This window comes from Ruditapes philippinarum, unplaced genomic scaffold (assembly GCF_026571515.1).
Source record: "Ruditapes philippinarum isolate M1 unplaced genomic scaffold, ASM2657151v2 ctg2242_1_1_1_1, whole genome shotgun sequence".
Taxonomy (NCBI): domain Eukaryota; kingdom Metazoa; phylum Mollusca; class Bivalvia; order Venerida; family Veneridae; genus Ruditapes; species Ruditapes philippinarum.
This window is the reverse complement of record NW_026863250.1, coordinates 1-103793: the sequence shown is the minus strand read 5'-3', so window position 1 is coordinate 103793 and position 103793 is coordinate 1. Positions and strand designations below refer to the sequence as shown.

The 103793-nt window shown below is 32.4% G+C and overlaps 3 protein-coding genes across 3 annotated transcripts; 1 reads left to right on the top strand and 2 right to left on the bottom strand.

The window, feature by feature from the left end:
• The first annotated feature begins 41106 nt into the window (after window positions 1-41106).
• On the top strand, window positions 41107-69573 carry LOC132721591 (uncharacterized). Its single transcript, XM_060705912.1, has 12 exons — window positions 41107-41212; window positions 41627-42037; window positions 42461-42733; window positions 44199-44344; window positions 52879-53559; window positions 56644-56796; window positions 60863-61060; window positions 62794-62814; window positions 64835-64855; window positions 66275-66295; window positions 66619-66639; window positions 69454-69573. The coding sequence occupies exons 2-12, from the start codon at window positions 41680-41682 to the stop codon at window positions 69571-69573; spliced, it is 2013 nt and encodes a 670-aa protein (XP_060561895.1). The 5' UTR covers window positions 41107-41212; window positions 41627-41679.
• Window positions 69574-81790: 12217 nt separating this feature from the next.
• On the bottom strand, window positions 81791-84806 carry LOC132721590 (uncharacterized). Its single transcript, XM_060705910.1, has 3 exons — window positions 84411-84806; window positions 82098-82284; window positions 81791-81806 (listed from the first exon to the last, which is right to left on the bottom strand). The coding sequence occupies exons 1-3, from the start codon at window positions 84766-84768 to the stop codon at window positions 81791-81793; spliced, it is 561 nt and encodes a 186-aa protein (XP_060561893.1). The 5' UTR covers window positions 84769-84806.
• A 762-nt stretch (window positions 84807-85568) lies between these two features.
• On the bottom strand, window positions 85569-86418 carry LOC132721592 (uncharacterized). Its single transcript, XM_060705913.1, has 2 exons — window positions 85828-86418; window positions 85569-85618 (listed from the first exon to the last, which is right to left on the bottom strand). Exons 1-2 carry the CDS (start codon window positions 86402-86404, stop codon window positions 85569-85571), a joined length of 627 nt encoding a protein of 208 aa, XP_060561896.1. The 5' UTR covers window positions 86405-86418.
• Window positions 86419-103793: the final 17375 nt, after the last annotated feature.

The window sequence follows — 103793 nt, the reverse complement described above, 5'->3', positions numbered from 1 at the left end:
AGCACGAGGGTGGTGTTTATGTAAAAGACTGTTCCAAGGTCATTTAGGGTAATCGATCGGCAGTTATAAATAATGTCCGGCCCATAACATATATCAAGGAATTTTAAAATTACTTGGCAAAACATTAAGCATAGTCAGACATTGTCTTATGCGTAGACCTAGACACCTAGCTCCGACGTCAAATTTGCACAAAAAGCTTAAATGCCAGCAATTAGAAATTCCTCTCCGGTCCATAATTTTGTCTTTAATGAAAATACTTTTAAACAATTTGTCACAAATATTGAGCATGATGGTCTTTCATAGGCCAATCAAAGACCACCTAGCTTACACTAAAGGTAGGTCAGAGGTCTGCAGTTAAAAAATCTTGTTTAGTCCATTCATCATGGGATTTAAAGTAAGTTGTCAAAAAATATTTAGCATTATAAGATGGTATCTCATGCGCAAGACGTTTCTGAAGGCATGCTTCTTTAAAAAAAATCCAGCGACGTCTAAAGTTATTGTCCTTATTACTCTATACTTCTATTTGAAACCATTAACATTGAGCAGCTTAGTAACTTGCAAATCACTTAATTATTATGAATATGATTATAATTGTATATATACTTGCATTTATATAATTATGTTTTATTTACATTATTGATTGTGTGTATGTGTTTTCTAATGTTCTTTCATTTTTTATGACATATCTTTTATTATAATATTTAAGTCTTTTATCGGTGTACGTTACGAAATCTATTAAGGAATGTATCACATGATGTTATTCATATTTTTTTTTAATTTATAAAATTTTACTACTTTTTATTCTAGTTTGAACAAAAAACCTTGAGCCACAGGAATGCATATATTGCTTTTATTTCAATAACCATATCGGTTAAATACGAAATAAAATTGATTGTGGCGTACAATACCTTATTCTGTTGGACGAGTACAGAACTTAAAAACCTGTAGCGCATCGTCCAAAAACTGGTTACTGGTTCGCAGTTCTTGAGATGTGTATAGACATGTACGAGTATATAGTGTGTTTATATAATTTTGTTTTATTTATTTATTCGTTTTGTGTGTGATTTTCTTTCTTGTAATTTCCTCTTTTTAATGTATGACAAACATGAACATATCATGTCCTTGATATATTGTTCTCAATGTATACACAGTTTGACATGAACTGATGAAAACTATTCAATTAAATGTATGTATCAAACAAATTTTATTGATACAATTAAAATTGCTTTTTTAAAACAGTGTATTTATACATAAATAAATGCAATCAATCTAGGAACGCGGGGATGCAAAATTACCTTTACATCAAATAGAAAATTATATTAACAGGTAATTGTACGTTGTAGAAATACAATACAGTCCCGTTGGACGAGAATTAAGCTGTTAAACCCGCAGCCATCGTCCAATATATGTTTTGCGGCTGTTCAAATGTGTTTTGACATGTTTATAGACGTATATGAAAGTAGATACGTTACCAAATTGTAAAAGTGACACATTGGTTTCATTGATTACTATATAGAACTCATTATGTCATTACTTATATCTATTTGCTTTTATTCCTTTATATTTTTTATTTTTTGTTTGCTTTTATTCTTTTATATTACTTTTATATATTTTTTTCATTCAAAATCGTAGTAATATCACGTTGATCCTTTCCTCTGTGCAGGACGGAAAGTCTTTTAGGGCTTTTATATCAATTAATGATGAGATTTTTTCTCCAATATATCTGTGTTATTTATTTAGTGAAAAATGAAAAAAATATCATGTCATTTTGTAGCATTGTAGAAAACATATATAGGGGACAGTGTAAGATTGTACTTAACATCAATTATCATTATTTCTAGGAAAAAAAAGCACTGCTTAAATTTTTGTTTCGAGTGACATATTTTATGTTTTCGTACGTTATTCTTGTTAATTGTGCTGGGATAAATGAACAGAAATTCCGAATTAGAACCTTTTTTACCTTCGAAAAAAAGCCATAAAAGTCTTTTTGAGCATACAATTTTAATGCTTTTTCATTATTACAATTTACTAATTATTTGCAAATTAACACGACATTCGAGGAGAATTTGTGACGAAAAAGTATCAACCAAATCGTCAAACCTTCAGATAACCTGCAACAAATTTGATAAATTATACGCATCTTATCGTTATGTATTGTGTAGCTGTTTAACCCATTAATGTGTTGACTACTTGGTTGGATGATTGTTAAGTGGTTGGTTGATGACTGATTGAAAAGCACAACGAAAATATATAGACAGAATCTACCTTACTATTTAGCTATATGACGTAATAAGGATATTAGATAAAACTCTTATTTCAAAAGAGTGTAAAGTTTAGGCATAATCACTCTTCAGAACGACACTTATCTAAACACGTGCAAAATATAATGTGTGCAACATACCGATAGGTTCTAATTAAATGCACGAAAATTAATTTATTTAACTAGGTATACAATCATTGTACAAATCATGCATGTATTGACAACACAACCAAATGTATTCACATGTTTACATCAAATTGGTGATATATACGCTTCAGAACAAACTAAATCTGTACAATAATACACAACAGAAACTAACCCAGTCTGTGTTTATAAGAACTGTGTTAGTTTTTTAGACTATTTTAATCATTCTAACTAACAGGTGAACAATGTCAAAATAATAAGTTAAAATATACTATGCTCATTTCTAGTAAAGAAACAACAACTTTATTGCAGAAATTAATAGTATTCTATGATTATAAATCTTATTGAATATGTTTAAATTGAATATCAAAATGCTTTTTATTGTGATCATATAGCAATATGCAATATGTTCAAATATCAAACGTGAGCATAATATATTTTTCAAGGATCATTTTTGTTTTCAATACATAGAAAAAAAGATATTTTTAGATTATTTCTTGAATAATATTGTTAGCATTTTCTGATACAATGATACTTATTATTTTATGACACTTTTGGAAATATTTCACCATTACTATACAGCTATATCAGTATGTATGAATGTAGAAAATAAAAGGCTTTATCATTTCTTCTTGTTGTTGTCTTATTTATGCTGAATCGTCTACGTGTGCAAATGCACATATGGCTCTTAACAGAGAAAATATGACATCAACATCCCATCCCGAACACTTTCGTTTTTGGTTGTTTGTTTGTTTTGATTTAATATGTTTTAGCGGGAATATATATTTATTATAACGTTCGGGAGAGTAATGTATGAAGACAGATGTCAATGCGCCTTAAAGTTATCTTTCCTTTTTAAAAATCACAAAAGGTAGATTCGTGTACAACGCATAAATGTACAGATCTCACATTGTGCAATTATAACTGCATAAAAAAGCGTTACGCTTTATTGTTTATTGCCATTTTTGAATAATGAAGTAGGCTCCGTCCGATTGTCAATCCCTCCGTTCGTTCGTCCGTCTGTCTGTCCGTCATATTTTCGTGTCCTGACCATACTTGAGCCATTTATCAAAGAAATTTGAAATAAGTTTGCAACTTGTTTGTTGTAATAAGGCAGTGTACTCGTATTATGCGCAAAACCCGGACCCCTACCTCCAATGTCAAGATCACACTGATTCAAGGTCAATATTGTCTATTTGTTTGAGGGTATAAGCCTTGTCCGATCCACAACATCTTGAACATGAAGAGATTTTAAAAATAATTGGTAAAAATGTTTACAATAATCAGACGATGTGTCATAAGGAAAACTCAGACGTCTTTCACCAAGATCAAAGTCTCACATGGAGTTCAAATATTTAAACAATATATTGTTTCCCGTTTATAACTTTCTCGTGAGACGATGTGTCGTGCGCAAAAGCCAGATGACATCCTTCAAGGTCAAGGTCGCACTTAGTCATAATAGGTCAACATTGTCAGTTTTAGGGCATCTGTGTTGTCCGGTCCATAACTTTCTCTTCTATCAAGTGATATTGAAAATATTTGGCACAAATGTTAACTGTAATGAGACACGACGTTTCATGCGCAACACCCAGTCGCCTACCTCGAAGGTCAATGTCACACCTTAAGGCCAAAGCTTTACATGGTCTGTTATATTGTATATTGTGTGTCCAGTCGTCCATTACCTTTTCAACAATAAAGAGATTTTGAAAATAATTGGCACAAATGTTGAAAATAATAAGTGTATATGTCATGCACAACATCCGGACCACTACTTCTAAGATCATTTACACACTTGATAGTCAAAGCCTAAAATGGTCTGTTACAGGGAATGATGCCAAGTCAGGCCCATGCAAATAAAATGCCGTTGGTTTATTGTACACATACCTTAACCGATGAAAAAGTTATGGACTTGACACGAAATATACCATATAGCAGACGATAACCTGTATTGATTGTGTACTAATTTGTTTGTTATATTTTGTGGCTTTGAAATAGTGATAACGCTATACAAATGTATACCACATACACAAGAGTTATTTCAGTATAGTCCTTTAATGATTTTTTTGTTATTTGCATGTGTAAATCTAACATCTAGCATCTGAAAGTCCAGATCCTTCCCTCAATGTTTTGAAATCGCACATTTCTGTGCTTCATGTAAAACTTCCACTAGGCGGGAACTCTGTAAAAAAAATTGTAGGCATTTAGACCTTGTGATTTTTGTTTTAAATTAAGGGCGACCTCCCGGTTTTTCTGCTCCCATCAATTTTTGCTCAAACGGTCATATTTATTTGTTAATGGTTTACCCTCCTAATCACGACAGTAAGTCACATTGAATTTACCAGAACAGGTAATATGTATTCCACAAAAGAAGAGTTTTGAATAGACACTGATGTTTTCTGCACGTAAGAGTTGTCTTTCCTTAATAATTATTACAAAAATAAAGATGGCGAAGTTATTGTAACTACATGTGGACAAAAGCGACGCGTAATGAAGGCAAATTTATCTAGACGTTAACAACAGGGTTCTGGTGGTTGAACGTTTATTTGGTTGTTGGGACTGCCCATCCGCAAAATGGGAGATAAACCCGAAAGCATATCTGATAAGTCTGGATTACCTGCCAATAATTGCTATACAGAGGACCGACCAGGTACACAACGAAAATGGCGACTTCCATTCGACTGTTTAAGGAAAGGGAGAAACATGATTATTACATAAATCATCTACATAACAAGTCATTTTAATTAGAAAACTCTTTATTATATGAAATGAGTTGGCACTTCATAAGTGCTAGTGTGCCAATTTTCAAGTCAGCTAACCATTTTGACCCGTCATTCAGTGTTTTCTTTACAATTTTGACGTGTGAATGTAATGAATGTCAATCTATTATATGTTAACACAATACTGAATTTGATACGGATCAGATGTTAAGTTGACTTTGGACTGGCTTCATACGTCAGTACCTCAAGCATTATGGATCATCTGAGAATATCGCGTTTTCTTTTCAAAATTTTATCTATAACTCTGGATCTCAAGTTGAGCCGAATGTCGAGTCAGCTTCCCTATTCTGCATATGTTTATCTAGAGACGAATGTTGCGAATACTATCGAGCTTGCTTCGCAATATTGAATGATAAACCAGCTGACAATTTAATTCGTAATTGTCTTTATAACGACTAGTGTTTTGATGTCCTCTTTGTCATTCTAAAGAGATCAAATGTTGTTCAGTTGGCTTTTATATTGAGCTAATTATTCTCTAATGACGAATGTATGTTTGTTGAGTATCTTCACATCAAAGGTCGTTATTCAATTAAGATTAATCCCGAGGTAAATATGTCGAGTCAAGTTTATAATTCACTTCATTTATAAACAAATGATGTATTGATACTTATATCTTATAATAGTGAGCTGAATGTCGCGCTAATCTCTCATGGTCTCTTGTAGTTAAAAAATCAGTATTGAAAAAATGTTGAGCTGAATATCGTGTTAGCTGGTTATTCAATAAAGACAACACGTTTAAGTGAATGTAGAGCCATCAATTGTGATCGCCAATCTATTTTTAACAATATCTTCGTATTTGAGATTAGATAGTCAATAAATATACCTGTAGATCAAATGCTGAATTAATGTTGCGCTAGCTTAACAAATTAACTTATCATTTAATATACAGCGAATGCTGAATTGTCATACAGTCATACACAAGGCATATTCTAGATAGCGGCTCTGCAAAACGGTCATATTTTACAATAACAATTTCAAATCTCTTAAAAGAACATAACAGTTCATTTAATTTTCATATCGCTCCACTTAATTTCGTAAACCTTTGTCTGAGTATTGCTAAAAGCAAAGCTACTAGGTAAAAGTCTTTAACAGTTGACTATAGACACATATATTTTTTAAAAACAAATAGGAACATTTAGTAAAAAATGTGAATTTAATTACCCCGCTTTAAAAACAAAGCAGCATAGGCCTGTGCAACAAAATGGTACATGTTTTTAAATTAGTCGGACAGGGTTACTTATTAAGGATCAAAGATTTGGACTTGAAACAATCATTGAGCATGTTTTACAATAACCAGTAGGAACTATTGTTATAGGATAATACTACACATTACAGCAGAAAGTGTTATAGTGTTTTCTTTCTTTTTTTGTGAAAAAAGAGCCATTCTAACGTTGTCATTTTTCACTTAATTGTCGTACCTATGAGCGGAACCATAATTCCAGTTAGTTAATTTACGCTTAATATCTGTATTATAACACTAATTGAGACGAACTTTAAGATAACAAAGATGATTATAATGTTAAACGTAAGTCTATAGTTAATCTCCTCATTTTGCGCCATTATACACAACCGTATAATTATTATAATTATATTCATTTTGCAAAAGAATTCAAGTCTTACAAAAGCAAGTGATAAGCTATTTTTGTTTGTTTTGTTTTGTTTTTGTTAATGGGGAAGATGTATATGATACAAAATAAAAACATCCGATTTTCTTATGTTGTGTAGCTTAATTGTACAGCTTATTGTAACATATATGTGCACTTTATGCTATAACCTATAAAAAGGATCAATTTTCAGATGAAAATCAGTTAAAATGTAACCTTATTTATCAAGCATTATTGTTGAACGTTTTGCGAAGAATGCCTGTAAAGTACAAAAAAAATATCATAGAATAAACATCGTTGAATTCAAGAGACTATGGATGTATTTTAGGAAAGTAATCAACTACATGTATTTTAATTATTATGAAACATAAAACAAACGTTCAGCCAATTTCTTATACCGGTACAATAATAAAACATTGTAGGCAATTCTAATTAAACCACAAATTCAATATAATACACGAACGAAATTTCAACTTACCATTCCAATAATTTTGTGAAAAAACAATCAATAATTTGTTATCGATCATTTTAAGGCACATCATGCCTCAGAAATCCATATTGAAATGTCAAGAGAGAATACAACTGAAGCAAGAAGCGCTGAACGTTCAGTAATGTGTCGTTAAGGTAACAAACGTAAACAAAGTAGTACTTTGACTTCCATGATCTATATGGCAAATAATTTTTCTTTGAAACTGTGACAAGACTTTTTAGTACTAAACAATAAAAGGTTTTGAAAAATAACATTGAGGCATAATGGGCCTTTAAGTTACATCTTAATAATACACTGAACAGATTTCAGCTCCACTCATGAGAAATAACGCATTTTGAACATCATTACATGGAATATACTTCTTCATCTATATATAGTTTCTGTCGGCGTGTGACTATAAAAAAAGAGGAAAAGAAAAAAGAAAAGAAAAACAAATTTAAACAGATCAGTTATTGTTTGTAGTTTTAATAGATGTTATTTTGAACACCGTTGGTTTAAGATAAAAATCGGCATTGTCTGTGCAGGAGGTATACAAATTTGTAGATCATAAATGACATTCATATTTATTTTGGGTATGTAAATGCGTCTACTTTTAATTTATTTACTTTAGAACTATTGTTCCCGTTTGCTGCCAATTTTTTTTTTGAGTTTGGCCCCATTTTAAAACTTGCCAATTTGAAAAAACTAGCAGTTACCCGTAATGTTTCTGTCGGCTACGGGGTTAATTTTCTTTCTTTAAAGATTTTCGATTTGCGAATGAAATCACATTTTAAAAAAAAAACTGGTTGTTACTTTTTTTCCATTTTTATAGATAATTAAATATTTTAAAGGGGTTAAAAAATTCGTTCCCAAATGTGTACATTTTTTATATTTTTGATAAGTAGGAATTTTTTAATATTTTATAAATTTTTTTTTTATTTGCAAAAATATTTACAGTTTTTATTCAATTTGAATATAAAAATGTTCAGTCCTTTTTTAAAACTTTGGGGAGAAAAAAAAAAATTATGTGTTCGAACAGAAGTAGCTTTACATGAGCAAACATGTCAATCGTTTAAACGGCGTCTTCAAATCCGTGTTAAACGTTTAACCGACCACACAAAATTAATTGTTCGGATTTAACATTAATTCGTTTGTATTGATATAAGATAGCACATTTTATGTCCATGAAATTTTGCACAGAGGACATTAAACATTCAGCTCGACATATGATTTATCACTGATGAGCTGGGATGTGAAGCTTGCTAGACATTCAGCACAACATTCAGCTTGACATTCGTTTCTTATATTCTTTTTGAATGTCGAGCTAGGATGTGAAGCTGGCTAAACATTCAGCACAACATTCAGCTTGACATTCGTTTCTTATATTCTTTTTGAATGTCGAGCTGGGATGTGAAGCTGGCTAGACATTCAGCACAACATTCAGCTTGACATTCGTTTCTTATATTCTTTTTGAATGTCGAGCTAGGATGTGAAGCTGGCTAGACATTCACCGCAATATTCAGCTCGACATTCGTTTCTTATATTCTTTTTGAATGTCGAGCTGGAATGTGAAGCTGGCTAGACATTCAGAAAGAAAGAATCAAATGTCGAGCTTAATGTTGTGCTGAATATAACATGACCTGTATGTAGGAATAATTTGGTAAGGTATCTGTAATGAGCCAGCCAGCGATGGTTTGTCAATTGTAGTTGTTTGTTTTTCTTTTGCCAAAAGTATGTTTCAAGATTATACAGATGGGTAACTTACTTTCTTCCGGATTTGAAGTGTCTTCATTTTTTGTTGATGAAAATACCTTTCCTATTGAAATTCTATTTGAATAACATTCAATTGCATATTAAGTAATTGTATCATAGTTCGGAGACCTTTCTGTTGAAAATGTGTCGGGGTTAAATCGTATACATATACATGCACAGTGCGTTAACTGGAGTGCGGGTATTAGTTACCCGCACTCCAGAGCATGCCCATTGATTGGCTCATTTTTGCTGGGGTTTACATATTGTGACGGCAGAGAAAGGGAAAGCGACAGAAATGTCATATTCAGATGTTCGTTCATTGGTTCAGTTTTGCCGGGGTTTGATATTGTGACAACAGGGAACGTGCTTTTATGTTTGACTATGATACAAAAGAGAAAGAACACCAAAACACTCGGCAATCTGATTTATACTCGGGGGCTACGCCCCCTCGTACAAATCAGATAGCCTCGTGTTTCGGTGCTCTTTCTATTACTTATCTTTGCATCTAAAATTTAATTACATTCAGAATTATACATATTGTTAAATATAGTATGTTTCAATCTTGACCAACATTTATAATTTACAAACGATATGTACAAGGTAAAAACGAATTGAAGAGTATGAATAAACTTATTTAACTCGATTTTTGCTAATGAATTTAATAATTGAATTATATAGGATTATTGGTAAATCTTATTTTGGATTCGTCAATAATGGTTAAAAACTCAATTGCTTAGTATTTAAAATAAATTAAAACTTCTCGTTATATACCCAAAATTTATAAGAAAAACATTAGTTATTTTTAAAAAAAAATTTCATTTAAAAAAAAAACAAAACCATTATGATCCATGCTCCCTACAACACTGATTTTTACTTTTAAAAAAACCTTGGTAAAGATAATTGCTCTTGTGATTCAAAAAATTTTTTCTTTTTCAAATCCAAAGTTGGTTTGGAACATTTTTTTCGGTTTAAAAACGAGAGAACGATATTCCATACATACTGTACAACAGGGACATTTTTTTAACTCGTAACAGTTCGTTAATAGCCGTTTTTAATCCATGCCCCAGCTTTGAAATTTTCACAAAATAACTGTTTTTGTTAATCTACATATATTTATACATAAACGTCTGGTTTGATTTCCTTATATAACTAGAGAAGGATGCCCCTTTTCCACTGTAAAGTTAGTCTAGCTTGATTATTATATCTTAATTTAAAATTTGTGTTTGTAAGTGTCGGCAGCAGCCTGCATGAGATTACTGAGGGTTGTTCACGGCTGTTTACACCTTCGCTTATTAACCCCCCGTTATTGAAAAATAATGCCAAGTAGCAAGGTGGTCTAAATTGCATAGTGACCTAGAACTTGCAATAATGGCCATTGAATATCCTTGTTACTACATATAGTAACATAGGTATTTATCTAATTTAATGTTGAAACATTTTGTGGGAAAGGCTTAAAACGCAAAACATATAAAACACTGCTGACCACGTTCACTTCATTAGCATACAATTTTAATTTAACTAATTAAACAAGCAACCCAATACTTTTCTTATTTTACTAATTGACTTATTTGATTTGCGTGTAATAAACAATTTACAATAAACTAATTCCTACATTGAAAAGGTCTGATTTGGTCCTAGCCATAAAATGATAGAACATTTTGAAAAAAAAAAAGCAAAAAGTTTTCACATTACCAAAAAAAGAATTTAAAAAAAGAATCATTTTAAAAAAAATTTAAATAATGCAAAACCCCTTTTTTAGATTTTTATATATTTTAAAAAAAAAAAATGATTATCCAATAATTTATATAAGGTTTTTTTAAAAAAAAAACTTTTTTTGTATTATATAAATTTATTGTATAAAATTTGAAAAATTTCTCGGAAGAAAAATACATTGTTTTTATCCTGTGGGCATGAAATTAAATAAGTAAAAATTTCCTATGTCCAAAATTTTATGCCACCGAAAAACCATTTCTCTTGTAGACAAACAGGGAAAATAATTTTGGTCATTTGAAAAATTTTCTTGATACAATTAATTAGTCACGAAACATTTTTTTATTTAAATAAAAATAGCTAGATACATACAACCCAATCCCGATGAATATTATTAAAATACTAGTCCAAGGATCTTCTTAAGCTATAATTCAATACTTAACAAAACCTCGAGTTCATTTATTGACGCACTCTCGTTTTGAAACATTGGGTAGTTACCTAAGTGCTTTTCTTTGTCAGCTACATATTTCACTTTGGATTTGAATTTTGTTCACTAAGGTTGGTATATTTTGTATCTTAGAATATTTTTTGATATATATGAAAATAATTATAAAGTAGAATATAATGAAACGAGTTTAAAGAGCCCTGTTATTAAAATAAATATAGAACGGTTCACTACATAAGACGTAGAGCATTATAATTACATAAGAGTTAGATTTTTGACTTGCTATATGTCCCTTTTATAATCAGTTTGTAAAGTTTGACATCAAAATACAGAAGAAATCTAAGTATTTAAATTGTAGGTCATAAGAAATCCTGTTTAGTTGACAGCTATTGGCCAAAGTACATGCGCTCAATATAAGGTGTGAACAATATCTTATAAATGCTGTCAATCGGTATCGTTACATCATTTTTTTCAGAGTTGGTAAAATGCATGACTTATAGATTTAGCTTGATCAATCCTCCATAGCTTTTTTCGACACCTCATCAATACATATTGAATACATATTGAAACAAAATTAAGAGAATGGAAAATTTTTTACCTATTATTGGTTTGAAAATATTAAACTGATAAAGTTTGTAACGAATATAAATTTTAATATTAAAGTCGATTTCTTATTTTTATGACCGTAAGCATGTTTCTGCATGAACAACTCGAGAGGTTCTACACAGGTTTTATTTAAAGAAAGAAACGCATATCAAAATAATTAAAAAGCACCATAAAAAGAGTCTGATGTTTAATAAAATATCAGGCTCGGCACTACAAAATGAAGGACTCAACAAGGGTCTACTAAGCCTTCCCGGATTATTTTATAATATGAGACACTAGCATGGTATTATTTATATCCATGACGAGGACAGAAAAATGGATTTATGGATGATATATTTTAAAAAGTAGCACATGTTTTTAAAATATTTAAAATCTGACATAATGTATTTATAAAAATAATTAAAAAAAAAAACCTTTTGGCAGGGATATGTATATATCAGCGCACCATATATGAACATAGAGATATGATAACCAGTTATAAATGAAAGAAATATTTTTAATTAATGCTGAATGTAGCTGTTTTAATCTTGTCGCATACATACGAGTTAATGATTGTTAATAAAATAAAATTATACCTTTATCTAACGAATAAAGTAAACATTAAATATGTTGGACGCAAAATTAATAAACCTTTGCCGCTTAGCTTGCACACTTGCGCAGTTTGACCAATCTCTATACTATATGAACAGACTGTTTCAAATTCTATACACGAATACACACCTTAAAGGCCAATTATGCTTCAGACACGAATAATCTTTTACTTCCTTAATATTGACAAAAATGAGAATAATATCGTTTAAATAATGGTTTAAATCATGCCAGATGCTTGCAAATAAATGTAGAAAAAAATGTTAACAGATTAGTATTTGACCTTCTTACAAAATGTTTGATATTTCTATTTGATATTCTAGAATATTATAAATATCTTATTATAGTAAGTGTTAACTTAACAAGAAGTCTTTAAAGAAATTATATGGAGTACCAACATGATGATGCGATTCTGTGTTAATGCATGTACAAGCATGCAAAAAGGGAGGTAGTTCATTTATATTTAAGGAAGTACAGTTTACAGATTTGTCCCCCTTACACAACTGAAATCTGAATACAATGTACATGTTATATAATGTATGCATAATACGATTAAAATAAAAGTTTATAAATAAAGCGACCCTTGAGGCGGGACAAAATTTTACCCACAGGGTATGTTAATCTTTGTAGAGGACTAATAGGTGCTGCAACACCACTTATAGTTTAGCTCTGTGCATTGTTCCTTCCGATAATATTTTTTCTTAATATACAAGTTGATGTCGATGACCCTCGGGTCGGTGCCATTTTCACTCACGGAGTATAATTTATGTTTAGCTTTTTAGAGGCCGATTAGGCAATACTAAGTGGTCAAAAATGTGAACCCTGGTTATGCACAAAATGAATCTTAAACGAGTCTCCCTGTGGTCTAAAAGATATGACAGAAGGGTCGGGCAAATGTTTATCTCACTGCCATCACAAAAGCTTAACTGTATGCGTCTAAATTAAAAAGGAAGACTTTCTTCTTAGATTTTGCTTTTGTATGTTTGGTTGTACGGCGCACCTATACAGTTTAGGTCAAACAGGAAAGATGATTTTGACTAACATTCTTGTGTGTTACAATCTTCAAAGCAAAACCAGCGATCAAATCAACCCAACCTGATGCAGCTAAGAGAGATATTCAAATCCATTTAGTTGCCTCTCACGATCAAGTAAGGTTCTGATACATAAATAATTTAAGGCAACCTGTCAGCCACAAGGGGAAGAAAATGACATATCATTTAGTTATTTTCGTGCTTTAAATGACTGTATCATCACATTAAAGCCTTATTGATTGTATGCAAAACAAAATTTTAATGTATATTTGACTTGAAATAGCCTTTTGCAGCAGATGTATTTAAGTTAACATCAATTGCATCATGCTTCCCCTTGCCCTGGCTTAACCCGTTTCCAATCCAGTAAAAGAATCTGGATCAACAACCCTAAAGGTATCGCTTGAAATTTGAATACATGTACAAATACGTAAAAAAAAAACCCAAATAGACACGTTCACACGCGTATGATTGTGTCGATAAATTTTTGTTAATTATTTAAAAATTAAGTATCTAAATTAAACTAAAAACCACGAACAAAGTTACAATAATGACCTATTTTAACATATAAATTTATAACCAGACGCAAAAATCGGGACAAAAATCATTGCCCGCTTTAATATTCGTGATGCTTTTAAAAAAACTAACCCAGACACTTCAAAACCAATTAATTGTAAACGAATACTTTAAATATATGAATAACTAAAGATATTTAATTGCGTAATTGTTGAAGCATAACAACTTTTGAAATGAAAATCAGTTTTCAAATGTTATTATTGTTTATTATTCCATACTTGAAAATAGACCATTTACAATTTAAAACACAAACAATGAACTAAATAAATAGTATCGAGCGCGACACAAGTACTTCAATATTCAAAAAATTCAATATCCCTTTCAATTTTATTGATTACGCACAGGTAAAATAATCATATAATTGCATGCATTTCTTTTATCACTTGCATACGCGATAAATTTCCTTTTTTGTAACTTAAAGTATGAAATAATTGTCTGTTTTACGTTCTGTTATACATAATTTTAATGTGGCATTGATAGGTATGATGACAACTGTGATAATTGTGTGTATATACTTATATCATGCCATTTAGTATTGTCGTTTCTCCAAGAGTATACCTCTATGATAAATGTTTAATGAAAAGGACGGCCGAAATATTGCGTATATCAAGTGAAAAAAAAAATGTTTTCTCTTATTTGCCACATAACCATCCACATGCATGTGGAGAATTATTGTGAAAATAGCATCTCCCGTGGTTGTCTTAACAGTAATACAACGTTTCCTTTTTGCTGTTTTGATGAATTTAATGTTGACGAATGGGCGGTTTTATGTATCTTTTGTACTTGTTTGCCCATAATCAAAAAAAAACAAAATTACGTTTTTTTATTTTCATTTAACAAAATGAAATTTTTTTTTTTTACATTTAAAAATAAACCCGATTATTTGAAAGGGAAATTAAATCTAGAACCCGGAAAAAAAAGGTTGGGGAAACCATTGATTGGGGCAAGACTTAAAAAAAAAAAACTCAATCTTATGGAAATGAAAATTCTATGCACCCCAGTGAAAATGTTTTTTCTTTAACTATCTTTTTATTCTTGAAATTAAAAGGGTTGGGAACATTTGGGCCCCTGTTAAAAAATTACGATGATTTTCAAAAAAATTAACCCCAAAAAAATTTTCTAGCAATTTCTTATTATGGTTTAAAACGTTAATTGCTCAAATCAAAAACAGTCAAAATGCTTCAAAAAATTAACTGCTGTTAAAATTTTCTTCAGTCCGTCTATAGTAAATCACTCGGTTTTAGGATGACGATATAAACACTGTATGGTTTGTGGTAGGGGAAAAAAATTAAAAAAAAATGCCCTTTTTTTGCTTTATGGCCAGAGAACAAAAATTTTTGTCAAATTTGTCAAACGCAGAACATTTTAAATATTATGCGCTTTATTAATAGTTAAAATGTAAAATGCTTCTTTAGACATTAAGTTTAAAATTTAGTTTTAACGTAGCTTTCATAAAAACCTAATAAATGGAAAATCTCGGGGCCCTAATTAAAATTTGAAGGAATTATGGGATGAGTCAACCCGCGCTAAATCAAAAAAATTGTGACCCCATTTCTAAAAGTTTTTTACAATGGAAGTAAAAAGAGAAAATTTTACAATCTTTTATTTTTTTTTTGCTTTTTACAAAAATTTCAATTTATTTTTTTCATGCATAAAACTCTTTTTGGGTGTCGTTCTGTATTGCATTTATTTACGTACCTGTTGAAATATGGTAATACATTTTTTTTTAAATCCTAAACGGAAACAATTAATGTGAAAAGACTCTCGGGTAAGCTTTTTATAAAACGATCAAACCTTATTTTACTGAGATCTGTATCGCTGATAACGATTTTAATAGTTTAATTTGAAATAGAATGATAAACAAGATCATTGATAGATCCCTACCATGACCTTTTATTTGCATAGAAACAGCCCAACCACAAATATTGACATTTGCTCTTTTATTAACAATTACGTTGTGGCGAAAATCTTATGAAAATGCTCTGATCTGACATATAAATTAGACAGGTTGCTCATCCATATCGGTACACTCTTTGCGAAATTTACTAAAATTGTACCCTCTTTGTGCATGCATAGGTCATTCTTCGCTGAAAAACAAATAAGCGATATACACAAAATCTAGTGTATGTTCACACTACTGATAAAAGCTGGTATGTCGAGTGTAAAAGAATACCACGGAAAACAAGAATGTTGAACTACGTCTTTCTAAGGAATTTATCAATTGTTCAATACCTGCAACTTCACAATAAGCTACACAAAGTCGAGAGGTTTTGCCAACCACACCGCCTCAGCATGAATTGTTGGCGAAAATGAACCAATGATTTTACGATGTATACATGTATTCATTTTAATATTATCTACGTACAAATATAAATAAATAAGTCAAAAATAAATGCATTGTAAAATCATAACAACACTTAACTCCCGGTTTCTTAGCGGCAAGGGTTACCTCTTTGCTATAGATTTTTCCTATCACAGGTACCCTGCCTTTCATTTTTCTTAAGCATTATATCAATAATATAAGTAATATCAAATATTAACTTTTTATACCCCCACAAAGTGTGGAGCATATAATGTTGCACTTGTCCGTCCGTACGTCTGTCCGTAAGTCTGTCCGTCCGTACGTCTGTCCTTCCGTACGTCTATCCGAACGTCCCGAAATCTTGTGCATGCAACTCCTCTTAAACTGGATCGCAGATTTTGCTTAAACTTTCAGGGATGAACAACCTTTATGTTTCTACCATTATTACTAATGGTAGTAAAGGAACGAATTTTCGCTGCGACTAAATTTGACAGAATTATGGCCCTTTGCTGATTTTTTCACTATATACCATATATATGTTGTCAGTGGGGGCATCCGTGTGCTTTGGACACAGTTCTAGTTTATCATATTTCGCGTTGTAGAAACCGGACTAAAATTGAGAATGCGACAGAGAACCCATACAATAATGAATACAATACTTACAACGAAAAAGGAAGGCGATTAAATTGTTCTACACAGTGCGAAGTCGGTAACTTAAATTTATAAAAATGGCCATTTTATAACGGATGTCCCAATTCTCGAAAAGTAGAAGGTTTAATCGCGATTAGTTTTACTTTCAAATCTAACAATAGTCACAATATTTCGAATGCAAGACTACGGAATTCCATAGACGACAGCCTACTGTTTACTGTCAACTGCTTACTGTCAACTGCCTACTGTCAACTGCTTACTTTAAACTGCTTAATGCTTACAGCGACTGTTTAATGCTTACTGTTAATTGATAAATGCCTACTGCTGCACCTGTCTAATACCCGATTAATTGCCTGAAAGTAAATGTTGACTTTTTATGTCCTTCTTCCAATGTGTTTATTTGTTACAATGAGGCCGTTTGAAACAGTATTGGTCAAGGAATTACTCAGTATCATTTATGAAGACTTTGACTGAAACCTTGGAACTTGTTACATTTATACATGTAGGTACATGTATAATTCTCGTTTTACTAAGCAGAAAAATAAGTATATATCTTTGCATGCATCTGGAACTTTTCCAAGTCATAGACCTGTGAACTTTAAAGAAATGTTAAACTAACCAAATATTACCTTTTTTTATGTCATTAAATCTTGTTCGGTAATTTTAAGCTACCAAATATAACTGCTTGCTTAATTGTTTATACATGTTTATTCCTGTTCAAGCTTAGATACATATACCATATAACATGTATATTATAATAATTGTTCATTAAATGATATTAACACTACCCTATAACTATAGAGCTTAATGGTATTTTTAAACGGAGGCCTTGTAATGTCATGAACGTCTTTGATTTTTACATTTAAATCACAATGGTCAGTTTTAAGTTCGCATTTTGAAAATAATGCTATAATGTTTTGTTAAAAAATAATCTAGGTAATGGTTCTCAAAACATAGATATATAGATTTTCATAAATAAAATATATATACCAGTCACGTCTCGGATTACCAGTAGTTTATTCTGATAAACGATAAACGTACTGGGAGAGTATACAAACTTTATGGTCCAAATCATACATGGAACCGTTTAGTTCTATCTAAAAAAGTTACTACTTGTTCTGGTGATTGTAGACCGTACATTTATACCTTAATTCTACAAAGCCTTAGATTTGACTCAAGAAAATGATAATTTTGTAGATGTGAGTAACATGTCAATTATTGTGTTATAATTGGAAAGTCGATGCATAATAAAATCATTGAAAGATCTTTGAGTTACTTGGGCATTATTAATACAAAGTGTTGTTAGTATTTTTTTTGTTTATCGATATGATGAACTGCGGTATCCTAAATTTGAGTCACTGTAATGCCTTCCGCATGTAATTTCTTAGTTTTTGCAGTATTGCCTGTGTTACATTCTGATTTTTATAATTTATGATAAAGGCATTAAAACCACATGATAGAAACAGATAAATCAATATATTGCTAGACGGCCCTCTTTTTATGTCTTTGCTTTAAGAAAATAGTGTTTAGGTTAACTTGTAAAGCTGTTTTGAAGAAATGTATTCAGTTAACTTGCCAGATATTGGAGCTTCAGATGTATTTCTTATGGAGCTAATGATATAATGTAATCTTCATCTTCCTAATACATACCTTTCGCGATCCCATCATGGACTAAGACACTGTTTAACCCATTACCCGATATACACGCCTTTTAACGCCTTTTTCACCCCCTTTTTGTTGTCTCAAGTGGTGAAAATGCCTTATTTAGGCCCCTTCAACACTTGTTTTTGTTTGAGAAATGCTGTTTAAAAAAGTGACCACATTTTCGGCGCGGCCACCAACCAAAAGATACATCAGGGGGTTGCCAGAAGGAGGCACAAACTGTTTTGGACTTTTGAGAGGCTAAAATGACCCCAGATCGATCATAAGGTAACTTGTAACCAACGCTGAAAAGCATTTGACTCTATCTCAATCCATTTAGAAGTTGCAGCATTTTGAAATCAATTTTGATGTAAAAAATCAACGCAAAATAGTGTTTCTTTTGGCAATTTTGAGATGTCCCCTCGTTTCCATGGTAACAGGAAATTTAAGCCTGGGCATGTTGTTACAATGCAATGGTCCAGACAACACTTGTGCCAAGTTTGATTAGTATTGAAGCAGTTTTTATAGTTTTATAGCAATTAGAACTTGTAAAGGGAGACTTTTAAATGAAAACAGCCATTTTTCACAAAATGCTCATGAAGTAATGGGTAAAATGTGGACAACGTTGAATATTGTTGTTTTTTTCAAATTGGTCATGTTACAACATTCAACAAACAAACTTTGCTTTATGGTTAACATATATATATATATATATATATATATATATATATATATATATATATATATATATATATATATATTATATATATATATATATATATATATAACCATTTTTAATTCATTTTGTCATAATTTGTTTTTACGGGGAGCTAAACATAAACAAATTACAAGAAAATTATGATATTTTATTTTTAAAGAGCTTTTTTTATTTACAATTAAAACGAAAACAAAATGCACTTATTGATTATAACACGACATAAAAAGTATGTTTATTCCCAATAATGAGACTAGTAATCTAATATTTTCTTGTATACACCGTTATTTAAAATAAAAATTATGACACGCCTGTAAAAAAATCAAAATCTATATAAAATATTTGTAAAGTTTCGGGGAAAGCAATTAATATAAAAGCAGAACTATAATTAAAAGTTCTGTTATGATTTATATACATGTACTTGTTATGAAATTATATTAATGTAAATATACTCTGCAGTGTAAAGTGGTATACACGTTGTAAGAAAGGTAACTTAAAAATGCTTCATATCATAATATAGAAGCTCTACACTATCACGATGTCTTAGAACTGTTTACCATTGTCTTGTCAATTGAACTTGTCAAACCTCTAGAACCCTGATATAAATAGTAATGACTTTCATTGGATGATTCTGGCAAATACGAAAGCAGATTTTGCTCATTGGTTTTACCTGCGGTAATTGCAAAAAGAAATAGAAAAAATAACCAACCTAAAAGTTCACTTTTAAGTGTGTTTGTTAACAAGATAATTATAAAAAAATATATAAAAGATGGATTTTAAACAAACACGTCAAAAAAAATATTGTAACATTAACATGATCATTTTGTCTATCAGAAACTTTTAAGTAAATTTAAAAAGTTAAGAATCTATTATTTCCCATAGTTTTTTTTCAATAGCACAATTGAATTTAAACAAGAGAATCATAAAAGTAAAATAAGCTGGACCAAACTGTTATTTATCACTTCATGTTTGCACTCTTAATGTCATTGAAATATTGAACGTTTTTGAAACAATTTGAATACAGCCAAGTTTGTCTTTGTTTATGCTTTCAGAAGCAAGCCGAGTTAAACTCGCCTTTAAAATCCAATACATTTATGTAGTCTTTTCCTCTTCCACTGTAATTTCAATATTTTCATAAAGGTGTATTGGTTCCGTTACTTGTCTGTGAGGTCAATGAAAGTATAGGCTGTTCCTCCATTGAAATGTTTCTGTCAGATTTATCATCCTATGTAATAGAATAAAATTGATTCTACAATTGTATTATTAACCTTCAAAGCACATATCTTTGCAACATAAACTATCAAGAGTGCAATCAACTTAACAAAAATGCATTACATAACATCTAATAAGGAATTACACATTTATAAGCTATAACTAACAGCCAATGAAAACTGAACCTAAATGATCTCGTAAATGAACTCACACATTTTTGATTATGAGAGAAAGTTTAGCCTAAATTTCATCAGTGATTTTACCAGTATATTACAAATATTCTTCTAGAAATGTATTACATTGTCAAATGAAAGTTTAATAAACTATGAAATTCTAAATAAAATAAGGGATTGTTGATATAATGGTCCAGATCTACGCCTCTCAACCGAGGAATAGTGGTGGGCTCAAGCCCATCCATGTTGATTGTTGAACACAGATTCTTTGTGAATATTAAGTTGATTTATCCTAAAATGAGTCCAATATTTGACAATTTATCAATCACCTGTGCAAGAGGCACGTGGAACCATTTCATAACATAAGCAATGCAGTGTGCAATGGTGGGACATACACAAGTCATTGCAATGAATTCAAAATTACAAATTATTAGGCTTAATTATAAAATAATCCTTTTTAATTTACTTACCATTGTTTTCCCAGCAGATTTTTTTCAACAAAATGACTGGTGCACATGTGTTGTGTATACATTCGGAATACTTCTATTTGATCCATACATAGACTTAGACTGTCAATAAGCAGTTAGCAGTAGGCAATGAGCAGCAGGCTGTCTAGTTAGCAATAGGCAGTGAGCAGTAGGCTGTCGTTTATGGAATTCCGTACAAGACCGACCGATGATACAGTCTAATTTTACATAGATGTCTGTATATATAATAAAAATTCCTGGTAAACAATTTGTTGGCTACAACACGCTGATGTCAGTAGGTTCCTTTGCATTTATTAGCATGTGGTTCGAGAATTGGTTATAGAAATATAATTTTAATAAATCTACTGACATCTTATATTATGGAAAAAAACGAGGAAAGATTGTGACTGTGTCATACAATTTTATTGAGTTCTCTTTATAATCAGTTCAATAAAAACAAACGCTTTTCTTAAGATTTCGACGTTAAGTCTTCTTCAGAAAAAAATTGACGTTTTTTTTTTCGTTTTTTTTTTATTTAGTTCTCTGTCGCATTCTCTCTTCCAGTTTCTACAACGCAAAATTTGATGAAAAAGTTAAGATGTATGTAACTTAATTATTCAGTGCCTGCGAAAGGAAAAGTCAAACCAAGAGGTAACCCATGCCGCTGAGAAACCGAAAGTATCACAGTTCTTTTTTAATACTGAAATGATCTGAAAGGAAGTTAAGCGACTCTAATGATAATGCCGAATTTCGGATCGGTGGCAATTGCATTACTGCCAGTTTGCATTTAACATCAGACTGATAAAGTTTTAATATAGCTGACATGGTTTTCTTAATAACGTACGCTTCAAAACATTTTGTTTGTTAATGACATGAACGATATAGATAGGCAGTAAGTCATCACTCATTACTCGATGGGCGGCATTTAGTTTCCAAATAATATAAATTATGCAAACTTGACCACATATGTATTATCACGGACAAAGGCATCTTGGGAGTGAATTCAAGCCTCTATAGTTTGCGGTACGACCAGGTATGTTCTTAATGCGGCATTTCAAGGACATTCTTCTAGAAGCTTGGATTGACCCCCTAGATGCCATCAGCGTCATAACTTCAATATTGCCATTTAATTACTTTTGCCGTTTCTTTAAGTATGGTAAAACAGAACACATATTTAATGTATAACTTTGAGTTAGTAAGACAACACTTGCCTAAATAGCCTCGAATCTTAGTGAAACACCGGGGAATAATCAAATGACTTATACAATAATTCTGCATATAATTTAAAGGTAGAGAAAAAATCAGTTTATTGAGGATTCGAATCAGCAACTTCGCAATTGTAATGACATTCTACCTACCAATAGGTCATGGGTTCGTAGTTATGTAACAGTAATTTTGAGGACCTAACGATCATTATCATTAATGGGTAAATTGTAATGAGTTATGTGAACTAACGAAAATTTTCTCCGCCGAAAATTAATATTCCCAAATTAAAGTATTAGGATTTTACCAAGAGGTTTGTTACCATAAAGTATTATGCTGCTTATGACCATTTGAAAAATATATGGCCTTCCTTAAAATTACATCATTTCAAGATGTACATCCGAATGTACCAGTACAGACCTCCGAAGAGTACTGGTATCTAAATGACTGACACTCAAGCAGTCATATAAATATGCTTAGCGGTCGCTTGAATGTCGTATATGTCACTACAATAAAGATGGACACAATTTGACATTTAAGCCTCTTACAAAATGTTTTGGTTACCATTCAAGTGTGCTATTATGTCTATCTTGGAAACGGACAAAAGAATGTTAAAGCGGACAATTCTAGGCCTGACACGAAAAAGTCGTATCAAAAATACAGGTATTAAACGCCCTCCAATCATATTTACATTTGTTGTTAACCGGAAATATACCTTTTAAAGTTGTCAATATGTCTTTTGATTGTGTGCATCTGACAAATGCGATGTCGACTCAGTACAAAAATGACTATTATACTGCCATGAATTATAGTAAGTAGAATAGAGAAATAAAGAATCCCTAAAGAAAGTTCAACACGACAAAATTGAAAATGTTGCTCGCTCGGTTTGATTGAGCCTGTTCATGGACGGTAATGGAAAGTGCAAGTTACCGTCCACGCCCCCTAGCACCGGCTTAAGCAGAATTCAACATTTAACACGAAAATAGTGAAATTTTGAATTTAGAAACATCCGTAGAACTGATGTGTTTATACAGCGGTTATCATGTACCTTCAATGTGACGCAGTAGTACCATTCCATGAAAAGCGGCGTATAGTCTAGGCCACTAAAGTTATGAGTATATGTAGCTTGACATCAAACAAATTGCAACACATGCTTTCTTTAGTATTTTGCAATCAATATATATGCATGGACCTTGTAGTAAAACCCTAAAAAAATATACCATCGGAAACTTGACTTTTGGCAAGTAGTTTACGAGTACCTGTCCAGGCATAAAAATCGTAATATATAATATCGTAATATGTTTAATATGTGGCGACTGTCTTGTCTTTCTCTGTTATAGGTTGGTAGTTTTTTAGCCAGCATGTATTGGTGTTCATAAAAATAGAATTTGCAATGAATAATAACAGGTTTGGCCTCTTTTTGATTATTTATTCACTTGTGACACACAAGATTATTACCCCACCCGCTCATAATAATAATGCAAAAACGTTCAAATTGCATTATCTTAAAAATACCTAATATTTACAATTGAAAAGAGGTTCAAGTAATATTTATATCACATAAGCTTATATAAATAATAGAGAAACATAATCACTTAAGCAAAATGTAACATACGTTACATCAATTACATTGACATTATTCTAGCATTTTTGAACTATTTTTGAATAATTTATAAAAATAAAGAAAACAAACTTAGTTACAACAAACAATGCATCTGGTAATATACTCAATTTCTGAAAGTAACTCATTATTTAGTCTTTTTCTGTGTCATTTAACATATTTGTACGTTACCAAAGTCTCATCCATCCAAATATTACCCATAAATGTTATGCAAACTATCACTTTTAACATGATTTAGTACCGTGTGGCGGCTGTAAAAAGTATCCCCGTACATTTAATCAATGATGTTATATTTTCGATCATTGAAGATCGTTCAGCACGACATTATTGTTGTGCTTGTGGTATTTTTAGTTTCAACTTTTCGGCATTTTCTATATGGGTGGTTCCAATATTCCTACTTGAATAATGTTGAATCACCCTAAGGATATGTTGCCTGCTTTTTAAATTTGTCTTTTGACGTCTTATCTGTGATACGCAGGCTTCATAACCTCTGATCCCCTTTCAAAATTCCATTTTATTTAGTTCCGCCCATTGTTTTCTCGTTTAGGGCACACGCTTTTTATTACTTGGGGACCATACGCCGCTTTTCATGGAATGGCACAGAAGTGTCACATTGAAGGTTCCATGATTACCGCCGTATGAACACATCTGCGGATGTTTCTAAATTCAAAATTTTACTATTTCACGTTTAAATGTTGAATTCTGCTTAAGCCGGTGCTAGGGGGCGTGGACGGTAATTTGCACTTTACAGTACCGTCCATGAACAGGCTCAATCAAACCGAGCCTGCAACATTTTCAATTTTGCCGTGTTGGGCTTTCTTTAGGGATTCTATATTTATCTATTAGTAGAAATAACTTCATCTATCATTGCCAGGATGGTCCAACTATCTATATTGCACAACAATTAAGTTAGTGAAGAATAAATGCTGAAAATGAGCTGTAGTTATGTCTTTAGTAATGTTTCAAAATTAGAATTTTATATGTTAAAAATGCCAATTTTATGTCATGTATCATTTAGGTTGCTTTAAAAAATATTTCACCTTTGAAATTGAATGCCATCACATCTTGTTGAACCTATTTATGTTTTCTTCCTTATTATATAAAGAGATATTTAAGTGATCTCCACATCTCTATATCTCTCATAATGCTCATTAGTTCGACTGCACCTAGTCACATTAAAAAAAAGTTATCCTTTCAATAACTTTCAAAGTATTGCATAGTGGTTAAAAAGCTTTCTCCTGCTGTTTTCGATGGTCTTTTCACTAGATTTACAAGTCGTGTGTTTGCACTTTTCATAAAAAGAACGTCTTGAAATGATTGTTACTGTTACAACAATGGTGGTATCGTATTTTAGCTGTCAGGAGGCCATTTACGCCTTTGATTCTTCCTAGGACCTTACTTCACGCTTAAAGTGTCTTGTTTTACTTAAACATGAAAGTCGAAGGTTTCAACTTTACTGACAACATCGCCACGAAATTTATGTTCTTTCTGCAACTTACACAGTTATTGTCTTAAATAAATATACGTTCAACATTTTTTTCTTGTTTCTGAACTTCTAATCATATTATGGTCTCTTGCAGTTTTCTCTTCTCGTCGTAATGATAACAATACTCATTTCTATCATTTCGGCTTTACATCCAATCATCTAAAATGGAATTAAAAAGAGATTACAATAAAAAAACATTGTCTGGTCTTAAAAAAATAATACTATTCATCAAATAAATTTTACCCAAAAAGTGGAGTCCTCTTCAGAGAAATGCATAAATTTGGGTGCACTATAGAGCAAAACGTATGTTCAACGTCAAATACAGCTTTCATGATCACAGACTCAATCAAACCATGCCTGTAATTTTCAGTAAATTTGCTGTTTTTAAGGCTTCCGAGGGATCACCTATTTTACCAGAAATTTATAGATGTGAAGTGCTGTGTGGCAACCGTAAAAAGTTGTCCCGTACTTCACTTCAGTATTGTTATATTTTTCTGGTCTTTCGGGATCATTGAATCCAGCACTTTAAAGTGTTGAGAATTTAGTACCGCTCAATCCGGTGCTAGGGGGCATGAGGGATGTTGCACCTTTTCATTATCCGTCATATACAGACTCAATCAAACCGGCTCTGCAATTTTCATGTAAAGTTGCTTTTAAATGCATCTGAGGGATCACTTTTTTACCAGATATTTAAATTACATCTGTAACTGTTATTGACGAGAGAAACAGAATTAAATAAAAGGAGGCATTTCCCCTGTGGTCACATGGTTGTAGGTATGACAGGGCTTTCATTTTTGGCTTATCAAAAAAAGCACCCGAACTATTTATCAATCACTGTCTTCATATAATTGAGTTATCTGTTCGTTTAGGCCAATACTTTCAATATGATTCACAGACCATATGCTGTAGTTTTCATAAATATAGGACGAAAAGCATAAGGAAAGGAAAACAAACAGATAGACAAACCCTATTAAAGATAGGCAGATGTTAACAGTATCTCAGAATCAAGTTTTACAACTATCAAATTTCATTTTTTGGTAAAGACAAAAAACAGAGAGCCAGACGGACAGAAAGGCAGATAGACATGTTTTTAAACAGAAAGACAGACGGTGTAGATGGACATACAGATATCTATATTAGCACAAACATCTCTGATTCATTACGTTTGTATTGAAACTATCTTATCTCATGTGTTTGTAAAATTGTACAACGAATTTAACACTCAAAATGGGGATCTATTACCACTGGCAAAGCAACAGTTAACTCCGAATATAGCTCCTCATCAATATTTGTAGCACAATTTAGTTAAACCAGAGACACAGATAGCATGTTATCTATGTCTCTGGTTAAACCATGGAGCTCAACAACAATTTGAACTGCTTACTGTGACTGTAAAATAGGTTTTCTCCCTTTTTTGGAATCACAATTTTGAAATTACATAATCATTGTAAATTCTGTATCTGTTTTTGACTCCCCTGACATCTCATATATCACTAGTATGTAAAAAAGATAATATACTCGTATCACACTCAGTATTACCTTTCAATTCTTATCTTCCAAATGTTATTAAAATGAAAACATAGTAGCTATCATACACAATGACATTTTTATACCAAAAACTAATGATCTGTTAATAAATATCATGCATTTATGATTCTAAAATTAATAACAATTTATTCTAGATTTCGTGCATTGTTTACCCAAACACGCTTCCGTAGTTACATTTTGAAGCTACCCAGGATAAACTTAAATTTGTTTATTTTTATTTTTCCTACTTCATAAACATCTTATTATTAAAAGGAATGTTAATATATAGGCTAATGATCATTTATATCTCATGACAATTGCAAAATCTTTACTGTTTTAAACGATAATCGCTGATTTATATACACGCGAAAACCCATTACAATTCATTCATTGTATTTGATATTTGGGCATGTACGAGGCTAAAAGTTGTAAAAACAAGTAAATATAATATAAAAATTTATACATACTTTGCACAACAGCTTCTAAATCCAACTCCAAGCACAGACGCTTGGGGGTCAGATCCTGCCCCCCAACGTGATACGCCCTTGTAAACACTCTACCAAAACTATTTTAATATTTAAACACGAATGGGACATATATTACAACGATAAAAATGGTTTTCAAACAATTTTTACATATATGAAAAAATACCGTATACCATCAAGTCTCAATAAAGTAAAGATTGCAGACTCCAAAATGTAAACACGATAACCCTTGTATAATAAAACCTTTATAAATCATTATTAAATGAACCTTGCCGTGACTTTTCCGGTGTAAATCAATAGAAAATAGAATTATCTCCTAGATGCAATCAGAATAAACATTTATACATCTCATTGTAATATGAAAATCAACATTTAATTAAAACCGAAAGTAAATTTTGCGTTCTGTCCAACTAATACGAGACCTGAGCCCGGCTCTGCGTGGAGCGCTTGTCAAGCCGGTATCCAAACGGTGTACATGCATTCGACTAGATATCTACTCGAGCATTATATCCTCATGTTCCGCGTATTAGCTGTCTGCAAACGCTCGTTTAAAAGACATTTATTTGTAATAAAACTATTACCAAGATGCACAGTGTGTTGTTTCCCAAGTTTTTTTTTTATTCTATATAATGTACAATTTAAATATTTGAATTTGGACATGAGGATAGCTTGCTCGAGTAGATATCTAGTCGAAAGCATGTACACCGTTTGGATACCGGCTTGACAAGCGCTCCACGCAGAGCCGGGCTCAGGTCTCGTATTGGTTGGACAGAACGCAAAATTTGCTTTCGGTTTTAATTAAATGTTGATTTTCATATTACAATGAGATGTATAAATGTTTATTCTGATTGCATCTAGGAGATAATTCTATTTTCTATTGATTTACACCGGAAAAGTCACGGTAAGGTTAATTTAATAATGATTTATAAAGGTTTTATTATACAAGGGTTATCGTGTTTACATTTTGGAGTCTGCAATCTTTACTTTATTGAGACTTGATGGTATACGGTATTTTTTCATATATGTAAAAATTGTTTGTAAACCATTTTTATCGTTGTAATATATGTCCCATTCGTGTTTAAATATTAAAATAGTTTTGGTAGAGTGTTTACAAGGGCGTATCACGTTGGGGTGGGGGGGGGGCAGGATCTGACCCCCAAGCGTCTGTGACTCCAAGTAGTAAATGTGTAAATTTTGATATATTTAAATCGCGCGGCCTCATAACTTTTGTTTACCTCGACACCGGTTACAGTATAAAACTCTGTGTATGGTGTACATGCAGAGCCATATAAAAACTCGAAACAAATGCAAAATTTGAATTGCTTTTTTTACTGGTTTGCCATGGTTAGATTTTTTTGGGTTTTTACCTGTTTTATATGATGTGTATAACAAACAAAAAATGTACAAAAAGCTTGTGTTGCAATTTGTTTGACGTTAAATTTTACTTTAATCGGACTAGTCCCCAAGTAAAAGAATGCTAGTTCCCTAAACGAGAAAACAATGGGCGGAACTAAATCATATGGAATTTTGAAAGGGGATCTGAGGTTATGAAGCCTGCATATCACAGATATGACGTCAAAATACAAATTTAAAAAGCAGGCATTATATCCTAAGGGTGATTAAACAGTTTTCAAGTAGGAATACTGGAACCACCCAAAATTCTGGAAACAAAGTGATCCCTCGGAAGCATTAATCACAACAAAATAACATAAGAATTGCAGACTCGGTTTGATTGAGTCTGTACATTAGGGATAATGAATAAGTGCAACATCCCTCACGCCCCCTAGCACCGGCTTAGAGCGGTACTCAATTCTCAACACTTTATAGTGTTGGCATCAATGATCCCGAAGGACCAGAAAATATAACAACACTGAAGTGAAGTACGGGGCACCTTTTTACGGCTGCCACACGGCACTTGACACCTGCTGTTGTGAAGTACAAAATTCTGGAAACAAAGTGATCTCTCGGAAGCATTAATCACAACAAAATAACATAAGAATTGCAGACTCGGTTTGATTGAGTCTGTACATGAGGGATAATGAATAAGTACAACATCCCTCACGCCCCCTAGCACCAAGTTGAAAAAGGCCAAACAGAAGCCTATGCAGCCTACAAAAAAGGTAGAAAAATGCATTGTGTAATATGAAGTATGCAAATTGATAAACCCAATACAAATACTTCATTAACTGAGATATCTATTTCATATGCACAATACTTATACACAAAATAGTACATTTGTCTGTTAATTGAATTGTATTTTCAAAGGTACCCCGCCATTCTTCTAATGTTGAGTGTTTTTACGCATATAATATAATATAATAGATTGTTAAACAAGCACTGACGTAATTTATCTGGTATATCTGCTAGTTATGGGGCCGTCACACCATGACGTTCAGGTCAGCGTACTATGACGTTTCAGAAACCGTTTTGAGTCGCCAATGGTTGCTCGGAAAACGCCAGAAAAACGCTGCGTGAACGCCAATGAACGTCAGTAGTCGCCGAGAATCGGCGTAGAACGCTGGTCCGGAAAAACAGTTTTGAACATGCACAAATTTCTCACTAAGACCAGCGTTCTTCCACGATTAAATTCCAAACACTGAAGAACGTTCAAGGAACGTTTTACTGACTTTCGCAGAGCTTTGCACACGTTCGGCTATTGTTAGTCAGTCTTTACTCAATTGCAGTAAGCGACTTACTGGCGACCTGTCAACAACCGTTACTAAAGGTAAAGGAACGTCCTTTTGGCGTCCATTAAGCGTCATTTGCGCGCCATTCGACCGTTTCACGAACGTCTATGCATATGTTAAAAGCAAGGTTGGGCTATCCTTGAGTATGCCTACTATGGAAGATCCTGAAAGATTAAGCAGGCTATATATGTTTGCTAAGCATCAAGTAGATGTACTAAACTTAAACTTATCTTAACATATCGAGGAAATTCATTCTCAAAGAAGACCCCGACATTCATCCACGGAGAAGAAGACCCCGACGAAAAGACGACAGTGTTGGACTGTATCATGAATATAAATACGTCAAGGATTTGGAAATACACAATGTAGCTAGTAGGAAAAACCCTCACCCAAGCTATTTTTTGGCGTCATTATGCTGACTATACAAACTCACAAGAACAACCGAATTCACTAAGAAATTTCCAGCGTTCTGTATCCGTAAAAATTACACACGCCATAAGACGCTATCAGGCGTTGACAATTAGTTCGTCTCTCGCCAGTGGCACGTTAGCACACGTTTATGGGTTTCAGGCTTTTCTTACTTGGTCGCTGTTACACGCTTCTCGTGCGTTAGACACACGCTAGTATTGCGTTATACGCACGTTCATTACACGCTAGATGTGTCAACGTCATTCAAAAACGTTCAAATATTGAACGATTGAAACGTTCAGAGAGCGTTGGCCAGAACGTCATGGTGTGACGGACCTTTAAATGAATAACTACGAATGTACACAATGCAATACAGATTAGGGCATATTTTGGCCTTTCAAAGTGTCTATCGAATAGTATAGTCGAAATATTCTCTCAAGGATAAACCATTTCGTGTATTTTGTTTTTTGTATAGTGGAAGAGATAAAGTTACCGAATATTAATAAGGTCTTTCCGACGGTGTCCATTATGTTAAGACATGATGATACTTTACCAAGAAGCAAAGATATAACTATGCTAGTCGAGATGAAATTAATAGCTTTTTTTCGATTCTCATCAACACTACGTATAATGGATTAAGTATATGTCGGCATACCTTGAAACAGACATTGTCCAAATATCTTTATTATTCCATCAGGCACTGATAGTAAACGTCATGTCGCGTTAATATATGTCGACCTGCCAACATACGGGTTATCACGAACACGGCATCTGTAGGGGGAGTGGGATTCAATAATAGATTTTTGAGCGTCACGCCAAATAACAAGACGTAGCATGCATGTCATGTGCTAATTATCCCCCGCCGATGGAATCGGGAGGGGGATATAGTTTTGGCGTTGTCCGTCCGTCCGTCCATGCGTCTGTCCGAATTTCGTTTCTAGAGTAGTTCTCTGCAACTACTGGCTGGAATTCAACGAAACTTTATGGGAATCATCAATATCAAGAGGAGATGCGCATATCGTCGGCTTGTTCCGATCCGACCCTTTAACTCAGAGTTATGGCCCTTGATTATTTATGTAGTATGTATATAGAGTAAAAATCGTTTCTGGAGTAGTTCTCTGCAACTACTGGCTGGAATTCAACGAAACTTTATGGGAATCATCAATACCAAGAGGAGATGCGCATATCGTCGGCTTGTTCCGGTCCGACCCTTTAACTCAGAGTTATGGACGTTGATTAGTTATGTAGTATGTATATAGAGTAAAAATCGTTTCCAGAGTAGTTCTCTGCAACTACTGGCTGGAATTCAACGAAACTTTATGGGAATCATCAATACCAAGAGGAGATGCGCATATCGTGGGCTTGTTCCGGTCCTACTCTTTAACTCAGATTTATGGCCCTTGATTAGTTATGTAGTATGTATATAGAGTAAAAATGGTTTCCGGAGTAGTTCTCTGCAACTACTGGCTGGAATTCAACGAAACTTTATGGGAATCATCAATACCAAGAGGAAATGCGCATATCGTCGGCTTGTTTCGGTCAGACACTTTAACTCAGAGTTATGGCCCTTGATTAGTTATGCAGTATGCATATGGAGTAAAAATCGTTTCCGCGCTACTTTTCTGTAACAACTGGCTTGAATTCAACGAAACTTTACGGGAACCTTCAATACCAAGAGGAGTTGTGCATATCGCCGGCTTGTTCCGGTCAGACATTTTAACTCAGAGTTATGGCCCTTGATTAGTTATGAAATATGCATATGGAGTAAAAATCGTTTCCGGAGTAGTTCTCTGCAACTACTGGCTGGAATTCAACGAAAGTTTATGGGAATCATCAATATCAAGAGATGCGCATATCGTCGGCTTGTTCCGGTCAGACACTTTAACTCAGAGTTATGGCCCTTGATTAATTATGTAGTATGCATAAAAAGTAAAAATCGTTTCCGCGCTACTTCTCTGCAACTACTGGCTGGAATTCAACGAAACTTTATGGGAACCTTCAATACCAAGAAGATGCGCATATCGTCGGCTTGTTCTGGTCGGACACTTTAACTCAGAGTTATGGCCCTTGATTAGTTATGCAATATGCATATGGAGTAAAAATCGTTTCCGCGCTACTTCTCTGCAACTACTGGCTGGAATTCATCGAAACTTTATGGGAACCTTTAATACCAAGAGGACATGCGCATATCGTCGGCTTGTTCCGGTCAGACACTTTTACTCAGAGTTATGGCCCTTGATTAGTTATGCAGTATCCATATAGAAAAATATTTGTTTCCTCGCTACTTCTCTGCTTCTACTGGCTGGAATTCAATGAAACTTTATGAGATACTAAGAGGAGATGTGCATATAGTCGCCTTGTTCCCGGTCAGATACTTATAACTCAGATTTATGGCCCTTGATTAGTTATGAAGTATGCATACATCTCATTGCCATTTCCAGATTTTACTATTTAACACAAAATTATGGCTCTGTTATGAATATTTATCAAGTTCAAAGAATGTTACTGTTTATGCCATGATTAACATATAAGTAAAGCCTTATGTCTTCAGTTGTTGTGTTAATAATAACCAGTACTCGGCGGTGGATACAAATTCAACGAATTTGCTTGTTGGTATATATCCGGAATCGTAGTAATACAAATAGAGGGCCAATAAGTAAGTAAATGATATACACCGAGAATGCTGCACACACAATTACCATTTCCAGCTACTATTTTGCATTGTTTGAAAACCGCAATTCGAATTTTGAAGATGAGGTTGAATCTAAAGTACATGGGAAAGAATTATCATTGTTCGCTTTGCACAGCCCTCCATTCATTTTCAAATTGGTTTTGAAACAAGAGAACTGGCTTTGAAAATATGAATAAGAAATGGTTTTGTTTATGTGTTCCGCAATTCCACTTTATTTCATTTATGATGTCATAGGTCGCGTGTGATTGTCACCCTGAAGATGTGATTGAACGAAATTAATTTGAATCTAGCGAAATTTAGGACATACGAAATTTAGTACAAAATTTCGCCCCTTAGATGCGAAAATTATCGCGTGTAACTAGCGAAAATTTGTGGACGAAATAGGACACCGTACATATAGTTTTAATTTCATTTAAACATTCAGGCAGTAACAAGCGGTTTTACAAAAAGCCGTTAAGTGTATTAAATTAATTTTCTTTTTACATATACGTATACGGTGACATACAAGGGACATTGGAAATGTTTTATGTATCAGGTGCGCATGGTGTAGCTAATACTTTTGCACATGTTAACGGCATGTACACGCAGTTAAAAGAAAAATCTGCATACATGTTAACTATTACGTGCACAGGTATCAACTCCTACATGCACTCGTAACTATCATTTGGGTACGTATTAGTTATTAGATGCGACAGTAAAGGCTAAAATGAGTGTATGTTTTGTCAGTCAAAGTATTTTTTCAACACGCCGCATGTGATAGTTGACACATGTACACGTGTAAACATTGTGTGCACACGTGCTAAATTATTGCATGCGCACAACATGGCTTATACAGCACGCAAGGACTACTACACGAGCATAAATCAATAAAACGTGTATGTATTTATTTACACATGCGCACGTTAAACCTATAATTGACGTGCACTTGTCCTCACGTGCGCCTGTATAAGCTAAGTCGGGCACGCGCAACACTTAAACGAGCGCACGCAAAAGTAGCACGTGCGCTTGGAATAAGTGAAATATTTACTATGTCCCTTTATGCTACCGAACTACGCTTTTCTTTTTGTGAGACAGCAGTAAAATAATTTGGGTAATTATGAAATTTTATCTTGATGATTTATTCAAGCCAGTCACGAAACACCTTTTGTTAAACAGCTCGAATTAGCTATTCCTTTCATTATCTATATTGACAAATAGGGGTGTCGATAATACTTATATAGTAACATACTGTATATCGTCTAAACTTTAACCACCTTAACAATTCCTCCTGCTTTATCCGTTCAGTGTAATACGTAGCGTAAATGTAGAGTGTTTGCTTCGTGTTTGTAGAGACCATGGTTCGAATCCTTGAAAAGGGATTTTTTCTCTTCCAATATATATATATATTTTTTACACATATTCGCTTTCAACAGCTGAAGTTAGAGACAAGAAAGTCGTGGTTAGGGTGATCATTGATCAATGGAAATATTTAAATTTATAAATACACATGGAAACAAATGAGTTAAAATTGCTAGCTAGTTTCAAATAGAATAAAACTGATAATACTCTTTAATCTGTTCAATGACTATTAAAAATAAATACATACACTTTTCCTTAACCGTTATAAGTTTTACTTTAAAATGTGCAAACTATTTAATAAATTACAGGTTTATGAAAAATAATCTGAAATGTGTTCTGAAAGTAAAAACCACACACACAAAATTTATCAAAAATACACAATCGCAGTTTTGAACTGGAACACACATTTTCATAACATGCACTCTTCGTAGCGTGAATGCTCTAACCACCACGCTTCTCGGATTTACGTGTCCATACCCACTTTTATTATTCCACGTATATTGCAATAAAACGCAAAATGTAATAACTTGCACAACCCAGTTTATCATAATGGTACGACGGATTAATGTAAACGTTATCGTGTTCGGCTTATACAACCCAATCCCATTGAATAACGTTAAAATATGTCACTTGATACTAGTCCAATGATCTTATAAAGGTATGATTCAATACAAAAAAGAAGCTATAATTCAATACAAAGAAAAAAAAAACCTTGAGTTTATCTATTGCCTCAGCCTTGTTTTTAACAACTGCGTAGTTACCTTATTACATGTCTTTGTCAGATACGTATCTCACTACGGTTTTGAATTTCGCTCACGAAGGTTGATATATTTTGTTTTGTTTCTTATAATAGTTTTGATCTATACGGACTAGTAGAATATAATAACATGATTTTAAAGAGCCTTGATATTAAAATATATATTGAACGCACATAAGACGTAGATAATTATAATAATAATATCAGTTAGATGTTTGTCCCTTTTATCAATAGTTTGGTGCATATATGACCCGATTCGCTAGGCGAGCGCTATTTGTATAAACCGTCATATAACCTGCAACGATTTTTTACAACGAATTTATAATACGGCAATCATCTTTTATAAATTAACATTAGCTCCATATATTGATTATATAAACGTTATGAATGTCCAATGAAGTGCAACGTCAAAACGGGCGCGTATATAAATTAAAATTATGAACATTTAATATCTAGATAAGATAAAATATTTTGAGTTGTTTATTTGTTCTGTCATTGGCAAAAAACAAATTGTCTTAACAAATAAGGTAATACTATGTAATTTGTGTTGAATTGTACAAATGACTGGACTTAATGTTATTTATTGTGTACTTGGTAGTAACATACGTGTCCCATGTATCATGTCCGCTATACAGTAAAGTTTGGAATAACTCTAGCTTACAGACTAGTTTCTTTGTTACACAATGAATATGTTATTTGAGTGACTCTCTGAAAGTTTCAAACAGATTACCATTGAAATAATAATGAGAAATGATTTTAATCTTATGAATTGAATAGTTTTGATATTTTCGCACGCACCCATGACCTTTGTAGCGGACAACTTCTCAATAATACTCAGATACTGCAACCTTTATTTTATTGGTGCTGATAAAAAAATTAACCTTAAAATTCATCTCAAGTAAAACTTAATATTATATATTAATGTTATAATTATACAGATGCTGAATACAGTTTGTAATGATTGAACATTTTTGTGATAGATTTATATTGTGAAATTGAAATGTAGGAATTTTCAGACTGCTTCCAGTTTATTGACAGCTTCATTTCGTTATACATGTATATTCATGATTTGATATCGAATGAAATTAACTTGACATATGCAATAACTCTGTTCATAAATAATATGTCATAGACATAAGCTTCGCCAGAACTTCATCGCGTTACTTCATTAATATACTTGACTTCATGTAGACCATTTTTGCAACAAGTGATTTAAATAGCAACCATTGACTTTCATAGTCACCTCTGGCTTTCCGTTGCAACCATAGTCATAGTCTTCCATAGCAACCAGTGACTTTTGAAGCAACAAGTGGCTCACACAGAAACCAATGACTACCATATCAACCATAGACATCTTAAGCGCCCAATGCTTGTCATATGAACCATTGATTTTCCATAGCAATCATTTACTTTTCAACAAAGCAACAAATGACTTTCCATAGCAACCAGTGCCTTCCAAGGCTACCATTGACTTTACATAGCAACCTGTGGTTCTCTACAGCAACTATTGACTTCATACCAACCATTGACTACAATAACAACCAGTGTCTTTCCAAAGCAACCATAAACTTCCATAGCAACCAGTGACTTCTCAAAACAACAAGTGACTAATATATAAACTATTGATTTTTCAATTGATTGCAACCATATACTTCTTTAGCACCCAATGACTTCCCTTACAATCCAGTGATTTGTCATTATAACTAATAACTTTCTATATCATTTATTGATTTGCAATAGGAACCGGTGACTTTAACAGTAACAAACAACTTTATAGCAACTAGTGACTTCAAATAACAATTAGTAACTGTCATTGCAACCATTGACATTCCAATACAACCATGGACTTCTTTAGCACCCTATGGCGTTTTTAACATGCAGTGATTTGTCATAGTAACCATTGACTTAAAATGGCAACCGTTGATTTTCCATATCAACAACAGACTGACTTTCGTGGTACGAAAACATATCAAATCAGTGGATATATCGGTATCAGAGATGCTTTAAATGTAACGGACGCTTCTTTGAGAAGTTATGAGCGATGCAGTCACGTCAGAAATATAAAAATCAGTGACGTCGCTGACGTCACCATCGTAACCTGGGGCGCTGACAGTCGGGTGATATTGCCATATGCGCCGTCAAATGACAGTTGGTTATACGCGGTTGGAATTTCATGTAAAAGTGTACATTAAATTGCCGTTTCCGGTCAAGTAATTTTATGAATTATGTTTGCCTAACAAAAAATTATAAGCACAGTCTACGAATATATATGGACGCCCCTTAAATGTTTTCAGAATTGACAAAGGCTAGGAGTTATTTGTTTTGCATGAACTATTGTAAAGTTAGCCTCTTCCATGATTGTTTAAATTATAGCCCTGGGGCCTAAATTGGCGCCCCGCCCTGGATTCATTTATTTTCATTATGTACTCGTACATACATGCATACTAAAATCCTAAAAAAATCTTGTCTGGAGGTACAAGGCTTAAAGCTTTGATAATTAAAATATACTATCAATTTAAGGTCAGCCATCGAAGTTGTTCAGACTTTGCCCCTATTTTCAAAATTGGCCTCACTCGGGCGTTTATAAGGTTTTCCTTATAATTTTGTATGCAATAAAAACTTTACAAAATCTTCTTTAAACTGACAAATGCTAGATATTAGACAGTGGGCATACACATTGTGTAGTGGACCTCTACAAAGATTTTCATATTATAGTCCTTGGGTCAAAATTGATCCTACCTCGGGGGTCATTGATTTGTTTATGTACATATAGTAAAAATAGAAACAAAAATAAATATTATTTTCTGAAGAGGAGAACCTTAGATACTCGACATGAAGCAACGTGATGTAGAATTGTAATGATAACCTTCGGGTCAAAAGTTTGACCTGCCCAAGGGGACACAGTAACCTTCTTTTTTGTCTTATGATGTACAGCAATGAAATTTGTACAATTTAAGATGAAAAATTGAACTTTGATATTAGCTGACCTAGATTTTGATGATATGGCCTGCGACCTAGACCTTTAATGTATATCTATAAAATTTAGACTATATGCACGGTTTCAGTCTTGTTTTAAGCTGACCTAGATTTCGATGATGTCACCTTCTTTCTTGACCTTTTATAAAGCTATACAATTTTGACTATGGGAATAGATAAAGATATTATTTGGACTTTAATATCAGCTGACTTAGATTAAGACAAAGTGACCTTCTTTATTGTCATTGATGTGCAACCATGTGATTCAAGCCATGTGCGCACTTTTAGATGTAAAATGAACTTTTGTATCAGCCTACCAAGATTTAGCTGCTGAAGTGACCTTCTTTGGCTTTTTTATGTACTGCTATCACATTTTGACCATGTGCACAAATTCAGACGTAGAACAGTAGTTTGATGTCATATGACCTAGATACTGATCGAGTGACCTACTTTTGTACTTTTCATGTACAGCTATGAAATAAGTACCATGTTGATAGTATAATTAAATAAAAAAAAAAAACAATTCTGATGAAGTATGATCTAGTGACCAACATCGTCTTACAATGCCTTGTTATAAACGCCAGCTTTCACTGTTTTCCCACAAATAACAAGGCTGTCCCTATTTAAGCGCGTTGAAGCCAATAGTCCATTGTTAAATATACTGAGTTAAAAGCGGTTGAAAACATTGTCTCGTAATTGTATGAAACTTTCAAACTGCACACGATGACAAATACATGTATCAAAATTGCGATCACAAATCAGCAATTCAACTGAACATTAGTACTGTGTGGAATTCGGCGATAATTATACAATGTAATTTTGAAATGAATTAAAAACGCGTGAATGTTCGTTTATTTATTTATATTTTAATAAATGGTTTGTAATATTTTCACTATGCCATAGATTTTATTGTAACGGAAAACAAATATCATGATTATGACAATGTTATGCCACTTAAACCCGAAATTTAGATAAAATTAATTAACGAATAAATAGAATCATGCAGACAGCTTAGAAGTCACTTGTTTCAGGGTAATCATGTTCTAGGTATGTTATCTATAAAAGGTGTTTCCTTATTTGTGATACACCTCTAGTGTTGGAGTTGTTTTACAAAAGCGGGTTAAGGCACATTTTAAATGCATTAACATGTACCAGACGCATTTTAAACGATTTTCTTGCATAACTGTTAACTGCGTTATCAATCTTTATGCATGAATACAATTTAGTATAGTTTACAAGTAAACGTTTAAAACAGATTTTATAGAAATAAAAAAGAAAACATGTGTTAGGAAGTATTTAAAATGAGTCAAACATATTATCATAAGTTAACTGGAACACTTGTTTGTTCTTTCATCTGTTTTACATTTTTTAAAACGTTAAGTTATTTTGTTTTGTTTTAAATGATAATTCAACATACAGTTTTTGTTCAAAAATGGCTTACTTAACATAACTGAACCCTTATTTTCGTTTTGTTTAGAATTCAGACTTTGTCAATATGTCAACGACCGGCACTGAAAAACATTGCAGACTGTGCCTCATGCTTAGTAAAGGTGGGACAAAAGCATGTCAATATCTTCTATTAAAGCATGTGAAAGATCTTAAACCAAGGGACTCTCAACCAAACGAATGGACACTTGCATCATTTTTGAACAGTAAAAAGCAAATTATAATTAAGTCAAACATTTCGAAGAAGAAGTATAAAGTCCTCTTTCCAAACACCGGTGATACAGTGCTTTCTAACTGGGATTTATTACTTTACTGCCAAGTCCTTTTTTCATATTGTGATTTGGATGAATTAGATCAGTTGGATATAAAAAATTTGCGAAAAATACGGAATGATCTCTGTCACATGAACGACGCGGAAATCACAAATCTGGAGTTTGAAAGCAAATTTAAAATGGTCCAAACGATCATTGGTAGAATTTTGGAGAAACTCGATGACAACGATTTGAAGCTAGAGATAGATATAATCATCAAGGAATTAGAAAGTGGATCTCTTTCGCTTAACGACACGCTTGACGAAATGCGTAAGTTTTATTTGATGGAAATGGACATCCATGAAAAGTTAGACCATGGTACGTAACGTTTATACATCAAATATTACATATTGTACAATTGTTTCCAAACCTTATTTACCAGTTCAACAGTGTTGTTTTTGTTTTAAAATACAGATGTTTTGCTTTAAAAATATGAGCATACAGTGATGGAAAAATGAAGTACAAATACAATAAGTATCCGATAAAACATCCTTACATTTGTGTCAAAATATCTTGAATTTTTTTTTTACAGTTGACGAAAACGTTTTAGAAACGCGCAAGAAACTTGACCATGGTACGTAACGTTTTTACATTAAATATACATATTGTACAATTGATTCCAAACCTTTTTCACCAGTTTAATAGTGTTATTTTTGTTTATAAGTAAAGATTATTTGTTTTAAAAATATGAGCATACAGTGATAGAAAAATGAAATACAAATACAATAAGTATCCTATAAAACATTCCTACATTTGTGTCAACATATCTTGAACCTTTTTTTACAGTTGACGAAAACGTTTTAGAAACGCGCGAGAAACTTGACCATGGTACGTAACATTTATACATTAAATATAACATATTGTGCAATTGTTTCCAAACATTATTTACCAATTTTATAGTGTTGTTTTTGTTTATAAATAAAGATTATTTGTTTTAAAAATATGAGCATACAGTGATAGAAAAATGATATACAAATACTATAAGTATCCGATAAAACATTCTTACATTTGTGTCAACCTATCTTAAACTTTTTTTACAGTTGACGAAAGAGTTTTAGAAGAGTTTGAGAAACTTAAACGACAAATTGGAAATCATAATCGACCAAAGGGCGAGTTCAGGAATCGATTCAGATACGAACAATGTTCTTGTTCCTGGTAAATGCCCATTGTATTTCATTAGTCTTATTTTCTGTGATTACATATAAAAAAAACAAGTTTCACATTTATGCGCATCCGCCGTAGAAAAAAAATAATGCCTCTATTTTTTCTGTTGAGAAAAATGTTTATAAATTAACCTTTTTTCCATTAGAACTTCGTTACTTACATTTTTTGTCGTTTTCTTAATGCATTTACACCGACTTTCGGAAATGAAAAATGTATTTAACAGTCAATCTATCAAAGTAAAACACTTTCTTTTGACAAACACTATACTGGAACGATATTGCTTGAATGGGCAACACAAATAACACATTTTGTGTTACATGTGTTTCTTCAATATCTTTACATTTATACTCAAACTTATTGGGTATTTGTTCCATTAACGATTTAATACTATATTTCTTACTACAGGAGTTGACATTTTTCTTTATTTAAAAAATGTCAGTGATGAAGAAGAAAAAAAGATGTCTGATGTTTTACAAAAGTTGTTTGAAGAGGTCATAAATCATAACAATGATCTCAAATCCAGCATACCACCCAATTTATATGCTAGACTAAGAACGGCAGTCAATGAAACATTTCACTTATTTGTTTCTAAAGGATGGAGAATCAAAAGCGCTAAACGTAAATGCATAAAACTGCATATAAAATGTAGTAATTTTAAATCGCTTGCCAACTTGTTTAGGGAACATACTAATGGAAAAATCCACAACCATCTAACAGATTTAAATGAAGCATTAGCCGAATGTGTCAATGGAGAAAAGTCATACATTGAAACTATTATTTATAAAGGCGAGTTTTGGAATGTTTTGGACAAATCAAGTAAGAAACTTTGTTATCATTTGACAATATAAAATATTACGTTCCGTATTTTTTTTATTTTGACAGTACATTTGTATATTGCAACGTTTCAAATGTACTAACTTGAAAATATCTGATTCGTTAATTTCGGTAAAACCACCATGATTCTACCATTTAACCATGCCATTTTGGTTGTTAGAAGAAATGAAATGCGTTGATACAGAAAACCATATCAATCTTCGATTTTTGTATTTGACCATCATTTGCATTTAACCGCAATTTTGTGAGATTGTGCAATCATAGTAAAACCTAATGTAATTCAAGGGCTATTATTCTATTTAATACAATATGTGATACAGTTATATTGCATATACAAATTAACACAAATTATTTTTGTTTTGATAAATTGATTTAAAGGATCCAGATTTCTTGTTATATTTTTAGTCTCATTCGTCGAAATATATTTATCGGTTCTCAACATCGACGTTGCAAAGCAAAATGATAACGTGCAACCACTCCATAAAGACAGGAGGGCTACATTATCGTTAACAGCTCAAAATGTAAAGTCTGAAAACAACGCATCCTTTGAGCGAGACTGCAACAATGAGCTTAATACTTGTCTACAATTACTGAAATCAGAACTCCAATCAGAATTTCATGCCCCGCATTTATCAATTCAAGTAAATTGCTCGTCAAATGTGAATCGCGAAACAGATGGTAAGTTTGAGTTTATTAAACTCTACATTTTAAAAGTAAAATTCGCGGGTTTACTATATTCATTGTGTGGTTCTCGTCGTTGCCGTTAACATTTGCGTTATGTTTTACTTCTTTATCGATTGTCTACTTATTTTGACAGAGCATTCTTTTGAACAAGAACTTAAAGTAAATCAGAATGATTTTGACGTTGATTCATAAATAATATTGACCTTGAAGGTTTAATTTTAAATTTTATTTTACCCTGCTAACACCTGGCTTGGTGTTTATGACTGAGTTGTCTTCATCCTTGGACAAGTCCTCCAAGAAGATCAATTTGATCGTGACTTAACTCATACATGACCATAAACTTGATAGTAAAATTTTGAATCGTGCTTGTTTACTTTTATTTTTATCGGTTCCAACAAATGATTGGACATTTTAGAACACAACTAATTTTAGGACAACGCTTTTAATAATTAAACTTTATTAGACCTTGAGTCATATATGATCTTAATTGTTAAATCATTGTTATCTTACAGTGCTTGCCATTATTTGTTAAAACTTTGTAAGTAATAAATTGATTGTCTTAATTCTTGGACAGAATGCAACAGTCTAAAGGACAAAACTGACTTTGATCATTATTTGACATTAACATTAAAGGACAAATTTGCTAATTTTCTTAAACGTTGTTTCGTATGTATGGATTTAACTAATTATTTTACTTCTTCAAAAAAAAAATGACAGAACCAATATGTGGATTAATTCAATTATGACATTGATATTTCAAATGACCATGACATTGAATATAAAAAAAATTTAACATGATTTGCTTACATTGTCATAATATTATTATATATTCACAAAATTAATATGATTCGTTCTTACACGCAAACTAATTTTAAAAACTATTTAAATTTGCTTAAATTTTATTATCTATTTACAGTTTTTATTTAATTTTTTTGCCGTCAAAACCATATTAATTGTTTTATTTATACTTGAAGTTCGATAAACAACATTAATAAGAGAATGTATTTTTCTAGTTTGACTATGATCTCAAAGTGACCTGACCGTCATAGTCAAGTTTTAATTTTGCTTTAAAAGTCTTTGTTTTTATTCAATAAAATGGACTGTTTTTATTTATACTGAAACAGAAACATACTTATGACAAAAGCGATATGTTTATAATAGTACCGATTGTAAGTGATCAATGAATAAATGGCATTGCTTCCAAGATTTTTTTTTTTGGGGGGGGGGGGGGGGGGGGATTCTTGAAAACAATATTCTTCTTCTTTGACTTTAAACTATTAGGACTTTAAAATATAAGACAAAGGTGAGCTTGGCTGTGACGATAAGTACAGTGTTCTTTTGAAGTGGGATTATTTTATTCTTTTAAAAATTTGAACAGAGGTAAATCTAGATGGACATGACAATATGATGCAAACGATTAAGAGTGGTGATTTTGAGATTTCAAAATTATGTTTTGAAGATAAGGAAAACAGTGATAGGTTTCAAGATGAAGAATATGACAAGACAGCGATCACGCAACGGTCTTTGAAAGAGATTGATCCAACAAAAGGGGGACATGAAAGAGGAAAAGATCACAGTGAAGAAAAGACGGAACTTACGGAACAAGTAAGTTGTTACAATCAAACAATTATATCTCCGGCGTGTATATCAACATATTCAAAGGAAGATAATAAAACCTCTGTAAGTACACCAGCGAATAAACTATATTTCAACTTTTCAACATTTTTGTCATTTCAAATGAAAAAGAAGCAGCTATACTTTAATCTGTCGATATGTCCTATTGATTAATCCATTGTGCCTTGATTTTGTCTTTATCTTGGCTTAATATTCTAAAATATATTACATACAACGCACATTGTTAATATGTCTATGTATTAGGTGCGCTTGTAAGCCTAATGTTGCCAGCGCAGACAACGCAATTATAACAGTGGCATGTTAAGACTATTGCGCGTGCATTTATAAGTATAACGTGCATGCATTTATTTACACATGCACCCGTTTTACTTACAGATGTAATAGTAATAGTCCTCTAACTGTGCCCGTATTAGCTACGACATGCACACGTATCATTTCAGTTACACGATCGCACACACAACTAACACCAGCGCTTGAGATATGTTAAATATTTCCTTTGTCGCATTCATACCACGGTACTTCATTTCTCAATCTGACTTAATTTCTGATCTACTTCTTTCTTTCATATAGATGACGACGGTATATGTTTCGCCTTCTTTATAATCCTGATATCCCAAGAAAGCTATTTTTAGCCATTCAATCAAAAATATTTTTATATAGGCATTAGGATAAGTATCAAAATACTGTTATACGTGGAAGTTAAACAAATTATTGATTTTTGTTAGAAAAAATAATGTTGGAAGAAATTTTTAACAAATAACTTGAAACAAATAGAGTCAATTTTAATGGGAAATATTGCGTTGCCTGTTTACTTGTCGGCTATATGGTCAACGACATGTTTGCTCTCGAAATGGTGAATATTACGTCCCAGCATTTGAAACCACATCGGCCGATGATTGGCTGTGTGAATAGTCACCAGAAATAATTTCGTATATGGTCAGGCTCAGATCTAAAGGCGGAGCGTGATTTAGAGCTGATTTTTATCAGATTGCTTCCTTTCTCTTCTTGTTAGACAACTGGAGCAGAATTCGGATCATTATGCAATTTCATCTAAATGATTCATTTCAAGACAGTCACAAAAACACCTTTTATTATAAAACGTAATAGCTAGATACGTACTGCCTTATTCCATTGAATATCATTAAAATGTGTGAATTGATACTATTCAAACGATTAAGAAATGATTAAGAAATGTTTGGTAAATAGGTATTCTTAGTTGGTCTGAATATGTCTGTGTATAGACGGGAACGGATTAGTAAATATTAACATGTGCCCAGAAGTATCAGATATATGACACCAAGGACGTTTGAATACGTAAAAAAACAATCTGGAAACATACGTTTCAGGAGAAAACTTGTCTGGAAGAAGACACATGTTTGTTACGAGTAAGACAGAATGATTGTTGGTTGTTGTCCTTATTATTGTAAGCTTTACTTTTGTCTAGGTTAAAGAAATCTCAGATATATTTTCCTGAGAAATGCTAGTTTAAGTAAAACCTCTTATGTGGTGTAGTTTTTACTTGAAGATTATAAGGATTGTATCTTTGAAACTGTAAATATGATGAGATAATTTAAATACCAGTAAATGTAATGGAAATATAAATGTAGTGTTGAATAAGAATATAAGTTTAAGATGGATATGAGTCGGGGGAAGTAAATAGAAAATAAGTTATTTCTTGATATATATATGTCTGACTTATTTGTTGATATCTAAACAAAAGAAAAAGAAACACAAAGAAAAGAAAATGTGTATGGTTATTTAGAATCAATGCTAGTAAGTGTCCCAGGAAAAATGTGTTATTTGCATATACTAATTATAAGATATATTTTCTAGCGGAAAAACAAAATCACAAAGTGTGAAAATTATATGCGCTCATTAAATTAATTTCGTCTGTAAGCATATTGATTGAGTGTAAGTTCAATACAAATTATCAAACGAGTTAAATAAAACTATATTATGCGAGACCTCTGTTCGATTAAACTAGTCATTGAACCTACCAGAATGTAATTTTCTTTCTATCGCATAGTTTAGGAAGAACAGTTTACAGGGGAAAAAAGTCCATATTTTCATCGTCGCGCCTGTATATTTAACACGTCTAACATTAGCGAACTATTTAAATCCAGCGCCTTAGCTTATTTGATAAATAAAGTACCCTTTTTGCTTTTGCGAATTCGTAAAATTTGTATGGCACATCCATGCATTATTTTGACTTGACGTCACTTACATTATGGAAACAAAGCAGAACAACTTACTACAGTCGGCAATGTTAGAATGATTGTTTTACCTGAAAATACTTCATTTTTAGGCATTGATAAATAGAAAATTATACTCGTTTAGGTTCATTAGTAAACTTTTAAACTCGTTCAATAACATGATATTATCCAAATAAAGAATTAAGAAAGATAGACTTCCGGTTTTAACACCTATTACAATTAATTAATAAAACGAGTTTGCGTGAACATGTGAGTGGCCAGGAGAAAAGTATTTTTTTATTATCTAACCTAATGAATGTATATCAGTTTGTGTTTAAAATAGTTAAAACTACAGAACTAATATTACTTTTAATAGTTTTGCCCGGCACCGGTTGGACTAACGTCGTAGCATATGCTCAGATATTCATGCTGAATTAAATTAATTAATAACATGTTTAAAATTGGTCAGTTCCGATAACGATCTCAAAGTCCGAGAGATGTCAGCCATCGGTCTATACAACCTAGGATTCTCTGCAATATCAAAGTAACGGATATGAAAACATCAAGTTTACAAATGCACTGATACAAATATTTATACGTTTGCAGGTTTTGTTGGCAGGTTTTAAGCATTGGACATATCTCGATGACATTCTTGATTATATCCTGGCCGTCTCAGACATTATTTTATAATAAGTAAAGTTCTTGTAATAAAGTGTTTTATGTCCCATATGATTTCAACCGAAGCCCGTTTCCGAAACCGTTCCCGCCTCCGTGTAACAGCAAACTTGTTTTCGCATTATTAAACTCAATCAAGTATTCAGACAAAGGTTTTTAAAAGCGGTATCAGTACATTTTGTGTTATCGGGTGCCTTGTGTCGTGCCTTTCGGTAATCTATAGAATACTTCTAGCATACTTTAAAAAATAAAATGTTTAGCATTGTCAACAAAATTATTTATTTCAATAAAATGACTTATTACTAAAACGTGAACAGCTACTGTTGAAAATTAATATTGTTATAAAGACATATTCATAATATAGTAAATAAAAAATAAGTCTACTTTAATCATACAGGAGCCAAGATAGAAAGACCGTTTCAAAACAATTGTCTGTTCTGTATATGACTTTTTCCCCGTGAAACTGTCTACCCTGATAACCCTTTATGAGACCCTATTAGGGGTTAATTTGTAAGATTTGATAAAAAATATTTAATTATCTTAACAGAAAAATCAAATATTACACTCTCTTCTTGGATAATCGTTCAAAAATTCAGTAATGAACATACACTCATACGATATGAATAAAAACATTAGAAAATAAATAAAATATCATTTTGAGTGCATTATTGTAGGATAATACACGGTTCAGGTTAAAATGCGCAGAACGACTGTTCCGAACGTTTACGTCATTCTTCTTTGTGTTTTTTATAATATCAACTGAAGTAACACAATTAAACGATTTATGTCTTGACAATCTATGTTGGTTTATGAATCTTTTTTTCAATAAGGTCGCAGGTTAAGTTTAAGCAAATTAAAAAGTTTAATCTGTGGCACATGAATGTTGTAAATTTCTTTATAAGCTTGTTAGTCTCCTACCGGTTTACCGGAGATGACTTTAGGTTTACCATCCGTCCGTCCGTCCGTCCGCACTCACAGGAGAGTAATTATGTGGCTAGAGGGACAATAGGTAACTGTTCTTTCTCTTTGATGTCATTCATTCCGTAATGCTTTTATGTGGCTATTTTCTTTTGTGTGGCTAAAAAGAACAATAGAGAGAACAATAGAGTAGCCACATAATTACTCTCCTGTTAGAACGTCCGTCTGTCCGTCCGTCAGTCCGTCCGTCCACAAAACTGGATCCCGCGATAACGCAAAAAGTACTGAAAATATTTTTATGAAACTTGATATATGGATAGATAGCAGTATGGAGATTATGCACGTCTTTTTCTTTTCTTCCTATGTTGAAAATTCTGGTTGCTATGGCAACAAATAGACTGAAAATATGGCAAATTTTACACATAACCTGGATCCCGCGATAACACAAAAAGTACTGAAAATATTTTTATGAAACTTAATATATGGATAGATGGCCGTATAGAGATTATGCACGTCTTTTTCTTTTTTTCCTATGCTGAAAATTCTGGTTGCTATGGCAACAAATCGACTGAAAATATGGCATATTTTACACATGACCTGGATCCAGTGGTAACGCAAAAAGTACTGAAAATATTTTTATGAAACATGACATATGGGTAGATGGCAGTATGGAAATTATGAACATCCTTTTCTTATCTTCCTATGTTGAAAATTATGGTTGCTATGGCAACAAATAGACTGAATTTCAAGATTTCTGATTCTAGTTTTCAAGTTTTTTCACTATAAGTTCTTTATTTCTTAAGGTATTTTTTCTTCAAACTTTAAATATAAGTTGCTAGTCATCAACCACATCATATGTGACAAGGTTTACAACTCTAGGACAAAATTTATCAGAATTACCTCCCTTGAACTTAAAATTTTTATGAAAAAAATATTGTTTTTTTAATAACTTCTTTTTTTCTGAATGTATCTACTTCAAACTTCATATAAATGTTTCTTATTATCACTCAACATTTTTGAGAAAAATCAATACTCTAGCAAGACTATTTCCAGAATTATGCCCCTTTTGAACTTAGACTTTTTTTTGAGAAATTGGTAATTTTTACTCCAACTTTTTCAATCATGATAGGATGTTCTTCAAACTCCCACATCATTATAATAATTATGACAAGGTGTCGTAAAGACGACGTTACGTTAGCGGGAACGGCAGGCAGACAACGTAACGTTGGCGGGAAGAAGAGTTCATACGACGTCATTTCCGTTGCATTGTTATTTTACCGTTAATAAACATTATCATTTTAGACACAACGCAAAGTAGTTGCTTCTCATTTCACTGACAACTTTTACATTTTGGTGCCGTGACAAAAACAGAAATTATGGATATTTTGAGAATTAAGAAGAGAAGAAGTGCACATAAGGCTGTGATAACACGTCAACTTGGCAAATTAGAAGAATATGCGGGCGATAATACGCACTTTACTACCGTTCTTGAAACTGTACGTAATAAACTTATGGCGCTGGAAGAGATCAACGAGGAGATAATGTCGCAGGTAGATGAGGTAGACATGGAGACCGAGAAGCTCGAGACTGAGGACTATATGCTGTAAGTTCGGCTACGCATTGGAGATTTGGAGGCTCAACACTGCGCTGCCGTGGAGATCACCCGTTCCCCACAGATTACCCTTGAGAATACCACACTTGAGGAGCCCCTAAATTGTAACAACCATGAGACCGCACAACCCGTGCACAGTAACGCCAATGGAACTTCCGGAAACCGAAATAATAGCACATCGGCTAATAACGTAAGTGACATTTCAATTCAGTCTGCATCACATTTTCATAAACTTCCGAAGCTTACACTACCAAATTTTACTGGAGACATTTTGGAGTGGCAAACATTTTGGGATTGTTACGAATCAAGTATACATAACAACATGTCACTATCTGAGGTGCAGAAATTTTGCTATCTGAAAACTCTATTGTCCGACGATGCTGCCAGTGTGATTGATGGTTTGAATGTTACACATGGAAACTATTCAGAAGCTATACATTTACTCAAGGAACGTTTTGGTCAGTACATGCAAGGTTTGCTGGATATACCTAGACCAACTTCTCAACTGTCCAGTCTAAGACCGTTTCAAGAAAAGATGGAGGCAAATTATCGTGGTCTACAGTCCCTAGGTCAAGGTCATGAGTCCTTTGGAAATTTACTTATACCGGTCATACTTGAAAAACTTCCGGCGGAGATCAAGCGGAACATGACACGCGACCATGGCGGGAGTGAATGGCGACTTCCGGAACTTAGGAGAGCGTTAAAGATGGAGATCAATATAATAGACTCAGGCCAGCCAACACAGACTACATATGAACATTTGGCAACTGCATCTTTCCTTACAAGCACAAGACCAACACAAAAGAAGAAAAGTTTTCAGCACATACAAGAAGTACAAATACCCCAACGCCCCCAATGTCCATTCTGCAGTGAAAAACATTTTGCTAATGATTGTAAAAACATCATAAATCCTAAGGAGAGAAAAGCCATAATTCATCGCAAGAAACTGTGTTTCAACTGTTTAGGCAAACATATTGTTGCTTCCTGTCGCTCAAAACACCGTTGTAGAAAATGCAACCGGAAACACCATACCAGCATTTGCGATCAGAGTATCGGAAGCTCACTGAACACATCGGCTCCAAGTTTCGTCCCTACTTCCGGTAGTGAAGCAACAACGCATCTTACTTCCGGTTCCAGTGCACAATCGGCTATTCTACATTCTGCAACACAAAGTAGAAACAACGTATTACTGAAGACTGCTGTTGCTGAGGTTACTTCCGGTCACGCCTGTGCTAAAGCAAACATTTTATTTGACGAAGGAGCGCAGCGTTCATTTATTACTCATGAACTCGCCGAAACACTACAATTACAGAGACGCGGGTCTGAAGTTGTACATCTGGCTGCATTCGGGGCGGAGTCCAAGAAAGTAGGTCATTTTGAAACCGCCAGAGTTTACCTGATAACTGACAACTCGGAGAAAATTGCCATCGATGTATTAATTGTGCCGTCCATTGCTGTACCTTTACGTAACCAAATACGAGCTGCTACACATTTGTCATATTTACGAGGTTTGAAACTAGCCCATCCAGTACCGGAAGTTGACACATTCAACATATCATTACTAATTGGAGCGGATAGATATTGGGAGATCATTGGAGACCGTATTATACGGGGCGACGGACCGACAGCTGTCCAGTCAAAGATTGGTTTTCTTCTGTCCGGACCACTTCCGGTGACGTCATCAAGTACAGCTACGAACTACATTATGAACATTATTACATCTGCACCAGATTATGATGATCTTGAGCGATTCTGGAAATTAGAATCCATCGGCATTTTACCCGCAGCAGAAGAAAAGGCTTCTGACTACTTGCATAATTATCAGAAGAACTGCATTACCTTTGAAAATGGCAAGTATACTGCTTCGTTGCCATGGAAACCTGATCACCCTAATTTACCCGACAACTATAACATCACATTAAGAAGAACTCAGAACACCATACGACGACTACGTGAAGACCCCCCTTTACTACAAAAGTACGACGGCATAATTAAAGACCAGGAAAAGAGAGGATTTATAGAGAAAGTGAATGTTTTATCAAGTGAGCGTCCCGTGCACTATATCCCACATCACGGAGTAAAGAAACATTCGGCCACCACCCCTATCCGTATTGTGTTTGACTGTAGTTGTCGTCAAAACAAAAATTCACCCAGTCTTAATGATTGCCTTGAATCAACCCCTCCTGAGATCAACGAATTGACAAGTATTTTAGTGAACTTTAGAAAGCACAGATATGCCGTCTGCACAGATATTGAGAAGGCTTTTCTTCAAATACAACTCAACGAGAATGATCGTGACGTCACACGATTTCTATGGTTGAACGACATTTATGATCCAAATAGTGACCTTACAACATACAGATTCAAGTCCGTGCTTTTTGGTGCCACATGTTCACCATTTATACTTCATGCCACTTTAACCAAGCATCTGAGTGCCAATGATCATAATTGGGTGAGTGCAATACTTAAGAAAGACCTATATGTTGATAACGTGATGTCTAGCTTTTCTGACGAGAGTACTCTACTTGACTACTTCCAGAACACACGCAAATTGATGACATCTGCTGGTTTTATAAATCTAGCATCCATTTTCAGAATAATCTCCTCCTTAAACTTTTAATTTTTCCTATTCGTTCTTTTAACTTTCATTTACTTCAAATTCAAAATAAACATTCATTATTCATACCTTCATTACTAATTGTTCTTTGTTACACTCACATCATGAATGACATCTTGCATCTTTATTTCAAGAGTTATCTCCTTTTTAAAAATTTTGCTTTTAAAAATGTTATATTTTGATAACAGGGATGTTTAAAAAAAAACTTTAGAGTGTCCTTCAGTCCGTCTGTCTGTCTGTACATAAAAACTGTTTCTTGTGATCACTTTTAAAGAACTTTTTCAACAAATTTACTTAAAATAGAAACATAATTGAATGGCCAATGGCCCTTCAGAATGTTGCTAGGGCTCTAACCGGTAGGGGACTTATGGATTGCTTGCAATACTATGATAATTGCTTGTTTGCATTGATGTACATATAGCTTATAACTATTGCAAAAAGTTATATGTAAATCATAATCCAATGATGTATAATTGCAATTTTATTGTAGAATCGGCGTGATCGAAAGTTGGCAATGTCGAGAAAAGAAGAGGAAGAGGCAGCCAATTGGACGAAAGCAATTTCCGGTTTGACTATCACAAAAAAATGTCTCATTGTTTCCACCAGTAGAAGGTTGAAAAAATTTCTGAGTTCTTTTTCACAGGAACAGCTTGACCATTTGTCCGAATTTCTCAACAATACACAAAACTTAACATTTAAAACAGTAAAGGGGACAAAAATGTGGAAAATATCTCCAGGTTGTTGTGAATCAAATCTGTGCCAAACCATCCTAGACATGTTATGGGAGAAACATGTAAACAAATCAAATAGGGTTGTTTGGAGCCCTAGGATCGAGAAAAGTGTAGGGTATAACCAAAATAAGAAGAAAGTGACCTTGTCAAATACAACTGTAGTCTATGAAAAATGCTTTGTTTGCGGGGAATCGAATTGCCCATTCGCGAGTAAACAAAAATACAATCCTTTGTTCGTTGACACGGAACAAAATGAAGACGTTGATAAGTTCTACTGGGAGATTGCAAGCATGTTCATGTTCCGTGGAAATGAGAGAAATCATTTTCCAAATTCTGGGCCTGAAGACACTGACGCTGCATTGATTTTCAAGTTGATGAAGAATTGCAGATTGTTCTCACTAGATATGGAGACTGGTATAGATAATGGGATTTACGACGATGTATGTATTACTATTTCACTTGCTTTTTAATTTATCAATTACTTTATTGTAAAAACGTTTTATGAAATAAATAGAGGATATTTGTTTGTTGTAAGTGAGTATGATGTGTTATATATCACACTGAGAAGAAAGACATATTTTATTTTACTAAAAAGTGGATATTTCTTTACTTCAATGGTGATATTAAGCATATTCCGGAATACCTAATAAGTATAAATACGGCAATTTTTGACTATTCCCATTGTAACGCAACGGAAAACACATGCGCAGAATATAACGTAAGACGGTTAACGTCTCCACGAACGCTGCGAAAACGAAAGTAAATCAAGTCTGTTGTCATTATTGAGGAGTAATCTTAACAATATAGTCTGTATCGATAAATATGTCTTTACAACAGTTGACTTTAATGTAAAATCACACATTTACGAAATCAAAACAATAAAAACGTATGCTTATATAGTTTGGCAGAGCTATACCACCCATACGGTTTGGAAATCAACTGTGAATGATATTGATTTTATCACTATGATGAAACCTAATATCTCACTGGTTAGCATTAAAATAATCAATGAAATGTAGTATTTCGGTCAAATGAGCACTATAAACATGAAACTTTACGGATTCAAAGTATACACTTATTTTTAACCTACTACTCTCTCAGGTGTTTTTCTCTGGCAGTCACAACTTATATTCTCTTTTCATTTCATTATCGCAAATTAAAATAATAAAACTTCATATTTCACTCTAAAGAAAAATATCTTCTTAATGCTTAATGCATTGATCATCGGCGCGGAAAGTGCAATCATATTAGAATATACCTTTAGATAAATCAGCTTATTGATACGTGGGTAAAATGAACAAGACCAAAACTCGTAGCAATACTGCACTATGCTTAATATTTCCAAAGTAAATGTTGGGAGAATATTGTGGGCAGGGCATCCGAATTAACCACTCAATTGTTTTTCATACGGATAAATGTTAAAATAATGTTGTGGTTTGGTACAAAGGAAAATGCCGGCTTTGCAAATTTTGTTACGAAGCAATATGAGTTTAGGTCATTAAAATCATTTTGTATAATCTATTAAACTATAAAATGTTGCGGTATATGGTGTTATAACTGGTGAGTCAATTAAGCAACGCCTTCAAACAACTAGGGACTTTTTGGTGTTCACACATTAATTTAATAGATATCAATCCGTTACGAAACCTGGGTGTTCATGTTTGTAGACGTATATTCTTGAAATATTGAGTCAATTTAAACGATTACGTTATGAAATAAAATATGATAAGAGAATAAACGTCAAGTGGATGGCTAGGAGCCCATAGTTTACACGAAGATTCCTCACAAGTTTTTCCTGATTCTTAAAATTCGGTGATTGTTAAACTTATTCAATGACATGAGTTCCTGTACCTTCTTTTATGATTACAATGGAAATTGATGTGACCGCCATATTGGTCCGTCCGTCCATTTGACTCATTTTTTTTAAAGTTTTGTGTTTTTATCTAAATAGCCACTGACTGAAATCAATTTTATCTTATTATTGAATTAATAATTAGAAGTTATATAATTATGTCGATTTCATTAAGCAGCATGTTCATTGCTTATAACAAAGTTATGTCCCTAAAATACCATTTGAGTAGTAGCCATGTTTAACAACTACATATTGGAACTAATTGACCTTCACCATCAGGTTAAGCCAAATGGATTATTTGGAGCAGCTGTTTCTGGTTCATTGATGCTTTAATTAACCATAACTAAAACTCTTGTTTCTGATAAAGGGTTATTTATATTTAATAAGTCAAAATTCCTGTGGAAAATATGTAAGGATACCAATGCCATGTGCATTGCAATGAAGGCAATAAAAAGATGTTGGCTTGTCCGAGTGCCCGTAGGTCGGTCGGTTCCACAATTACTAGAGAAGCAGAAGGAGTCAAAGGTCAAGATCACATTGACTTTCTACGTCACATTGACCTACGCCATATCTGTTTCCGACTAATAACTCGACATTACATTCACATTTAGCTCTCAAACTTCATAGGTGCATTGATCTTTGTCAGTAGGTCAAATTTATTATCTTCTGGTCGTAGACTTAAAGGTTAGTGTCACATTTCTCTAGTATTTCAAAACGGTTTCTAACCAATTACTTGACAACCAATAGGCCTTTGGCCCTCAAACTGCATAGACACATTGGTCTCGGCCAGTACACGACCCCCTATGATTTCTTGGTTGCAGATTCAAAGATCAAGACCACATTAACAATATACATGTATACCTAAACTGTTGCCAACCAATAACTCGACAGACCATAGGCCCCTAGCTCTGAAACGGCATAAGTGCATTTTTTATTTGTAGATTATCCCTATTTCTTTTAGTTTTGAAGGGTCAGATGTCAAGGTAATTTGTGACCATATATGCCAAAACAGCTGTATTATCATTGTTCACCTTTATTTATCTTTTGCGTATAATTCATCAACTCTGAGATAAGCATGATAACATAAATTGAAGTAAGTGTCTTAAAGCAACTATTTTGCATTTTTTCTTTATTTGTAAATAAATAAACACATTAACGTAAAGTAATCTCTCCTGTTAACACAATCAAGAATTATAAATATATCTGGTTTAACTTTTACGGCCGTATGAGTTAAGACTTGTATAAAAAAAGTCTTCAAATATATATTAAATGTCTGATACTTGTTACAACTAAGATATAGTAGTTGGAATGTAAAACATATTCAATTTGACTATTTAAATATTATATATTTTCATCTTTTCTATTTCTTTTATTTTCACAACAAGACATAGTATTTGTCCATTTTTGCTAAATAATTGAGAGTAACAGGTTCATATAATTTATAAAAAAGACAAGAAGAATCAACTTCTTGTTCTGTCGTATTTCAAACAAGCATCTTGCTACTTGAATTCAGGCTACCAATGTACATGTAGTTGTAAAGAAAAAAAAACATAATCAGCGATAAAATGGCGTATAAGTCGTTCAGCCTTGTATGTCCAATTGCCATTTAAACGCAGAACTGTAAGTGTTTTTGTTCTTCTACTTACTATATGTCAAACATATTTTTTGTTAGTTGCTTGAAGTGAGAAACCTGTTGATGCACAGTGCTGATAACCGCTTGTCGGATGAAGCTTTGGAGGAATGTTTCAAGCGTATGGAATGTATACTGAAAGCAAGCATGTTTGCCAACGAATATAGCAAAAAGGCAATATCTGAACTAAAAAAGGTATGCGTATAAATATTTTTTACAATTAAATTATCATTTTTATCATTTTTGTTTTAAGAAACCATGATCAAAAACATTAATTGGAAGATGAAAACCATTTCTGTTAAAAACACGCATTGTTTGATTCATGATCTTACGGAAACATAACACAAATATTCTATATTAACTGTCGCTAAAAATGTTCATAGTTTGCTTAATACAACGCATATGTCTTCACATATATTTTTTTATTTCTGTAAATGCACGTTATTAATGATTTATAAAAAAATGAAAACCTTTAAACATTTGGCATCCACGTATGATTCTAATGGAATGGTGTTAAAGATGGATACGTTTATAAATCTGAAAACAAACTATTGTTGTAAAAATGACTCCCAAAGTCGCTAATTTCTTGTGGAACGAGATAAAACAAGAAATGTCCCCTCTATATCATCATAGTAAATGAAAGTAATTAAATGACTATCTTAATATACACTTTTTGTTTCTCTCGTGGATTCGTAATGTTATTGCCAAGGAATTTTTGTTTCACGACTTGTTTCAATGCTCATGCCGGTGCTAAGGGGTGTGGAGGATGTTGCACTTATCCTTCTTGTACAGACTCAATCAAACCGAGTATGCATTTTTCATGTAATTCTGCTTTTTCCATTGCTTCATAGGGATCACTTTGTTTCCAGATATTTAAACATCAAAACAGCAGGTGTCAAGTGCCGTGCGGTAGCAGTTAAAAGTTGACCCGGACTTCACTTTAGTTTTTATTTTTCTGGTTCTTAGTGATAATTGAGTCCAGCACTTTTAAGTGTTGAGAATTAAGTACCGCTCAGAGCAGAAGCTGGGAGGCGTGAGGGATGTTTATTAACAAACGCTTTTCAATCAAAAGCTTATTATCTATTTTTGTATTATACATGTACATTTTTTGTGTTTGTTATCTAGAATAATAAAATATCAATAAAACAGATATCTTTATAACAAGATATCCTTTTTCCAGAAAATGAGGGATACTCGTAGTATTTTGCATATTTAGTTATGGTGATCATATGCTAACAGTTACTTACATCAATTGGATATAGGCAAAGTATCAAACAGTAACTTATCTAGTTTCTGGAAACATTGCAAGTTATACATACGTTTGTCTGTTACTTGCCTTTCTACATTATAACCAATACAGGCGTGTTTTAGATGTAAAGAAACTGGTACGTGCGTCAGATTCGAAATCTCAAGAAAGAAAATGATACATATTCGTCAATAATTGTGGGCAACATCTGCATCTTTTATGGACCAATTGTAGATAAATACAATGATCTGGCCACAATAATGTTCTTGTTTTCTCGCACTTTTATTAATATATTTTGTTTTTATTTTAAAATAATCCGTGATGAAATGCCATCCGATTGTTGCAAACAAAACAAATATATGGCGGCTGAGTTGTGCCATTCGTGTTTTCGTCCCGCTGTCCCGCCAAGTGAAAAGTCGAGAATTAAAAAGTTAAAACGGCGGGGTCGCGGGACGAGAACAAGCATATAAGCGAGGGCGCAGGGCGAAGTTTAATAAATAAAACTTCGCCCCGCGCGGGCGCGGGACGAGATTTAAGAAATGAAACGGCGGGGTTTATTTATTAAACTCTGCCCCGCGCCGGCGCTAATAAGCGTGTTTTGGTCCCGCGACCCCGACGATTAATTTTTTAAATTTCGCTCCGCGCTCCCGCGGAAAGAAGTTTTATTTATTAAACTTCGCCCCGCGCCCTCGCTAATTAGCTTGTTTTCGCTAAGCCCCCCGCAATTTTAACTTGTAAATTCACGACATATCGCTTGGCGGGGTCGCGGAACGAAAACACGCTAATTAGCAGGGCGCGCGGCAAAGTTTTATTTATAAAAAAGTTTATTCATAAAACTTCGCCCCGCGCCCGCGCTAATTAGCGTGTTTTCGTCCAGCGACCCCGCCATTTTATTTCTAAAATCTCGCTCCGCGCCCCAGCGGGACGAAGTTTTATTTATTAAACATCGTCCCGCGCCCAGCTTAATTAGCGTGTTTTCGCCCCGCGCTCCCGCCATTTTAACTTGTTAATTTTTGACTTTTCACTTGGCGGGGTCGCGGGGCAAAAACACTTATGGCACAAATCAGCCATCATACAAACATGCAATTTACGTTCTTTTCCCGACATCCATATGTCGTATAATTCATTATTAATATATGGATTACCTGACATTTTAATAATGGGATCCGAACCAGTGACCGATACTCTTGTTGTCGTATAAGTGCTTAAATGAGAAAAGTGAAACATGAACAATTGTACTATTTGCAGTTCTTATTTCTGGTATATGATGAATATAATATTAATTCAAGTCACTTGATAGCTTTTTATTGAACTAATCGACTAAAATAATATGTTTGCCATATCCTCTTTATTTCATTTGTTTTTATTTTTATTTTATCCAAGTCGTTCAATAAATTCAGTAATATATCCACACTCATTTAGTAGCCTATACAAAAAGAAAAAAAAACATTATAAAAGGGAATGACCGGACGTCACTTAAAGACGTTCTCTTTGACGCTCCTTGTCGACTGCCTCGTCTTTCTTAATTCTCTTTACATCAATTTGTTTTTTAATAAATTTTTCGGCAGATTTTCGAATATTTTCTGTATTTATTTAATAATAGCCTACGTTACGTTTCAGATCGGAATATCGGATTGTGTCAGATACTTTTTCTTGCATATTCTGTCATATTTTTTTTATATTTGAAAAGGTTAACCTTTATATGATATTTGTTCATATAAATTCATCTCATTTCATCATAGCGTATAAATTTACAACTTTAAGAAGAACGGAGAAATGACATCATTCTAAGCACATATTTCCCTACTATAATGCGCCGTAATGACGTCATTTTAACTCAGTTCATTCATTTAATGCGCTAAAATGAAGTTGTTGTATGGCATGCGATTCATCTGTCACCCCCATGCCAGATGAAAGTTCCAGGATGGGTAAAACGCACAGAAACGCCAGTTTGCTATGCAAGAATGGTCTGTCAAGTATGTTATACAGACTTAGTAAAGAAAAGGCACTAATTGTGCTCAGTGCTTATGCGTATTTCAGTAGATGTCTTCTGCTTATATCATGTATATCACTCAAATATAACCACAGTGACAATTAAGTAATCTGCATATAGAAATAAACATCGATTTACGCGTGATTTCCCATGTGAATTATAATTAGTGCAAAGCTAACATTCAGTAGTTGTTTACAAATTCTATATGGCCGGTATTAAATTATGTCTGCATTTAAATATAGTTGCTTGTTCAATGTTAATTGTAGCGATTTAAAAAATATATATTAACCTTTTTTCATTGTCATGCTTGAAAAAAAGCCCCTGTCAACTCAGGGTGAGTGCAGTGCATTTCAAGCAGCATTGCAGTTCGGCGAAATAGAATACATACTTCTAGAATACATAGAATACATACATACATACATACATACATACATACTGTTTGCTTTAGCGTGGATCTGCTTCAAAACACATGAGCTCATTGTAAGTTATTGAAGCGACGTAGCAACGCTTGATCGCCTTATTAAATCAGTAGAATCACTACTAGTATCTTCAAGATTTTTTAAGAAGTATTTGGCACTCTCAAAAATTAAATAACGCCATGCAACGCAAAGGAATAACGACAGTGTAATAGGGAATTTGTTCAAATGGAAAACAAATTTTCCTTTTCTCTTAAGGAGTTAATGTACGTTATATTAATATCATTAATACATGTAATTTGAAGTTACCAGTAAAGCAATCATGTACGACGTCCTATTCAATCTTTAACAGTTATCATTGATGAAGCATTCAAAGTTTTATCCCTTTTGGGTTGATTCACACCTGTGTTTTATCTTATTTTTTGCAATTAAACCATCCTTGCAACATTTCATTTTACCGTATTTTGGGCGTTTTATTGATTTTCAGTGTTTCTCTATTTCTTAGTTTCTTCATCTTTTAGAGTGTCAATGCTGATGTGTTGTGAAATCAATATATCTATTTTCTTCCGTCACACAGTTAATTTCACTCTCTTTTCAATATTATAGTTAAAAGATATGCGTATCATAATGACTTCGCTGACATCACAACAGGCAGCTATGGTTGAAGCAGCTTTCAACTTACAACAGTCTTCAGTAGAATTTGACATACATTTTAGGGGCTCATTGAAAAACGACTACGTTTTAGAAGGTATCCTAAAAGCAAATCAAAAGAATAGTAGGAAGTACTCAGGAGATGCTGATCAGGTAATTGTACATATGATCTTTAACACTTGTCTTGATGTATTTCAGTGTCTTTAGGGGTAATATAACTCCGTGGTTTGCCTAACTTGTGTCCGTCTGATAGAACTAGAACGCCTGGATTTTGTTTTGGCCGGAACCCGTTTAAATAAAGTTAGACTTTATGTAACATTTACCTGGAGGAACTGAATATAAATCAGAAGAATATGTATTGGTCATTTTAACATAACAAACTGGGAATGACATTGGCTATTCTAAAATAAAATGTAAATTATTTAATGATAGTTCATTACATGAACCATCCTTTCTTTTAAAAACATTTACAATATGTTTAGATCGCATTACATTTTCTTACATTACAATAACGTACACGATCATATAAGTTTATATTTAAATTTTCGAAAAGCACACCAAAAATCCGAACTTACCAGGTTCATTGTATCTGATGTCCAATAAGTGCTCATATCATTTGATCACTTATGTGTTCAATTTATATATTGATATAATGTTTTATAAAAGTCATATATTTTTGCATATTAATTAAGTATTTATAAAAAGTAATTGACTCCCGACTGCGTAGACGTTGGTGTAAGAAATTTAGTTAGAAAAGCATACATGTGTTTACATAAGAAAGGTTTCTTACGATCTTTCGGATTTTCATTGTTTTTCAGTGTTTCCCTCTGTATGTGTTGCACATTCCTATATTTATTATACCAATATAAAGTTCTGCCCCTCTTCTTTTCAAAAACCGTTTTAAATGAAATTTACTTGTTTAAGTAATTGTTTTTAAACATAAAATTGCATTCAGTATCTAAGAGTAAGAATGAACTGTACTGACATCGATAAGTACAAAATAAACTGTTCGTGAAAAGAAAAGCAGTATCTTGATTTACATGTAATGAAATCTTTACAATTTACCATTGATCGCAGCTCACTTTAAACTATATATCTTTCTTTCATCCGACCTTTTCTTGTGTAATCAGACGTAGTTTTGGGGTATTAATATGACTAAAAATGATATTTGATATTTTATGTATAAAAACTATAAATAATAAAGTAGGTTTCCTCGCCAGAGTATCATTTGTAAAGATATCGGTATCTCTTGATTGTCCTCTCAAATAAGTTGATTCCGGCTATGTGGTGAGGAATGTGTCGTTGTCATATATTTTCCATACACGTGTATAGAATAAGATGTTTATGTAATATTTGATTGTTTTGTTTAGGTAATAACATCATGAAAAGCTAGTATACATAGATACATGTAAGCTAACTTGAGCATAAAGTGTTCAGACCTTAGCTACTGTAATGGATGTGTGTCCTTCGGTTTGTCTTTATTCTCAAGTATGTTTAAAAACAACCGTTCCAAAACGACATGGAAAGTTTAGGCCGCAGTTTAAAGAAAGCGCATACCTCTGCGGCTTATGCCACCAGTTTGTCAATCTAAGTGCAAATGTGAAAAATAAATAAAAAATTGCAAACCATATATTTAAGCTTTATGCACAATACAAAGAAAAAGAAATTGTATAATAACCGGTGAATTTCAAATAATTCTATTTCAGACAATAAAGTTTCTACACGTGTACTAGTATGTTCAACCTATTTATAAGCCTTGCCATGTTTACCGAATGTAACCAACATATTATAAACCCAGTTAATAAATATATGTGATTTTTTTCAGAGCCGAAAGTCTCTAGACTCAGGAAATAAATTTATGACGGATTTGCTTTATTTTTTTTCAGAATCCAGCGCCTCCAAGTCACGTAAGTAATATTGAGATGTTTGTCACATCCGTTTAAGTAGTTCAATAATTACACGAAATACACACTTAGCATGTCGCAATTCAAACAGACCAAATGGACAGGTCGACTATGTTAAGTCTGTCAGGAGCCAGTTAAATGAAAAACAGGCGCTACTTAAAAAAGTTACGTTAGTAAACGTTTATGGCCCACGCCAGGAATTCGGGAAAACAATAAGAACAAATAAGAACAAAGAAACTAAAAGAAAATTGAAAATTCTGTATATAGTAAAAATGTCATCACCTGTATGCCTGCATTTTTCCTTGAGTTTTAGGACCATACAAACACACACTGAAATAACCAGAGCCGGTTGAACCGGGTGATGATTCCGAATAGGTATTGGCCATGACATGGATATTTTTTACCCCAGTTCAAAGCAATTATCCTTAAGTGAGCCTTTAAAGAATTAAAAAAAAAAGAAATATCAATAAGTCTTCTGTTAATACTACAATGCCAACAGCTAAGATAATCTTGCATATCGTATCACCTAAGACCACTTTCAAGTTGTTATTCATGCCCTCGGGTACTTTGTTTGTTATGTTTGATTGGTGGTTACATCACACTGACACAGCATATCTCATTTGGACATCTCAGCTGCAATTAATTATTTGGATATGTTTGCATTTTATTTATTGCAAAATTCTCCAGTTCGTTATTTATTACCATAGGGCGACAGGAATGACCGTTTCGTTAAACTAAAACTAGTTATATAAATAGATTTTAGACTTTCACAATGTTAAGGGCATCATTCTATTTATAGGTACTGCAATACATAATAACTCACTGTGTACTACAACATTATTAATAAAAAACCGGGAGAGTGCGATTAATTGACGGATAAGATAATTCCATTTGAATATGTTTGCATTGCGAAATTCCCCAGTTCGCTATTCATTGTACATATCGCGACATTTCATTTTTGATAATCAAACTCCCTCATACCAATCGGAACGATCGGCTTTTTGACCGAGAAAAAGGCCAGAGAAAATGCAATTGCTCTTTCACAAAATCTAATAGCATTCCATAAATTTCATAGGTCATTCTGAATCCAATGAAAATAATATAATGAATTTTCTGAAACGTATAAGTTCTAAAGACTTAAATAAGTTTCAGCAATGAACTTTCTTGTCCTAACTTCCTCGGATATTTGAGATCTGTGAATCTTCCCATTAAACATTAACAATATTTAACACTGCTCTTAATATAACATCAATTATCTTGTAAAGAGTTTATTAACTTATTAATTTACTATACGATAAACATGAGAGTAAAAAGAAAGAAAATAAGTACGAATCAAATCGATATCTTTTATTCGTGGTCGTGTCTTCAATTTTCTTTAGGTTAGTAACTGTATGGGGTTGTGCAAAAACATTAATTAGTAAATTTGGGTTTCAATTCAAATAATTATTTCTTTGGAAAATTAAAATTATTTTTTAACAATAATATATCCAATTTACTAAGAGAAATCGCTTCAAAGTTTGAAAATTTACGCTATATAAAAATATGCAACAATAATACATCATAGACCCACGTGACTCTTGATGTTCAGATTCGTCAGATAGTTGACCTATACTGGTGTCCAAAGATTATGTCACAATGTTTTCTGGGTGAGAACTGTGCTTCAGTGTCATGGAGTGACCACTGCGAAAAAGAATGCGCATACCTCTTTTCAGATTGTCAATTCAAGTGCAAATGTGAAAAATAAATAAACAAAAGCAAATCATATATTTGAGCTTTTAGTACAATACCAAGAAACATGGAACTTCTTTTGATAAATGACGAATTTCAAATAAATTTATTACAGACAGTAAACTTTACTCGTGTATGTTCACTCTTTTTATAAGGCGTGCCATGTTTACCAAATGTAACCAAACAATTTACTCAATTAATAATATATGTGAATTTCCTGTTTTATTTTCAGATTCGAAAGACTGTAGGCTCAGGCATTTAATTTTATGACGTTTTTTTTATTTTTATTTTTCAGACTCCAGCACCTCCAAGTAAGGTAATAATTTGTTGTTAGTAAAAATGAAATGCATGTTACCTGCAGCTTGATGGTTTAATTATTAAATGAAATACAAACTATGTTAAGTGTGTTAATTGCCAGTAAAACAAAAAGCATGCCTTACTTAAAATAGTTACGTCTGTATACGTTTGAGGCTTGCGCCAGGAATTTGCGAAAGCAATTGAAAGCAATCAAAAGAAACTAACAAAATTGAAAATTCTGTATGAATAAATGTCATCACCTAAATGTCTAACATTTTCTTTTCTCTCCTTGATTTTAGGACCATACAAACATACCCTGAAATAAAAAGAGCCGGTTTAATCCCGGACAAAGTTCAAAGTGCAATTATTCCAAAATTGTTCAAGGCAGAGTAACGGTCCTTTGCACTGCACATTCATTTAATGAGATATGTCTACCGACCCGGAAAAAGTTAACAGGGTAAAATTGAAAAAGGGCATTAACCCCAAAATAAGACAATGCAGAGTTATGGTTCTTTTGCACTGCACATTTACTCAATGAGACATATCTACCTACAAAGTGTCGTGTTTATATACATGTATATATATTACTTACAGAGTTATTCCCTGGACAATGTGTGAAGTGTAAAAATGAACAAAGTACAATAGCTCTAAAATAATACCAGGCAGAGTTACGGTTCATTCACACTGCACTTCTATTTATTAAGATCTATTTATCTACAAAGTTTCCTATTGATACATCTTATGGTTTCAAAGCTATGTTCGGACAAAATCAGAGAGAAAAAATGAACAAAGGGCAATATCTCCAAACTTAGGCAAGGCATAGTTATGGATTTATTTGCACTGCAATTTTACCCAATAAGGTATATCTATATATAAAGTTTCATGTTAAAATCTCTTATAGTTCTAGAGTAATGTCCGGACAAAAATCAAAGTGTTATAATGAAGAAAGGGCAATAACTCCAGAATAAGGGAAGACAGAAGAATTATGATTAATTAACACTGCACTTCAGCCTAAAGAGATCTATTAACCTAGAAACATGTCAACCTACCACATGTTTTAATCTATTATAGTTTCAGAGATATGTTCTGGACAAAGTTCAAAGTGTAAAAATGAACAAAGAGCAATATCTCAAAATTAGGCAGGGCAGTGCTACGGTTCTTGCACAGTGCACACATACCCTATGAGATCTAGCTACCTACAAAGTTTCATGTTGATTCCTCTTGTTGTAACAGCTATGTCCCGGACATGAAAATGGGACGGACGGACAAAACGGCGACTTTATGCTCACACTTCGGGGAGGGGAATGATTTATATGATGGATTGCAGAAATAGATTTAATTTGAGAAAGGGTCTCATGTTTTGTTTATCGTTCTCAATTGTATCAAATGTAACCAACAGATTACAGATTTATGCGATGTTTTTCTGTTTTATTTTCAGAGTCCAGATCCTCCAAGACAGGTAATAATTTTTTGTTAGTAAATAGTTTGTAAAAAAGAAACGTATGCACTTCTTGAAATTGTAATACTTTTGTGTCTTGCCCCTTGAATTTGTAAATACAATTTAAGAAATATTAAAGAAAACAAGATCACAGGCATAATTTCAGAATTTCACATTCTGTATAAATGACGAATTTCAGAACAAAATCCATTTTAGAAACATAACAATCACTCGTTTTTCTTTTTTCATCCTTTTAAAAAGCCATTTCTGCTTGTCAAAGATAACCAACAGATAATAGACTCAGTTAATAAATGTGATGTGATGTTTTCCTGTTTTTTTTTCAGAGTCGAAAGTTTTCAAAACGGGTAAGAATTCATTGTTAGTAAATATGTTGTATCATAGGAAAGTATGCGGTACTTAAAATATTCATACTTGTGTCGCTTGCGCTAGGAAGGAACATGCAAATTCAGTTGAAGTTATACCCCCCATAAACAAATACATATATATAATATGTCATCAACGGAATGTCTCTTCTGATTTTTTTGCTTGTGCTCTCCTTGAGATTTAGAAAAGAACACAGGTACACAGAAATCATAATGTTATAGGATGGATTTTAGGAATAACTTTTACATTAGACAGGTAACTGCTTCATTTTTGTTAGTCCTAATCAAAAGCAGTGTTTTGTTAAACAAATGTAACCAACAGATTATAGACATTGTATAAGGATTCATTTTAAGTATACTTATTTTTGTTAAGTTACCTTATACTTATTTGTGTAAAATACCGAATACCACAGAATATATAGATCTTGATTTGTACAGCTGTTAAAGAACACAGTTTTACGAAGCAAAGATGCTGTAGGTCAATGTCGCAGTTAACATAAAATCACATTTATTACTGTCATTAAATTTTCCTTTACATTTTGCGTAATCCTTACCATTAAATGTCGAAACACCATCGTATTATGGCAGAAAGGTTAACCCCTTTGAAATCCTTTGTGTATATTATATCAAGGATAGCGGACAAAACTCAATTTTTAACAGAAATGTATGAAAATTACATGTTGAGTAGACTACTTGAGCTTATCAATGTTAATCCGTACACTTTTTTATTTGATTTGGATTGATATTTGTTTGGGGTGTATAAATAAAATGTAATCATTTAAGATCACATCATGTTAACTTAAGACATCAATGATCGTTCACAGTTTATTTGTCTCAAGAAGAGATTCTGAAAGTCATTATAAGCGACAAAGCTGTAACACATACAAAATGCCAAAAAATTATGTTTAACTCTGTCTGGGCATTAGCTTTGTTTTTCTTTCTTTCCTTCTTTCCATTTAAATTGAATCAGATAAACAATGATCTAACTAGTAAAACTGTTTCCTTATTAAACTAACACTTTAATGCATCGTTGTAGACAATAGATTTTGTGTTTGTGAAATTATATTAGACAATCGGTTTCTCGGATTACACCCTACAACATCACTTTAAATATTTTAACTAATTAACTATAATAAATATATCTGACATAATTAAAAACAAACACATTGTAATAATTATATTTATCTGCCCATTTTACATACAGGTTCTGGTGATTAGTTATGATAGTTTAAGATATATTATCAATGTGTGAAAACAGCCATTACCACTAGCAAAAACCCATTGCTAATAGCATTGTTTCGACATAGTGTGCATTTTACTCTTACCTCTCGAATCAGTGATGAGACAGAATAGCTCCGAAGTATAATGCAGAGTTAAACACGCCAAAAATAATGTAATGCACATATATAAAAGTAGAACTAATAGTTTAAAGGAAACAGACGTTAATAAGTCAGAAATAAGAAAGAAAGAAAAAGAACAATACGAAAGACATAGTACATAGATAATACGTGCATTTAAAATATTCATCAAATATATTAAACAAGGATAAAGTATGGCTCAATGAGCAAACAAGATGTAATTGGGTATTTTCGACGGTCTAACAGGCACTTTCAGTCTTTTCTGGAATACACACTTACAATACAACAAAACAGTTAAGAGTTGAAAAATTTGGCCTTTCTTGTCTTAAAAATTATATTGAATCACTGGATAATATATGCAAAACGGACAGTTTAATATATTCGAACAATACATAACACAACTCCAATTAGCTCCAATTATGATCAGACCGATGCCAATCTTGCAGTTTAGTTATAAACATGTTGAACTTCAAACAATTTGTGAGTTAGCTTCATGTATTCTCTTAACGTCATATTGTTACATGAACTTTCTGTTATTATTTATAACCTTTTTTTTATCAAGAGTACGCTTGGCACAACCACGCCAAATTTAAACGAATCTTTCTTAATAAATACTTGTTTAAAATCAGTTTCCTTAATTTGTTTAAAATGTATTTCAATTTCATTTGACAACTCATGAAAGAATTCCATCTAAACAAATTAAATATTACCTAGTATTATATATTTCTATTAAAACATGATAAAAGAAAGAGAATGAATCGATGTACGTTCAGACTGTCTGATTTGTACGGGGGGGGGGGGGGGCATAGCTCTCGAGTATAAATCATTGCCGAGTGTTTTGATGTGCTCATAGTCAAACATAAAAACACGTTCCCTGTTGTCGCAATATGAAACCCCAGAAAAAAGTAACCACTAAACGAGCATCTGAATATGAATTTTTTGTTGTTTCCCCTTCCTCTGCCGTCACAAAAAAAAAAAAAACCAGCAAAAATAAGCCAATTAATGGGCATGCTCTGGATTGCGGGAAAATAATACATGCACTCCAGTCAACTTCTGTGCATGTATATGTATACGATTTAACTCTGAAACATTTTCAACAGAAAGGTCCCCTATGATACAAAACAATTAACGTTTTGGTAAGGTATACTTTTGAAATTTTGCAAAGAGTAAGAATGCTGACTTATCATAATTTCTTGTCATATATAAGGTAAAATAAATACATTATACAGTTTTTACTGCTTTCAAGCTTAAATATATTTGATGAAATACATTGAAAAATGATTTAATTTAAAAGAAAGCAGGTAACATACATGAGATAAGACACCTGACTTCTTCAAGTGTAAGTCAACATCAGATTGCCATTTGTTTGATCAACAAATACTTTGAAAATCAATTATATACGATATGATCCCTATAAACTCACTTTTGTATTAAACAGGATAATACTGGAACGGCGGCTGGTGCAACGACGGGGGCGGTAATTGGGTCATTCGGAGGTCCTGCAGGGTCGGTTCTCGGAGCAGCAGTAGGAGGGCTTTTTGGAAAGCTGTTTGACTAAATTCTTAACTATTTAAGCCTTAATTACGTTTGCTTTAGGTCTTGGATAAGAAAGACAGGACAAAGACTTCAAGATCAAGCTCGATGGGCGGATGCCATTGACAAAGATAATTATATCTTTATATCTTATATATACATATATTCAAATGCACTCTGCACCAAATACTTTGTGTGAATTCGTCAACGTCTTGTAGTGTCCAGAATGAACTTTAAATACAAATTAAGTATTATCCGTTGGCGTCACAGCATGCCTCCAGAACATAACAGAAAATCTTTCACCACACTTCTATTTCAATCTATCCAAAGGTCAAATTAATACATTAGTTGAAAACAAATCAAACTATTGCTTTAAGACGTTAATATTCCGACATTAACAGACTAGTTGAATTTTCCGTATCTGTTCTTCTGCCATCGGATAATACCTTCCTCAATTGTTCCACGGACATCTGTCTCCGGATTTATTTTAGTGCAACACGATGGTACTGAACAATATTGGGATACGTGATCCGGAACGCACGGGACCTGTGTTTACCTTATACTGTCATTTCTTTGTTTCATATTTTTTCCATCAAGAAGCGTGTCTCAATAAAACACCCCTATGAAGGGACATCTCAAGTGATTTCCCTTATTTAAAAAAAAAATTAACATTGAGAAGCTTCAATGCTAAACACGAGTGTTTATTTTTATTCTCTTAATGATCATGATCATAAATGCCTATGTAGTTTATTTAAATATGGTTTAGTTACATTTGTTGTATGTGTGTGTGTGTGCGTGCGTGCATGTGTGTGGGCGTGCGAGTTTTTTATTTTCTAATTTCCTCTTTTTAATATATGACAAACATGTACATACATTTTTAATAAATTCGTCTTTTTTGTCATAAAATTTCTCATTGTATACACATTTTGACACTTACTGATGAAATTTTATAATGAATTAATCACACAACGGTATTCATACTGTTTATACGTTGAATTGACTTTACTAGCATTATATTGCCAGCAACTTTTTATGCTATTAATCAGCAATCAATCTAGTACCACCGGGATGCAATATTTTTTTTTAATTCAATAACCAAATAAATCAAATGCGAACAAATATTAGCAGGTTCTTGTGCATTATCGGGTACAATACTTACTTTCGTTGGACGAGTACAAAGCTGTTTAACCCGTAGCGCACATCCAATATATGTTTTGCAGCTGTTAAGATATGTGTATACATGTAACTATAAAGATGTAAAGATAACTGGACTTTTTACCTAATTTTAACACAGTAGTTTTATTGATGTCTGATTATATATATTATGATATGCCTTACTTTGTACAATGTACTTATATTATTGGTACGATAGTATTCAGCCGATTTGTTTTGTTATTTTACCATTAAAAAGTAGTTCTTTCAGTGTACGTGCGCCTGTGTGTATAAAGGAATTCAATATTTCTTTGTACACAGTAAATTTGATCTGCTTTTAAAATCAGATGGCAAAATAACAATCTTTGGGAATGTCATACTTCTAATATATATTTGCTTTTATTTCTTTAAAATATATATATGTTTTCATATAATTTCATTCATAATAAAAATGATAGTCACTTTGATTTTTTTCCACTTTGCAGGACAGAAGATGTTTTAGGCCTTTTAATAAAAATATTTTTAAGATATGTGTATCCATTGTTTCTGTGTTATTTGATGCAATGCGTAAAAAATCTCGCTATATTGTAGCATGTGGTTAATATCTGACTAGAGAAAATATATAAAAGAGTAAGTAAGATTGTACCAAACTGCATTCTCATTACTCTGAGAGAAAAAATGTAATGTTTGAATTCTTTTTTTCTTGAGAGACACTTTTCAAAATCTATTTTTCAAAATTTGAAAATGTTATATTTGTTAAATGTTGTAAGATCTATTCCAAATGACATTAGATCCTTATGAATAAGAAACTTTGTTACACTGTAACACAAGCACAAAACCTTTTGAGCTTACAACTTCAAAGATTTTTTCACCATTAAAAAAGTCTAATTACATGTACTCGCAAATTAACACTGTCTAGCAAGATGATGTATAAAGGATATTAATTAAAACTCTTATGTAACAATAACAGTTTGAGGTTAAAACATATATCTTTAATAGACATAAACACGAAATATTATTTTTTTACCAAAGGTTAAGATAAACTCAAAAATAAAAGCCTTTATAGTTTAAATTACAATGAAAATAAAACCTATTTTTAGTTAAAATTACAATAAATATCACACTACATATTGGATATGTTAACATGAAACACATAAAACATTAATACAAATTTTTTTTAATAGAAACATATTTTAATAGCAAAAGTTGTCAGAACATTGCTTTGATGTTTTTAATCTAAAAAAATGCATTTGATGTTTAGGAATATATCCCTTTCAGAACGACACACATATACATAACATAATATGCATCATAGGTCCTAATTAAATGAATTCACAAAAAAAAAAAAAAAATAAAAAAAAATAAAAACCAAAACAAACAAACTAATTTTCAATCATCACATCACTCACTGATTCTTTTTGAGAAATTGTTGTTTTTTTTTTAAATTGATTTGACGAAGTATATGATAATGTACGAATCATGATAAACTAATCCCGTCTTGGTTTATACGACCTTTGTTTATCATTTTTTGGTTACTTTGTGTATTTTGTTCTTATTAGTTTTTTTATTTTATTTTCTAACTGTCAGAGGTGAACAAGGTCATTTGTAATTTAAAAATAAAATTCCATTAAGTGTGTAGCACATCTTTTATTTTTGCACTCTTTACATTTATATTCTTAAAGAACCTGTATAGCAGTTTTTCAAATAAAAAAATGATCATAATATATCTTCGATGATCATTTGACATTGAAAAAAAAACTTTTAATTTTTTTAAAAATAATATTGTTAAGCATTTCTGTTGAAAAACGATTTGCTATTCGGAAATATTTCACCATGATTGTACAGCTAAATCTATATATATGTACGTATGAAAGTAGAAAATATATTGCATTATCATTTCTTCTAGTTGTTGTCTTATTCATGATGAATCATGCGCGAGTGTAAATGCACATATGTCTATTTATCCTCTTTATTTTACTATGATAAATCGTAAGTACAATTATAAATGGGTCAATTGAGACGACTGATACAGAGTGTAGTAAATGACCTTTTAAAAAGGTTACAATTTAAAGAAGGTAGCTAAGGACATAAAATTTACTTTAATGATTCAAGACATTTTGTAATTTTTACAAGCAGAGAAAACGTGACATCCCCATCCCTGATTTTCTACCTTTTATGGCTCTAGCGGAAATATTTATTTTACAACGGGAGAGAAATATATGAAGGCAAACATTAAATGCGACTTAAAGTTATCTTTCCTTATCAATAATTACAAAAGGTAAATTGATGTATAATGCGCATAAAGTAAGGACTGCATTTTATGCATTTACGATGCATGTTTTTATTTACATAAAATAAACCGTTAAGCTTTATTGTCCGCCGCCTTTTGAAAAATAAAGGGGGTATAGAATTAGACTTAATCGGTCCGTTCGTCCGTACGTCCGTCTATCCGTTCGTCACATTTTCGTGTCCGGTCTAAAAATCATTTATTAAAGGACTTTGTATAATTTGGCCTTAATAATTGTAATAATTAGACAATGTGTCATGTGCAATACCTGGCCTCTACCTTAAGGTCACACTTGGTGCTTAAAGGTCAATATTGTCTATTTCAGGGCATTAGTCGTGTCCGGTCCATAACTTTTTTTTATCCGTGAAGGGATTTAAAAAATAATATCTCACATTAATGTTCACAATAATAAAACAACGTATCATGCGCAACACACAGACATCTACCAACAAGGTCAAGGCACACTTTTAGGTCAAATCTAAGTATGATCTGTTCTAGGGTATATTTTGTTTTCATTTCATAACTTTTTTATCCATCAAGGAATTTTGAAAATACTTGGCACAAGTGTTAACAATAACAAGACAACATGTCGTGCACAACACCAATATGCCATGCTTCAATGTCAAGGGTTCACTATGGTTCCAAACCTTAAAATGGTTTGTTCTAAGGTTTGTGCCGGTATATAACTCTTCTATCAATCACAATTTTAAGATTACTTGCACCAAAGTTAACAATAATTAGACGTTATGTCATGCACAATACCTTGACCAATACCTCAAAAGTCAATGTCTCACTTGCAGGTCAAAGCCTAAAATTGTCTGTTACAGTGTATAATGCCAAGTCAGACCCATGCAAATAATGTCATTGGTGAATCGCACATACGAGGGATGTCCCAGAATTATGTGGACTTTTGCTGTAACTCAAAAACTACTGAAAATAAAAACAAACAAAATTAACATGAACAAAATGCAACTTTATTGCATTAGTAAAAAAAATTCAAAGTTGTCCGGCAACTGGATCAGTGTCTGTGGACAGGGTAATGAGACAAGGGGTAGCGGGTGTGAGGCAGTCCATTCCGAAATTACGACGTCATTCCGGTGGCGTCGCTAGTTGTTAATAAATGCGTGGCGTCGAATGTCAGTTTTCTCAACATAGTCGCCGCCTAACTCAATACACCTATGGTGTCGATATATCCACTGGTCGTACACCGCCCTGTACCACTCCTGGTCGAAATCAGCCACCACTTTCTGCGTTGCGAACGAGCGTTCCTGGAAGGAATCGAACTTCCGTCCCTTATTATTATTATTATTTATCATTATTATTTTTTTATTATTATTATCATTACTATTATTATTTTTATTATTATTATTATTATTATTATTATTATTATTATTATTATTATTATTATTATTTTTATTATTATTATCATTGTGGAGTTTATTTTGTACGCAAAGACAATGTGCGTTAACAAGGGAAATAACCTATCATGCACACTGCTTACTATAGCAGTTTGAGTTCACTTTCTTAAAAGCAGAAGCGGATAAATTGCGTTTAAAATAATAAATTATTAGCTTAATTTTTAAAAATCATTTTTTTAACACAAAATTATTGCTTACCCTTGAATAGTACTCAGCATTGACCTTGGTGTAACGCCTGTCCCGATCTATGACGTCCTTGACTTCCTTAATTGACGCCGCAGTCAACGTTGACTTTCTCCCACGACCCTTGTCGTCTTCAATGTCCTCCCGGCCGTCTCGAAAACGCTTATGTCACTTGAAAACGAGTGATCGACAAACAGGAGGTCTCACTTTTGCAGTCTCCAACATTTCCTGCGTCTGTGTTGGCGTCTTTCCAAGATTAACACAAAACTTGATGATAGTCCGATGTTCCGCGTAATCCGTGGACGTCATTTTTTGTTAAATATCCAAGAGCAACGGTTGTCAATTGTCCGCTGGTAAACATAACGGAAACAGCTATGACGTCAAAATTTCAAACGAACGTTCATATGACGTCACTGCATATGCTTACGACGTCGCGCCATTTTTTTTACGTATAAATACGCAAGATATATACCAAAGTAAAGACAACTTATTAATACAAAATATTGGACTGCCCCGCCCTGCGCATACTGCGTTACTATAGCGACGTAAAATATAGAGAAGCAATGTTAGAAATTTAAAAATAATGGACATATTCATTAAGGATATGTTAAAGGTATTGTGTACAAATTTGCTAAAAAATGCATTAAAAAATAAAAAAGTTATAGCAAAAGTCCACGTAATTCTGGGACACCCCTCGTACACCTTGACTGATGAAAAATACCATGTAACAGACCATACCTTGTATTGATTTTGTATTTGTTATATTCTGTAGCTTTAAAAATGTGAGAACAGCTTTACAAATGTTTTTCTGGTGACACATAAATATAAGTTATTTCATTATATTTCCTTAATGAATTTATTGTAACTTGCATGTGCAGATCTAGCATTGATCTACATTTTGCACTGAAAATCCACCTAGTACATATCTTAATCTTTTGAAATAACACAGTTTTATGCTTCATGTAAATCTTCCTTTAGGCTGGAACTCTGTAACACATTCCTGTACGCATTTAGACTTTGCCACTTTTGAAAAAAAGTTGAGGATGTTGAACAGAATGCCGAGTCAATTTCATATGTCAGCCTAATTTATCTTAAGACGATTCTTGTGCGTCCTGTCGAGCTTGCTTTGCATAATTGAATGATGAAGCAGTTATAATTTAACTCGTAATTAGTTTTATAACGACTAGTGTTTGAATGTTATGCTGGCTTTGCATGTCATCTTTGTCGCTCTAAAGAGATGAAATTTTGTCCAGTTACCTTTTACATTAAATCATTCTCATATAACAAATGTCTTGATGCATGTTGAGCGTCACATCAAAGGTCGTCATTCAATTAAGATAAAAAAAACTCAAAAACTACTGAAAATAAAAACAAACAAAATAAACATGAACAAAATGCAACTTTATTGCATTAGTAAAAAAAATTTCAAAGTTGTCCGGCAACTGGATCAGTGTCTGTGGACAGGGTAATGAGACAAGGGGTAGCGGGTGTGAGGCAGTCCATTCCGAAATTACGACGTCATTCCGGTGGCGTCGCTAGTTGTTAATAAATGCGTGGCGTCGAATGTCAGTTTTTCTCAACATAGTCGCCGCCTAACTCAATACACCTATGGTGTCGATATATCCACTGGTCGTACACCGCCCTGTACCACTCCTGGTCGAAATCAGCCACCACTTTCTGCGTTGCGAACGAGAGTTCCTGGAAGGAATCGAACTTCCGTCCCTTATTATTATTATTATTATTTATCATTATTATTTTTATTATTATTATAAATATTATTATAGTTCTTTTATATTTATTATTATTATTATTATTATTATTATTATTATCATTGTGGAGTTTATTTTGTACGCAAAGACAATGTGCGTTAACAAGGGAAATAACCTATCATGCGCACTGCTTACTATAGCAGTTTGAGTTCACTTTCTTAAAAGCTGAAGCGGATAAATTGCGTTTAAAATAATAAATTATTAGTTTAATTTTTAAAAATCATTTTTTTTTAAACACAAAATTATTGCTTACCCTTGAATAGTACTCAGCCTTGACCTTGGTGTAACGCCTGTCCCGATCTATGACGTCCTTGACTTCCTTAATTGACGCCGCAGTCAACGTTGACTTTCTCCCACGACCCTTGTCGTCTTCAATGTCCTCCCGGCCGTCTCGAAAACGCTTATGTCACTTAAAAACGAGTGATCGACAAAAAGGTGGTCTCACTTTTGCAGTCTCCAACATTTCCTGCGTCTGTGTTGGCGTCTTTCCAAGATTAACACAAAACTTGATGATAGTCCGATGTTCCGCGTAATCCGTGGACGTCATTTTTTGTTAAATATCCAAGAGCAACGGTTGTCAGTTGTCCGCTGGTAAACAATAACGGAAACAGATATGACGTCAAAATTTCAAACGAACGTTCATATGACGTCACTGCATATGCTTACGACGTCGCGCCATTTTTTACGTATAAATACGCAAGATATATACCAAAGTAAAGACAACTTATTAATACAAAATATTGGACTGCCCCGCCCTGCGCATACTGCGTTACTATAGCGACGTAAAATATAGAGAAGCAATGTTAGAAATTTAAAAATAATGGACATATTCATTAAGGATATGTTAAAGGTATTGTGTACAAATTTGCTAAAAAATGCATTAAAAAAAAAAAAGTTATAGCAAAAGTCCACGTAATTCTGGGACACCACTCGTACACCTTGACTGATGAAAAATACCATGTAACAGACCATACCTTGTATTGATTTTGTATTTGTTATATTCTGTTGCTTTAAAAATGTGAGAACAGCTTTACAAATGTATTTCTGGTGACACATAAATATAAGTTATTTCATTATATTTCCTTAATGAATTTATTGTAACTTGCATGTGCAGATCTAGCATTGATCTACATTTTGCACTGAAAATCCACCTACATATCTTAATCTTTTGAAATAACACAGTTTTATGCTTCATGCAAATCTTCCTTTAGGCTGGAACTCTGTAACACATTCCTGTACGCATTTACTTTGCCACTTTTGAAAAAAAAATTGAGGATGTTGAACAGAATGCCGAGTCAATTTCATATGTCAGCCTAATTTATCTTAAGACGATTGTTGTGCGTCCTGTCGAGCTTGCTTTGCATAATTGAATGATGAAGCAGTTATAATTTAACTCGTAATTAGTTTTATAACGACTAGTGTTTGAATGTTATGCTGGCTTTGCATGTCATCTTTGTCGCTCTAAAGAGATGAAATTTTGTCCAGTTACCTTTTACATTAAATCATTCTCATATAACAAATGTCTTGATGCATGTTGAGCGTCACATCAAAGGTCGTCATTCAATTAAGATTAAATCCTGAGGTCAATGTCGAGACAAGTTTATAATTCACTTCATTTATAAACGAATGATGCAATGATACTTATGAGCTGAATATCGCGCTAATCTCTCACGGTATCTTGTAGATCAAAAATCAGTATTGAAAGAATGTGAATCTGAATATCGTGTCAGCTGGTTATTCAATAATGACCACCCGTTTAACTGAATGTAGAGCTAGCAGTGAGGCTCGCCAATCTATGATTAACAATATCTTTGTATATTAGATCGTCATTAAAATAACCTGTAGATGAAATGTTGAAGTAATGTCGCGCTAGCTTAATAAATTAACTTATCATTTAATATAGACCGAATGCTGAATTGTCATCTAGTCATACACAAGGTATATTCTGCAGAGCAGGTTTCTGTAGAACAGTCATGTTTTACAATAACACTTTTAAATCTCATAAAGGAACATAACTGTTATATTTAGCTTTCATATTGCACCAAGCTAACTTCCTTAACCTTTGTCTGAGTACTGCTAAAAGCAAAGCTACTACGTAAAAGTATTTTACATTTGACTGTTTGACAAGACCGACAAATATACGTTAAAAAACAAATAGGATTTTTCTCAATAAATCTCTGTAAAAAAATGTGAATTTAATGACCCCACTTTAAAGAAAAAGCAGCATAGGCATGTGCAAGAAAATGATTCATGTTCATGAAACAATCATCGAGCATGTATAACAACAATCAATAGGAACTATTTTTAATATAAAAAATAACAACAAATATTGTTTTGTTTTCTGAAAAAAAAGAGCCCTTCTAATGTATAAATTTCAAGACATAAACCTTAACTACGTTGTCATTTTTCACTTAATTGTCGTTCCTATTAGGGTTGTCATACCTTTATACAATAATAATTTCGAAACCATTATTCCAGTTATTTAATTTACGCTACTACCTGTACAATAACACTACTTGAGATGAACTTTAAGAGAACAAAGACGATTATACTGTTAAACGTAATTCGGTAGTTAATCTCTTTCTTTTGCGTCATTATATACAACCGTATAATTATTATTAATAAAGTCATTTTGCTAAAGAGTTTAAATCTTACAAAAGCAAGTGATAAGCTGTACAATGTATTTTATTTTCTTATTTTTGTTTTAGGTTAATGATATGTATTTTATCCAAGCTGCATGTTATCAGCTTCCATTTTCTCAAATAAAGATAATACCACTGCATTGTGTAACTCTCGGATCGACAATTATAGTTTTACTTATCTGCTTAGTAGAACCGAATTATGAATTGTCAAGTTTCTATGGCTGGTTTTTCGTCAAAGAATAGCATAAAACCGTCTGTGCAGGAGGTATACAATTGTGTACATCGTAAATGACATTCATCTTCAACTGGGGTACAAAAAAATGCCTATTTTGTAACATTTCATTTCCTGTAACTATTGTCCACTCGCCAACAATTATTTGTTTATGAGTGTAGCCCTATTTTAACAATTACGCAATTACTGTGCATTTAGAAGTATTTTTTTAGTAACGCGGTGATTAAGTGCACAATAAAACAAATATCATATTGTGTTTACTATATTAATATGTGTCAAACGTGTCAGCTATGTAAATCAAAATATCGACAATTTTATCCATTGTCAGCGTGACGCAGGAGGTAAAGTTGCCTGGTGAATTTCTAGTTGAATAATAAAGTGACATTATGCTCATTTTTATTTCATTCTCAAGTAGAGCTGAATTAATTCTATATTTCATACGATTGTCTGTTGTTATGGTGATTTACCAACAATTGATTGGAAAATGTTAAGAATGAAATATAAATTTCCCTAAAATATAAAAAAACTGCCCCACTCTCTTAATAAATTGAACGTTACAGGTAACTTTCGGTGGCCATATGGTTTATCAATGGTTTATGCAAAGTGAATTATTATATTGAAAGAAACCATGTCAAAATGTAAACTTATTTTGACTTACACCCTTTTACATACTATATACCCTTAGATGGACAAAATGTCACTTTAATGCAAGACAGTTATGTTAGTATCGTACCTTTTCCCAAGAAAAATATTTCTTTATAATTATCATTCATGTAAGAATATTTTGTATTTATTCTTGTTAAGATTACAAATACTGTGTAATTTTCTTTCAACCACTCATTTCACTTTTTACTTTTGTTCTAAATGCAGCTATATTAAGCAAGTTTGTGCAACCTGGTACAGAATGCATACACACAAATTGTTTTAATTATAGTTAAGTTGGCACAAAATACTCGTGCACTGCAAACGCACTATGACTGCTACATACTACACGGGATAAAAATCATTATTACTAGTATACATAAATTATTAGATATTATATTATAACAAAACTGCCCTTATATTCCAATTCATTTGCATCTCATGTAAAAATTAAAAGAATAGGGAAAGAATAAGCGAACAATTCAAGACAACTTGTGAGGCTCGAACTCATTATAAATTAATTATTTCTTTGGCATCCCATTGAATTTACTAACTTTGCAATCAAGACGTTTCAAACTCTGTTTTTATCTTACATAATACAATGTATTTGCTTTCAGAAAACCCGGTTTTTACCTATTCAGTCAAAGGTTGTAAACTTTAGTGTACACAAAACAAACTCCCACATTATTATAGATGCACAGTACTTTCATTGTTTTATGTTATATACATGCATATATTTGACTACGGAATAAGGATTCGTTCCTTAAGGTTCGTTCCCTATTTATCTGACTTTGCTGAAGTGCAGTCATATTTAAACATTTATGTTGTAACCTTAGAACCTGCTTTTGAAAGATAATTATATATGTCTCAAAGGATTTAAAAGATTCGTTCTAAAATGTTTGTACTCTATGCTATTCATTTTCATGAGAGTAATACTATCATAATAATTTATGTTTGCATAAATATTAAAATTTATTCAAATTCAAAATATAAAACACATGTTCAGGCGGTTAAATCCTTGGTAGTAATAAATATGCGCTGTGCTTTATAACAAAAAATGTTAACTTGAATGGTATTTCACTTGATTTCCATGTACATGTACACGATTGTACACGGTATTTTCGTTGAAAATACACTTCCTATTAAATTTTCGAATTGATTAAACTTTAGTTAAGTTATTTTCTTAAATGACATTCGGAATTATACATGTTGCTAAATAAAGTATGTGTTAATCTTAACCGCCATTCGTCATTTAAATACGATATACTCGAAAGTAAAAACAGATTGACGCGAATATTATGAGTACGAATAAACTAATATCTAATGAATTTAATAGTGGAATTGTATGGGATTATTGATAAAATTTATTTTGTAGACGTCATTATTTGTTAAAATACTTATTTCTTATATTTCAATAATAATCAGTTTTAACAATTATATACCACATCAAAAGTAAAACATTACGTTATCTGAAAACATATAGAAAAAACGATTACCATTGTGATCGAATATCATAACAATACTAGTCCAAGGCTCTTTTAAAGCTATAATTCAGTACCAAACAAAGCAAAAAACATGGAGTTTATTTATTGATTCAACCTTGTTTTGAATAACTGCGTAGTTACCTTATAACTTGTCTCTGTCAGATTCGTATTTCACTACGGATTAAAATTTCGCTCACTAAGGTTGGTATATTTTGTTTCTTATACTATTTTTTATATATATGAAGTTATATAATAGAATATAATAAAACGAGTTTAAATAGCCCTGATAATAAAGTTTAACACATAAGACGTAGAGAATAATGATTATAATATTAGTTAAGTTTTTGACTGGTTATATGTCCCTTTATCAAAAGTTGTGTGCATGTATGACTCGAGTCGCTAGGCAAGCGCTATGTTGCAATTTAGCCTTGTATTAACCGTCATATAACCTGCAACGATTTAAACATAAATGTATCTTGTTACAAAGATATCTGTTTTATTGATATTTTATTATTCTAGATAACAAACGCAAAACATGTATAATACAAAAATAGATAATTAGCTTTTAATTGAAAAGTGAAATCTTATGGAACAACTGCCAAAACGAATGACTTTCGCTGCGAAAAAAAGTGGAAACGAAATGTGCACACTTGTTTCCCTTCAGTATGATAGATTGATCTCTACGTGAGAGCCAATGTTAGTATTTTTACGATTGATTATTTTCTCTATTAGTTTTATACAATAGGGAATAGATTTTATTTGACATAAATTGAGTGTCTCGCTCAAAGGATGCGTTGTTTTCAGACTTTATATTTTGAGCTGTTAACGATAATGTAGCCCTCCTGTCTTTATGGAGTGGTTGCACGTTATCATTTTGCTTTGCAACGTCGATGTTGAGAACCGATAAATATATATCGACGAATGAGACTAAAAATATAACAAGAAATCTTGATCCTTTAAATCAGTTAATCAAAACAATATAATTTGTGTTAATTTGTATATGCAATATAACTGTATCACATATTGTATTAAATCGAATAATAGCCCTTGAATGTTGAAGGTCGATTACATTAGGTTTTACTATAATTGCACAATCTCACAAAATTGCGGTTAAATGCAAAAAATGGTCAAATACAAAAATCGAAAATTGATATGGTTTTCTGTATCAACGCATTTCATTTCTTCTAACAACCAAAATGGCATGGTTCAATGGTAGAATCATGGTGGTTTTACCGAAATTAACGAATCAGATATTTTCAAGTTAGTACATTTGAAACGTTGCAATATACTAATGTACTGTCAAAATAAAAACAAGAACCGGTTGAACCGGGTGATGCTCCCCGAGAAGGTTCTGGACACAGGAAAGTATAAAAAAAAATGAACAAAGGGCAAAAACTCCAAAATTAGGCAAGGCAGAGTTATGCTTTTTTTGCACTGCACTTCTATTCAATGAGATCTATCTATCTATAAAGTTTCCTGATGATATCAGAGTTATGTCCCTGGTAAAATTCAAAGTGTAAAAATGAACAAAGGGCAATAACTCCAAAATTAGACCAGGCTTTGTTTTGCAGTTCTATCCAATTATATCTAGCTACCTACAAAGTTTCATGTTGATATCTCTAATAGTTTTAAAGTTATGTCTCGGACAAAAGTCAAAAAGTAAAAATAAACAAAGAGCAATTACTTCAAAATAAGGCAAGGCAGAGTAATGATTCTTAAGCACTGCACTTCCATCCAATGAGACCTATCTATCTACAAAGTTTCATGTTCAGATATCTCTTAAAATTTTAGAGTAATGTCCCGGACAAAGTTCAAAGTGTCAAAATGAACAAAGGGCAATAACTCCAAAAGTAGGCAAGACAGTGTTACAGTTCTTGTGCACTGCAAACCTACTTAATGAGATCTATCTACCTACAAAGTTTCATGTTGATACCTCTTATACTTTTAGAGTTATGTCCCGGACAAAGTTCAAAGTGTGAAAATAAACAAAGGGGGATAATTAAAAAATTTGGCAAGGCAGAGTTATGGTTCTTGTGCACTGCACACCTACTCAATGAGATCTATCTACCTACAAAGTTTCATGTTGATACCTCTTATAGTTTTACAGTTATGTCTTGGACAAAGTTCAAAGTGTCAAAATAAACAAAGGGGAATAATTCAAAAATTAGGCAAGTCAGAGTTACGGTTCTTGTGCACTGCACACCTACTCTATGAAATCTTTCTACCTACAAAATTTCATGTTGATACCACTTATAGTTTTAGAGTTATGTCCCGGACAAAGTTCAAAGTGTAAAATAAACAAAGGGGGATAATTCAAAAATTAGGCAAGGCAGAGTTACGGTTTTTGTGCACTGCACACCTACTCAATGAGATCTATCTACCTACAAAGTTTCATGTTGATACCTCTTATACATTTAGAGTTATGTCCCGGACAAAGTTCAAAGTGTAAAAATAAACAAAGGGGGATAATTCAAAACTTAGGCAAGGCAGAGTTACGGTTCTTGTTCACTGCACACCTACTCAATGAGATCTATCTACCTACAAAGTTTCATGTTGATACCTATTATAGTTTTAGAGTTATGTCCCGGACAAAGTTCAAAGTGTAAAATAAACAAAGGGGGATAATTCAAAAATTAGGCAAGGCAGAGTTACGGTTCTTGTGCACTGCACACCTACTCAATGAGATCTATCTACCTACAAAGTTTCATGTTGATACCTCTTATACATTTAGAGTTATGTCCCGGACAAAGTTCAAAGTGTAAAAATAAACAAAGGGGAATAATTCAAAAATTAGGCAAGGCAGAGTTACGGTTCTTGTGCACTGCACACCTACTCAATGAGATCTATCTACCTACAAAGTTTCATGTTGATATCTCTTGTTGTTTTAAAGTTATGTCCCGGACAAGAAAAGGGGACGGACGGACGGACGGAAAGCCGGACGGACGGACGGACGGACAAGGCGGCGACTATATGCTCCCCCGAAATTTTTTCGGGGAGCATAAAAATACGGAACGTAATATTTTATATTGTCAAATGATTACAAAGTTTCTTACTTGATTTGTCCAAAACATTCCAAAACTCGCCTTTATAAATAATAGTTTCAATGTATGACTTTCCTCCATTGACACATTCGGCTAATGCTTCATTTAAATCTGTTTGATGGTTGTGGATTTTTCCATTAGTATGTTCCCTAAACAAGTCGGCAAGCAATTTAAAATTGCTACATCTTATATGTAGTTGTATGCATTCATGTTTAGCGCGTATGATTCTCCATCCTTTAGATAGAAATAGCTGAAATGTTTTATCGACTGCCTTTCTTAGTCTAGCATATGAATTGGGCGGTATGCTGGATTTGAGATCATTGTTCTGATTTATGACCTCTTCAAACAACTTTTGTAAAACATCAGACATCGTTTTTTCTTCTTCATCACTGACATTTTTTAAATCAAGAAAAAATGTCAACTCCTGTAGTAACAAATATAGTATTAAATCGTTAATGGAACAACTATCCAATTAGTTTGAGTATAAATGTATAGATATTGATGAGACACATGTAGCCCAAAATGTGTTATTTGTGTTGTCCACTCAGCATCAATATAGTACCAGTATAATGTGTGTCAATAGTAAGTGTTTTACTTTGATAGATTGACTGCTAAATACATTTTTCATTTCAGGAAGTCGATGTAAATGCATTCATTTAGAAAACAACAAAAAATGTAAGTAACGAAGTTCTAATAGAAAAGAGGTTTATTTATAAACATTTGTCTCCACAGAAATAATAGATACATTATTTTTTTCTACAGCGGATGCGCATAAATCTAGAACTTGTTGTTTCTTATATGTAATCGCAGAAAATAAGACTTATGAAAACAATGGGCATTTACCAGGAACAAGAACATTGTTTGTAGCTGAATCGATTCCTGAGCTTGCCCTTTGGTTGAGCTTATTATTTATTACTTCCAACTTGTCGTCAAGTTTCTCAAACTTTTCTAAAACTTTTTCGTCAACTGTAAAAAATGTTTAAGATAGGTTGACACAAATGTAAAAATGTTTTATCGGCTACTAATTGTATTTGTATTACATTTTTCTATCACTGTATGCTCATATTCTTAAAGCTTATAATCTGTATTTATAAACAAAAACAACACTATTTAATTGAAAAATAAGGTTTGGAAATAATTCTACAATATGTTATATTTAATGTATAAACATTACGTATCATGGTCAAGTTTCTCATGCGTTTCTAAAACTTTTTCCTCAACTGTAAAAAGTTTAAGATATGTTGACAAAATGTAAGAATGATTTATCGGATACTTATTGTATTTTATTTCATTTTACTCTCACTGTATGCTCATACTTTTAAAGCACAAATCTGTGTTTATATAACAAAAACAACACTGTTGAACTGGTAATTAAGGTTTTGTAAACAATTGTACAATATGTAATATTTGATGTATAAACGTTACGTACCATGGTCTAACTTTTCATGGATGTCCATTTCCATCAAATAAAACTTACGCATTTCGTCAAGCGTGTCGTTAAGCGAAAGAGATCCACTTTCTAATTCTTTGATGATTGTATCAACCTCTAGCTTCAAATCGTTGTCATCGAGTTTCTCCAAAATTCTACCAACGAACACTTGGACCACTTTAAATTTGCTTTCAAACTCCAAATTTGTGATTTCCGCGTCGTTCATGTGACAGAGACCATTCCGTATTTTTCGCAAATTTTCTATATCCAATCGGTCAAATTCATCCAAACCACAGTATGAAATAAGGACTTGGCAGGGAAGTGATAAATCCCAGTTAGAAAGCACTGTATCACCGGTGTTTGGAAAGAGGACTTTATACTTCTTCTTTGAAAGCTTTGACTTAATTATAATTTGCTTTTTACTGTTCAAAAATGATGCAAGTGTCCATTCGTTTTGTTTGGAGTCCCTTGGCATTTCTTTCACACGCTTTAATAGAAAATATTGACATGCTTTTGTCCCTCCTTTACTAAGCATGAGACACAGTCTGCAATGTTTTTCAGTGCCGGTCGTTGACATATTGAAATAGTCTGAATGTTTAACAAAAGCAAAAATAAGATTTCAATGTGAAGCAAGCCATGTTTTATTTATTTATTTTTTAATATCAAAGACAAAAACTGAAATGAATTTTGAATAATCATTTTAAACAAAATAACATTCCGTTATAAATAAAGTAAAATAAATTAAAGCAAAAACAAGTATTCTCGTTTATTTATGATAAATCTGTATGACCAATTGCAAATACTTTGTACGTTTGTTTTATTTATATTTCAATCTATAAAATCTATTTGAAATGTTTACTTATAAACTATACTAAATTGTATTTAAGCATAAACTGTACACTCAATGAACAGTTATGCAAGAATAGTGTTTAAAATGCGCCTTTAACATGTTAATACACTAAACTGGTGCCTTTACCCTCTTTTGTCGAACAACTTGACCACTAGAGGTTTATCACAAATAAAGAAACACCCTTTATAGATAACATACGTAGAACACGATAAGCCTGAACAAGTGATTATTCATATTCCTATTGATTCGTTAATTAATTTTATCTATTTTTTTTTTTTTGGGGGGGGGGGGTTGAGTGGCATAAAATTGTTATAATCATGATAGATGTTTTTCCGGTACGATGAAAATAGGATAGTGTAAATATTACAAACCATTTATTGAATGTTAACGCAGTAATGATGAGACAAAACAGTATATATGGGCGTAATTGAATAAATAAATTAAATAATTTATATCAATGATGAACTAGGGGTTTGTTCATTTAAGTATATCAAATGAACAGTTAGTATTCAAATTTAACAATTATGTGTGTAACATATTCGAAAAACCAAAAGACAAAATGCTGATACATTATTTCAAGAGAGAACCAACCAAATACATTATGTCCGTCTTAAAAATGTTGCAGCGTTAGATATTGGTAAAACGATCGACCGTGTTGTATATAAAAGCTTTAAATTCTATGAAAATATTTTAATGATGATAAAACAGACATCAGTTAATTCGACATTTTAAACAATATTAATAGAAATTTTAGTTGGTTACTTACATAATTGATTAGTTATCAAAGGTAAAATAACAAATTGAACATTGTTATGGCAAAATGTTAAATTATTTTGTATGTTATTTTTTCACGGACCATATACTTTTGGATGGGTATAATGTCACTTTAAACAATGCTATATAAATAAATAAATATAAATTATTTGAAGCTACATATTATTTTATCTTCAAGTTTCTATCGTCTGCAGTCACCCAAATGCACATTTAAACTATTTGTCAGAAAGAAAAGGACCAGTAAAGTTATAACTGTTTAAAATTAAGGACGATTCAATAATTCTTAATAAATGTATGCGTTTTTAATTCATTTCAAAATTACGTCGTACTATTATTGCCAAATTGCACACTGTACAAAGGTTCAGTTGCATTGCTGATTTGTGATCGCAAATTTTATACATGTATTTATCGTGTGCACTTTGAAAGTTTCATACAATTATAAGACAGTGTCTTCAACTGTTTTTAACTCAATTTATTTTATAATGGACTATTCGCCTCAACCGCTTACATGAGGACAGCCTGTTATTTGTATGAAATCAGTGATATCTAGGGTTCATTACAAGACATATAACGATGTTTGTAACTAGACATGCAATTGTTGTTGTTGTTTTTTGTTGTTGTTTATTTTTCAATTATACTTTAAACATGGTACTTATTTCATATCTGTACATCAAAATTAGAAAGGTAGGTCACTCGATCAATATCTAGGTCATATGGTATCAAACTTCGATTCTACACCTGAAATTGTGCACATAGAAGGTCAACTTAATCTTGGTAAGCTGATACTAAAGTTCATTCTTGCATCTAAAACTGCGCATACCACTTAAATTTTATGGTTGTACATCAAAGGACAAGAAAGTATGTCACTTTGTCAAAATATAAGTCAGCTGGTTTTAAACTCCAAAATTCCATTGCTGTATATCAAATGACGAGAAAGTAGGTAACATTATCTAAATCTAGGTCAGCTTATAGCAATGTTGAATTTAACATTTAAAATTGGTATATAGTCTAGTTTTTATAGATGTACATCAAAGGAATAGAACGTAGGTTACAACATCAAAATCTAGGTTTGCTGATATTGAAGTTCAGTTCTACATCTTAAATTGTACATGGCACAAATTTTGCTGTTTTACATCAAAAAAAAGAAAGAGGGTTACTGTGTCCCCTTGGACAGGGCAAATTTTTTCTCCAAGGTTCTGATTTAAACAATCCTGATACAGTTCTACATCACAATATTTCATGTCGAGTATCTAAGCACTAGCTTACTCCTATTCAGAAAAAAACATTTATTTTAGTTTCTGTTTTGACTATATGTACATAATGAAAATCAATGACCCCATGACTTGAAAATCTTGGTAGAGGTCCACTACACAATGTTCATGCCAAGTATCTAATCTCTAGCATTTGTCAATTCGAAGAAGAAGCTTTTGATCATTGATGCTAGCACTATTAAGTGTTGAGAATTGAGTACCCCTCAAGCCGGTGCTAGAGCACTTATTCATTATATTTTATAAAAAAGTCATCGGGTGCTAAATACTGTCTATGGCTGCAATGGAATGTCAATGGTTGCAATGACAGTTACGTATTGCTATTTGAAGTCACTTGTTGCTATGACGGTAATGGGTTTCTGTAGAAAGTCATAGGTTGCTATTCGATGATATGGAAAGTCATAAGTTTGTATGGCAAATCACTGGATGGTAAGGAAAGTCATTTGGTGCTCAAGAAGTATAAAGTTGCAATTGAAAATCAATGTTTTCTATGTTAGTTACTTGTTGCTTTTAACTAGTCACTGGTTGCTATAAAGGTTTATGGTTGCTTTGGAAAGACACTGGTTGCTATGGAAGTCAATACTTGAAAAGTCAGTAGTTGCTGTAGAAGCCACTAATTACCACGTAAAGTAAATGGTTGCTATGGAAAGTAAATGATTGCTATGGAAAGACATCGGGTACTTAAGTAGGCGATTGTTGCTATGAAAAGTCATTGACTTTAATGTGAGTCAATTGTTGCTTTGAACGTCACTGGTTGCTTTGTAAAGACAATGATTGCTATGACAAATCACTGCATGTTAATAAAGTAATTGGGTACTAAAGAAGTTTATGATTGCAATGGAATGCCAATGGTTGCAATGACTTTCACTTATTGCTATATGGTTGCAATTGAAAACCAATATATTTTATGTTAGTGACTTGTTGCATTGGGAAGTCACAGGTTTTTATGTAAGTTTATTGTTGCGTTGGTAGCCAATTGTAGCTTTGGAAGGTACTGGTGGCTATAGAAAGTAAATGATTGCTATGGGAAATCAATGGTTGCTATAAAAAGACATTCGGTGCTTAAGAAATCTATTGTTGCTATGGAAAGTCATTGGTTTCTATGTGAGTTATTTGTTGCTTTGGAAGTCACTGGTTGCAATGGAAGACTATGGTTGCTATGAAAGCCATTGAGGGCTACAAAAGTCAATGGTTGCTATTTAAAATCCCTTTGGGAAAAACGGTCGACTTGAAATCAAGTATATTCATGAAGCAACTTGGTCATATTTCTGGCAAAGTTCATATATTGGATATAGTATTCATGAAGAGAGTTATTGCATACGTCAAGTAAGTTTCATTTGTTATCAAATCATGAATGTTAAACGAATAATCGTTACGCATAAACTCAAAGGAAGCTGTCAAAAAATAGTCTGAAAATTCTTACCTTTCAATTTCATAAAAAAATATTTATGCCAGAAATGTTCAATAATTTCAAACTGTATTAAGCATCTGTATAATTATAACTATTAAGTTTTACTTGAGCTCAATGTTAAGGGCATTTTTATTTATCAGCAATAATAAATTTTAGGTTACTGTATTTCAGTATTCTTGAAGAGGTGTCTGCTACAAAAGTCATGGGTGCGTGAGAAAATATCATAATTCAATGATAATTCATTTCACGAGATCAAATTCATTTCTTATTATTATCATTCAAATGGTATTCTGTTTGAAAGTTTCAGAGAATCACTCAAATAGGAGATTAATTCTTTAACAAAGAAACTGGTATGTAAGCTGGAGACGTTATTCATAACTTTACTGTAAAGCGGATATGATACACGGGGCACGTATGTTACTACCAAGTACACAATAAATAACATTAAGTCCAGTCATTAAAAAAAAATCAACACCAATTGTATACCTTATTTGTTACGCAAAATAATTATGGTTTTATATCATAAATATGATGTTCAAATGAAGATTTATCAATATTGTTAGTTCCAAAGAGCTTTATTTTTACAGATATTACCAAATTTATATTTTTTCTTGTAAATAAAGTTAGGTTATTAAACATATATTTTATGTAAAGTCTTAGCCAAATTTTTCAATAAGAAATGAATGCATATACTTTAATGATTACATATATTGCAACATTTAAACATTTGCAGTACATATTTAACATAAACACACTTTGATGTTTGGAAATTGTTTGAGAAGCATAATGATATGCATATATAAAATTTCACGTAAGTGTTGTTACCACTTTATTGTTTGCTTATGATTGAAAAATAAAAACCTCAAAATATTTTTTTATCTTGAATATTGAATTTTCATAATTTAAATTGAGCCACGGTACCGCGCCCGTTTTTAACGTTGCGTTTCATTGGGTAATCGTGATGTTTATATCAACTATATTGACAGCTAATGCCAAAATTTTAGAGGATGTTTTTTCGTTTGAGTAAAATATGGAATATATTTTCATGAAACATGATAAAATGCCATATATTTTTACGAGCCGGGACGGCGAATTAAAATATGTGGCATTTTATCATGTTGAGTGAAAATATATAGTACCGTTTTTCATGAAAAACGAAAAAAATAACCTTTATATTTAATTTCATTATCAAAGAAAAATGGTTGCGAACCACCTTGCTTGCTACGCAACTGCAATTGTACAGCGCGCAGTAATATAATTATTACCTTGTTTTGCACGCGATATTTAGCGGTACATTGTGACGTCACGTAAACAACTATTTAAACGTCTGTACAGCATTAATGACTGGATTAAAGATATTGGTGTTCGGATTTATTTTCTTAGTTAGACCATGTTCTATCATGCTAGATAGTTTTCAAAACAAAATCCAACAAAAAATTGTTTTGTATTTATCAGATTTTTCAAATAAAATGGCGAAAGAAGTCCCTTAAAATAAATATGAGTTTTGACTCCGCCCACTTTCATATTTATTCTTAAAAAGTATGAAATATATTTGACTGATATTTCATTGGTAAATTTAAATAAATGGAGTAATTTCATTTTCTTCTCAAATTAAAGACTTTTGTCATATTATAAATTCGTTGTAAAAACCTTTACAGGTTATATGATGGTTTATACAAGGCTAAATTAAAATATAGCACTCGCATAGCGACTCGGGTTTTATTAAATGCACACTACTGTTAATAACCAGTCAAAAATCTAACTCATATATAGTTATAATTCTCTACGTCTTATGTGTTGAACCGTTCTATATATATTTTAATATCAGGATTATTTAAATTCGATTTTATTTATTCTTCTATGTATATTCATTCATATCATACATAGTATCGGAAACAAAATATACAAACCCCTCTAGGCAAAATTCAAATCCGTAGTGATATAAATATCTGACAAAGACAAGTAATAAGTTAACCACGCAGTTGTTTCAAAACAAGGTTGAGTCAATGTTTTGCTGTGTGTGATATTGAATTATAGCTTTAAAAGATCGTGGACTAATATTTTAATGATATTCAATGTGATTGGGTTGTATGTATCTAGCTATTGTGTATTTTAACAAAATGTGTTTCGTGACTAACTTGAAATTTTTTATTCAAGATAAAATTTCATAATACCCAAATTATTTTCATGTTGTTTCACAAGAAGAAAAGCGTAGTACGGTTGCATAAATAGGAAATACTTACTTATCACCTGCAAGAGTACACAGCAAGTGTATTTCTTCTATAGAACAACATAATATATTATATGCATGCAAATATAATACATATAGCATTGTATAATACAAAAAAAAAACAATAGTTTAATTGTTAAAATGACCTTATCACCAGGAAGTCATTATATTTTTCAAATACTTATTAAGACCTATTGGAAAAATTTACAGTCCAGAATTTTTAAACAAGAACAAGACTAAGAAACATCTGTATTCTGATGGGAAACCGTTGTGGTGTGTGATAAAGATGCAAGGCAGTTGAATGACTATAAAAGTTTCAAATTAAAATGCTTTATAAGATAAAACATGACTCATGACGCTTGATTGGAATCAGTTGTCATCATAAATTCACAACAATTATTCAACGTTTACTAGGTATATATACTTTTGTCATGATTTTTCAAACAAGTAATATTAGCTTTTCTTTTCTTTTCTTTTTTTTTTGCTCTGTATTTCACTGTTTTTTAGCCGGTATATATTTGAATTGTCATTATTTGTATATCTCTTCAGTAATATATATAATGTTTTGGTAAAGAAATAATAAATAATTGATAAATCAAAGAAATGTTAGTGCGCAATCGCTTAAATAAATAGACCGCAGTTAGAAATTGGCAATATCAGTATACTAAACAAGCTAACATTAAACTTGAGCCTCATGTTTTAAATTATATAAAAACATACATTTGATATTCTTTTACATAGATATGTTTATGATCTTACGTTATTGTATTTAGAGCTGTTTTATTGTTTTATGGCTAGGACCAAATCAGACCTTTTCAATGGTTGAATTAGTTCAATTGTAATTGTTTCATCATACGAAATCGGATCGGCAATAAGACAATTAATAAGACAGGTATTCCTTTGGTTAATAAAAGTTGCAAGATTATGGATTAAACGAGGTCAATAATATTTTATATCTTCTGCAGTTTGTAAACATTTATCGTTTTATGTGTCAACATTTAATTTCATAAATAACTGTGTAACTATATATAGTATCAAATAAAGTGTATTTCAAGGCCATTATTGCATGATCTAGGTCACTGTGCAATTTGGACCGCCTTGCTTCTCGGCATTATTTCTCCATAACGGGCGGGTAAATGTGCGCACGAGCAAAATGACGTAAACAATTCCCAAATTTCTAGCCGGATGCTGACTACTGCTGCTGACCATAATTGCAGGCAAAAATGAGATAGAATAATCAGGCGACATCAACAATGTTTAGAAGCGATATTTAAAAACTCGATAAAAAATCTTATATCTGTGGTGGGAATGAAGCATATAGATTAGGCCTTGCTTGTCCGTCTGTTTCACTGTTACACTATCACGTTGTCCCACAGTCCGTCTGTAGACTGACATAATATTGGAATGTTGGGGAATCCAACTCTAGTTATATCAAGGAAAGGAGTTTAAACAAGAAGTTTCTTTAAAAAAGATTTTCGCCAAGGTAAATTGCGTTTTTATTGCAAGAACTATTTTGAACTTTTGTATTCATGAAATATTTTTAGCGGTGCCTGTTTAATGATGTGACAAAACAATTAAATTCAAAATTGTGAATGCAAACAGTTATGCATAGCTTAAAGAACGGCTAGTCCAACGAACTGTACTACGAGTTGTTGTATTCTGCAATATTTTGCATAGGCAATATCGTCCCTTCGCGACTTTGAACCCAGAATAAAAGTGCAAAATACCTGCTTTTGGATATTTTAAAGAATTGACTTTCAAAAGGTCTGAATCACAGTTGTAAATTTCTCTTTTAACTAGGTTTCCATGAGTCAAATCAGTTTTTTCTTGAATGAACTGGTCACAATGGTTATCGGCTTTTGCCTTATTTGTTATATAACGTAATGTTTTACTTTTGACTGTGGTATATAATTGTTAAACTGATAATCATTAAAATATCAGCAATTTCATTTTAACCAATATTGACAATTCCAAAATAAGGTTCACTAATAATCCCATACAATTCCACTATTATATTATTAGCATTATTATGATTGTTGATTAAGATTGAAAGATACTTTTATTTAGCATTATGCTTAATTATGCTTAATTCTGAATGTCGTTTTAGATTAATTGAAAAAAAATAGGTAATTAAAGTGTAATACATTCAAAAATTTAATAGGTAGTGTGTTTTCAACGAAAAGACCATTGGAAAAAAATAAATATTTCATTAAGCAACAAATACATTAATATTAAAGACCTCAAATAAATTGGACACATCAAACACATATTTGAGACATAAAAACGGAGAGTACCAGATAACTTCTGAGTGCGTGCGTGCGTGCGTGTGTGTGTGCGTGTGTGTGTGTGTGCGCGCGCGCGTGCGTGTGTTTGTCTGTGCATTCGTCTGTGTGTATATGTGAGTTTGCGCAAAATAAAAGAATCGGAAAGAAAAACAAGTATAAGAAATAGTACATGGTATATAAATTGAGGAATATTTATTTTGTCTCCGATTAAATGTTATTCATGTATGATTTTCTTAAGGTGTGAATTTAAATCAGTAGTTATGTGACATAATAACTACAGTAAGATTCATATGTAGTTTATTTTGGAAAAGTTCAAACGTTTATTTGTATGAAAAAATAAAACAAATTTTGCTTCAACTTTTTATGTTTGAATGTCCAGTACATGTAATTGTACATGAGGCGGGAAAAATTAGAAAATTAAAAAAGAAATGTTTTCACAATTCGAACTTGTAAGTATTTTTATCGAATTATAAATCATATATATTAAAATATCTAAATAGTGATAAAGGGTTTTTCTAAATTACCTTATCTTGACAGTTTAGTTAGCAAAAGTTCTGTTTGTTTTTGCCTATGTTATTCTGGAAAGTTTCCGCAATGTGCTACTAGGTTGTTTCATTTGATTACAAATGCACATGTTGCAAACAACTTCATCCATGTTCTTTTACCTTTTCAGTTTTGCAGCGTTTTTTTTTGTAACATACACCTCGCTTTTATTTAGAGCTTGCTATATATATTCAGTATCAAGTATGATTTCAGTAATTCTAACATGATATTTTAACATGATTTTAAATATAATAATCATACATAAAATAATTATAATTATATGGTTATATCATCTAATATAAATTAAGATTCACATAACTGTTTAATTTTGATTTACCCTTGTCCGTCCGTCCTTCCGTCCGTCCGTTCTCATTTTATATTGCACGTAGCTAAAAAAGTAAGGCTGCTCAGGATGTGAGGTTGTGCAACTAGATTTTTTTCAAGTGGATTTATACAGTATTGTAGAGTTATTGCCCTTGACTTAGTAAAATTTTGCAATTTTAAACTTGTGCCGCACGTAGCTGAAACATTATTTGACCCAGGACCATGAACCTTACAGGCATGTTAATCAGCATGTGTAGCTGTGCACCTAAGTATTTTAATGTGGATATAATAATATTTGTAGAGTTTTTGCCCTTGACTTAGTAAAATTTGCAATTTTCAACTTGTGTCGCAATTAACTCTAAAAAGTATTTGACCTAAAGTCATGAAACTTTTCAGGTTGCTCAGCATGTGATGTTGTGCACCTGGAGTTTCGATTATGGATTTATTCTGTTTTGTTGAAGTTATTGCTCTTTACTTAGTCAAATTTGTAATTTTCAACTTGTTTCGCTCATAGCTAAAAGAGTTTTTTTTTACTGAGAGTTATGAAACTTTACTGGAATGTTGCTCAGCATGTAAAGTTATGCACCTGCGGTTTCGCTTGTGTTTTTTGTTTGTTTTGTGAACGTTATTGCCCTTAACTTACTGAAAATTTGCAATAACAATCTTATGTCACACATAGCTCAAAAAGTAGTTGACCTGTGGGCCTTGAAGTTAACAAGAATGTTTGTCAGCATATCTACTTATACACCTTAGGGTTTGCTTGTGAATTATTTTGTTTTGTGAAAGTTATTGCCCTTGACTTATTAAAATTTGCAATTTTCAACTTGTTCATGCTTAGCTTAAAAAGACCTTAGGCCTGAAAGTATACAAGAGTATTAGTGAGCATGTGTACTTATGCACCTTGGGGTTTGCTTGTAGATTTATCAGAATTTGTAAAGTTTATGCCCTTTACTTAGTAGTTTACTTTTGAAGGCATTGGGATTTATGTGCGAAAAACTTTAGAACCTTTTATTGAAATACTGCAAAATAACTCGGAATACGTCCTATGGGTTTCTATTGATTGTAGTTATACGAAAACGTGCGAAAATATTATACTCGGTGCTGTTTACCTTCCGCCGGAGAACTCCCGATTTTTCAATGAAGATGATTTAAATAATTTTGAAAATGAAATTACGCAACTCTGTAGCATTAGCAAATATGTCCTCTTAGCTGGAGACACAAACGCAGAACTGCGAAATTAAAAGATTTTCTCGCTAACGGACCCCTTTTTTGAACGATCTGTTCGACATCGACGAGTCGTTGCAAACTGACCTAGATTAATACTTATTGCTTAAAAATTCTCTCTAGTGCTCACGTGATACTAGATAAATACACACACGGCTTCCGTTTAATCGAAAATTGTAAAAAAAAGCAATTTTTTTTATCTTAAATGGCAGAATGTTTAGCGACAAAAATGTAGGTTATTTCACCTTCAGAGACCGTTCGGTCATAGATTATGTTATAGCCACGGCAGACTGTTTCGAAATACGTCACTAATTTTTTGAAATAAGTCAAACAGATGTTCTTTTATTCTGTGGTCACAATGTACTTAACTGGGAAATTAAGATACATGAAAATGTTACATATACGCAAAAACAATAACGAACACTCTAAAAACTGCAACTTCCCCTGGAAATAGTAATTTTGAAGATGAATTTCGAAATTATATAAATCTAGATAGATGTAATACAACTGAGAATTTATCTCAAATTATATCAAGATTATCCTCACTCCAGGATACCATAGAAACACATAACGACCCGAATAATTCCAAAACATTTTTTCATGATTCGGCATGTATACATCCTTTCCGAATAAACAAATAATATACAGTACAACCAACAGAAAATAGCTATAACAATAAACTACTTAGGTTCGGTCCGAAATGCCTTTAAAGCTCGAAATAACTATCACGATTCTAAAAGCAAATTATCTGTCAAATCGTATGATTTATAATAAAAACAAAGAAAATAGCGCGAATGCAAGAAACATATAAAAAGAAACAAAAGAGAGGATTTAATACATAAAAAAAACAAGAAAAAAACAAATAAAAACAGTAAAAACGAAATTGAGAAAAAAAATTTAAAAAGATGAAAAAAAAACCCAAAAAATTTCTGGAAAAAATTCTTTAAAAAATTTTTAAACCCAAATTTAAAAATAAAAAACGCCCCTCCAAAAAAACTGAATTTTAAAGGAAAAATTTTGAAAAAAATTAAAAAAGAAAAAAATACCCGAAAAAAAAAATTTTGGAAAAAAAAAATAAAAAAATTTAAAAAAAAAATAAAAAAATGAAAAACCCTTTTGAATCCCCAAAAAAAAAAGAATAAAAAGAAAATAAAAAGTAAAAAAAAAAATTAAAAAAAATGAAAACACCTAATCCCTCCGATAAACAAATTTTTAAAAAGAAAAAAATAAAAATTAAAAAAAAAAGAAAAAAAAATAAAAAAAATTCTTAAAAATAAAATTTTTTTTAAAAAAAAATTTTTTAAAAAGGTCTAGAAAAAACGGTTTTAAAACACAAGAACATGGCTTGAAGGAAAAAAAAGAAAATTCCAAATTTAAAAAAATAAAAAACCCGCAAAAAGAAAAACCCCCTAAAAATTAAAAGAAAAAACCCAAAAAAACCAATTCTAAAAAGTTTGGGTAAATTAAAATTTATCATTTTTTAAAAAAAACCAAACAAAAATTAAAAAAAAATTAAAAAATTAAAAAAATATTCGAAGAAAAACAAACTGGTTTCAAAAAAGAGGTTATTCTTGCGCTGATCAAAAATAAAATTTAAAAACTAAAAAACCCTAAAGAAATTCTTAAAAAAAAAAAACTTTAAAATTTTTCTGTGCTTTTTTAGAAAATTTTTTTTAAAACTTTTTAAAAGTTGGGGGGTGGGCCCCTTTTGGATAAATTTTCTCGAAAATTTTTATAAAAGGTAAATTTTTTATTTTTATTAAAAAATTTTGTAACAAAAAACATTAAAGTCGGTGTATTTCAACATAATGGGAAGGCTGTCTCGGCGTCAATTCATTTTTCCGAAATAGGGGTTTAAGGACAGGGGTGAAAATTGTCTCCTGTCCCCTATTTCCATGTACTTGAATTACCTCAAACTTAAATTTACAGGAAATAGTGGAACTGTTGGGGTAAGAATTATTGATCACAAACGATCTTACTTTTATGGCTTAAACTTCTCCTTGTTCTTCTTCTAATTGCAGACGACACGTATTCTGTTATCGAACCACTGCAGAAATCTCCAAATTTGATTTGAACAATTTTAATTATTACTTGTAAAAATTGGCATTAAAGGTGAACATAAACCCTAAAACAAAAAATTAGTAATTTTGGTGCTCGACAAAACTGGAATTTTAGATTTAACCTATGAGATGAAAAATATTGAGATATCCGACTCTTACCATTACTTAGGTGTGACATTCTCTAGCAATGGTTCCTTCCTTAAAGCTAGAAAGCACGTAGTCCAACAAGCAACTAAGGCAATGTATTAACTATTTACTAAATCAAATAACTCAGACTTACCGCTAGATCTTATTATCTAACTATTTGACCACACTGTTTTACCTATTCTGACATATGGATCGGAAATATTTGGATTTGAAAATTTAGATATATTAGAAAACGTCTATAATGAATTTCTACGTAAAATAACCAAATCTCGTAAATCGACCCCCTATACATGCTAATGGGCGAACTTGGAAGGTATCCAATGTCTATCATAATTAAAACTAGGATGATCTCATTTTGAATTCGTTTCATTAAGGGGAAAGAAAACAAAATATCGTTTCAACTTTACAAATACATGACCAGTTTCCCTAATCATGAGTTTAAATGGACCTCTAAGATACGAGACATTCTTTATTCCGTTGGCCGCCCTGATCTTTGGCAAAACCAGACCCAAATAAATCACTTGCATATACATAAACTTATCAAACAAATACTAATAGATCAATATAAACAGTCTTGGTTCGCCCAGCTTCAACAGTCAAATAAAGGGTTAAATTATAAAACTTTTAAAGAACATCATAAGTATGAAGATTATTTTAAAATTTTAGAGCAATCGGATTATATTTCTTTATTCAAATTTAGAACATCAAATCATAAACTTCCAGTAGAAGTTGGGAGATACGATGGTACTCCTTATAATGAAAGAATTTGCACATTGTGTAGCGGCAATCAAACTGGCACCGAGCAGCATTACTTGTTACATTGTAGTTTTTTTGGGAGACAAAGAGAGCATTTTTTCCAAAACGCAAATTTAATAAACGAACGCGAACTTTCGCTGAAATCACTATTAGGGTCAAATAACATACATGTTTCAAGGAGTCTCGTGAAATTCATTATTTCTATTACAAAAACTTTCCAATAATCCTAATGCCTCCATCAGGAATTCAAGATTTCATCTAATATTTCTCACTTGTTAAACTGTTTGTTTCCTTTAAATTGCGTGTTTAATTTTTTTTCTCAACATTTTCTTTGTACGCAACGCAACATCGGCGCACGTTGAAATTTCCCTACTATGTTTAAATATAAACAAAATGTTGAAATAAATTGAACGGTTATTTCACCAGGTAAAATCTGGGTAAACATCTATTAATATTTAATTGACATAAATCTGAAATTTGACGTCATTTGGACGTTAAATGACTACACAAACAAGTTTTGAGCGACAGTAGTCAGTATCGTAAATTGCGAAATAAAAGGCCCATTTAAAAACAAGAATTTCGCATTTTCGGAAAGTTTTACCATCAAACTCCGGAAACTCATTCATTTTTATATGGGGTGGTTAAATGAACAAAGAGCAATGAGTCAGCGAGCAAGTCATTCGGTTTCAGCTGGCGCAAGCGATTCAAAAACGGTAAATACATGCTCACAGACAGATAGGGGAGAGGGAGAAAGCGGCGAATTGTCAGGACGGTTGCAACGTCAATTGCAAAAGTTCTACAAGAGGATGTACAGTATGAAAGGTTTGCAAGCTGTCCGGCATGTTTAATTTCTGCATCGGGTCTACAAATTCAATTCTGACCAAACAATTAAATTTAAAGAATATTTTAATTCATATATCAGGATATATGCGTATTTACAATAAATAAATGTAGTTACTATTTGTATTACATTTATATTCCCTGATTTGTTTGATAATAAATTATATGTAAACCGGTGATTTACCGCAGATAATAATTGTCAGTTGATAAAATATTTTTCTTTTCTGTTGCGAATCATACTGTTTAAGGATCAAACGATTGCCGTTTTAATTAACAATTGATAAATGAATCAACTTAATAACACTGTCCGTTAAGTGAGTGTCGAAATTACTATAAAAATCGCAATAAACAGCGCAAACTGGTCGACTCTCGAGGCCCTTATACGAAAAATGGACCAAAAAGGTGACCATTTTCTTTCTTGCTTCTCATAACACACAAAAATGGTTATTGTTATATGATCCGGAGACATTGAACACTCGAAAATGTACTTTCAGAAGCAATGACGCTGGTGAGATTTTAATTCACGTCACGAACGTCATTTTGTTTTACCATTATCGTGCGCCGGATCGCGTATCCCTTGTTTTTTTAAATTATTTTCACAGAATTGTTATTTGTTAACATATTGTGTTGATATTTTCACTGTATATTAAGGACATGTTCTACTATTTGTCTCTTGTAAAATCGTGTACGCAAATTAAAAAATGTGAACAATAGAGCCGCAGTCCACGAACTTTTGGAACAGCCCTCGTATACTGTATAATTTTCTATTCACAAATGAAGTTATTTTTTCATAAAACAGATGTCTGTTATTGTTAGGAATACAAGTACATATTATCTATATGTAAATTTATCAATTGCCATTACTCACATTTTACTGACAAAATCTTATCCAACATAGTCCCATTGATTCCTATTTCGAATTTTCCCAATACACGTAGTAATACATTATAAATCTATGAATGACATTCCTTTCAGTTGTAGATAACTGTTATGCACGACTTTCACGTGCAGATTTACTACATGTTTGTGCTAATGTTTTTTTTACCTAATATCGTGCTATACATACATACAGGTGCGTATTGTGTTGTATACCAGTTCAGATTATTACAATAGACAACCTCCTTATTTTTTTTTCAAATGTAGTTACACGTAGAATAATAAATTAATGTTGTATATCGATTTAATGTTAACAAACCCCTGCTCGATATATCATTCCATAGTTTGTATTTTTTTTCTAATTTAGTAAAGTTTTTTTGTGTTTTTTTTCCTCATTGGCAATGTACTGTGTTAAATGATTATATACTTTCTTTGTTCGTACCGGAACTATGCATTCTCTGTTATATAAAAATTGTGTTATGCCCCCATAATGTATTGAAAAATGCTTGGGTGAAAATAAAAGATATGTTCTGTTCTGTTCAGTTGGCAAATCAATGGAGTGTGGGAACCCGTGTCTGATTATTTTATTTTTATATGTCATTTGTCTTTCATTTCTCTGATTATATGTTATTAAAGTAACCATTGGTCTAAGTTTAAATTAATTCACACAGTCATATATTTGCGAAACGTAGAAGAGAAAATTTTAATGTCATGTCAGAGTTGCTAGTTTTGTTGAAAGATATACATTCTTTCCAAAGCTTTTAGTTTTTACTGAATCGCACACTACTACGACGAACATATCTTTTATATATTTTGATAATATGTTTACTCGCACTATTATATTTAATTACGCTTGTATAGAAAAAAAATAATTTTGGAGTGTTTCTCACAGATTGTGCTTCGTTATTCTAAAATTTGAATCAAACTTTTATGTGTGCAATGTATTAAAAATATATAATCTGCTAGCTTAAGGATTGACAATTATACGTAACTTTACACTATGAAGTAAATTATCGTTCGACTTTACGCACATTCCATTCAACATTGTGTTAGCAATTATGGTCATAGATACCCTGAAACATATCTATTAAAAATAACAAGGAGCGCTTCCGCTACAAAATGAGCTTATCTAGCTGGTGACGATGGGCTCAACATAAATTATTCATAGTTACAAATAAAATGTTTATGAACAGAAGTAATCGCGGTGTGGGAGAGTAAGGTTACTGAAATGCTGCCCAAACAAATATGTAAACAGGCCACAAAACAGAAGAGGGCATACCGCAGAGAATAGCGTTGGCGTACAAATGACTGTGAAAGGAACTCCAGCGAGGTCCAAGAGCCTAGAACATACTATTTAGTTTTCTTATAGCTTGGACACTTAAAACAGACATATATGTATAGGATATCGACCGAGTACGAGGTCTTTCCTAAACAGAAAGATCGATGTACGAGGCCGATATCCAACTTACACACCGTTAACAATTAACTTGAGCTGCATTTGATGTTATGCACAAAGATTACGTTTAACACAGCGCATATACAAGTAAGCTTTTATTAACGTTCTATTTAAATATATAATTTGCATTTAACTCTGCTTTTCCCTATAAAATAATAATTAAAAATGCTAAATGTGTAATTTGTCAATAATAAAGTCAATGGGTCTGTATTGGAAGATATGTAAAAGAATGAATAATAATGTTGATAGTATTTTCGTATAACATTGTATTTCTAGGACGTTGACGCCGGACATTTCCCCTCGGGACGTTTCGCCTTCTTTTTTTTTGCTGTGGCGACTTGTCATAGTCAGTGGGCATCTCTTGTTTAAATTTTTAAGTATGTAATTTTAACAAGGAAACATTCTATTTCATTTTTTATGGATGTCATTTTGTTTTCAACAAATTTGTCCGAGAGAGTTTGTGTATTGAAGCACAAAGAATTTCGACAATAGGAGATGAAGTTTGGTAAAACTTTAACAATGAAATATTTCAAACTTTTTTTAAAAAAAGGGGGGGGGGGTTGTACCCCCCTTCCAAAAGGATATGAAGGGAAAATGTCTACCAAAGCAAACTTCCGAGTGGGCAAAGTCGGATACACAGAAAATAAAGAAAACTTGCATATGAATATTTTGTTGGGCAAGTTTTGAGATCATGAATCCGATATTATTTTATATAGCGATTATAAATTGCTATCGAATAACCATGACGTTCAGCATATAAATGTTTTTAACTAAATCACCTATAACTTTTTTTGACATTTCTTTTTCAAGATTTTTTTTTAAAATACATTTTTAGAACCGTTTCTATCGATATTTGAAATTCTAATGGGAAATTTTGCCCCATTGTTGACCAATCCACTTTTTAAGTACTTTGTATATTTGC

Coding starts and splice junctions, on each gene's coding strand:
- LOC132721592 (XM_060705913.1), bottom strand. CDS start 86,404: ATGTCAACGACCGGCACTGAAAAACATTGCAGACTGTGTCTCATGCTT. Junction 85,619..85,827: donor CCATGAAAAGTTAGACCATG/GTACGTAACGTT, acceptor AACTTTTTACAG/TTGAGGAAAAAGTTTTAGAA.
- LOC132721590 (XM_060705910.1), bottom strand. CDS start 84,768: ATGTCTGATGTTTTACAAAAGTTGTTTGAAGAGGTCATAAATCAGAAC. Junction 82,285..84,410: donor GAATGTTTTGGACAAATCAA/GTAAGAAACTTT, acceptor TTATATTTTTAG/TCTCATTCGTCGATATATAT.
- LOC132721591 (XM_060705912.1), top strand. CDS start 41,680: ATGTCTGATGTTTTACAAAAGTTGTTTGAAGAGGTCATAAATCATAAC. Junction 42,734..44,198: donor TGTGAATCGCGAAACAGATG/GTAAGTTTGAGT, acceptor TATGTTTTGAAG/ATAAGGAAAACAGTGATAGG. Junction 66,296..66,618: donor GTCCAGATCCTCCAAGACAG/GTAATAATTTTT, acceptor TTTTTTTTTCAG/AGTCGAAAGTTTTCAAAACG.